We start from the raw sequence: 128,206 nt of genomic DNA on the forward strand, positions 1-128,206 counted from the left end.
ACAACCACCCTGAGCTGGCTCCTAGGGGTGTGGGCTCTGGTGGGCACAGCAGAGCAGGGCTAGGGGGACCCCTGCTGTGCCTAGAGTTAGCCCTTTTGTCCCCTCGTTCCTCAAGGGTCCCCAGGAGAGGCCAGAGCAGAGAAGCGGGGGAGAATTTCCACGTCCTACCAGCCTCTGAGCCTTCCTGGTCCAGATCGGAAGCCCTGCCCATGGGGTATGACTGTCCCCGTGTGACTGAAGGGGAAATGAGTTGCCGTCAACCAGCAGAGTTCACGGGGTGCCTGGTCCGTGAGGTTTAGCTCAAACACAAGAGGAACCTCATCGCTACCCACGGTCCCTCCAACTTTGCCCTAAAGCTTCATTCAAGTGGCGGCCCCAGCAGCTTAACCCCTGACCCCCATCTGTCATTCATGTTTTTAACATTGATTGGGGCCTATGATGTAAGAAAGGGGGGCAGGGACCTGGGGACCTGCCACAGTAATACAGACTCAAAAAGGATGTTTACTGTTTCAAAAAACTAAATGTAAATTATATGTTTTCTTCGGGATGGCATTTCAGAGGTTAACCCAAACATCACATTTCTCTGCTTCAGGCTGTAAAAAAAAGGTTTTTTTTTTATCCGCTCAGTGTGTTAACTGCTTGTCTCACCCTGATCAGAAGTCCTGAAGGGCAGTTAGGTGTATCTTTGATAAATAAAATACGGGCAAAGGAAGGAAATTTTCACTTATTGGGGTTGGTTTGCTCAGAAAACTCAAAGTGGGATCCACGGGGGACAAGGGTATCCGCCCCTCCCCCCACCATGTTCATGCATTTTGTTCAATATTCTGAGCAACTGTGGGTCTTCGTCTCTGCTGATAAGTCGTCAAGCTCGTTCCTGTCAGCAGAGAGTTCTAGAAAGGGGGGAACATCGTCACAGTGGGTGTTAAGCTAGGCCCTAGACCTTACCCACAGTTCTGAACTTCACATACCTCCAACCCAAACCCTAATCCTAACTCTTGGGAGAGATGGCCATCGCCGAAAAGGGGACACAGAGCTCAGTGCTCGACTGTCACAGCCGAGGAACACGCCTCTTGTCTGCTTGTCCGGTTTCCGAAACATCTGCATTTGTCCTGAGTCAGGGTGGCCGACCGTGTTTCAACCAATGGCGTCCACAGAAGTGATGCCATGTGACTTGCAAGGCGAGGTCATGAAAGAGCTGTGGCTTCTGCTCTAACGGGTGGAATATTCGCTCTTGAGCCTCCTGCGGGTCTAGAAGCTGATTGCCCCGAGGCTGCCACGCTGGGACGAAGCCCCTGCCAGCACCCGAGGAGGGAATGGGGCCCGGCCAGCCTGCAGCTGCTTTAACTGCCCTCCTGTCACAGCTCTAGCGACAGTCGCCCTGTGTCCACTTAGAGACCCAGAGCCAGAGCTGCCCAGCAGAGGTCTCCCCAAATTCTCGACTCACGGAAACCTTAAGAGATGATACGATGATTTTGTTGTTTTAAGCTGCTTGGTATTGAGGGGGTGGTGTTTGTTACACAGCAGTAGGTAACTACAACAGTCAGCAGCTCAGAACACCAGCACTCTGATTCTTCGGCAGACGGGACAATCTCAGACCACCTGCAACCAGTGGTAGGAAGTTTGGCTCAAGCCAGCGCGTGTACCACCCTGGTCTTGGTTTCTGGATATTATTCCCTTAAAAGGAGCCAGACTCCTTGGAAGAGTAACTGCTTCTGGGTTTGGGGCAGGGCAGGCACAAAGTAAGCCTGGGACATCTTTTGTGCCATAAAGGCAAGGAAGTGCTCAAAGGCTAGTGGGGTCATGTTAAAAGGACACAGGAGGCAGCTTGAGGGGCCGGCTCTGTGGCCTAGTTGGTAAGTTCAGCGTGCTCAGCTTCAGTGGCCCGGGTTCAGTTCCTGGGCACAGACCTATGCAACTTGTTGGTGGCCACGCTGTGGCAGTGACCCACATACAAAATAGAGGAAGATTGGCACAGATGTTAGCTCAGGGCCAATCTTCCTCAGCAAAAAAAAAAAAAAAAAAAAAAAAGACACAGGAGCCGGCTTGAAGGGGCTCTTACTGGCAAAATTTGGGACAGTTTGAGCATCAAAAGGAATGACTATAATGACAGTAACATGTTTCTGTGTCTGTGAAGCACATATACATATATGTACTCATGTTCGCCATCTGAACAAAGTGATGTAACTTAGAGTCATGAATCATGGGACTGCCTGACATACGTGTCTCCTGATGGAAGCAACAAGGAGAATGTGGCATTGTTTGTAAAGTTTTCTTGCCAAGAATGTTGAAATTGAGCCGGCCCGGTGGGGCAGCAGTTAAATGCGCATGTTCCACTTCAGCAGCCCAGGGTTAGCGGGGTCAGACCCCAGGTGTGGACATGGCACCACTTGGCACACCATGCTGTGGTAGGCGTCCCACGTATAAAGGCCAGTCTTCCCCAGCAAAAAGAGGAGGATTGGCAGCAGTTAGCTCAGGGCTAATCTTCCTGAAAAAAAAAAAAGAATATTGAAATTTATTCTAAGGAAGACTTGAGAACTCCCGGTTCCCAAACCATACACCGGGGCACCCTGGGGGAACCACAGCGAATTCACAGAGGGCCACATGGGGCTGTGCTGGTAAATGCTCAACACCCAGTTCTCTGGAAAAAAGTTGTCACTGAACACTGTGACATCAACGTTCAATTGAGAAGAGGTGCACAGTTCTTTCTCCTTCCTTTTTGAAAAGCTGGGACCAGCTCCAGCACACACCTGGTTACAGGATATACAGATATATATTTTGTGAGGAAGATTGGCCCTGAGCTAACATCCATGCCCATCCTCCTCTGTTTTGTATGTGGGACACTTTCCCTAAGGTTTCTAAGATCAAGTCCATATTCACAATTTCCCAGTTGCCCAGAGACTTTTAGGGCTTATAAAAATGTTTCATACTACGATCCAAGTAAATTTCATTCATTGCATTTAGTTGTTATATCTCTTGAATCTCTTCCCCGCCATTTTTTTTTTTTTTTTTTTTTTGGTGAGGAAGATTGACCCTAAGCTAACATCCATGCCAATCTTCCTCTATTTTGTATGTGGGACGCCTCCACAGCATGGCCTGATGATTGGTGCGTAAGTCCGCGCCCAGGATCTGATCTGGCGAACCCCAGGCCGCTGAAGCAGAGCACATGAACTTAACTGCTACGCCACCAGGTGGGCCCCCGGATATTTTAAATCTTCAAGTGAAATAGTGATATACTTCGTATCTGTTAGACATCATGAGACCTACTAGCTCTGAGGTCATTCACAGTTTCAACGTTAGCTTTGTGCTATATTTTTGGGGATGATCTATCTTTGTGGAGCTGGGTTTTTGGCATTTCTGTGACCAAAAGCAAGAGGTGCCTTGAAAATCTTTGTGGAACAAGAAATGAGGGTGTGGGCGTCCAATCCTATTCTGAAGGCTGAGAAGCTGTACAGGGCCCGACAGGGGCACGTGTCCCATCAGTAAGGAATTAGTGTCATTTGAGAATGAAATAAAATAATTTCTTTCAATTTATGTGCATTGCTTTTTCATCTGATGGTTAAGTTGTTGGGACTTAAATACTCATTAAGTTGTGTGGAACTAACTACTTAATAAATGGAACAGCCGGGTATTTCTTTTGGACCTAAGTACGTCATGAAAAAATTACTGACATGCTAAAGGCACTGGCAAGTGACATCATTTGGGAACCTCTGTTCCGGACCTAATTTCCATTTTACAGAAAATAGGATAGAGGAACAAGCTAAAAGACACCATGAAGAGACAATCAGAAAAATCCAGAATGTGGGGCCTTCTCTAAGAGGATCAGCCTGATCTCTTCAAAAAGCCAGTTATTATGAGGGAGAAAAAAAGGGTTGGAGCAGCTGCTCTAGATTCAAAGAGATTCAAGGGGCCGGCCCAGTGGTGTAGTGGTTAAGTGTGCACGTTCTGCTTTGGTGGCCCGGGGTTCACAGGTTCAGATCCTGGGTGTGGACATGGCACTGCTCATCAGACCATGCTGTGGAGGTGTCCCACATACAAAATAGAGCAAGATTGGCATGGATGTTAGCTTAGGGCCAATCTTCTTCAGCAAAAAAAAAAAAAAAAAAAAAGGCAGTGAGTAGAGAGAGAGATTCAAGAGCTATAACAACCAAATGCAATGAATGAAACTTGCTTGGATCCTGGTATGAAACATTTTTATAAGCCCTAAAAGTCTCTGGGCAATTGGGAAAATGTGAATATGGACTTGATCTTAGAAACCTTAGGGAATTCTCATTGATTTTCTTAGGTGTGATAATGAGATGATACGGTGATTATGTAGGAGAATGTTCTTGTTCTTAAGAGATTCACACTGAAGTATTTACGTCTGCAACTTACTTTCAAATAACTTGGCATTTGAAATGTTAGCAATTGTTGAATCTAAATGTTGGCTATGTGGATGCTCGTTGAATTTTTTTTTCAATTTTCTGTATATTCGACATTTTTCGTTAAAAATTTGGGGGTATTTGGCTGAGAGAAGGAACCTTTAGGGCAGGTTGTCGCTTGCAATCAACCCTCTCCTCCTCCTGCTTAACCGTTCCTCCCGCGCTGCATCACCACTTACTATCCGCCTGATATCACTCGTCTTTAAAATAATTGCACCCCAAATCCCCTCCTTTGACCCCACATCTCCGTGTAGTGCACACACCTGCGGCACCTCCGGATTTCCTTATCTCGGCAAATGGTACCACCCTCTTCTCAGTGGTCGAGGAAAGAAGGTAGAGATTGTTCTGGATGGTGCTCTTCTCCTCACCCCTACATCCAACCCATCACCCAGTCCTGCAGTTCTCCCTCTAAAATATATTGCACACAGTCCTTTCTGTCCGTCCCTTGTGCTGCACAGCATGGTCTGGGCCCTGCTACCCTTCCAACCTCGTTTCCTGCCTCTCTCTCCTTCACTCACTGCATTCCAGCTTCTTCCACAGCAGTGAGCTCGTTCCTACCTCAGGGCCTTTGCACGGGCTACTCTCTGCCTGGAACATTCTTACCCCGTATCTTCACATGGCTGGCTCCTTCTCGTTTTCATGTCTCAGTTCATTTGTCACCTCCTCCAAGACGCCTTCTTTGTCCAACCTTTTGGGAGGCCCCCTCCTACCCATTCCCGGCTACTCTCTACAACACTGATTTGTTCTACTTTCTTCGTAGCATTTATCCATAACTGAAAATTTCGTGTTTCACTGTCTTCGCTCGCTAGAAGGCAAACTCCTTGAGAACTGGTCTAGTCACAGTGATTACTACATTCCCAGTGTCTAGAAAGTGTCAGGAAAATTGCACATTTTCATTAAATTTGTTGAACACAGTACATAGTCCATCCCATCTTCTATGTACTTCAAAAGCTCTTCTAGAAACGAAATTACCTCTCAGTGTAACAAAATGTTAACTATTTTTCCTGAGTCTACTATGCATTAGGCGGGCACTCAAGTGGCCTCTAACCCCCTCAACAATCTCGCCAGGAAGGTGCTACTATTCTCCCCCGTTCACGGAGGAGAAGACTGAGTTCAAAGAGGCGAGTACTTAGCTAAGATGACCCGGCACCTACAGACTTGGATCCAGAATTGCTCTCCGGGGCTCCACAGCACCTGCTCTTTCTACTCTGCCACCCTGTTTGGGATGTAACTGAACCACAATTTCTTTCCATTACAAACCTAACACATCGGAACTCCTGCTTATGGCCGTGATGGAGTAACGGGTACCAGACGTGCCCTCCTGCGACAAAAAACTACAAAACTGGACAAAATACATGAGGCCACCGTTTTCAGGCATGGGACAAACAGGAAGAGGACTGTGATGCTACAATCTCTGCTACAACCCAGTAATTTCACTCTTAGTTCTGGACTCAAGAGAAATGAAAGCACGTGTCTACACGGTCCACACAAAGACTTGGGTAAGACTGTTTGGAGTATTTTATTAATAATGACACGAAACTGGAAACAACCCCAACTTTCGTCAACAGTGGAATAGATAAACCAGTTGTAGTGTATTCATAAAATGGAATACTATTTAGCAACAAAAAAGAATAAACTAGTGATACGTTCAACAATGTGGATGAATCTCATGGATATTATGTTGTGCAAGAGAAAAACAGGCCTCAAAGAGGACATCTTGTAAACTTCTACTTATGTGAAGTTTGAGATAAGGCAAAATTAATTTTTTTTTGAGGAAGATTAGCCCTGAGCTAACATCTGCCAATCCTCCTCTTTTTGCTGAGGAAGACTGGCCCTGAGCTAACATCTGCTGCCAATCCTCCTCTTTTTTTTTTGCTGAGGAAGACTGGCCCTGAGCTAACATCCATGCCCATCTTCCTCTACTTTATATGTGGGACACTTACCACAGCATGGCTTGATGAGCGGTGTCATGTCCACACCTGGGACCCGAACTGGCGAACCCTGGGCTGCCGAAGCGGAACATGCACACTTAAGCGCTGTGCCACCAGACTGGCCCCCTCTTTTTTTTTTTTTTTTTTTTTTTTGCAAAATTAATTTTTGCTAGTAGAAATCAGAATAGTGGTTGCCTAAGGGGGTGGGGATTAATTGGAAGGGGGCACAAGGGAACTTTCTGGGTTGATGGAAATGTCTTATCTTGAATGAGGTGTTGGTTACATCTGTGTATAGATTTGACAAAACTCACCGAATTGTAACTTTAATATCTGTGCACTTCATTGTATGTAAATTGTTCCTAAAAATAACTTATTGGCCTCTACCTCATACAATTTACAAAAATAAATTCTAGATGGGTTATGCATCTAAGTCTAAGAGATAAAACAACACAGCTTATAAAGGGGATCATTTCCACATATGTGGAGTAGGAAAGATTTCTTAAAACAAGACCAAAGTTAACCATAAAGAAAAAAATTAATAAATTAGACTTATTAAGCCTCTGCTCATCAAGGACAGTGTTAAGAAAGTGAAAAGGCAAACCCAGACGGAGTAGAGTCTTATCCACAACATGCAAAGGGTTCCTTCTAATTGTCAACTTAAAAAGCAAATTTGCCTGGTATTTTATCCTCAAAGTGAGTTTGTTTGGGAATAGCGGACACAATTGCAATTCAGGATGCGCATGCTGTGGCAAACCATAGGCAAATCCAGAGAACAAGGCAGGGGGGCTGTTTTTACAGAGAAAAACGTGGGGGGGGGGCTGTTCTAAAGGAAAGTCCATTGGGGGAAAGTAACAGTCTAGGGTGGCAACAGCTTCTCATTGGCTGGGCTGTGGGGTTTCTCATTGGCTGAGCTGTGGTGTTTCTCATTGGCTGAGCTGTGGGGTTTCTCATTGGCTGGGCTGCGGCATTTCTCATTGGCTGAGCTGTGGTGTTTCTCATTGGCTGGGCTGTGGTATTTCTCATTGGCTGGGCTGTGGCGTTTCTCATTGGCTGAGCTGTGGTGTTTCTCATTGGCTGGGCTGTGGGGTTTCTCATTGGCTGAGCTGCAGTGTTTCTCATTGGCTGGGCTGTGGGGTTTCTCATTGGCTGAGCTGCAGCGTTTCTCATTGGCTTGGCTGTGGTATTTCTCATTGGCTGGGCTGTGGCGTTTCTCATTGGCTGAGCTGTGGTGTTTCTCATTGGCTGGGCTGTGGGGTTTCTCATTGGCTGGGCTGCGGCATTTCTCATTGGCTGAGCTGTGGTGTTTCTCATTGGCTGAGCTGTGGTATTTCTCATTGGCTGGGCTGTGGCGTTTCTCATTGGCTGAGCTGTGGTGTTTCTCATTGGCTGGGCTGTGGGGTTTCTCATTGGCTGAGCTGTGGTGTTTCTCATTGGCTGAGCTGTGGGGTTTCTCATTGGCTGAGCTGCAGCGTTTCTCATTGGCTGGGCTGTGGGGTTTCTCATTGGCTGGGCTGTTGCCGGGTGGGAGAGAAATCTTCCTTCAGTAGTAGTTTTACTTCCTGCCAAAGATCCAAGAGTCAGTCTCTTCCGGTTTGGTGTAACTGATGATGTTTGCTAGGGCATGAGAGCTCCCCTGCAGGCCTTCTGATTCCGATTTAGTTGAGGTTTCTCCTATTTATTTCACACGCTCTATAAGGAAAGGTCAGACAAACCAACAGAAACCGGGCAAACTCTCTCACATGACTGGTGGAAGCACAGATTGGTAGAACCACGCTGGAAAACAGCTCGCATCCTCTAACGCTGAACATCTGCTCCCCTGTGACTCCTGGGTGTCTATCCGCCAGAAACGCATGCACGTGTTCACTCAAAGACTCGGACAAGGGCTTTCACGGGGAGCTGTTCCTAACAGCCGGAACCTGACACCATCCAAATGTGCGTCCACAATAGGATGGATGAGTAGATCGTGGCATAGTCACAAAACGGCATTCCCCAGAGCAACGAGAATGAGCGACCGATAATCACGTGCAGCAAAGCGGCTGGATCACACAAACGTTATGTTGAACGAAAAAAGGAGCCAATCGCAAAAGAGGCAGAAAGAATCTCTGGGGTTTGAGGGTGGGAGGGCGAGTACCCTCTGAGGGAAGGTGGTGCCTGGAAGGGAACATGCATAGGCTTCTGGGAGGCCAGGAATGTTCTCTTTCTTGATCTGGTTCCACCCACGTGCTCACTTTATAGAAATTTACTGAGCTGGACACTTATAATGTGTGTTTTTTCTCTGTATTTATTTTTTTTAAGCTTTACTTTTTAAAGGAAAGTAATTCATGATTGCATTAGTCTTCTCTTGCTGCTCTAACAAGTGACTACTAACTTTGTGGCTTAAAACAGCACAGATTTATTATCTTACAGTTCTGGAGCTCAGAAGTCCAAAATTAGTATCACGGAGCTAAAATCAAGGTGTGCTCCTCCTGGAGGCTCCAGGAGGAGAATCTGTTTCCCAGCCTTTTCCACCTTCTAGAGGCGGCCTGCATTCCTTGGCCCATGGCCTTGCATCACCTCTGCTTCCACTGGCATATTGTTATCATGACCCTGATCCTCCTGTCTCCCTCTTTTTCTTTTTCCTCTTGAGGGAGATTGTTGCTGAGCTAATATCTGTGCCAGTCTTCCTCTATTTTATGTGGGTTGCCACCACAGCATGGCTTGATGAGCAGTGATATGTCCGTGCCCGGGATCTGAACCTGCAAACCCCAGACCACCACAGTGGAGTGCACGAACTTAACTACTACACCACCGGGCCAGCCCCCCGTGTCCCTTTTATAAGGAGCCTTGTGGTTACATTGGGCCCACCTGGTTAATCCAGGATAACCTCCCCATTTCAAGATCCTTAACTTAGTCACATTGGCAAAGTCCCTTCTGCCATGTAAATCAACATATTCAGAGGTTCCAGGCATTAGAACGTGGGCATCTTTATTCTGTTGCCATCACGATCGTGAAACAACAGGTGGGAAACAGAGAAAAGCAGAAAAAAAATTTCCATACTCTCACTTCCCAAATACAACCGCTCTTTAACAGTTTGGTGCATTTCCACTCAGTCTTTAAAAGCATCGTTACATCCATACTTCGTATAAAATGTGTGCATTCTGCTTTTGCTCACCGAACGTTACCTTGCCAACATTTCCATGCTAACATATATTCTTCAAAATGTCATTTTCAATGGCTGTGTAATATTCTATTGTGTGGATGTGGCATAGTTAACTTAACCATTCCCTTCTAGTTGGATGCCCTGCTAATTTCATTAAAAAAAAAAAACTATTAGAAATAACATCATGATGAACCTCTTGGTGTCTAAGTCTCTGTTTGACGTGCAGGTGGATTCAAGGCTTTCAGAGTGTAACCATTTTTCCTGCGCCTGACGTCTACGGCCACGTCGCTTTCCAAAAGGGTGGTAGCAATTTACATTCTGACACCGCGTAGGGGCACGAACGTCTGCTTGCTGCGCTCTCCCTGGCATGCAGGCGAACCTGAAAACATTTGTCGCTCATTTGATGGGCAGAGAAAAGAGTCACTGTGCTATTTCATGCTACGCCCTTGGGCTTTATCGAAAGGAACAAAAGGAAACGGTTAATGTGGAAATCATTTTTGCTTTTGCTGCCAAATGTTGTTAATGACTCGGTAATTCAACTCCTAGGAATTCATATGAAAGAAATAATCAGAGATTATTATATAAATAATCCAGCTCCGAAGGACTAGTGGTTAAAGTTCGATGCACTCTGTGTTGGTGGCCCGGGTTCCGTTCCCGGGTGTGGGAACACAGCACTCATCTGTCAGTAGCCATGCTGTGGTGGTGGCTCGCATAGAGGAACTAGAAGGACTCACAACTAGGATATGCAGCCATGTACTGGGGCTTTGGGGAGAAAAAAAAAGAGGAAGATTGGCAACAGATGTTAGCTCAGGGCCAATCTTCCTCACCAAAAAGCATACTTAAAAAAAATTAAAAATAAAAAAATAGGGGATTCTAAATAGATACCATCTTTGCTCTTCCAAATCCAAATTCTAAGTCTCTAGTTAGTCTCCCTGTTTATTGTTCCCCTCATTAGACTGAAATTTCCTTGAGGGGGTGCAGTTGGGGTTCCGTCTTCTTTCTCCTCCTTCTGGCAGTGGTGCTATCATTTTCCTCTGGGAGCTCCCCCCGTCCTACTTTTGCTCCATGTCCTTTCAGCAGCTAACCCATCCCAGGCATTAGGAGAAGGGACGGGACCCAGGCCTGGCCTCTCCCAACCAACGAGAACTACTCTCAGGACCTTTTCTGGGGTTACTGGGGAAAAGGTGTCAGTTGGATCCTTGGGCTGGAAGAAAGGAAACCTGGAGCTGCCGGTGACCATCTTGCTACGCTGAGGGCTGCTGCCCACGTTTGGGCAATCTGCGCTCTGCACAAATTCAGCCTGTGCTCCTCTTGCCAAACCTTGTGTCCCAGATACAACACTGTGCCAGCCAGAAGGAAGAGACGCATGTTTGAAATGTATCCACCCAGAGTTAGTGGTGTTTTGTAATCTGTCCATCCCAGGGGCTTTTTTTTTTTTTTTTTTTTGCTGAGGAAGATCAGCCCTGAGCTAACATCTGTGCCAATCTTCCTCTATTTTGTACGTGGGACACTGCCACGGCATGGCTTGATGAGCGGTGCTAGGTCCACACCCAGGATGCGAACCTGCCAACCGCAGGCCACCAAAGTGGAGTGCAGAACATGCCTCTGCGCCAGCCCCAGGGGCCTCCTTTTCTAATTTGTTTTGTAATTTTCCCTGAAGGCACCTGGTGACCACGCCATATACAGGAGAGGCTGTCTGAGAATGAAGGCAACACTGGGGAAAGCAGAGGGGAGAAACGGAGAGACATGTTCCTGACAGCAATGCTTGGGTGCCTGATCCAGCCATTCCTGATGCCGACTCCCATCCTGAACTTCTCAGTTACATGAACCAAGAAATAAGCACTCTCTCCCCATTTTTTTTTTTTGCTTAAACCAGTTTTCACTGGGGTCCTGCTACTTGCAAGTGTAACAGAATTGACCGCCACCATGAGGGACCGCCCCCTGACTCCGCCTTCTCATTGAGCCCAGCACACCCTCTCATTTCCCCTCCGTGGGTTGTCAGTTTACTTTAAAATGAAGGGGCTGAATCCGCAGCGCATCCTATTTCAGTGCTGATTGTTTACATGAGATTTTAGAGGAATCTTGTTACGTGCAGTAGACAAGGCAGAGCTTATTGACCCTGTGCTGTGGCCAGGATCAGGGCAACTGGGAGCAATTAAGTGATTTGTTCAAAGTCACAGAAAACACGCACGGAGCTTCTGGGACTCGGACCTTGAGCTCTATGGCTCGAGTCCTGTGCTGCATTGACAGGCGGAGCAGCTGGGTTCTGCACGGAGGAAGCGCCTTTTAAATGACAGGGAACGGAGAGACGGGTCATGAGCGAAGGCGCCTCCAGTTTCCACCCGGCGCTTTCCCTCTGGTTGTGCTGCCTCTTGGCTGACAGCAGCCGTGAAAGCATTTTGGAAAAAAAAGTCAGCAGATATTTTCCGCAGAGGACGGGGAAGAACTGAGTTGACTGGTGCACTGAGGGTGGATGAGGACGTGGCTAGCAGGCCCTCGGTCCCCTGGCTCGTGGAAGCGGAAACTAGTGTGTGTCCACGGCGTGCACCCCCCTGTCATGCCTTTGTCATGTGTGCGGGGTACGTTCCTGCCCCTTAACTCTGTGCCGGGTCACATGACTTGGTTTGGCCCATGGCATGTGGGTGGAAGCAACAGGGTGTCATTCTGAGTCTAGGACTTAAGTGGCCCAGCGAGTTGTCATTAGCCCCCTGCATCTCTGCTCTGGCTGCGAGAAGCTTCCCGTGGTGGCCGACCTGCCCTTGGCCTGGGCCCCAGGATGAGACCCCCGGAGCAGCCTTGAACCAGCCAGACCTGCAGCCCGTGGCACGGCGGCCCCAGACGAGCCAGGCTAGATCAGCCGGCACAGAAGCAATGATGCATGATTATTGTTCGAAGTTGCTGCGTTTCTGGTATTTGTTACACAGCAGTCGTTGAAAATCACAGGAAACGTTTATTAAAATTAAAACGAATACACCCACATGACCTGAGGACTGCACCTCTCCTCAGTGACCCCAGGGAAACACACGTGTGCCTGAGGGGAACCTGTGCAAAGATGTTCACGGCAACGGCATTTGCAAGAGCAGAGAAGCCAGAGGCAGCCCTGTTGTCCAGCCCCAGGAGAATGAAGAAAGAAACAGGAGTTTCTGGAATGCGATCGCAGCTCTTCAAGAAATGGGACAGAGCTCTTTAAATAAATCTGGCTGGGTTGCCAAGACATACTGTTGAGTTAAAAAAGCAAGCGGCAGGACACTATGTACAGTCTGGTCCCATTTATGTTAAAACACGCTCACAACAATACTACTCATCTACTCGACAGTACTATGCGTACACTCTATTACTAGATATATGTGCACACTTTTCCAGAAAGATCTGGAAGGATCCACCGTGAACTGATAACATTGGTTACTTCCGGGGAAGAGACCCAGGTTGGAGGGAGCCGATCGAAGGGGACCGTAGCGTCATCTGAAACATTATTTTTAAAAAGCGAGGACGATCTCTCCATACGTTACTTGGACAATTGAAAAACGATTTTCTAAAAGGGAAGAAATAGGTGTGATTCTTATGCATGCAAACTGTGAATACACACCTAAGGTTCTCTTTTAAATGTCCTTTAGAGGCAGACGGGCCTGAATTCAAATCCTACCTCTGCCCCCAGCTCCCTGTGTGACACAAGTCACTCCATCACTCTGAGCTGCTGTTTTCTTCTTCTTCTTCTTCTTTTTTTTTTTTTGGCTGAGGAAGACTGGCCCTGAGCTAACATCTGTGCCCATCTTCCTCTCCTTTGTATGTGGGACGCCACCACAGCATGGTCTGCAGGTCCACGCCCGGGATCCGAACCCAAGAACCCTAGGCCGCCGAGGTGGAGAGCATGAACTTAACCACTACACCACCAGGCCAGCCGCTGAGCTTCTGTGTTCTCATATGTGAAACGGGATGCTCATCTGCCTTTAACAGGGTTGTCATAAAAAGTAAATAGATTGTAGGTGACGCTCCAAGCCTGGCGTCCGACAGGTGGTAAGTATTCAGTTAAACGTGAACCCCCTCCCCTCCATTTCCACACCCTCCTAACCCTGACCTTTGTCCTAACCCTGGGCTCAGACTGTGGTGACTGCCCTGTGGGGGCCCCTCAGCAGTTATCTCCGCTGCAGGAGGTGGAATGATGGCTCCCCAAAGATGCCCTAATTCCCAGGGCCCGTGAGCACGTCCGGATGGATGGAAAAGGGGAATAAGGCTGCTGATCAGTCGACTTGAAGACGAGGGAGCAGCCTGCGTCCCCCAGGGGGCCCCGAGAGGGCCACAAGCTCTCAGTCCACCCTCGGGGGGCGGGGGGCCCGGAGGAGGAGGAGGAGGCGGCCCATCAGGGGACGTCAGGGCTCAGAAAAGCCGAGAGGGACGGCACGTGAGCGCTGGACACGTCCTGGGAGTTTGGGGCCAGCCGCGCCTTCCCATTTATAGGAGGCAACAAATCCTCCCCCCCAGCTTTTTTTCCAGCCAGTTTGAATTGCAGTTTTGTCCTTTGCAAGTGGAATAATCCTTTGAGAATCGGATGAGCCGGGAACCGTCTCCCGAGAGAAGAACACGGCAGACAAACCTTCGTGGACAATTTCAGGGAAGCTTCTCAAGGCCTGGAGTCGGCCCCAGGTCGGGAGGTCCAGCTCTGCTCCCGACCCAGACGTCCAAGAGGAGGAGAGAAGAGGGCGTGTGCACGGGGTCCAGGGTCCCTCCGCCCTGCCCTGCAGGGAGCTTTGTTTGATTCAGGCCGGAGACAAATGACTGGAAGGAGGAATTAAGGCAGGAGGTCTCTGTGGAAGCTGCAAAATGCTCTTCGGGATCAAACCACTCTTAGCTCCTTTGAGGGAAATCTCTCGGCCCCCCTTTTGGGATCTACTGGAGGGAGGGTGTAAAATGGGGGAAAATTCAGTGTCTCCTGAATCTCCTTCCTGGGTTATTTCTCTCTCTCTTTCTCTCTTCCCACACACTTGGGACAACTAAAGATCAGAGGGGTCCAGGGAATTGCCCAAGATGCACAGCAAATGTCTGAAGAAGTGTTTGAATTTTGGCTTTGTTAGCTGTTTGTACAAATAAAGAGTCCTGCCATGGCTTCCCTTTCCTTTTAGAATAAAAAAGAAACATCTCGGGGCAGCCAGGTGGCGTAGTGGTTAAGTTTGCACGCTCCACTTTGGTAGCCCAGGGTTTGAAGGTTTGGATCTTGTGTGTGGACCTACACCCCACTTGTCAAGCCATGCTGTGGCAGCGTCCCACATAAAATAGAGGAGAATGGGCACAGATGTTATCTCAGGGCCAATCTTCCTCAGCAAAAAAAAAAAAAAAAAAAAGGAAAGAAAGAAAAGAAAGAAAAGAAACATCTCACTATGGCCACAAAGCCGTGTACAATTTGGCCTCTGCCTCTGTGCCCCTCTCCTTCTCATTCATTATGTTCCTTCCAGCTACTCTGGCTTTCTTTCTGTTCCTCAAACACCCCAAACACGCTCACCCCCTCACCTCCATGCCCTGCTCTTCTTTCTGCCCTGGAACCAATACTGGGTCACCCAGGAGGCAGACCAAGCACGTGTTCAAGAACCAGCAGAGTATGGGCTCTCCAAAATGGTTCTGGAAAAAATTTAATATTGCCAAGAAGCCATTATGGGGAAAACCAGAACACGGGTGCCCTTGCATTCATTTTACTATTTAGTATTTTTCCAATGAACATCGGCCTGTAATTTTCTTTTCTCATACTCCCCTTATCAGGTTTTCGTATCAAAGTGGCCTCATAAAATGAGCTGGACGGTGACCCCTCGTCTAGTCTCCGGCAGAGTTTGCACCATATTGGGATTACTTCTTCCTTAAATGTTTAGCAGAACTTGCCGGTGACGACGTCTAAACCCAGAATTTTCTTTGTGGTTAATTTTTTAAAAGTTGCTGATTCGATTTGTCTAAGTGGTTTTAGGACGACTTGAATGCTGTGTTTCTTCTTGAGCCATTTTCGGTGGGTTATAGTTTTCTGGGGATTTGTCCATTTCATCTATATTTTCAAATTTTTTAGCATCAAATGGTTCTTAATATCCAATTTTCACCTTGTTAACATCTGCAGCTCCTGTTCCCTTTTTAATTCCGGATGTTGGCTATTTGTACCTTTTCTCCTTTTCTCCTTGATCAGCATCACTGGAGGTTTGACAGTTTTCCTAGACTTTTCAAGGAACCAACTTTTGGTTCAGTTGGTCACGCCTATGGTATGTTCTCTTTCTATTTAATTCTTTTCCTCTTTATTGCAAGTTTTTCCTTTTGCTTTTTTAAGGTTTATTTTGTTATTCTTTTTCTAGCTCTTTGAGATGGATGCATGTAATGCTAAAAATTCCCTCTAAGGATGGCATCACACAAGTTTTAGTATACAGTATTTTTGTCATCATACAGATCAAAAGGTTTTCTAATTTCCATGACTTTTTTTTTTTTTTTTTTTTTGCTGAGGAAGACTGGCCCTGAGCTAACATCCGTGCCCATCTTCCTCTACTTTATATGTGGGACGCCTGATGCAGCATGGCTTGCCAAGCGGTGCCATGTCCGCACCCAGGATCCAAACTGGGAAACCCCGGGGCCACTGAAGGGGAATGAGTGCACTTAACCGCTGAGCCACCAGGCCGGCCCCTCCATGACTTCATCATCGACCAGGGGCTGTTTCAAAGAGCATTTCTTAATTTGTACATGAGGATTTTTAAAGTTATATTTTTGTTATCAATTTATAACAATTTTATTGTGGTAAAGAACATAGTCCGTTTGACTTCAAATATTTGAAATTTGCTGGTACTACTTTACGGCCCCAAATATGGCCAGTTTTTCTAAACGTGCTTGATCAGAAAGTGCGTTCTGAAGCTGGTGGTTACAGTTTTCCAGAAACGTCCATGAGGTCAAATTTTTGTTTTTCAAATATTCTGTATCCTCAATGATTTTTTTCCCTTGATGCTGTCATTTATTGAGAAGTGGGTTCAAATCTCCCACTATGATTGTTGATTTGTCTAGTTTTCTTCAAAGTTTTGTCAATTTTTACTTTATATATTTTGAGGCTATGTTGTTAGGTGCATACAAATTTAAAATTTTCAAAACTTTCTGGTGAGTTGAACCTTTTATCATTAAAATATCTCTTTAGGGGGCTGGCCCCGTGGCCGAGTGGTTAAGTTCGTGCGCTCTGCTGCAGGCGGCCCAGCGTTTCGTTGGTTCGAATCCTGGGCGCGGACATGGCACTGCTCATCAGACCACGCTGAGGCAGCATCCCACATGCCACAACTAGAAGGACCCACAATGAAGAATATACAACTATGTACCGGGGGGGCTTTGGGGAGAAAAAGGAAAAAAATAAAATCTTTAAAAAAAAAATCTCTTTATCTCTAGTAATTTTTTGCCTGAAATTACATTTCATCCAATACTTATAGCTACACCAGCTTTATCTTGATATTTATACAATATATCCATTTCCATTGTTTCCATTGTTTAACTTTCAGCTTTTCTAGATTTTATATCTTAAACGTATCTTGTAAATATCCACACTTGGATCTTAAAAAAAAATCCAGCCTGTCAGTCTTTTAACGGGAGTACTGAGTCCACATACATGTAATAAAATTATGGTTATATCTGAGTTGAACTTTACTGTCTTATCTTTTTGCTTTTTCTATTTATTCTACCTGCTCTATTTTTCTTTTTTTCTCACTTCTTTCCTTTCGAATGCCTTAACTTTTACCATTTCAGTTTCTAAATAATAAATTCTATTTCTTTTAGCGCTCATCCTAGAAACCAAAACTTGCAAACTAACTTAACTAAGCCTGGAATGAATTGACACCTTTGCTTATGTCTTAGACAATACAAGGACTTTAGAAAAGTTTAACACCACATGACCCCTCCTAACATACGTGTTTTATGTGTTTGCATTTTGTCTTTCTTTGATATACAGGATATCATTGTTACTGTTTCACACAGCCAGAATTTGCTTGGATTTATTCACAAAGTTATCATTTTCTTTGCTCTTAATTTCTCCTTGCAGCTCAGATATTCCAACTGGGGTCATTTTTTTCCCTGAATTATATCCTTTCGAATGTCCTTTACGAAGGATCTGCTGTTCCTGGTAAACTCTCCAGTTTTTAACCCAAAAATGTATTTTGATCTCATTCTTGAAATTTTATTTTTCACTGAGTATAAAATTGGCAGTCTCAGGGCTGGCCCGGTGGTGTAGTGGTTAAGTTCAGCAGCCTGGGGTTTGCGGGTTCAGATCCCGGGCACGGACTTGCATGCCACTCATCAAGTCTTGTTTGGCAGCATCCCACATACAAAATAGAGAAGATTGACACAGATGTCAGCACAGGGCCAATCTTCCTCACCAAAAAAAAAAAAAAAAAAAAAGTCAGTTATTTTCTATCAGCACATTGATCTTATCCTGGCTTCCACTGATATCTTTGGGAAGTCTGTTGTTAGCTAACTATTGGTCTTTTGGAAGACGCCTGTTTTCTCTAGCTGCTCTTGAGACCTCTTTGCCTTTGGTTTTCTTCAAATATAATGTTCCTGGGTGTGGGTTTCTTTATATTTATCCTGCTTGTGATTCATTGGGCTTCTTAAATCTTTGGGTTAGAGTTTCTCATCATATTTGGAAAACTTGAAAAATCCACCATTATTTCTTTAGATATTCCTTTGGCACATTCTCACTCCCTTCTCTCTTGGAGACTCAGAATAAACACAGATAAGACTCTCTCAGTCTGTTCTTCATGTCTCTCTCTCTCTTTTTTTTTTTTTTTGAGGAAGATTAGCTCTGAGCTAACTGCTGCCAATCCTCCTCTTTCTGCTGAGGAAGACTGGCCCTGAGCTAACATCCATGCCCATCTTCCTCTACTTTATATGTGGGACGCCTGCCACAGCATGGCTTGCCAAGCGGTGCCATGTCCACACCGGGGATAGGAACTGGTGAACTCCGGGCCGTCGAAGTGGAACATGTGCACTTAACCACTGCGCCACCGGGCCGGCCCCAGACCCTGAGCTTTTTCTATTCCCCTCATCTAAGAAGCCATCAAAGTGGAAGTTCCAACTTGTCAGGACCAAAAGATTCCCTCAGTCTGATGCCTTCTCTGGGTTCTTGGTTTCCCTCCAGTTACGGCCTGATAAACCTTGCAAGACCCTCAATGACTCAAAAAGAAAATTTTGTCCAGCATTTTCAGTTGTTTCAGGGGGAGGGTCGATCTGAATAACCTGGCCTGCTACTAACAACGTCCATCTCTCTGTCCTCTTAGCTTCGCTTAATTTTCTCCTTAGCACTCAACACTACGTGACGTTATATATTTATTTGTCCACCAGCTGCGTTGAAAGCCCCGTGGGGGCACGTCCTTTGTTTTGTCCACAGCTGCTTAACAGATGGGCAGAGAAGGGAACAAAGTCTCAGAGAGTAAAATGGACTCGCCAGCTCGTGCACAGCACCCGAGACCCACCCCCCAGCCTACGAGCTGATCCCGGGGAGCTGATCTCTCCACGACACTGTTCTCTGTGTCTCTATCACTGTCCTCGGGGTCTCTCTCCCTTCGTTCTTAGACCCCTGGGTCTCTGTCCAGGACCCCCGCCGTCTTCGTCTCAGTCCCCTCAGTCTCTGCTCACCTCCATCTCTCCCTCCATCTCCTCCGCAGCTTTCCCCTCGATCTGATTCACTGCCTTCTCTGTCTCTGCTACTTTCCCCTTTGCCTCCGACGATCCTCTTCGTCATGCTTGATTCCACCGCGGACACAGTCCCCTCGGTGGTCTTCTCTGCCGGCGTCCTCACTACCGTTGCCTGGGTCCCCTGTGACCACGGGCTCTTCTTCTGTCCCCTCCATCTCTATAACCACCCCCTCCATCCTTCCTGACTATGGTCGCTGTCTCTCATCTCTGGGCCCTTCCCCTCGCGCCTCTCGCCTCAGCCTTTTCCCGCCCTTTATTGCTACCTCGACCTAAAAAAAAGAAAGAAAAAAGAAATAAGAAATACGAGCGCATGCGCATCAACCGGCCGCACTAGAGAAAGCGCGCGCGACCCGCCTGCGGGCTCGCGGGAGCTCACGCGAACTCGCGCGCGAGCTCACGCGCTCCAGCGGACTGCCTGGCAACTGGTTACGTCACGACGCGTGGCGCCTTCTTATTGGCTGCCTGCAACCAGCGCACACGCCGGCCGGAGGAGGTGGCCAAGAGTTGCTAAGCGCCAGGTGGCGCTCGGCACCCGAGCCCAAGAAACCTGCCTCCCGGATGGAGACTCGTGTCGTCATGGCAACTCTGCCCCATCTAATTGGATGCCTGGGCTAGTTGGCTGGATCCGCTAATCTGATTGGATGCCTCTTGACTTAATGCCTGTCTCTGATTGGATGCCGGGGAATTTTGATCTTCCCTTTCTCTCGGCATTTCTGTCCCCTGGCCAAGTTTCTCCCGCAAGCGCTGACCATGTGGAGACGGAAAGTGACCTGAGTCGCCAGGGGGCGTGAGGGGTCTCGCACCGGACGCTGCAACCCTGCCTGAGTCAGCTGACCAGATCGGCGCGCTCTCAGATACAGCTCCCCCACGCGCCGCCAGAGGGCGCCACAGCGCTCTGGGCCCCGGGAGGCCTTGGCGACTGGTGACGTCACGGGCTGTCCACTCCTGATTGGCTACGTCTCTCTGCACCTGCAAAGTCATAAGGGAGGCCTGGAGAAGCGTGTCTTAGGAGGAAAGAGAAACCGTGTGCCCAGAAGCGGTGAATGACCTTGGTCTCAAATATTGAAATATGCAAAGGGCATTCACCTTTATTTTCTCTTCCCATCTCCATAGTCACCCCCAGACACGCAGATTACTCAAGTGGACACCACCTGCAGCTACGGACCTGTGTTATGGACACCTGTTGTTTTCGCCTACTGACATGGGTATCCACGATTTTAAAAAATTAATAAGGCTTTCTTTTTTTTTTTTAGCAGTTTTAGGTTTACAGAAAAAATCGAGGGAAAGGTACACAGAGTTCCCATATACCCTAATGGGCATATGGTATAATGGAACCCTATACTCTAATCCCCTACACCCCAATATGCCCACCCAATCCCCCTATTATTAGTAGCTTGCATTAGTGTGGTACATTTGTTATGAATGAAGGACAATAGTGTATAATTCTACTTATATGAGGTCCCTAGGATAGTCAGATTCATGGGGACAGTAAGTAGAATGATGGTGGCCAGGGGCTGGGAGGAGGGGGGAATGGGGAGCTGTTTAATGGGCATAAAGTTTCCATTTTGCAAGATGAAAAGAGCTCCGGAGATTGGTTGCACAACAGTGTGAATGTGTTTAACACCACCTGTATTTTACCACAATTAAAATAATTTTAAATGCACCAATTTCAAGCGTACTCTTCAATGAGTTTTGACAAGTGCGTACAGGGTGTGACCACCTCCACAATCAACCTATAGAACAGTTTCATGATCCCAAAGGGTTCCTTCGTGCCTGTGCACGATCAACCCGTCGTCGCCACTCCTCGGCCCCAGGCAACCCTGGTCTGTTTTCCACCCCTATAGATGAGTGCTCCCTTGTCTACAGTTTCACATAAATGGAGTCATACAATTTGTACTCTTTTGTGTCTGGCCTTGTTGCCAAGCAATGGGCTTGCTCTGCTTGCCGTGGTTTGAGCCAATTAATCACAACGAGTTAGGGACTGAGAAAGGAAGCTTTGATTCCATTAGCCAGCATAATTGGGAAGATGGCACACTAAGGTCTCAAAAAACCCATCTTCAAGGATTACAGAATCTTAAGGTAGTTATCTAGGGAAAATGGGCAGTCAGGAGGGGGTTTAGAAATGTCAGCCTTCAGGCATGACAGACTCCAGGGTCTTTCATCGTTCTTCTCTTCTGTCAGTGATGATGAATATCTTGTAGGTGTGTCTCCCACCTACGGTCAGTCCGTCCTGGAGAGAAACTCACAGAACAAAGTTTTAATTTATCAAGCTATAAGGGTGTATATATGTGAGTAGAGGCCATAAGTCAGGAGAGCATGTGAATTATTTTAGAGTATCTGCAGAGTAGCGAGGAGTCACACAGAGGAGGGGCTGGGGCCACTTAGTGCAACAAGACGGCCTCACTTATGTTCACTTACAGCTTCTTTCACAAGACACGCTGTTTTGAGAGTTATCCGTGGTGCCACACGTATCAGTAGGCCGTTCTTTTTATTGCTAAGTAGTATTCCATCCTGTGGACACACTGTGCTGTGTTTGTTCCAGTTGATGGACATTTCAGTTGTTTCCAGTATTCCGGGTTGGGGCTGTTATGAACAAGGTTGCTGTGACTCTTTGCATGGACATATGTTTTGTAGAAATTAATAAAAGAAACTTGGGAGTCAGGAAGGCCTGTAAGGGGAGCTCTCACACCCTATCACACATCAGCAATTACACCAAACACGAAGAGACAGAGCTGCATCTTCGACAGGAAGTAAAAACACTTTACTACTAAAAGAAGATTTCTCTCCCCACCCAGCAACAGCCCAGCCAATGAGAAACACTGCAGCCCAGCCAATGAGAAACACTGCAGCCCAGCCAATGAGAAACACTGCAGCTCAGCCAATGAGAAACGCCACAGCTCAGCCAATGAGAAATGCCACAGCTCAGCCAATGAGAAACGCTGCAGCTCAGCCAATGAGAAACGCTGCAGCTCAGCCAATGAGAAACACCACAGCTCAGCCAATGAGAAACACTGCAGCTCAGCCAATGAGAAACACCGCAGCTCAGCCAATGAGAAATGCCACAGCTCAGCCAATGAGAAGCTGTTGCCACCCTGGACTGTAACTTTCCCCCAATGGACTTCCCTTTAGAACAGCCCCTCCCCTCCCCCTTTTTCTCTATAAAAGCAGCTCCTCTCCTCGTTCTCTGGATTTGCCTGTGGTTTACCACAGCATGCGTGTCTTGAATTGCAGTTCTTTTGGCTATTCTTGAATAAACTCATTTTGAGGCTTTTCAAGTTCATGGTTTTCATTTCCCGTGGGTAAATGCTTAGGAGTGGTGTTGCTGAGTCACATGGTAAGTTTATCTTTAACTTTCTAAGAAACTGATGAACCTTTTTTCAAGGTGGCTACAGTGGGTTGAATGGTGGCCCCCAAAAGATATGTCCATGTCCTAACCCCACAGAACCTGTGAACGTGACCTTATTTGGAAAAAGAGTCTTTCCAGATGTAATCAAGTTAGGGATCTCCAGATCAGATCATCTTGGATTTAAAGTGGTCCCTAAGTCCAAGGACAGGTGTTCTTATATGAGAAAGGCAGAAAAAAAATAAGACACATAGAAATGATTGTAACTAACTTACGTCTTTTCAAAGCAAACTGCTGATAAATCATTGTCCTGCTTAAATTTCCCTGCTCTGAAAAATCGTGCTCCCTTCTGGAATAGCTGATACTTTTATATTATGTCAGTCAATATGAAAGTGATTATGAAGATTCCTAACGCCTAAATATATTCTAATATACGACAATTATTAACAATTATAATCATCATTGCTATCCACATCGATAGCTAACATTTGAGTCGTGTTACACTGTACCAAATGCTGCGCCAAGCCTCTCGTGCATTATTTCATCTAATCTGCACGACATTCTTAGGAGGGAAGCATTTTCCTTTCTCTATCTGAGTTACAGAAGTCGGGGCATAGAGAAATTGTAGACTTTGCCCGAAGCCTCAGAGCTAATACACAGGGAGGAGGAACTTGAATCTAGGCTGTCTGACTTCAAAGTTCACTTGTTTGACAGATAAACTCTCGCTGAAGCCGGTGGCATCCTCAGGGATTGCAAGGATTGCATAGAGTACGACGATAACTGAAAGGATAAGTTTCTCTGCCATGATGGACTATCTTCTTACGGGATTTCCAGGATATTTATTAGGTTAAAAGTAACCTGCGCTTCTGGTGGATGCTGTCAGGCTGCCCTGTTTACCTTTAAGCTGAACTTTACAAATGGTCTTGTACCTTTATAACCGTGATATTTATTAGCCGTTGAAAACTGCTGCTCGCTCTTTGAGAAACGAGAGATAAATGCACTCCTCGTTAGAGTGCAATTTAAAAAAAATCAGTGTCACGTGCACGTAAAGAGAGCAAAAGACAGAGGGAGATCTGAGACAGAGACGGGAGGGGTGCATCTACAAGCCAAGCAGCCAAGAGCGGAAGGTAGTGGACACCTACTGCTTTGACGGCCTGTCCCCTGCCCACTGCCACGTGACTCTGTTGGGGCTGTCAATCAAGGGACCCCTACGTTCTCTGCTAAAGAACGTTAGGACTTCAAGGGGATGAATTCACAGCTGGGCAAGAAGGGACGAGGTCCTGAGGACACGGGGCCAATCCTGCCCCAGATGAGCAGGGAGGAGGCGTCAGGGACGGCAGGGGGCGGGCACAAGAGCAAGCTTGCCAATTGGACTCAAGGATTGGCCTGAGGTGGTCATCCCAGGGCCCGAGCAGGACCAATCAGAATCCTTTTCCTGAATGTTATGGAGGAAGAGAGAGAGAGAGAGGGAGAGAGAATATCCCGATTTTCTTCCCTCTGAAATGATCGGCTCTCAGGGCGAGCACAACAGTTGCAACAGGTCCTGTTAATTTCTTGCAGTTGCAACAGGTCCTGTTAATTTCCTACCCATCAATCACTGTCCTCTCCGTGCTTTGTCACTAGCAAAACCCGCACCCCATGATGGGGACTCGAAACGACAGATGCTCAATTTCCCAGACTGCTTTGCAACTCGAGGTGGCCACAGAACCCAGTTCTGGCAAATAAGAAATACAGAGAACTTTTCTGGGGAGGAAAAAGACAAACACATAAACGGAAGCTCCTGTCCACATTTCTTGCTTTAGATGCCACCGTGTGAGAACGTGACATTGGTGCTGCTGCAGACATTCTGTACTTATGAGAGGAAGGAAAAACGAACCTCAGAGATGCCAGCCCAGTGCCTGACGAGCAGATGAACCAACCCCGAGACTGTGAGTCTTTGAAAGAATTGTTATATGGGCAAAAGAAACCTCTAAGATTTCACTTCTTTCTGTTGGGAATTCTGTTTTATGCAGCTGAAGGCATCATAATAGATGCAGCATTATAAACCTGGAGCTCCGAACGGCCATCTTATCACCATTGCCTGAGGATGAAACCAACAAAGAGCAAAGCAGAGTCACTTGAACACCTGGATCCAACCATGCCTGAAGTCCCTGTGTACTCTCAGACTCACCATGTACAGAGTCTTTCAATTCTGCTTCTGGCTTATGGTGGTTTGGGCTGCATTTTGTGTTCTATAATCACAATGGTCCTGGCCAATATAACACTTAGAAACTAAGGCTCAGAGAGACCAATTAAGCTGTCCAAGATCACTCAGCCTGTGAATGAAACATTTGTCTGAACGCAGAGTCAGTATGTCCCAACCCAGATTCCTGGTCCCAGGGAGGACAGGAGCCCCAGCTGGAGTGAGACCGATGGTGTGTGTTTATTCTGGTGTTGATAGCAGCAGCAGTGGGGGGATTGGCCAGACGCAGGGGGTGGCGAACACGAGTGGACACAGGTGTGTGTGTGTCTGGGGGAACACGGAGGATTGGCCCATTGACATTTGCTGTGAGAACAAGGGTCAGGACACCAAGTCTTGGACAAACAGCAAAGAGACAGACAGACAGATGGAGGGTTTGGGGGGCAGGGGTCCCCCAGACATGCATGGCCCCTTGCCTGGAAAGGGAGCCCCAGAGAAGGGAAGACAGACACAGTGGAGACTGAATGCCCCCCATCCTGAAACAGGGAGCTGGGCCCGCCTGCCACCCACCCTCACGCCGCCAGGGCGAGAAGGACAGGCAGGCCCAGTGCTGCCCCGCACCACGCAGCTCGGACGTTATGGCTTCGAGGAGATGAATTCACGGTCCGGGCAGGAAGGGATGGGGGCCGGAGGGGGCCGGGTCTGACCCGGGGCCTAGGCCAGACCTGCGGGGGGACAGGGCAGGGAGGAGATGTCAGCGATGGCCGAAGGCGGGCCCATGACTTGCTGTAGCTGCATCACCACCCAGGGACACAAGAATCATGGTCTCATGCCCCTCCTCCCTCAGACCCGGGAGTCCAGGCCCAGCCCCTCCTCCCTCAGACCCGGGAGTCCAGGCCCAGCCCCTCCTCCCTCAGACCCGGGAGTCCAGGCCCAGCCCCTCCTCCCTCAGACCCGGGAGTCCAGGCCCAGCCCCTCCTCCCTCAGACCCAGGAGTCCAGGCCCAGCCCCTCCTCCCTCAGACCCAGGAGTCCAGGCCCCCAGCCCCTCCTCCCTCAGACCCAGGAGTCCAGCCCCAGCCCCTCCTCCCTCAGACCCAGGAGTCCAGCCCCAGCCCCTCCTCCCTCAGACCCGGGGTCCAGCCCCAGCCCCTCCTCCCTCAGACCCGGGGTCCAGCCCCAGCCCCTCCTCCCTCAGACCCGGGGTCCAGCCCCAGCCCCTCCTCCCTCAGACCCGGGGTCCAGCCCCAGCCCCTCCTCCCTCAGACCCGGGGTCCAGCCCCAGCCCCTCCTCCCTCAGACCCGGGGTCCAGCCCCAGCCCCTCCTCCCTCAGACCCGGGGTCCAGCCCCAGCCCCTCCTCCCTCAGACCCGGGGTCCAGCCCCAGCCCCTCCTCCCTCAGACCCGGGGTCCAGCCCCAGCCCCTCCTCCCTCAGACCCGGGGTCCAGCCCCAGCCCCTCCTCCCTCAGACCCGGGGTCCAGCCCCAGCCCCTCCTCCCTCAGACCCGGGGTCCAGCCCCAGCCCCCCCTCCCTCAGACCCGGGGTCCAGCCCCTAGCCCCTCCTCCCTCAGACCCGGGGTCCAGCCCCAGCCCCCCCTCCCTCAGACCCGGGGTCCAGCCCCCAGCCCCCCCTCCCTGGCCTGGGCTCCTTACCCCTCACTCTGAGTTCTCTTTCTCCGACAATCCTTTGCTGCCTTTTGTGAAGCTGGTCAGAGTCTTTTCCTGAAGGGGGAAGTCCAGAAGGTTCAGGAGTGGGGGACAGGCAAAACAGTCACTACTAACCGACTCAACAAGACATCAATCCTGTTTTCAGCATTGACCTTGCTCTTTTCCACTCTGAAGTGATGGGGCCAGCGCTATGACAGTCCTATTCTACAGATGGGGAAACTGAGGCACAAAGAAGTCACTGGAAATGGGAGGAGAGATGAGGCCGCCGGGGTGAGCCGGGCAGACCCTGCAGGGCCTCAGAGGGGCTGAGACTCTGTCCTGGGGGCACTGGGGGGCCACAGAGGGGCTGCGAGCAGAGCAGGGGCAGGGGCGGCTCTGGGAGGAGAAAGACCCTCTGGGCCACATAGAACTAGTGGCTGAAAGTCAGGGTCAAGGCCAGGCTCAGCCAGGGTGCAGCCTCTCTCTGTGGCCGAGCATGGCCCGGCGTGAGCGTGGCACACGGGCACGTGCCCGCGGCGTTTGCAAAATGAATGGGTGAACGAATTAAGAGAAGAGTGGGCGATGGAAGGAGGGAGGCGCTGCCCTCTGCCCATCTCGGTAGAGTCAGAGTCTTCAAACTCACCTCTGAGCTCCGTGCTCAGCCAGTGAATTCCCTCCCCAGCCCCGGAAAAATGTCCCAAACCGGGCGGGACCAGAGGGAGGCGAGCGAGAAACGAACGCCGAGTGCAGAATTTAAGGTGCACCCTTGAGGAAGACAGGCACGGATGTTAGCTCAAGGCCAGTCTTCCTCAGCAAAAAGAGGAGGATTGGCAGCAGAGGTTAGCTCAGAGCCAATCTTCCTCAAAAAAAAAAGAAAAAGAAAAAGAAAAAGAAACAAGAAAAAGTTTAAGGTGCGCCCAAACTCAGCAGCCAAGATAAAGACGATCGTAATGCAATATTCTAAAAATTAAAATTAAGGCAAAAAAAATTCCATGATGAGCAAAACATAAATTTTTCACAAAGGCCAGTCCCGTGCCACATCGGAGCCCGACACAAAAGGAAAAATATGCATCCCGATTTTTATGTACTTTTTGTGGTTAATTTTTCTTCGGACACGTTAAGATAATTGAAAAAATATGGAAACCAATGATGAGGGAGAGTATTGAAATTCACATAATTGTAAGTTTAAATGTTCTATGTATACCCTAAACAGAATTTGGCATAATTTAACTGTTTTTGGCTTTAATGACAGCAAAGTTATCAATAACACTTTCAAAATCCACTCCTTTGCTTTTCTTGGTTTCAAATGAGAGAATGGCCACGTTTGGAAATTTCTCTTGACCACGTGATGATCCTAAATGAGTTTTAATGTGGAAAAATCGCCAAGCTGGTTCTCGCGTGACCCACAAGGCCTCACGTGATCTGCCCGCTTTCCTCTCCGCTCCAGCCTCACCCGCCTGCACCGGCCTCCGCAAGGTACGCGCAGTGCCCTCTCCTTGCAACCGTCTCCTTCCAACCTTCACCTAATCCCAGTCCTTCTCAACTTCTAGGCTGCTGCAGAAACGTCACCTCCTCCGAGACGCCCTCCTTGACCCCCTAAGCTAAAAAGCAACCCCACCCCCCATTCAGATTCCCTTTACTTCCCAGACTTACAAAGTTTTTGGACCACAAACCACAGGACAAAAACAAAAAGAAAAAAAAATGACGCTATGCTCTTTACAACGGGTGCTGCACTGTGAAATTTTCTGTTTTGACTTTATTTTCCTTTTCATTAAAAAAAAAAATAGTTGATCTGCATCCAGTGAACCACAATTCTCTAATTTCACAGCCTGCTTCTTAAAAAAATCTGCTCCATCTTATCATCCAGTTTTCTCCCCTTATTTGGGACTTGGCATCACGGAAAATAGTAACAGTAGCCACCATTTGCTGAGCCCTTAGAAGGAGGCAGACACTTCACCCTGCATTAACTCAACTGAATCCTCATATCTACCCAAGTGGTGGATGCTATTAATAGTCCCTTTTCCCAGTATACGAAATTGAGGCACAGAGAGGGTAAGTAACTTGGTTGGTGTCACACAGCTAAAGTTGGCAGAGCAGGGATTCGAGCCGAGGCCGTGTGACTCCCCAGCCCGTAAAGATGTGACGCTTTGCATGAATGAAGGGGCGAAGAGGTGAGCGTGTGAACGGCAGGCCAGGGGCCCTGGGGGTCCGCCCCACTCACCTCCACCAGCTGGTGCCAGTGCTCCACCGGCTTGCGGGGGTTGGCCAGCATCTCGGCCCAGTGCTCGCGGCCGTGGGGGTCGGCGGCGTCGGGGCCCACGCGGCACACGCCGATCACTTCGTTGTGTCCGATGCTGGGGGTGGGGGGGCGGTGAGCATGGGGGAGGGAGGGGGCACAGGCCCGGCCCGCCCCGCCCCCGGCCGCGCCCCCTCACCAGTCGTAGTCCACGACCGCGATGCTGAGCCCCACGTTCTCCACGCTCTCGGGGGCCACGTCGAACACGAGCGCCTCGTTGTACGTGGGGTTCAGCGTGTTCTTCTTGATGGAAGTTTTCCGCTTCTTCAGACGCCGCCCCTCGCTGATCAGAGAGGCCTTCACGTAGGGGTCTGGGGGGGGGAGTGGGGGGGCTCCCTGAGACCGAGTCCAGGCCCCAGCCCCTCCTCCCTCAGACCCGGGGGTCCAGCCCCAGCCCCTCCTCCCTCAGACCTGGGAGTCCTGCCCCAGCCCCTCCTCCCTCGGATCCCGGCGTCTCCCCAGCACCCACCCGAGAAGCCGGTGAGGTCCATGGCTTTGAGGTTGGAGGCCTTGATGATGGTGACGGTGAGGCGCCCGGCGGTGGGGAGGTAGCAGAGTGAGAAGTTGAGCTCCCCGAGATCTGCCTTCTCCTGCGGGTGGGGACAGGGGTCAGTGACAGCGGTCTCCGTCTCCCCGGCCTCTCCTGACTCTCCCTCCCGTCAGCCTCCAGCTCCGCTCCTGACACCCAGGGCTCAGGTTTCCCATCCACTTAACAACCTGACTCTGGGCCAAACCTGGTAACTCCCGGGCCCCAGCTGCCAGCCACTGTCAAAGCCTGTTTGTTCTGCAGGGAAGATCGGAAAAGGCACAAGTTGGGGGGGAGGGCGGGAGACGGACACAGTGAGAAATCGACTGAGACAGAGCCCCAAACACTGGAGACACAGTGAGACAGACAGAGTCACAGAGGTCTAAAGGCAGGACGACCCCGGGGGGGACAGAGAGACCCAGAGAGAGTGGCAGAGACCTGGGGGGAGGACAGAGACCCAGAGAGAGGACAGAGACCTGGGGGGGAGGACAGAGACCCAGAGGGAGGACGGAGACCCCGGAGGGGGCAGAGCCCTGTGAAGGAAGAGGACAGAGTCCCCAAGGAGCAGGACTAGAGATCCCGAGAGGGGGACAGAGACTTGGGGGGAGGGACAGAGACCCAGAGAGACTGACAGACCCAGGATGAGAGGGGTGGGGCGTAGACCCAGAGAGAGAGAGAAACAGAGATGGAGACCCACTCAGAGAGGGACAGAGACCGGGAAGAGATGCACAGAGAGGTCAGTCTTGGGCCGGGAGACACGCCAAGACCCAGAACAAGGCCCCAAGAGAGACAGGCCCTCCCCCGCCGACACACACAGACCTGCCTGCCCTCTGGGTCCTTCAGCCCCATCTCGGCCCCTTGCCGCCCAACCACGCTGACCGAGGCCCAGGTCCCTGGACTCCTCACCCACTCACCTCAGGGCCTTTGCCCAGGCTGTTCCCTCTGCTCAGAATGCCCTTCCTCCCGTCTCCTCCCAGTCATCAAGCCTCGGCTTAGCTGTCACCTCCTCCCACAAGCTCCCAGATGCCCCGCAGCCCTGAGCAGACAGCCCTCCTGCGTGTCCCCCGAACGCTGACCCCTGACAGCAAACTGTGTGGCAGCCACCCCGGGAGCTCCCGAGGACTGTCTGGGGTCCCCGGGGCCCGATCCTGAAAAGAAATCCCAGCTGTGGAAGGAAGGAGTGAATAAATAAATGAGGGCAGACCCTGAGTGATACGGAGGGGAGAGAAAATGGGAAGTGACAGACACAAGGAGACAAAGGTGGGTGCAGGGAGAGGACTGTCAGGGGGACTGCTGGGAGCAGGGGGTTGGTGGGACAGACGGGGGCCCTGGGGACGGGGACCCTGAAATGGGGCTCTCAGTTCTCAAAGGCTGGGCTTGGGGACTGAGTGGGCAGGCTGAGGAGCGCCCAGGGACGGGGCTGTAGGACGAGCCCGTGGTCCCCGGTTCAACTATGTCATATGGGGAAACTGAGGCTCAGAGAGGGGAGGACCTTGAGCGTGGCCATCAGGTGGGCAAAGCCAGCCCTCTCCTGATATGAGAACAGGGCTCAACCCCCCCCCCCCCACCGCCAGCTACCCCAGAATGCTGGGAAACCTACAGAGATGAACTGAGGGGGCAGATAAATCGGGGGTCTGAGGTTTGGGGCTGTAGAAGGAGTCAGGATACCCCCACAAGGACTCAGGAGCCGAGCTTGGGGATGGATTGGGTGCCCAGAAAAATGAGGTTCCAGGGGGGCTGTAAGAAATGAAGAAGTGGGCCAGTGGGGGTGCCCGGGGTTGAGGACCCCGGGATGCTGGGGGGATGGGGAGTGTCATGATATTGGGGATCCCAGAAGGTCTGAGGCCTGGGGGATCAGTCAATCAGGATTGACGCGGGGACCACGAAGAAATGGGATTAGCTTAAAGCAGGAAGTCTGGAAGTTACGGGGTTTGAAATGTTCAAATGTTCAGGGGTCAGATCGGTTGGGGACTCAGGAAGTCTGGGAAGGGCAAAGTCAGGAGGTTGGAGGGGCCAGGAAGTCGGAAAAACAAAAGCCAGGAAGTCTGGGGTCAGAAAGTCGGGAGGTCAGGAGTCTGGGGTCGGAGGACAGACGTCATGGGGTGACAGCTGGAAGGTTTGATAAAGCTGGCGGGTGGGCACGTGGGTGTCTATTAGTCTTCTCGATTATTACCACCAGAGGTCAAGGGGGGTCAGAAGCTGGGAAATCCGGGGCCCAGGTGCGGAGTTAATATTTGACAAAGTAGGGGGTCGTGGGGGTCCACTAGATCATTCTTGGCTCGTATGTTTGCAATATTTCCCAATAAAATGAATTTCCAAAGAAAAGTCAGGGTCGATATGTTGGGGGTTATGAGGTCAGAGGGCAAGGAGGCCATGCACGGAGGGGCAGGCGAAGAGGCTGCAGGGGCCACTCACCGAACTGCCCTCCACGATGTCCCTCCACAGCGGACGGTCCGGGGGCTGCTCGGCCAGCTCCAGGAGGTTGTCCAGCACCACCTGGCCGATGAGGTCGTGCCGCGAGAAGCGGTCGAAGTCATAGACGCTGAAGTGCAGTTTGCGCTGGGCCAGCTCGGCCAGGGGCACGGAGAACTGAAAGGTCTCATTGAACACGGGGTTCAGCGTCTTCCTGTGCACCTGCGGCGGGCAGGGGACAGACACCATGCCCACCAGCTCTCCTCCCTCAGCCCCGGGGGTCCAGCCCCCAGCCCTTCCTCCCTCAGACCCGGGGGTCCGGGCCCCCAGCCCCTCCTCCCTCAGACCCAGGGTTCCAGCCCCAGCCCCTCCTCCCTCAGACCCAGGGGTCCAGGCCCCCAGCCCCTCCTCCCTCAGACCCAGGGGTCCAGCCCCAGCCCCTCCTCCCTCAGACTCAGGAGTCTGGCCCCCAGCCCCTCATCCCTCAGACCCAGGAGTCCAGGCCCCCAGCCCCTCCTCCCTCAGACCCGGGGGGTCTGGGCTCCCAGCCCCTCTTCCCTCAGACCGGGGGGTCCAGGCCCCAGCCCCTCCTCCCTCAGACCCGGGGGGTCTGGGCTCCCAGCCCCTCCTCGGCCCCGGATGTCCACCCGCTGCTCGGGACCTTGGTCTGGAACTTTTTCTTGCGGTCGGGCAGCAGGTAGATCTTGACGTAGGGGTCCGAGAAGCCGTTGGAGTCCTTGGCCGGGAGGTCCAGGGCCTGCAGGATGCGCACCACCAGCTGGTCGGAGCCGTAGAGGTACCGCAGGGCGAAGCTGATGCGGCCGCACGGCGCCCCCGCGCCCGCCTCTCCGGAGCCCGGGCCCCCGCCGCCCCGCCGGCCGCCGGGCCCCGTCCCCTGGTACAGCTCCGGCTTGATCTGCCCGATGAGCTTGGCCTTCTCCTCGCCGCCCGGCAGGGGCAAGGGGAGGGTGGGCGGCCGCTCCTCACTGCCCGGGTCGGGCTGGGGGGTCAGGGTCTGCTGGGTGAGGGGCCGGGGCAGGGCCGGGTACCTGCAGGGGGTGGGGAAGACCAAGGTGGGGTCAGTGGCGCTGATCTTTGCATCTGAAGACCTGGAGCCTCCTTCTTGCCCTTTCCCCAAACTCCACAGCCAGGGGGCCCCAAATCCCCACCTATGCTCCCTGTGACCTTGAGCAAGGCACTTGCACTCTCTGAGCCTCAGTTTACCCATCTGAACTGGACAGGAGTGTTATCCCCTTCTCTAAGCTAGCTCCAATCCAGACCTGCATATGCACCTGTCTCCAGGCCTCCTGTTGGACCTCAAGCTGGTGACCCAGATAACTTCTCCGTGGACCTTTGGGGCCCCACACAGTCCAGACCCCCTGAATCTTTCTCTCATTTCCAGATCTCCCCGTCTTAGCCCCAGCCTCATCCTCTCCCACCTGACCATCGCCTCTCCTGGCCTGTCCTTTCTCTCTCAGCTTCCTTCTCTGGCTGTCTGTGTTCGTGGAACACTCTAGAAACCCAAAGCTCCATCCTCAACCACCTTTGCCATCTTCCCCCCTCTCGCTCACATGCTTTCCCTGGACAAGCTCCTCTGTGCCCCAGGTTCCCACGACCGTCAACAGCCTGGTGTCTGCTAAACCTGTGTCCCGAGCTCCAGCCTGGTTCAGCCCCCGCCTCAGCCGTCCACCAGACCCCGCACACCCCTCACGTTCCCCGCTGGGCTCAGCACTTTCTCCCTAACTCGCTTCTCGCCCCGCTTCCCCATGATCCGCCGAGATCTGCAGGTCAGACCCCCAGCCGTCCTCGCCTCCCCTCTCCCCTCAAATCCTTTCCCCACTGTCTCCTGAATTTCCCCATCCCTGTGGCCCCTGCTCCTCGGTCCTCTCCTGCATGGACCCTCCCACCCAGGGTGAAGTCCATGGGATGGGGCCCCTAGCGACGGGCAGTGCTCAGCAGCCAGCACTGGACAAGGCCGCCCCAGATGTGCTGAGAGGCGGGCCCGGGGCTGGGGGAGGTGGGAGGCACCGAGCCGTGGAAAGGGATGCAGGGGGCAGACTCCTTCAGCTGTGGGTCCGCTGGCCACTCCCTGCCCCCAGGGTGACTTTGAGCAGGTCGTTAACGCCCTCTGAGCCTCAGTCTCTTCATCTGTATAATGGGGGAGGAGGGAACTCAGACCTGTGTGCCCATCAGCCTCCGGAAGCCCTCCCCAGGGACCTCGAACTACATTTCCCATGAGCCCCTGGGCCCTGGCCAGCCCCCTGGCCCAGAACCACTTCTCCCATGAGCCCCTGGGCCCTGGCCAGCACCCTGGACCAGAACCACTTCTCCCATGAGCCTCTGGGCCCTGGCCAGCCCCCTGGATCAGAAGCACTTCTACCATGAGCCCTTGGGCCCTGGCCAGCCCCCCTGGACCAGAACCACTTCTCCCGTGAGCCCCTGGGCCCTGGCCAGCCCCCCAGGACCAGAACCACTTCTCCCGTGAGCCCCTGGGCCCTGGCCAGCCCCCCAGGACCAGAACCACTTCTCCCATGAGCCTCTGGGGCCCAAGACAATCCCTCTGGGGGGCGGTTTCCCCCTGGATGCCACCCCAGGCCCCTCACACTCAAAAGACTCAGATAAGCCCAGGGTCTCCCTCAAACCCCGTCCTCTTCCTAGATCCTCTGACAGCCCCACCGTGCACCCAGTCACCAGGCCAGAGCCCTGGGTGCTGTCCTTACCTCCTCCCACCCCTCCTGCCCCCTGACTCTCTCCACCTGTCTCCCCTCCCCCTCCCCATGACCCCAGCCCAGCCCTGTCCTCTCTTCCAGTCCGTCCTCCCGTCTGTCTGCTAGGTGGCCCCAGAGAAGTCTTTCTCCACCCAGAACTGGCCCTGCTCCTCCTCTGCTCACAGCCCTCTCTGGCTCCCCAGTGCCCCTCAGGCTGGCATTCAAGGCCCCGTGTGGTCTGGCCCCACGCATACCCGCAGCCACGTCTCCCAAGTTTGCTCCCTCACACTTTCTCTCCCGCCCTAGTGACCACAGGCGGTCCCCACAGGCACTGTGACCCCTCCTCTCTCCCCTCGGCACAGGCTGGTCCCTCCTCCCGGAATGCCCAGCTCACAGCCCTACCTCTTGGCCTGGCTCACTCTTCCTCACCCTGCAGGTCTCAGCCGAGACACCTGCACCTCCGGGAAGTCCCCAGCCTCCTCCTAGAGCCGGATCGGCGACTCCTCGGGACTCTCCCAGCCCTCCCATCCTTTCCTGAAGCACTGGCCTGTCCCTAGCCTCTTCCTTCCTGTGGATCCAGGAGTCCACTCCTCAAGCCCCTTCCTGCTCCAGGACTCAGGGCTCTGGATCTCCAGGCCCCTCCTCCCCTAGGACTCAGGAGAGTCATAGATGGGAAAGAGACACAGAGGAGGAGCAGAAGTTCAGAGTGGACCCCCAGCCCAGCAGCCTGTCTCACCTGGTGGTGGGCGCCAGGCTTGTGACCTGCTGATGCGACTGGGCGCTGGGCAAGCCCCCACCACTGGGGGGCAGCAGGAGCAGCCCAGAGCCTGCCCCGCTCTCTGAGGGCAGCTCAGGAGATGTCTGACTCGGTTTGACCCCAGCAGCTACGGCGGCGGCTGCAGCCTCTGGATACGAGTCCATGTCCAAGTAGGAGGGCTCAGGGGTGTCTGAGCCCCCTAGGCTGCCTGGCTCCAGCAGCTCAGCGAAGGGCGGATGGTGGGCGGTGTGGGCATGATGGTGTGGGCCCCCCAGCAGAGGATGGCCACCCAGGCCAGCCCCCAGGTGGTGCCCACCGCCGCCTACCAGGCCTGCCAGCCCGACCCCAGGGCCTAGGTCTTTGCGCAGGGGGCCACCGCCCACTGCCGAGCCACCCTTGTCTCGCCAGGGCACCCAGCACAACTTCCAGGACACGAAGAGGGAGACGCCCAGGAGGACAATGCCACAGAACGTCACGATGACCGACAGCAGGCTCACGGAGATGTCTGGAGAGAGCAAGGACAGAGGTCAGGGGTCAGGGTGGGGTCAGAGTTTACCCTCCCACTGCTGTCCCCAAAGAGCTAACCATCAGTATTTGTCATACATTGGCCTAAGCACTGTACATACATTACTTAGATCAAACTCTACGACACTCTAAGTTCAGTATTTCTGTAGAACCATTTTAAAGATGAGGAAACTGAGGCACAGAGAGGTTGAGTGACTTGTATAAGGTTGCACGGGTAGGAAATGACAGATCTGGGACTTGAACTGGCAGTCTGTCATCAGATTTTACTCCCTGAATCGCCAGCCCAACACTGCCTCTCTATAAGAGGACACCCCCTCTGCGGTAGGACCAAGGTCCCCTAAAATGCTCAGAGATGACCAAGGAGAAAGGAGACCACACTCCACAGTTAGGCAGCTCAGGGTTCCAATTCCAGCTTGCTGTGTGGCCTTGGGAAGATATCTTAACCACTCTGAGCCCTACATTCCCCCATTTACCAAATTTGAAAAACCAGTCCTGCCTCTTATAGCGGTTTAAAGGAAGGCAGGAGGTAGGTGGCATGCGTAGCTGCAGAATATAACGTTTATCGAGTGGTTACTATGTTACAGACACCTAAGGGCTTCATCCGCATTAGCTTACTCACACCTGACAGGCACCCTATGAGGTTGGCAATATTATTATGACTGTTTTCCACAAAAGGAAACTGAGGTCAGTAGACACAAAGTTGCCTGTGTGGAGTCCCACAGCCTGTAAGCAGTGGGGTCAGGGTTTGAGTCTGGGGTGCCTGGCTTCAGAGCCCACCATTATCACCATTATTCTACCTCATCTCATTATTTCCCAATAACTGATAGTTCAAACATGAATTTTCTTTTCTTTTGCTGAGGAAGATTGGCCCTGAGCTAACATCTATGCCAATCTTCCTCTATTTTGTATGTGGGACACCATCACAGCATGGCTTGATGAGTGGTGCTGGGTCAACGCCCGGGATCTGAACCTGCGAATCCTGGGCCATTGAAGTGGAGTGCCCAAACTTAACCACTATGCCACCTGGCCGGCCCCAAACATGAATTATTATTAGAATAATAAATCTTATTGCTGCCGCCTTGCATATCCAACACCACAGCTAACACATCATGAATGCCTCCCAGGTGTGGACGTGTCTTCCAGAGAAATGCAAGGACAGTCCAGTTCTGGGACCGAAGGTTTCTGGCTCATCCCATAATTGGTGCCAGGAGTGGGGTTTTTCAAGGAAATGGGAATTTGTTTGGGGACGGACTCCTGGGAACCTCTGAGCCCCTGGAACGTTCTGCCTGAAGACATTTGTATTTACTCGGGGCCCGGGCCACACGGGATCAGCCTGACCTCTGGAGGGGCTGGAGACTCATGTCAGCCACACGGGAGGTCAGCCATGTCTACACGACCGAGCTGCAATAAAAACCCTGGACACAGAGGCTCGGGTGAGCTTTGCTGGTGGACAGTACCCTGTATGAGTTGTCACACATTGTTGCTGGAAGAATTAAGCACTGTCTGTGTGACTCCATTAGGAGGGGACAACTGGAAGCGCACAGCCAGTCTCCCCTGGACCCCACCCTATGCATCTTTTCCCTTCACTGATTTTTAAATCTCCATCCTTTTGCTGTAAGAAAATGGACCCACGAGGATAACAGCGTTTCTGAGTTCTGTGAGTCCTTCTGGGAAATCACTGAGCCTGAGGGCGGTCTTGGGGTACCCCCGAATTGCAGTATGTTCTAGACTTCCCGGGGTCAACATTTGGCTCTTCTGCTCACAGGCTGTGAGACTGAGCAAGCTGATGCAGCCCTCTGGGCCTCATTCCTCATCCCTGTCCCCTGGACATCCTGCCCGTGAGATGCCGAGCCCGGCCCCAGCACTCAGCAATTGTGACCCACCCGCCACGTGCTTCCTCATTGGGTCAAGGGCACGCATCCTATTTCCCAGCTCTTCACACCCTGCTGGGTGACCTTGGGCCAGTCACTTCACCCCTCTGAGCTTCTCTCCCTTATTGAAAATGGGGATTATATGGCCACAAAGGGTGGTTGTTAGTAGTCGATGATATGCAAAGGACCTCACATCCTGCCTGGTACACAGTTGGTGCTCAATAAGTACATCCCAACATTTATGGAATGACCACTGTGTGCCCAACTTGTTCCAATCACTTCCCTTGTGTTGTATTCATTCGAGTCTTTCGGGAGTCCCATGAGATAGTCACTTTTTAGTATCCCCATTTTCCAGAGGAGGAAACTGAGGCACAGAAGAGTCACTCGCCTCAAGTCATCCAGTTAGGGAGCGGGGGTGGGGGGGTGGGATTTGGACCCAGACAAGCCAGACGGTCTGACTTGAGAACCTGAGCTTTTAAGCACTATGCAAGATGCACAAAGACATCTGTGGAGGAACTGTGGCAGCAGTGGTGGGCGGGGCCCACAGGGCCAAATCCAAAAGGTCAAGGGTCAAATGGACCACATAGCGCCTTCTCCTTAGATCAGAGATTTAGGGAGCCAGCAGCAGGCAGGATGGAGGCAAGACTCTAAGAGGGACCGGCCCCACAAGGAACGGAAAGCTGAGCGGGTCTGCCCTGAATCTCCGAAAATCCTGGCTGTGGTGGAGGCAGGGGGCTGGTCGACATGGCTGGGGGTGCTGACCTGCATCTGGGCCCCGGGGATAGCCTCGGATCCGCAGGTCGTTGAACTCCTGGCACCTGTCACTGGTGTCGGCATCTCGGACCCGCGCACAGAGGTCCGAGACCAGGATGAGCGCCCGCCGGCAGAGGTCATCCTCATAGTCTCCTGACATGGTGGCCGGCAGGTCCCGTGCTGTGGAGGGGCCGGGGGTGGGGAAGTGGATGGAGGAGAGGGATGTGGAGATAAGGGGTGGGAAGAGAAAGAGAGAAAAGGAAGGGTAAGCGAGGGAACCGAGATTGGGGGCAGATGGACACGGTCAAGGAGAGCAAGGAGGGATGGACAAGGAAGAAGAAATTAGGGGCCGAAGGACAAAGGACTGAGATTCAGGGTGGACAGGCAAGAGGAGGGTGACAGGGGTTGGACAACCAAAGGGACAGAGATTGGTGCGCATGGACAAGACAGAGAATTGGGACAAATGGACAAGGAGGACGAGATTGGGAAGGCCGGGCAAGGTAGAGATCAGGATGCACAGATAAAGGGATGGACAGACAAGGAGACAAAGATTGGGGGGGGGGGTGCACAGACGAAGGGACAAAATTCAAGGATGGACAGACAAGGGGACAGCCATTCATCATTCATGCATTCCACAAATATTTATTGAGCGCCAACTACACGCCAGGCACTATGCCAGCCGCTGCAGATTCAGCAGGGGACAAACCCTACGCGTTCCCCCACTTCCTGGTGTCACAATCCAACGAGAGGAGACCAAGAGTAAACAAGTCAACAAACACACACAAACAAGACGCTCTCAGCCTGTGAGAAGTGCTCTAAAAGAAATGGTTGGAGGATGTGCGCAAAAGGATGGGGAGGTGGGCAGTTGGGGGGGGCTCTCTGAGACCTGAAGGACCAGATGGAGACGGCCATGGGCAGCGGGCAGTGGGGCTGGAGCAGGGAAAAGCATTAAAAATAGCAGGAACAGCATGACCAGCAGCCCAGGCTGGGGAAGGGCTTGGTAGGTCCAAGAAACAGGAAGGAGGCCAGATGGGAGCAGACAGGGAGAGGACCAAGAGAGAGGGATGCATGGGGGAAGAGAGATAAGAGATGGTTACGTGTGGTGGCGGCTGGGGAGGGATGGAGATGCAGGATGCAGAGATAAGGACCAAGTTGAGGGAGGGAGAGATGCGGGGAGAGGAGACAGAGATAACGGAGGGAAAACTGGGGCCCAGGCGTGAGGAACAGATGAACAGACAGAGGAGAAGTCAAGGATGCAGACTTGGGATGAACAAGCCAGAAAGAACGGGCTGGTGTGCAATCCATGGGAGCGTGAGAGATGGGCGGACAGAGGGGCAGTGATCGGCGCCAGGCAAGAGTGTGCACAGAAATATCTTTGAGAGAGAAATAGCAGCCAGGAGAATGGATGGGGTGCAGAGATAAAGGACAGCGAGACAGGTAATGGCCAGAGTTCACAGAGGCACAAAAGGATACAGGGGAGGGCTGGGCAGACAGACATGGGTGCAGAAGGAAGGTTGGACGGGGGTGCATAAAAGCGAGGGGACCAGGAGAAAGAAGTGGATGTGAGGAGAAGGGGAATTAGCGACACATGGTTTGGAGCCTGACACAGAGACGGACTGGAAGGAGAGTGCGGGAAATTAGGGCTCGCGGATGGACAGGTGTCGTGGGGGCGCTGCAGAAGGCCGGGACTCCGAGACAGGCATGGTCAGACTCACCCGCGCTTATCCCTGCCGTGTCCTGGATGGCAGCCGAGGCGGCGGCTGGCGGCAGCCCATGGGGGTTGTAGGGCGGACAAGGGGCTGCGGACTGGTCCTCAGGCTCCAGGTGAGAAGGGGTGCTGGATCTGGGGGCCGTGGCCGAGAGAAAAAGCTCAGTCCGAGCCTCACATCTTGTCCTGCTCGGGCCAGCTGCTCGACCCCAGGCGACCCCCGGGAGGTCCAGCCACCCCCTCCCACCTCGGGGCCCCCAGCTCCGGTTGAGCTTAGAGACTACAATTCCCGGCAGGCCTTGCGCTCCCGGTGCTGCGGCTTCATAGACCCGGCGGTGCAAAGTCTGCTGGGAGTTGAAGTCCTTAATGCCTCTCCCCGCTGCAGAGAGGATGGGAATTTTTTGGAGGTTGGGGGGGTGATGAGATGCCGGGGTCCCAAGACGCTGCAGGGGACAGGAATGATGTCTGGGACCTCGAGAGGTAGCAGAGTCCTAAATCCTTAGGGGCCATGGAGTGGGTCAACGATCCCCACGCCCAGGGGATCTGCGGGCGAGGTTGGGGGACACCCAGGTGCTTCGGGACCCCCCTTCCAGGGCCAGGTGCCCCTCCCCAAGGGCAGCCAGCTAGAGCTGCAGACTCCCACTCCCGGCGCAGAGATCCGCATGCCTCTGCCCCTACCGCCGCCCCCACGCTCGGGGCCGCCCCCCAGGATGGGGCTGGGGCGGGGGCTGTGGCCGGGGGAGGGGAGGAGCGGACTCACCCGGAGCCGCCGCCGCCGCCGCCGCCGCCGCAGCCCCGCGCGCCCGCCGCGGTGCCCGCTCGGCTCCTCCCCCCGGCCCTGGCGCAGGTCCGCGGCTCCTCCCCCGGCGCCCCCGCCTCCTTCCCTCCGAACCTGCGGCTGGAAGGGCGAGATCGCGCGGCCGCAGCGACGAAGGAGGAAGGTTTCGCGGGACCGAGGCGTCAGAGACCCAGCACGCTTCCAGTGGAGGATCCGGATAGCCGGGGTCATGACCCTCTGCTCCCCCGGGATCCAGGGGTCCCGGCCCCCAGCCCCTCCTCTCTCAAACGGAGAAGTCCGGGACCCTAGTCACCTCTTTTCCCAGGACCCAGGCTACTGAGCTCCCACCCACCTCCATTCTCAGATCCAGGAATCTACCCCTCCCCGCCCCCTCCATCCTCGGTACCCAGGAATCCTGCCACCATCCCCCCACCCCACCCCCGGTCCCCTCCTCCGCGGGACCCGGGACTTCCCGTCCTTCCATCGGAGGAGACACGGGGGCTGGCGGTGCTAGGGGAGGCGGAGCCTCAGAGTTAGCGGTACCGAGATCTCAGCCCCGCGTGAGGTCTGCAGGGACCTGGGTCTGAATCCTGCCCGCCCGGCTCCTGCCTGGGTGACCTCACGCCCGGTGCTCTGAGCTCGAGCCTCCTCATCTACAAAACAGAGACAATAAACCTGTTTCCTAGAGGGATCCAGAGGTTAGAAAACCCAGTCAATAGAGAGAAAGCCTTGGCACCAAGTAGGTGCTTGATGAATATGTCTCAAAAGCAGCAAGTGACAGTTACCGGTGTATTAATAGAAGTCAATGATAATCGCCACCGACTGTGATCTGGGCACTAAATTCTTTGAAAGCGTTTTCCCATTTAATCTTCCCGCTGGCCCTGGGAGGTGGGTGCAATTATGTTACTCTCATTTTCACAGAGGAGACAACTGAGGCTCATGGAGGCCATCCCTTGGGGAAGGTCTGGCACTCCATAGCCACCGCGGCAGCCCGCAGGGGTGGCTTGATAGAAGCCCCCAGAAATACCTCCGGGGTTCCCCCTGAATCCTATCCTCCGTGCTTCCTGCATTCTCCCAGAGGGACCTCCTCTTGCACCCAGGGGAGCTTGTGGGGGCGGCACACCCACAGATGTTTGCACGCAGGTCCAGTCATCCCCAAACCCACCCTGGCAGCCAGAGCCTCACACCCGGCCCGGGGTGTGGGGGCTGCCCAGGGTCCACAGGCAGCCCCGTTCAGCAGGGAGAGACACCCAGAAGGAAGAAGGCAGCAAAGCACACACGCCGAGATGTGTACACAGATGGGCCTGCCAGATTCCCACGGCACGTTCCCACAGAGACGCTCAGCCACGGAGGAGCGGCTGTAGTGTTCCCGTCGGGCATGTGTGTATGTGTGACTTCGGGGGTGGAGTACCAGAGTTCACGTCCCAGCTCTGCTCTCTCGTTGCGTGTGACCTTGGCCGAATTACTTATATTCTCAATGCCTCAGTTTCCCCATCTGTAAAGGAGGATGATTTTTTAAAAACCCCAGATTCCACTTCATGTTATTTTGAGGATTCAATTCGTGCGAGGTGTTTAGAAAAAACGGTTTGTGTTTAGTGTCGTCACAGTTAGTAATTTCATGCATTTGCTTGTGTCCTCTTTGACTGTGTTTTATGAGTGAGGAAATTGAGGCTCAGAGAGGGGAAGCACCCTGCCTGAGGTCACACAGCTGGGAAGTGTCAGAGTTGAGATTCAAAGCCGTGCGGGTCTGAATCTAGACCCCTTGTGCTCAGCCATTACCTTGTTTGCAGCTGGGAAGTTTGAGGACCTTGGCTGTTGTCGCTGCTGGGAGTGTAGAAGAGTGTGGAGCACTGGACAAGGAACCAGGAGACAGAGAGTCCTCCACGTTCATTCAAGTCAGTCCATGCAGCCATTTGATAGACACTTACTGAGCATCTCCTGTCTGCCAGGCACTGTTCTCGGCACCAAGGGTTCAGTTGGGAACAAAGCTGACAAAATTCCCAGCCTTGGGACGGCTCAAGAGCTAGTGGAGGAGACAGATAGTCATCAAATAACCGCATACAAGGATCGGCGCTATGAAGGAAAGTCCAGGGTGCTGTGTGTTGGAGAAGGAGGTCACAGAAGGCTTCCCTGAGCAAGTGACATTTGAGCTGAGCTCAGAGGGGTGAGGAGGCATAAGCCAGGGGAAGGAACAGCCTGTGCAAGGCCTGGGGGCGGAGGCAGTTCTGCACATTGAGGAGGACTGCTGAGCACATAAGCTCCACGGGGGTAGAACTTAGTTTTGTTTACTGCTGGGTTCCTGCTGCCCAACATGGTGCCTAGGACACAGTAGGCATTCAATAAATAATGATTGGTTGAATGAATGAATAAACAAGTGGATGGACAAATAGAGGAATGGATGGATGGATGGGTGGATGGATGGACGGATGGATGGATGGATGGATGAGTGGATGGATGGGTGAGTGGATGGATGGATGGATAGGTGGGTGGATGGATGGATGAATGGATGGATGGATGGAAGAGAGGATGAATGGTTGGGTGGATGGAAGAGAGGATGAATGGTTGGGTGGATGGATGGATGGATGAATGGACGGATAGATGGAAGGGAGGATGAATGGTTGGGTGGATGGATGAATGAATTAGTGGATAGTTGGATGGATGGATGCATGATTGAATGGGTGAGTTTGCACAAATACCTACAGATTCACATTGCAAATGTGCCTGGAAATAAATGCAGACACACACCCAAAGACATGCACACGTGTGTGTAAACACAGATTCCCCTCTTCTCCTGATGCTCCCCCGAGAGAGAGCACACACTGAGAAGAGAGGTGGGCCAGGCTGGCCAGGACCTGTGTGGACGAGGAAGCAACCCTCCGACCAGGGCTACAGCCGGCCCCACCCCATTGCGGTGCTGGCGTAACTTCTGGAATAGGAAGAAATGCTGATTCAGGCATTTGCGCCCTAGGCTGCGTGCCAGGCCCCACAGTGGGACAGAGCTGGCTCGAGAGCGATGAAGTGAGTGGCAGAAGGAGGCAGGTGGGGCTAAGGGATAGACACAGAGACAGAGACAGAGAGATGGAGAAACAGAGAGATGGGGAAACACAGCAAAGGAGACACAGGAGACAGACAGACACACACAGAGAAAGAGAGAGAGACACAGAGACAGGCAGAAAAGTATAGAGACACAGAGAATGAGAGACAAAGAAAGTCAGAGACTCGTGACATAGAAATTCAAGTTCAGACACAGAGAGAGATGAGGCAGGGCTCCAGAGAGAGAGATGGATAGAGAGAGAGGAAGAGAAAGAAAGACACCGAGGAAAATGGAGACACAGAGAGGCGGGAACATAGAGACCAGACTCCAGGGGAAAGAAGAAAGAGGGACAGAGACAGAGACAGAGAGACAGACACAGAGACACAGAGATGCAGAGATACAGAGACACCCGAAGAGGGAAGGAAGAGAGAGCTCCAGCAGAGGCAGCCAAAGCCAGACAGAGACGGAGAAGTGGGAAGGGAATGGCTTTTAACAAGGGTCACCTCTCTGTGTCAGGTCCAGGGGCTTTGCTGCATCTTGCTTTATTTAAGCACCAAGAGCCCTTGAAGGCAATATTATTGGCAAGATATGAGGAAACCAAGGCTCAGAAAGGGGAAGACATTGGCCCAAGGTTGCACGGCCTGGACGTGGCATTCGTTGCTGGTCTGTTTGACCCCAGAGTCCACGTTTTCTTCTTCACTTCATGTTGCCTCATGAGGACCAAGAGGGACAGGGCAGACGGGGTTAGGGGACACTGAGTGTGGGTCACAGTGACAGAGGGAATTACAGACTCGGTTATTCACTCAACAGACACATTCTGTCTGTCCCTGAGCGGGGCGATGCTGGAAAGCCAGAGATGAGTCAGGAGCCGCTGGTCTGGCGGGGGAGGCAAACACAGACAGGCCCAGATTCCTGAGCAAGACAGATGGGATGGACAGTGTTCAGAGGTCTGGAAAAGGAGCAGATAAAGAATGTGTGGAGGAAGGCGACAGAACACACAACTGCAGCGAGGGGGCTCAGTGGGGGTCAGAGAAGACTTCCTGGAGGAGGGGGCATTGGGCTTTTTGTTAAAGGATAGGGGCATTTGGGGAAAAGAGGAGCCTGGAAGAGCATTCCAGGCAGAAGACACAGCATGTGGAGAGTGGAGACAGGGGTAGGGTGGGAAGGATTAATGAAATAAAATAAAAGGTGACTGGAGAATGTTCGAAGGGGTGAGCTGGGAGAGAAGGGTGGCCCAGAGTGTGCAGATCTCAAACGTCTGGCTGAGGGGCTGAACGTTGTCCGGGGAGCCATGGACCCCTGGCACTGGGGAGCCATGGGAGTGCTGTGAGCAGGGGCAGAGCAGGGTCAGCTCTAGGTGCAGAAGGACTCCTCTGGAACCCTGTGGGGAAGGGAATGAGGGGAAGAAAATGCAGGGTGGGAGGGCAAGAAGGAGGCTGGGGTGAGCGTCCAGGCAGGAGAGGACCTTGAAACTTGAGTGGGTGTCCGGGCTGTGGGAACAAAGAGGAGAGGAAGGGGCAGAGAGTCAGGAGGCAGAACGGATAGAGCTTGGAAACTGATGGGCTGTGGGGACCAGGTGTGCCTGAGCTCACGGGAATGAAAGACGTCCCCTGTCCCATAGGGATGGACTTGGCAACTGGAAATGGAGAAGGACAGCCTGATGGGGGAGAAAGAGACATGAGGATGATAAAACGGTGTCAGGGCCACAGAGGAACTGAGTCTGGAACTGAGCCTATTAAAGCCTGGACTGTTTTTAATTGCCAGTGACAGAAACTCAAATGACCTAAGCATAAGAGGGAATGAATTGGGCAGATGAGGGCTTCAGGCATGGCTGGATCCAGGAATCTGACTGCCTGCATCTTTGGTCTCTGCTTTCCTTGTGTTGTTTTTGCTCTCAGACAGGTTCTCTCCCCATATGGCGAGGTGATGGCCCCCAGCATCTCCAACCTAGGCTCCGACCAGCCTGACAACCTCAGCAAAAAAAGAAAGATCCCTTTTATAACAGGTCCAGCAAAAGTCCAAGGGTTGACTCTGTATCCTAGATTGATTTTTAAGCTTCCCTCTGAACAAATCACTCAGGAAATCAAGGGGCTGCTACCTAGAAAGCCGGGAACTGATTCTTGTCAAGCGGGAAAAATGGCCAGTCAAGGCAGAGACCATCTGGAAGTGGAGAGAAGAGGACTAAAGATACAGGTAAGAGAGACAGAGACGGGGAGGGCAGACAGAATAGCTGGGAAAGTCCAGCCTCCTCTCCCATGGTTCCTGCTGAGAGCTCTGCAGACACAAAGAAAGGGATGTCTGACGGGCACCTATGTGACTAGACCCCTTCGGTCCTGCGCTTGGGGTTCAGGAGCCCCCAGGCCCTCCTCCTTCAGACCCAGGAGTTGGAGCCCCCAGCCCCTCCCCCTTCCTCTGGAGGTGCCATGGCAACCAGCCCCGCCCCCCACCCCGTCCACCTTCCCCTCCCCCGTCTAGAATCCAGTTTCTGTTTGAATCTGGCCTGTGTCTAACCAGTTCCTGCATGACACAGGGATGAGCGGAGGGCAAGTGGGAACAGAAGCGGGATGACAGAGGGGAGGGGAGCCAAGGAGCTGGGCAGAGGCAGCTACGAGAGAAGAGAGATGGGGAGAGATGGGAAAAGGAGACTGGGGGGAGATGGCGAGAGAGGCAGGGAGACAGAGAGAGGGTGACAGGGCTGAGAGGGGCAGAAAACTATGAAGAGAGGGAGGGACCGGGGGCCGGGGAGAGGAAAGTGACAGAGAAGGATACCTGGGAGATGGAACAAGGGGCGGGGAGAGAAGAAGGGGGGAAGAGGGCAGAGAAATCAAGGGAAAGAGTGGAGGTGAGCTGGGGAGAGAGACGGAGAGAAATCAAGGGAAGGAGATGGGGAGAGAGGGAGGGAGGGAGCGGGGCAGAGAGATGGGGGGAGAATGAGGAAGAGAGACCGGGAGGGAGGGGTGAGGGAAGAGACCCCAGGATACAGGGACAGACAGAGGGGGAGACAGACGTGTGGGAAGGAAGATTTGGGGACATGCAGAGAGTCCCTGAGGTTAGGGGGACCCAGATCACTATGTGGCCTCCGCCTTCCGGTTCGTCCATAGTCTTTTCCCAGGGCTTCAAAGAGGAGGAGGAGGTGGTAGTGGGGAGAAGGAACTGGGGTGGGTGGCCCAGTCAGAGCTCTTCTCCCCACCCTCCTGAGACACCCCTCACCCGCCTTCCCAGGATGCAGCCAGAGGTGGAGCCCCCGCGCTCCTCCACCAAGGGCCACCCCAGCATGCACAGGGAGGCAGGTACTGAGCTGGCGTCTGTGTGTGTCTGTGTGTCTGTGTATCTGTGTGTCTATGGAGGGGGGAGATTTCCTTCACCCACGAATTGTGTGGGACCCCTGGCTTGCAGTTTGGCCCTAAGTCAGTCACTGGCCTTCCAAACAGAGGGCCACCCCAAACTTAGGTGGACCTGATTTCCCAGACCCTTTGGACCTCAAAACTACATTTCCCATGAGTCTCTGCAGTTCCCCAGCCAATGTTCTGGACACAGAACTACATTTCCCATAAACCTCCTGGGCCTCAACTACTCTTCTGAGGCCTTTATCTCCCTAGAACCCCACCCTCTGGTCCCTCACACTCTCCTTGTCACCTGCTCTGAGTTCAGCATCTTCCCCCAAAGCCATTCTCCCTCCCTGCTTCCCATCTTCAAATAAACCCAGTGCCAACCCGGTCTCTGGGCTGGACCTCAGGGGCTGTGTCCTCGTTCCCTCCCACAGCTGTAAGCCCCCAGTCCCATCTTCCTGCCCTCTGACTATCTCTGCCCGTCCCGACCTCTCCATCCCCACGGCCCTGGCTCCGGTCGTGTCCTCTTCCTCCACGTGGACCCTTTCTCCACCTGACTCCCGGTCCTCAGTTTCTCCCCTGCAGCCCGTCTCCCACGGAGCTCCAGAGGGGTTTGTCTGACACCAGCTGACAACTTCAGGCTCTTACTCCGGGGCTCCCTGCTTGCTCTCTGCTGTAGCACAGTTCGTTCATTCACCCATTCACTCATTCAACATTTACTGAGTGATAGCTTGGTGAGGCTGCATCTGGCCAGTAGGTAATAGAAAATGGGACTTTGTGTAAAGAATAGGAAAGTCATTATCTTACCCAAAAAAGAGGCCCAGAGGTGGGGTGGGGTTCGGGTTTGGTTGAGTCAGCTGCTCAAGGATATCACTGAGAACCTAGTTTCTATTTCCCTGCTTTTTGGTCCAGGATACATTCCCCCTTTGCACGCCAGCTTGCTTACCTCATGGTCACAAGATGGCTGCCATAGTTCCAGGCATCACTTCCAGAGGTCCTCATCTTAAGAACCCCCAAATGATCTCTCCTCTGATCTCACTGGCCAGCACTAGGTCACTCGCCCGCTCCCGTCTCAATCCCTGGCAACAGGAATGAGATTCTCGTGATGACTTTAGTGAGAGGTCCTCAATTCTGGCTACACATCAGGTGGGAGGATTTAAAAAAAAAACAGCACACCTATACCTAACCCCACCTCAGAGGCAATTTAAGCAGTATCTCTGGGATGGGGGCCCTAGCGTTTATAGTTTTTGAATCCTCCTGGGTGATTATGGTGCACGGTAAAGTTTGGGAGACATTGGTTTAAAGTGGATGGAATAACTTCAGAGAACTGGAGATGGGTGAGGCTCCCCTGAGTCGCACGGGGGAGGAACGGATCCTCCTCAAATAGGGGCAGAAGCATGGGAGTGGCTGAGGGGGTCTCCTTTCCCATGTCTGCTTTGAGGACCCCCTCTGAGCCGGATGCCATCCCAGGCACAGCAGACACCCTGAAGGCAAAACAGACACCATTTCTCTGTCCCAGGGTCTCTTTCAGTGTCTTTGAAGCCCTCCTTCTTTTGGAGACCCCACCCCAGCCCATCTCTGCCCTGGACTGAGGCGCCCCCCTGATAAATAGAATTTACGTTTCACTGCAGAAAAGTGGGAGTGGAATGGAGCTGACCTCTTGGCCGGTTTTGCAGACCAGCGCTGGTCCGTGTCCGGCTCGCTGTTTCCCTTGTGCTATTTTGGAACCGATAACATTTGTATCTTATCCACTGCAAACTGTGGCCGAGGCCATTAGAAAGCCCGTGGGTCCCCAGCATTTGGTCTTTTAGTGCCCTAATGAGTGATAGGACCCAGGCTGTTCTCACGCAGAAAGGGCGGCCATGAACCACGCTGCCTCGCAAATAATTAATAACCAACAATTGCCATAATCGCTCCGAAGTCTTGTGGCCGAAGAGAATTCTGGGAAGTTTCTGCGGATGACCATATTCTTTTTTTGCTTAAAACCTTAGCCCACGGCCGTCCCTCTGCAGGAAACGTCCTTTTCCCTGCCGCTTCTTTATTTGGCAAACTTCTCCTCATCCCTCAGGATTCACTGTGACACCACCTCCTCTGAGGAGCCTTCCCTGATTGCCCCCAGACTGGGCCTCACCTGCACCTGGTGACATCTGCATTGTAGCTCATATTGTCCTTTACAGCGACTGGCTCCTCCCCAGACTGGGAGATCCAGGAGGGCAGGGCCGGGTATCAGGCATCTCTCGGTCTCCAGCAGGTCACACGGGAGGCCCTGGAGATGCCTGTTTAAGCTTGAAATTGTTGCGTTTACTCAATTTATTCAATAAGTAGCTATTTTTTTAATCTTTTTTTTTTTTTTTTGAGGAAGATTAGCCCTGAGCTAACATCCGCCACCAATTCTCCTCTTTTTTGCTGAGGAAGACTGGCCCTGAGCTAACATCCGTGCCCATCTTCCTCTACTTTATATGTAGGATGCTGCCACAGCATGGCTTGATGAGCAGTGTGTAGGTCCACACCCAGGATCCGAACCCACAAACCCCAGGCCACCGAAGTGGAGCGTGTGAACTCAACCGCTGTGCCACCGGGCCAGACCCAATAAGTAGCCATTTTTTAACTTGTATTTTTATTAAGTTATACATATACATTGAAGCTCATATATTAAACTCACTGTTGTAATTTATAAATACTTATTTCTAAGGTCACAGTTCACAAGAAACCATTTTACTCACATTTTCTCACATGCATCTTTGATGTTGCTGGAGTCCCTTTCTGAGTCATTTAACACACTTTTTGAGAGGCATGTAATTTTATTCCCAAGTTATTTGTGATAGAAATTTAAAGGATTTTTTCTATGATGGAAAATTTCGAATACAAACAAAAATGGAGAGAATGGCATGATGAATCTCCATGTTCCAATACGTGACCTCAATAGCTATCAATGTTTTGCTAACCTTGTTTCATCTAGGTCCCCTCCCCTTCACATTTTTTGGGGGATATTCTATAGGGCAAATTTTTTTTAAAGAAAATCCCAGACATAATTCCTTTCCACCCCTCCGTACTTCAGCATGTGTCTCTAATTGCTAAGGATTTTTTAAAAGCTCACCTACCATGCCATAATTACACCTCACAAAGTTAGCAATTTTTCTGGAATATCATCTCATACCTAGTGCTTATTTAAATTTCCCTAATTATTTCAAAAATTGTTTTTTTACAGTTGATTTGTTTGAATTAGGATCCAAAGGCTACACAGTGCACTTGGTAATTACATCCTCTTTTTTTTTTTTTTTTTGGTGAGGAAGATTGGCCCTGAGCTAGCATCTGTTGCCAATCCTCCTCTTTTTGCTTGAGGAAGATTGTCACTGAGTTAACATTTGTGCCAATCTTCCCCTGTTTTGTATATGGGACGCCACCACAGCATGGCTTGATGAGGATGTGTAGGTCCGTGCCCAGGATCTGAACTTGCAAACCCCGGGCCGCCAAAGCAGAACATGCAAAATTAAGCACTGTGCCACCGGACGGCCCCCCTTTTAGTCTTTATTTTCAATAAATGCGGACGCAGGACGTGGGGGAGACGGACTGTAATTAGAGACTTAGGGAAATAGATGTAAAATTGCACCTGGGATGGGAGCGAAGGCGTAGCATCGTGAGTTCATGATAGGACCCTTCCCGGGACACTCTGGAGGCCTTGACTATCTACGTGGGGGGAAGAGGTTTCCAGCTGGAGCGCCAGCATGTGCTAAAGTCCTGCGGCAGGAGGCAGCATGAAGAGTTCAGGCCACAGAAGGGCCGCGTTTCTGGAAAGCGGCAAGTGAGGAAGAGGATGGTGTGTGACCGGCCTTAAGACATCAGCAGAGCCTGATGGGGGTAGTCTTGGGGGTCACAGGAGAACTTTGGACTTAATGTATCCTAAAGACAATGAGATGTCCTGGGAGGGTTTTGAGGGAGGGAGGGAGATATGACTCGATCTATGTTTCAAAATGCTCTTCTGTTTGGATGACTAGAGAGAGAGGAGTTAGGGGCTGTTGTCTAGATAAGAGTGGGGCGAGAGGCAGCCAACTGGGGAGACTGAGAATAGAGCCTGGATCCAGATGTCTAGATTTTTATCCTGAGTCTTTCATTTTGGGCTGTGTGACCTTGGCAAGTCCCTTAACCTCTCTGTGCTTCCGTTTCATCATTTGTTAAATTACGGAAGGTTGTCTTGAAGATGCAATGGAAAGTCCTTTAAAAAGTGCTTGGCGTCTTTAAAGGGACCGTAAACACTGTAGTTTCCTAGTTTGTTGACTATAGTTACCAGTTTTGCTAAATGGACTGATTTGAGAAGGGGATCACCGTGTGGGAGGGATGGAGGGGAGGCCAGGACGGCTGGAGACAAATGATCAGAGAGGTCAGTGGGGAGACCACATCAGGGCAGATGCTTCTCAGAGGGCATCTTGTTAAAATGCAGATTCTGGCCCAGTAGGTCTGGGGAGGGCCTTGAAATGCTGTGTTTCAAAGAAACTACTTCTCCCCAGATCACACGCTGGAGAGCGAGTCCCCACCACAGGGAGGACCTCATCCTGAAGGCCAGGGGAAGCCGCTGGCGGTTTGTAAACGTGGGGCACTAAGACGAGAAGGTCACCCCAGCTGCCCTGCGGAAACACCTGGGAGGTGGGAGGACGGGGACCCGAGGGACATCCTTACGATGGTACAAGCTAAGCTGTGTCGATGTCCCGAAGCCAAAGACAGCCAGGAGCACGGCTGTGACATAGCCGGGGGCTGCAGACAGCGCGTCCTGGCTCACCGGAGCCGACTGTGGAATTTTGCAAGCTGGTTGTTAAAATCGTGTGTAGCAAGAAATTGGCCACGGGGAGAGAAGTGACACCATAAAAACTGGCAAATGCTGCACATTGTGAGCGTGTGTGTGTGTGTGAAAGAGAGAGAGTTGCTAAACATTTGCCAGCACACCGCTGAGTTTATTGACTTGCGACGAGCGAGACCGTAACACCTGGAACGTCTGAGTGAGAGGGTGTCAGCCAGGGCGGATGGGAGCTGGGATGTGCTGGGATGACCTTGGGGACACTCAGGGAGGTGGGCTGTGCTCTGGACCAGATGCTGGCAGAAGCGGAGACAAGTCCACGAGCGGAACTAACGCCACATTTGAGAAGGAAGCAGCCTCGGCTCTCAGCCGAGAGGGGGATGGACGTTCGGTCCATCTTGTAGTTTGGGCGGAGTTCATGTTCTCTGGTGTCGAGACGCCACTCCGGAGTGGTCTTTTTTAAATCTCGGTCCATCAGGGTCACGGGGTGTGTGGCCTTGGCTGATGCTGGGGTTCTGTCAAGTTGTTCACGTCCTGGGAGTGTCAGGCCAGCTCCTGGCTGTCAGCCTTCTGCTGGCTCAGCTGCTGTAACAAAGAGACCCCCCAAACACCATGGCATGAAGAGGACAGTTTCTTCCTCTTTCGTGTGTAACCGAAGGCAGGAGGTCTGGCTCGGAGGGACCTCTCAGCCCCAGGAGATGATGTAGGGACCCAGCTGGGCACTCTCCATGTTTTTGCTCCACCATCCAGCAAGGGTGAAGCTGCCTTCTTGCTATACCTGCATTCCAGTCCAAGGGAAGGGGCAACGAGTCTAAGACAAGCCATCTTCTTCTAAGCAGATGACTGCAAAGTTGGCCCCTGCCTCCCACTAACACTGTCGGGAGAACTTGATCACGTGGCCGCACCTAGTTGCAAGGGAGGCTGGGAACTGTTCTCTCCAGATGGACGACCGTGTGCCCGGCAAAACTCTAGGACCAGGAGGTGCAGTGGTTAAGTTCACATGTTCCGCCTCTCTGCGGCCCGGGGTTCGCCAGTTCGGATCCCAGGTGCGGACATGGCACCGCTTGGCAAGCCACACTGTGGCAGGCATCCCACATATAAAGTAAAGGAAGATGGGCACGGATGTTAGCTCAGGGCCAGTCTTCCTCAGCAAAAAAGAGGAGGATTGGCAGCAGTTAGCTCAGGGCTGATCTTCCTCAAAAACAAACAAACAAATAAACGAAACTCTAGGACCAGAGAGGAAGGGGAAATGGATTATGTGGGACAACTAGGAGTTGGCTATAAGAGAGAGAGACCAGTTAGCTGAGGTTGGGGTTGTCTGGAAAGGCCCAGATGTGACAGCTGTTACCAGCCAAGTTCCAATCAGGAGGCTGGCTCTGAGTGTTGGAAAAACCCACAAACTGGCTTCAAACGCTGGAGCAAAGGGACACGATGCAGTGAAGAAGCAGCGAGGCTGGGGTGGCTGCAATCGCGAGCAAAAAGGGGCGTATCCCCACCCCTTCCTCCTGCCTTGCAGTCTCCCTCGAGCGCCCCCTTTAGGCAGAGCCTAATAGGAACCCAGCTGTCAACGCAGAAATGGGGTTGGTAGCTCCCCCATCCTGGTATCACGGAGCCGGTGTAATAGGGTGGAGTTGGGACCTCGAGAGACAACAACTTAATAACTGGCATAAGACCTATTCTGGGGTGGCATGGACAGCACTTGGTGAGGTCATTTAAGCCGAATAATGTCTGAGGAGTGCTCAGGGCAGCTGACACTGGGTTCTCCGTCCCCAGGAGCCCTCCTTGTGGACCTAGGGACCCCGGAGGAGCTACAGACTTGGAGCCTGGGCAGGCCGGGCAAATCCTCGTGAGTGGACCCTGGCCCCGTGACTTCTGACCTCAGCTCCCCCGAGGGCGATGGCAGCGATCCCTGACCTGGGAGGTCTCTGCCTGCTCGCTCTCTCGCCAGGAAGCAGTACCTGCGCCAGGTCATTGCAGAATACGAGGCGCTGGACCGAGAGCTGCCGTGCATCCGGAAGTTCCCCACGCCCCCCGCTGCCCAGCCCCTCTGCCTGTGCATGGAGACCTCTGTGAGTGGCCCCCTGCCCCTGTGGCTTTGGGCGGGATGGTGGAAAGGACACAGGCTCAGAATCGAGGTGGGCGGGGTTTGAATCCAGGCTCTGTGGCCAGGACAGGTTGCTGGAAACTCATTGCGAATTTCTCAAAGGGTCAATTGACAAATCTATCACTGGTGATCCCAGAGGGAAGACCAAGGGGCAGAGAGAGGGGGAGAGTGAAAGGCAGAGAGTGAGGAGACTGAGGACAAAGAGAGTCCTGCTAACTCACCTACTATGAAATTCTGTAACGTTTGCAAATACAGCAAAGACCCATAAGGCAAAGGCCAAGTTTTTGGCAGATTAGCGAACTGGTCATTCAGCGCATGAATCCTTTGGCAAGCCCTGCCCTCAGTCAGAGGCGGTGTCTGTTAGGGTCTCACTCACGTGAGAATTAAATGAGAGGAGCAGGCATTAATGTGGCGCTTACTGTGTGCCAGGCACAGGCTCAGTGGCGCCCCCTCAGCTGATCTGTGAATTTACCCCAAAACGGGGATTGCTGTCCTTGTTTTAGGAACCAATCCCCACCCCACTGCTCCTCTTCGTGGTTTTGAACGTGGGACCCCGTCGCCCCACACAGCCCCAAGGCTGGCCTTCCCAGAGGTGACCAAGTTCATGATTTCATTTTAGTCCCTCAGCAATTTCATACGCTATGATAAGTTTCTCTCACCTCCGACATGTCACCTCGTGCTGAAAATGCGGTTAGTGATCCACATATGTTTCCGAATGCTAAATAGATTGACAAGAAGTCAGAACCCCAATGATCCTGATTTTCTGACAACTGAACGTTCCTTAAAATGGTAATATGAATATCAAAGAAAAAATGTATGACTTAAATCCTTGCAGAAATCCTCAAGAGCTGCCAAAAGCTTGCCACCCAGAGCAGATTGCTAGGAAAGTTCTCAGTAGATTGGTAAAGTCGGCACATTGGTGAATCATTCGGCCAACTGTTCATTGACTTTTTGACAAATGGGCTTGGTGGAACTGATTTTTTGGAGAATGACCTCGAATGACAGTAGATGCTTTTCTGTCTGAGATGCCTGTCTTCCCCGCTCTGACAAGAGCGACAGGACCCTGGGATCAACTGTAATCCTTGCCCCTCAAATGCCCCCTGGGACTCTGGCAGGTTCTGCAGGTGCGGTCTAGGGCGGGACTGAAGCGGGGTGCTCGGGTCTGAGGCGCTCTCTCCGACTCCCCCAGCCCGAGGAGGACCTTACCCACCTGGAGGTGCTGGAGGCGCTGGAGGCCGAGTTACCCGGGGCCATGGAGAGCGGGCGCGTGAGCAGCATCCGCTTTGAGAACATGAACGTCATCTGTGGGACTGCGGGCCGGCGGGACAGGTGAGCCCGCGGCGGGGGCGGGGCCTGGACGGACGGGGGCGGGGCTTAGAGGGACAGACGAGTGGGCGGGGCCTGGGGACGGGGCCTGGAAGGACCGGGAGGGGCGGGGCGGCAGTGAGATGGGGCGGGGCTTAGAGGGACAGACGAGTGGGCGGGGACTGGGGACTGGGCCTGGAAGGACGGGGAGGGGCGGCGGCTGTGAGACGGGGCGGGACTTAGAGGGACAGGCAAGTGGGCGGGGCCTGGGGACTGGGCCTGGAAGGACCGGGAGGGGCGGGGCGGCTGTGAGCGCGATGAGGAGGCGGGGCCGGGAGTGAGGGCCGTGAGGGGTGGGGTCTAGTGAGCGCGGCGGGGAGGGGCCGGAGTCGGGGCAAAGGAGCTGAAAGAGCGGGAAAGAGAAATAAAGCCGGGGGGCGGGGACTGGGGAGCCCCGGGAAGTGTCTGATTGGTTTAAGGGCGGGGCGACGGGACTGAATGAGAACCAGGAAGGGGCGGAGCCGAGAATGAGCGCGCTGAGGGGCAGGGCCAGGTGAGATCAGAGAGGAGGAGGGACCTGGAGAGGTGCGGGGATGGGCAAGACCGAGGTGTGGGGGCGGAGCCCGGGAAGGAAGCTACGAAGGGGCGGAGCCTGGACTGAGCACATTGTAGGGGTGGGGCCAGGAGTGATCAGATGGGCAGGGGCCTGGAGCATCTAGTCGGGGGCGGGGCCTAGAGGCACTTAGATCAGGGGGTATGTCGGAGAACCACACTGAAGGGGCAGGGCTGGATAAGGAAGGGAGTGGGGCCGGGAGCTGCGGGGTGAGAGTCGAGCCCTGGAGCGGCAGTTTGAAAAGACGGAGCTTCGACTGACCTCCATCAGGGGATGGAACCAGGCCGAGAGAGAAGACCGGGCCTAGAATGACCCAGGTGAGGGTCAAAGTCAAGGTTGACCTCGGCGAGAGGGCAGGGCTGGAGAGTTTAGGAACGGAGTGACGGGTTGAAGGACTAGACAGGGACTCTGCCAATCCAAGGCGGGGCCGGGACCACGAGCGATTCCCTTTCCGTCTCGCCCCGCCCCTCTCCCTTGGCCCCTTCCCCTCGCAGGTGGCTCATCACGGTCACGGACTTCCAGACTCGCTCGCGCCTGCTGCGCTCGGGGCTCCGCCTCCGCGGGCTCGCGCACCCGCTCTTGCGCCACGACGAGCTGCTGCTGGGCGACTACCGCCTGCACCTGCGCCGCTCCATGGTCCGACGGCGCATGCTCGAGGCTCTGGGGGCGGAGCCGACCGAGGAAGATTGACGCGTGGGGCCGGGCCCCGGCTGCGCTTGCGCACCGTCCAGCGGGCTCCGGCTCCCCTCCCAGAAAACCCCGGAGGGAAGGGGGCGTTGCCTCCCCAGGAAGGAGGCGGGACCGGCTCGAGGGGGTGGATACTGTGAGTTTAATTATAAAGAATGACCTGGTACAAAAGCCATTTCTCTCTGCAAAATCTTGGTGGGGACTCAGGGGGAGGGAGGTGATGGGGGGTAGGGACGAACCCCCATAATATAATCCCGCCTCCCTAATTTTCCCCCAGTTCCTGCAAGTAGACGCCTGGGTCCCAATCCCTTGAGGGATGAACTAAGGCCCGCGAGAGGGAAGCCCCGGTCTCTGGGACTTTCAACGCGTGCCGATCCCGGTCTCAGCGAGAACCGCACGTCCTCCTCCGCCCCCCTCCTCTTCCTCCTCCCACCCCCCTTGGAAGACAATTCTCGGGCTTTTATTTCAGGTTTTTTTCTGGATTTTTTTTTGTGTGTGTTCTAGGGTTCTTTTTTTTTTGTATTTTTTTGTTATTGTTCCTCTTTTTGCTTTGTCTCTCCTCTCCGCCCCGCGCTGCCCCCCATCCAGTCCCTTCCCCCTCCCCACCCAACGGCTCCTCCCCCCTCCCCACCCCCTACACCCTCCCCAACCCCGCGGCACCCATCCAGAATGAACAAGCCCTTTATAGACAGGCGCCGCGCAGGCCCCCTGCGGACGGGGGGCATCCGACAAGGGGGAGGGGGCGGGTAGGGGCCCAGCTCGACCTCCGCCCCCCTCCTCGCCACCCCTCCCCCCTCCCACACCCTCCCACAAGGTTCCCCGCAGATCCCTGACGTGGTGAGGGGAGAGGGCTGCAAGCGCCCTCCCCCCATGGACGGAGCGCCCCCCCTCGAGGGTAGGGGGCAGCAGAGGGGGAATGGGCTTGGGGGAAGGAGGGGGAGCTCCCTTCTTTGGCAGCTGAACATGGGGGGGACCTGAGGGCGATGCCCTCCCCCCTTTACCCACAGTAGGGGAGGGGGCTCCGCAGGGGGAAGGGGTGGCTTAAAATTCCCAAGCCCCAGGAATAAAGGCGGGGTGGGGGGGGCGGGCGCGGTTGAGGGGGACGCGTGCGGGAAGGAACAGCCATGCTGGAGGGGGAAGGAGTTTCTTGGAGAGGCGGAAAGGTTAGGGGGACAAGGGGGATCTTCGTGCAAAATGGATGGACAGATGGCCCAGGAAGGACTGGGAGGAGTGAGAGGAGGGAGGTGGTGCAGAGGACAGAGACGGGAGCAGGGGGAGGAGAAAGTCTGGAGGGAAGAGGAGCAGGAACGAGGTGTGCATAGGGTCCTCTCTCACCAGAAAGAGACCCGAGTGTGAAGCGGAGAGAGAACAGGCGGAGTGGGAATGTCTGCAGGAGCTGTTCCTTCGCAGAGACAACAAATAAAGGAACCAGGACACACAGCCCAAGAGTGTGTGGAAGGAGACGAGTGGGCAAAAGGAAAGAGGTGGTAGGGTTCCCCGGAGGGAGAGGGAAGAAGTCACCCAGGAGCTGACAGAAACAAGTGGAAAGGCAAGGATGAGTGTGCAGCAAAGCCACGCTGTGCAAGGACGTTGTTAAGAGAAAGAAAATGGCCTCAAGAGAGCCGTGGAGGTGCTGGGGGGGATGAGTGTGCAACAGTGAGTGTGCAAGAAGGTTCACAAAAGAGTTAAGAATGGAGCTGCACAAAGATTTGGAAAAGAAGCGTGGAAGGAAGTGGGAGCTGGCGAAGAGGAGAGGAACCTGTATTTGAGAGAGAAACGGTTCCTGGGAGGCCCGGTGTGCAAGATGTGTGATAAGAAGGGACAGTGCGAGGGGGGCGGGGCAAGGAGGGGCGTGGGAGTGTCACTGAGAGGGAGACAGGGGTCAAGAACAAGGAAGGAAAGTGCTTCAAGGAAATGGAGGCAAGCGTGCAAGAGAGGGGCGCGGGACAGCAAGTGTGCAAGGGCTGGAGAAAGAGAAGCGCATTGCAGAGAATAAATCCATGTGCACAGAGTCCGTGAGTGGGTTGAGGGAAGGGGTGTCCCAAGTGTGTCTGCAGCAAGGGTCCAGAGATTTTCAGAAGGGAGGGTGCCAAGGCATGAGTGTGTGAGCGAGAAGCGGACAGAGCAGGAGCGTGGAGCGTGGGCAGAGAAATGTGATGTGCACGAGAGCAACGGCGTGTGTCCGAGAGCTGGAGGGCCTCGCGAGCTGGAAGCGAAGGCGGAGTGTGCAAGACAGCGAGAGGGCAAACTTGTGCAAAATCGTAGCCCAGGGAGGGGAGAGAGGCGAGCAGGCGTGCAAAGGAGCGTGCAAGAGGCTAGGGGCCTGCTGTGTGTGCTGGGGAGAGGGGAAGGCGGGGCGAGCCGAGGGGCCTGGCGGGGGGAGGGTGGTAGAGGGGCGGCAGGTGGTGGAATCTGAGGGCACCCCTTCCCTACGGCCTGGGGCACGACCCCCATCCATCAGGCTTAGGGCTCACCCTCTATGGCTCTGGCTGTCCCCCTCCCCCCCAGAATCGACCCTTCCCTCCTTCTCCATCCCCCTCTGTGATTTTTCCAGCCCCCCCTCCACTCCCCGCTTCACACACGCACACAATCTCTTGTCAGCTGCCCCCTCCTTCGAGGTGCAAATGTCTGGCCAGGATCAGGCCACCTGGTGACCTCCGGTGGCCTTGGGAGACGAGGGCAGGGCGCAGTTTTAGCAGAGTCCCTGGCCCAGGGGAAAGAGAAAGACGGTCAGGGGTCAGAGGTCAAGAGGCCAGCAGGCTCCAGGGTTCTTGGACGGGCTGGTCCGTCCAGGCCAGCCATCACCTCTCCAGGAAAAACTTGAGAGCCCGGTCGATGTTCATGCGGTGGCCCACCCTGGTCACCCCCAGATCAACGTAGTCCTCCTTGGTCAAGGCGGGCAGGTGGGAGCCGTCGATCTCGTGGTCCAGGAACCGGGCCCGGTGCTCGGCCAAGCCCAGCCACTCGAGCCAGTCAGCCACGTCGAACTTGGTCCAGAACCCCAGAGGTTTAGCGCCGAACGGCTTGTCCGGGGGCAGCGAAAGCAGGCGCGTCGGCGAGAGGGAGCGCGAGGCCCCTGACAGAGCTCCCCCGAGCCCCCCGGACATCCCGGGGTGCGGCGGCACAAAGACAGGGGCGAAGGGATCGGCCGAGCCTCCTGCCCCTCCGGTGGGGGAGCCGCGGATGTCAAAGAGACCCGGATAGAGGGGTCCGGAAGGCAGGATGGGCAGGGACGAGGGCCGGGGCGCAGGGCTGACCTTGTGCTCCGAGGCGGGCAGCAGCGAGGGGCTGGGCGCCCGGCGGAGCAGAGGGGGCCGCATCTCGAACTCCACGCCCTGGAGGTGGCGGGTGGACGTGGAGGAGGAGGCTGAGGGCGAGGTGGCCCCGGGAGCCGCAGCGGCGGAAGGGGAGACCCCACTTCCGGCGGGGAGTGGCGGCAAGGGTGGTTTGGGCCAGTTCTGAAACAGGCTGCTGACGGGTTTGGAGAGGAGCGAGGACTGGGAGTCTTCGGAGAGTCTGGAAGGTGACAAGGGGGCAGGAGGGAAGGAGGGGGTTGGGGGAGGGGCGAGGGCGGGATGAGAAGGAGGCAGAGGTCAAGATACAGGGAGAGAGGACGAGAGACAGGGGGCGGAGGTGGAGATGGAGGACAGCGATGGGAAGAGATGGAAGCAGGGAGGGGGCAAGACGGATGTCAGGACAGAAATGAAGGGAGAGAAAAATGAGAGGACAGGGAGAGGGTGACAGTCAAGAGAGGTGAAAGAAAAAGAGACATTAAGTGATAATAATATTAATCGCCACCACTTACTGATGCTCACGTGTGCCAGGCATTGTTCCAAGTGCTTTACATATCGCATCTCAATTTAATCCCCATGGCAGCCCTGATGCAGGTTACTATTATTATCATCATCATCAGCAGCACAGAGAGGTTAAATAACTTGCCTAAGGACACACAGCCAGGAAGTGGCAGAGCCCAGTTATATGGCACCAAAGTCTGAGCTCTTAACCACTACTCTATACTGCCTTTCGGGTTATGGCCAGTCACAGCAGAGTGGAAGACAGGGAGACGGTGAGAGAGGAACAAAAAGAGTGTGAGCATTCAGGGGAGAGAGATGGAAGGGGGCAGGGAACAGAGAGAGAGAGAGATGAGGAGAGGGAGATGAAAGAGAGAAGAAACAAGGGGAGAAAAATGTTCCCCTCATCCCTTTAGCTCTCTCCACAACAGCCCTGCCTCAGGGCCTTTGAACTGGCTGTTCCCTCTACCTAACTCACTCTTCAGCCACATACCCAGGTGATTTGCTCCCTTTGCTCCCTCCACTCCTCCCGTCTCTGCTCACCTTGCTGGTTATTTGAGAGACCTTCTCTGCCCATCCTATTATTGTGGGGTTTTTTTTCTTCCTAGGATGACTCCAATTATTTTCTTTCTTGTCTGGCCCCCACCCCAGCCTCATTAGACCATGAGGTCTCTGAGGGCAGCATTTTGCCTGCCTCGTCTACTGTGGGGTCCCTCTCACCCAGAAGGAGACCCAACACATAGTAGGTGATAAATTAATAAGTGGTGCGTCTGTCCACCCCATTAAGTCTCTTCTCCTCTCCCCAGAGTACTTTTAAGAATAATCAAGGAGTTGCCTTAAGATCTCAAAGGCCTGGGAAAACCACATTTGAAGATCAACCATAAGGCCCTCAGACCCTCAAACAGAATTTGAACTCTACAGATCGTCAAGGGGATGAAAAAAACCTCTCCCCACTCTCTCTGTGTCAGAATGGGGAAGGCGACTCCGCTTTCCCTAAGACTGAAAGGTCTCGAATGAGCTGGAACTTCGTGGCGATCCCAGCTGGCTAGTGGATTCCGGAAATGTCTGCATCTTCCCTCATTTCCCCATCTCTGCCCGCTGGGCGTTTCTAAGAGGCCCCTCCCTTCCTACATCTCATGTTACAACAATGGCCCACATTTAATCCTCTCTGAGACCCTTTTAGGAGGGTCCTATGCCGTCCCCCTTTCTACGGAGAGCCAGATTCCTTTGCCTCAGGTCACCCAGTTAGACAGTGCAGGGCTGGGAGCGGGACCCAAGAAGCCTGGCTACAGAAGCACACGCCTAACCGCTGTGCCCGAGAGCATCGTGTCCTGACCCACACTGGGTTCAAGGGACTTGTAGGTTCCAAGGACTGAACCCACCAAGAACCAGACACCAGCAAGTTGTGTGCTCTGGTCTCCTTTGTCAAGAATTCTTTTTCTTCCTCATGGGACGTGGGTTGTCATGGTGACAGGAGGACACCACCGAAGCTACTGAGATAAAGGGAAGTTTAAGGTGTCTGTGAAAGCATGTTTCTTGGAGGATGAACTTCCACAAGCCAGCCTGGGTTCTGTTTCCTTTCTGCCACCCAGGCCCCTAAAGGGACACAGCTATGGGGGAGGCGGATTCTGGTACCCACAGCATCGGCCCCTCTGGCCTCCGTTGCCAACCACCTGCCCCTGCTCACCTCTGCCGTTGCAGGGAAGAGGTCCTCTCTGGGATGTAGCTGGCTCCCCCGTGGTGGCTGTCCCCACTTCCCCCGCTGCCTCCCCGGGCCCAGGGCAGAGCGCCACCAGCCGCCGAGGAGCCTCCAAATTGCTGAAGCTTGGAGCTGAGTTCACTGATGATGCTGGCTTTGACTGTGGCCAAGGCTGAGGCCTGAGGCTGGGCCAGGGGCCCGGGCAGGGGTGGTGGCGGGGGGCCCGGGCCCTCCTCCCAGGGCAGCAGCTTCCGGGGCAGAGAGGAGGCCGACGGCAAGGGCACTGATGGGCCTTCTGGCTCCACAGCCACCGGACCCCCGGCCACGCCCACCGACGAGGGTCCCGGGCAACCACTCAGGGCCAGCAGCCCATCGGTTCCAGCCCCCGTCACCGAGACCGTGGGGCTGGTGGGAGTGACCGCGTCTCGGAGTCCCCCACTGGGGCTGGGCCGCAGGCCTCCACTGGCCCCCAGCGCCCGGCCCCGGAGCTTGGAGGGAGTCATGAGCTGCGGGGGGTACGGTGGGCCCGGAGTTCCGCTCCCTCCGAAGGCCTGGCCGTCCAGGTAGGCCACATACGTGTCCAGAAGCTCCGTCCCACTGGCCACCCCGGCCCCACCCCCAGCGCCACCCGCCCCTGCAGGGCCACCGCCTTCCGCCGACAGGCTGCTCAGCGTGGACGCACTGCTGATGGTCTCCAGAGGGTGGTCGCTACTGCTCCGACTGTCCACCTCCTCGATACCAGAGTCTGTGCCAGGCGGGGGGTCCGGGCCAGGCTGGGGGGCGGGGGGAGCCGGTGCGGCTGGGGCTGGTGGGCCTGGCGGAGGGGGGTCCCCGGCAGCGGCGGGGGCCCCCTGGGTTAGCGTGGCCACCTCACTGTCGTAGGAAGTCAGGCTGGATGCGGTGGAGTCCAGGGTGGGAGGGGCGGCGGCGACCGCAGGGGGCGGCACAGGGGGCAGCGGGGTGGTCGGGGTGGGTGGGTCCGGCAGCGGGTGGGGAGGCCCAGGCGTGAGGGGCGACTCGGGCTTCTCGAAGCTGTTGGAGAACTCGAGGGGCGGGGGCAGCGGTTCCACGAAGAGGAATTCGCCATCTTCCACATCCACCGAGGGCGCGGGGGGCGGCAGGACGAGCAGGGGAAGCCCGTTTTCTTCGCTGCCCCGCGGGGAGGTCGGCGAGGGGGGCACGGACCGGCGCGGGCTGGGCGGCGGGACCCCCGGCCCGTCCTCCGAGGGGGGTCCCCTTCCACCCGCCCCACTGGCCCGGGGCTGGCAGTTCTCGAGGAACCGCACGTGGAGGGGCAGCCGCTCGGGCTCCTCGGGGGCTCCGGCCCTCCAGGCCTTGCTCACCCCGGGGTGCGGGGCGGGGGGCTCCGGCCCCAGCTGCAGCAGGAGGGGCCCGACCCCAGGAGCCGTGGGGGGCAGGCGGTGCAGCAAGGAGCGCCGCGCGGCCGGTGGACTGGCCGGCAGGGACTTCTCCTGGCTGCCCAGCCCCGCCCGGTACCCCAGCTCCCGGCGGGCGGGGTCCGGCGGGGGAGCCCCCCAGAGACGCAGCACCGGCTCATGGTGGGCGTGGGGCGAGTGATGGTGAGGAGTGGGCGGCGGGGCCTCGTAGCGGGGCGACGGGGGCCTGGGAGGGGGCTGGGGGGGCCCCCCGCCCTCCGAGGACTCCTTCAGCGCCCGCTCTCGGGCAGCCAGGGCCAGCCCGAGCGGGGAGGCTGGGTCCAGGGCCTTGCCGGTCAGCGGGTGGACCAGGGGCCGGGGCGGCAGGAAGCTGGTGAAGGCGCTGCTGCCGCCGCTCGCCCCGTAGGCGCGGCCGCCGGCTCCGTAGCCCCCGTAGCCCCCGCCGCCGCCGGCGCTCGCAGCCTCCAGCCGGAGGTAGGGCTCGGCGGAAAACATGCCCTCGTCGATGGACTTGGAGTGGCGCAGCCGGGGACCCGGGGGCGCCCCTGCGCCCAGCGCGCCCTCGCCGCCCTCCTCGTCCCCCGCGTCGGTGGAGAGGAAGAGCGTGGAGCGCCGGCGGGCTTCGTTCTGCCAGCCACCCTCTCTCCGGGCCGCCCCCACCAGGGCCGCCCCGAACTGGCTGGTGAAGTCGAGGGTGGCCGGGCCGCTGGGCGACGCGGGGGTGGGCACGGGCGAGGGGGACGGCGGCACGGGGGACATGGCCGGGGCGGGGCTGGGCGCGGAGGAGGAGCCGCCGGCAGGCTCCGGCTGGCTGGGGGGCTCCGCCTCGGTGCTGCTGCCCTGGCTGCTGCGGCCGCTGCTACTGGTGGACGGAGCCTTGATGATAATGGTGGGGATGGGGATGGAGTTCTTCTCCGACGGGGCGGCCGCGGCCGGCGCTGGCGGCTGCGGGGACGCCGGGGAGGTGGGCGACGGGGCGGGCGGGAGGCCAGCGCCCTTTTGGGGTTCGCCCTCGACTTTGGTCTGCTTGACCAGCGGGCCTTTGCGCCCGCGGCCTGAGCGCGCGGGCACGTACATGGCCGCGCTGGCCGCCCGGGGAGGCAGCTGGAAGTAGCGCAGGGCCGGCGTCTGGGAGGGGCCGCCGCCCGCGCCCCCGCCGCCGTGGTGGGACGGCGACGGGGCCCCCGGGGTCGGGCTGGGCCCGCCGCCCCGCCAGCCGCGCAGGCTGGGCTGGGGCCCCAGCGCCAATCGCGGCGGGGGGTCGTCGGGGGAGCCACCCGTCTCCATCTCCGGGGGGTGAGGGGGGTGGGCGTGGTGGTGGTGAGGCTGCGGAGGCGGAGCGTGGTGGTGGTGATGGTGGGGCGGGTGGTGGTGGGCAGGGGGCAGGGGCCCGCTGTGGTACAGGCTCTTCTCTCGGCCCCCTAGGCGGGTGTCAGGAGGGGTGGGCCCATCAAAGGATGCAGGGGAAGAGGCGGGCAGGGGACCTCCCGAGCCGGGGTTGAAGGGCCCTACCCGGGGGGAGGGGGTGAGGCGGCCGGAGGAGGAGGGGGCCGGAGGTGTGCTGTAGGGGGGCTCCGGTGGGGACGTGGTGGGCGGCGGGGGGATGTCCTCCGAACCAGGCACAGAGAGGCTGCGGCTGAACTTCATGGCTGGGGGCGCTAGGTAGGGTCTATCATCTTCTGCAGCCCCTGGGGAGACACAGAGGATCCAGGAGCCCGGCCTGGGTTGGGAGGCCTTCCTTGCTCCACGATCCCATAGAACTCCAGTATCAATAAAATAATAATGATAATAATAGCAGCACCCAGTACATGTTAAGAAGAACTTCACACAGGTTAATCCAGAGCTTCCCCAGCTGTGAGAAATCCCAATCCTGCTTGATATCGTAATACAGGTTGTGCACTGCACAACAGCAAACAGCAGAGAGAGCAATGGGGTTGAGGGGGCGAAATTCAGCTGAACTTCCTCCCCAGGCCAGGAGGGGGCGCCTTGTTTCTAATTTGCACAAAGACACAGTCTATGCTGGAGGTGGCTCTGGATGAACCAAAGTGGCTGGAGCCGGGACGAGACACCGTGTCGATGTGCACGGGTCCAGATTTCTTTTCATGTTTATGCAGAAAAGAAATGTAATGAGCACATCCAACCTGTGATTTCACACACAGATGAGGCCTCTGTTTAAAAGAGGGAGGCGATTTATCGGCGAGCGATATTAGGTAAATGAAGAGAGATGGACAGACCTAGAGATGGCGGACACCGGGAGTGGGGGAAAGGCTGGAATCCAATCGGCAGAACAACTCAGAGAGGACCGGAGGAGTGAAGACTTGCCTGCTTGTCACCATCAGGCTCAGTCCTTGACCCTCCTTTCGCCTCTGACCGCTCTCTCCCTGGATGGTCTCAACCAGCCTCGTGGCTCCATCGCCAGCTCTCTGCTAAAACCTCCCACATCGGTCTGGGGCACAGTCCTCTCTCCTGAGCTCCAGGGGCCTCCATCCAAATGCCACATCCTCTTGGTCACCTCACTGGCATCTCACACTTGGCAGGCCCAAACTGACCTCTTTGTCTCCTCCCCAGCCCATGGTCTCCCGCATCTCAGAGGAGGGCAGCTCGGGCTTGCCTCAGGACCTTTGCACTGGCTGTCCCTGCTGCCTGGAAGGCCTTCCCTCCAGATACCCCCATGGCTCCGTGCTTCCTCTCCAAATTTTAGCTCAAGCCTGCCCCCCCACCATCCCTGATCCTTTTTTTTAACTCTACTGTTTTTTTCCCATAGCACTTTCCACTGCTAACATACTATATAATTTTCCTGTTTCTCCTTAGAATCCATGGTCTGTCTTCCCCTGCTGGGAGGTAAAGTCCATGAGGGCAGGACCTGTCAGTGTGTTTTGTTCACGGATGTATGCCCAGGAGTCTAGGACAATGTCTGGCTTATAGTGGGTGTTCAAAGAACTTTTATAGAATGAATGAATGAATGAATGAATGAATGAATGAATAGAATCAGGTATGAGAGAAGGGACTAGGGTCTGTGGCAGGGGCTTCAACTCACTGCATCCAGACATGCGCAATCATGTTCTCATTTTCTACATACAGAGCCCAGATGCAAGGCCCAGAGACATGAAGCCGCCTGCCCCAGGTCACACAGCTGGGACGACAAGAGCCAGGATTCAAACCCAGGTTGCCTAGCAACCAAGCCTGCGCTCTCTGCCCAATCTGATGGAACCGTGGTCACATAGGGAAGGAGAAGAGAACATTCCCAGCATCCCTTGTCTCCCCCATAACCACCACCATCCCAGCCTCCCCCTCCCCCACCAGCATCCCTCACACCCCTCCGGGTGACATACCGATAGATTTTTGCCGGAGCATAAGGCCAGGTCCTGGAGGCAGGTAAGAAGGACGTTCGTAACTTGGCTGGGAGCGGTGGTGGGGATCGAAGCTCGACTTTGGGGTGGGAGTCAGGGGCAGAGAGAGAAAAGATAGCAGAGACAGATCAGACAGGACCCCATCCTTCCCCAGGCCTCGGCAGGAAGGGAGAGGGGCGTGGAGGAGCTGGAAGGGAATTCTGGGGGAGGGAAAGGTCTCTGAGTCGGGTGGCGGGGAGAAAGAGAGGAAAAGAAAGCCACTCATCAGTGGACCCTGTTTGCTCTGCTTCACAGACCGATCACTTATCTGGGCCCTTTTCTCCATTCCTGCCGTCACTGCCCAGGTCCCAATCACCACTGTCAATGGCCTGGACAGCTGCAGTAGCCTCTCCTCTTGTCCCTCTGCTGCCCCCCCCCCCCCCCCCCCCGTCATTCCCTCACCTCTTTCTGGTCTGCTCTCCACACACAAGTCAGAGAGGTCTTTCAAAAAGAAATTCAGCTCATGCTCTTGCCCTGCCTGAAATCCTACATCAGTTAGGAGGGGATCCGAACGAAGTCTCAACTCCGTCTACAAGGCCCTCTGCAGTAGCCACTGCCGCTGCCTGCCCGGATGCCCTCGGCGGGATGCTACACCACCCCCAGCTGCTGTGGGCGTCACCTGCATGTGGCTCCTGGCTGCCCCTTGCTCTGAAGAATCACCCTCCCCCAAAGGGGCTGATGTACCCAGGCCGTTACGTGCCGCCCCTTCTGGGAGCAGCCCGAAGCCAGTGACTGACGGACACGGAGGTCCAAGGCAGGATCAACTCCATGGTGCAACTCACACTCCAGGGCACCCCGGGGGGATCAGGCTGCGGGCGGGTGGGCGGACTCCAGCGGGGACCAGGTCAGCTGACCTCCGCAGCCCATCCTGCCCCCCTCACTCCCTCACGGGTCCCCCCTTAGCGAACCGTTGGCACAAGAATCTCTACCTTGGGCTCCGATGGCAGGAAACCCAGGCTGAGACCCCCTGTGGGATGGAGGCTCGCCTGCGTCTCCTACTTGCTCGCACGGGTCCCACCACGTCCACCTTCCCCGGCTCCCCCCCAGGGGGCCCCCAAGGTCCGTCCCTGCTTTAGAGCACTTGCAAGTCCTGGTCTTCCCTCTGCAATGCTTTTCCTCCTGATTCTCACGGGTTCTTCCCATCTGTACATCTTCCAGCCAAACGTCCCTTCCCATCACTGTCTACTGTCTCCCTGTCCTGTTTTCTTCCTGGCCTTTCTCTGCATCCAAAATGCTCTGGTTCCCAAGCTCACTGTCTCCCTCCCCCCACGAGAATGGCAGCTCCCTGAACAGACCATATATTCCCGCATGCATGGTGGGTACAGTGTCTAGGGCCCACCAGACTATTAGGGGAAATGTTTTAATTGATTTTAAAATCCGAAGGAAAAGAAAACTATCATCCAACCTGGATAATATTCATCTTTGCAACCACACCGTCAGAACATACAGGTTCTTTAACTTCTGTTTTTAGGAGGGAGGGGGTCACAAAGGCAAAAAGGGTGGCGACGTTGTCAGTCTTGTTCACAGAGGGGTCCCCAGGCCCCAGAACCTAGCCTGACGTTCTACAAGCTCGAGTCAACGGAACGAGGAACTGAATAAGAACTCTCCTGCTTCCTCCAGGAGACCCCATACGTCTCCCTTCTCCATCTTTGAGACCAGAAATGCAGAGAAAGGAAACCCTCTCCCGGTGAAGTCCCCACCTTTCGGGTGTGGCCCTCAGGGCCCTCGCCTCCAGCCATGGCCCCTCCTACAGCCTTGCACTAACCACTCCCCACACTCTTAACTGCTTGTGCTGTTTCCCCCCCCCCGGAGCCTCAGCACATGCTGTTCCCTCTGCCTGGAACGTCCTTTCCTCGTGCTCTGCTTGAGAAAACTCCTGGTTATCCGAGCCCCCCAACCCCAGCCTGGCTGTCCCCCTTCCGCCTCGCCTGCACTGCTCAGTACAGTAACCCACCAGCCATTCAGATGTACATTCCAGTTACTTAAAATCAATTAAAATTAAAAATTGCGTTCCTCTGTCGCACCGGCCACATTTCAGATTTTCAGTCGTCACACGTGGCTGATGGCTTCCCGTGTTGGACAGCACCGATGGAGGACATTTCCATCATCTAGAAAGTTCTATCAGACAGAACTGCTCTAGATTTTCATAGGGTGCACCTGTGCCACCCCCTCACTGTACTCCCGTCCCCAGATTGAGACGGTCTATTTCTGGGTTTGTCTCGTTCATTCATTCATTCATTCATTCATTCTACAAATGTGTACGGAGCCCCTGATTCAGGCCAGGGACTGTTCGAGATGCTGCAGATGCAGCCAGAGACAGAACAGACAAAAGTCCCTGCCCACAGGAAGGACAGGCAGACCACAAACCAAATAAATTAGTAAAATACACTGTGGGGCAGATGGAGGTAAGGGATAATTAAAATAAGACAATCAAAGGAGGCCTCGCTGAGAAGCTATCATCTGAGCCAACTCTTGAAGGAGAGAGCCATGCATATGTCCAGGGGAAGAGCATGCCAGGCAGCGGGAACAACAAGTGCAAAGGTCCTGAGGTAGGGGTGAGCTTAGTGTGCACAAGGAAGTCAGGAGGCCAGAGTGTCTGGAGTGGGGGAGCCAGGGGCTGGGGGTGGGAGATGAGGTCAGACAGGTGGCAGAAGGGTGCTGTTGGACGGAATGTGATAGTTTCAAGATGTCTCCTTCCTAGAGAAGCTTCCTTCTGTTACTCTGCATCATAACCCCCTCCACTTATCCCAATTTAGAGTTTTCATAATCGTTTCCTTGCTTGTTTATTGTCTGTCTCCCTGGGCATGTAGCCTACCTAATACCCATTCTACTCTTCTTTCTTCACAAGAAAATCCCTATCTTATTTGGCACCTATCGAGAGACTGCATTTCCCAGCCTCCCTTGCAGCTCAGTATGGCCATGAGACAAAGGCCAGCCCAGATGCATAAGCAGAAGTGTTGTTTGTTACTTCTGAGATGCCTCATTAGTAACCCAAGCAGCAGCAATGCACCCTTTTGCCCTTCTGCCTTTCTACTCTTCTTTGTTCCTGCTACCTGGAATGCTGGTGCAATAGCCAGAGCTCCAGCAGCCGTACTGGACTATGAGGTGACTTCGTGGCTGGAAGCAAGTCCAGAACGGTGGGGCAGAAAGCGAGAAGGATCCTAGGTCTTCATGACCATGGAGGCTGCCACACCTGCCTGACACTCCCTACTTCAGATTTCTTTAATACGAAAGAGACAGACTTTATCTTGTTCAAGCCACCGTTATTTGGAGATTTCTCTTACATCCAGAAGCAGTCAATTCTGCAAACTCCTCTCCCTTTGGAATGTAAATTCTCTAAGGGAAGTGACTTAGTTTGACCAGTTCACTCCGACACCCCCGGGGCAGAGAAGCAGTCCAGCACAGAGTAGATGCTCAATAAATATAGGTGGGATGAAAGACTGTTGGAGGTGATACAAGACACTCTGACAAGAGGCGGGGAGCGCCCGGAAGGCAAGACCCGAGTCCTGTTCCTCTGAACATCCCTATGAACAGCAGCGGGTCACCCCGAGAAGGCGTCAAGTATGTCTTCTGAAAGCCCACCCATTTTGACAGCCTTCCCCTCCGGCCCTCCTCCGAGAGTGGTTCTCAGCCTGCTTGACTCCTTAGGACTTTGCTGAATGTTTTCTCCGACATTCTCCTTAAGCCCCTTCTCCCTAAGCCTCAAATACCCCACTTGACTTTCCGTCCTGTGCTGCAGCTGCTGATGATCTGGGTGGCATCAGGGAGCCGAACTCCTCCTACTACAGAGGGACTGTGTGGTGGAGCATAGAGAGGAGCGGACAGGGACGGCAGGCGTTTTTGTGCCAGCCACGTTGCGGGCTGCTTTACGTGGAAGACCTCACTGGTCCTCGAGCAAACTCGTGTGTGTGTGAGGGTTGGTGACACCCCTCTGATGACAGAGAAAGAGGCTGTGATCGGAGAAGGGTCATGTCTCAGGCCAGCCAGTGAGTAAGGAGGAGGTGACAGGGCCGTTGGAGGAGACAGATCGGAGTGGCTGGAAGATCCTCAGATCCAACAGGAGAGGAGAAGCAAGCGGGGTGAAGAGCGAAGAGGAGAGGTGTGAGCGGCCAGGAGGGATACAGGACAGGGGCAGAAGCAGGCTTGAGAGGACTGAGGACAGGGTCCAGGCTGGGGAGGGCGGGTGAGGGGGAAACTGGGAGGAAGGAAGGAAGGGGCCGGAGTATGTGCATGAGGCCTGGGGGTGGGAAGGCTGTGGTCAGAGGAACTGGGCATTGGGGGAGGGGGTCTGAGGGACGGGGGAGGGGTCATAGTGACAGAGGAAGGGTGTCCCTGACTGAACAGGGTGCCGAGTGAAGGGATGGCATCAGACTGGCACACTGACAGAAGACACTTCCAAGCGCTTCGAAGAGGAGGGATCAAATTACAGGTTAGGTTGACGTAAGTGGGGTCACGGCGGCAGAGGAGATATCAGGCTGACAGAGGAGCCATAATAGAGGCTGAGAGGGCGTCGGACTGGCTGCCCGAGGGCCGGACCGACTCACGGTGGGACAGGCTGAGCTCCATCTGCAAACGGGAGCATCCTCTCCCGCGCGCAGGGGGCAGCCAATCAGAGTGCGCCAGGTGCGCGTGACGTCACCGGCTGCCAGGCAGACTCCTCCCCAGCCAGCCGGCCAGAGGTCCAGCCTCCGGTGCCAGCTCTCGGGTCTGGCGCCTCAGTGCAGAGTGTGCAGCCCTGGGGCTGTGCACAAGCTGGAGGCTGACAACGGGCTGGGAAATTTGCGCCAGGGAGACAGCCCCAGGAAACGGGGGTGGGGAGAGCGGAGAGGGAGACATGGAGAGAGAGAAAGAGAGAGATGGGAAGACAGAGATGGAGGTCCAGAGCCGGGAGCAGGAGCGACAGGAGGCGAAACGAGATAACGATGAGGAGAAAGAGGGACCCAACGAGGCATGAGAGAAAGGCAGTCCTCCGAGGCTCTGAAAGCGGGGGGGGGGGGGGGGGGGGGCAGAGCTGCCCCAGGAAGGAGAGACAGAGGCAGAGAATGCGACCAAGAGGGTGTGGGACAAAGAATCAGAGAGAGAAACTGAGTCTAGAGAAAGGCAGAAACTGGTACTCATACAGAGATGGGGGGAGGGGAGATGGGACCCCTAGGTAGCAGAGACAGTAGCTACACAGAGGGGAGACAGGTGGCTGGATGGACAGCAGAGCCCAAGAGGCGCCATGACCTACAGCGGAGCTGCCTGGGGTCTGTGCCCCCACTGCTGGCATCAGCCGGTCTCCCTCCGTCCCTTAGGGTTTATGGAGGGGACAAGATCACACACCCAGAGGCCACGGAGACACAGAAACATCCAGAAGGGGCCTCTGCACTAACTCAGCATGAGAAACATCAGGATGGCTGGTGGGAAGGTGGGGGCAGAGAGTGCCCCCAACACGCGAGGGATGCCTCAAGGAAGACCCAGGGACAGAGCCCAGAAGGGAGAGAAAAAAAGAAAAGAGGAGGTCCAACAGGGAAAATTCCAGGACCCGGAGGGATGGGAGGCCCCGAGGAAGACCTCAGGCGAGTGCCTGTGAGTTTCATTTCTAGGAGGTGGGGGCAGGCGAGCAGCTGGTGTTATTATTGGCCCGTGAACGGGCCCATCTGGGGGTGTCTTGGGAGCTCAGATGGCAAGTTCTGTGAGGGCCAGGATCCTGTCTGTTCTGTGACCGTGGTTCACACGGGGAGGGGCTGGCACCCTGGCTGCCAGGCCCTTGGTGGCAGGTACTCCATGCATTTGTTGAATAAATGAATACAGGACGTGCCCTGATCTGTTATCGGAGACTCCGCCCTGAGCCTGAAAGACTGTGGTGGGGTCTCCGGGGCGCCTCCAGGCCTCACTGGTGAGTCACAGAGGGGTCTCCAGTTTGTTATTTTATGCCTAGGGGGTGCTCTCCATTTAGTGGGAGGCTGCTGTGCTGGGAGTTGATCTCGTTCAACCCTCGTAAGAACCAGCAAGATCGGCGTTAGCTCCACCGGACAGAGCGGGAAACTGAGACGCAGAGAAATTAACCAGCGTGGGCCAAGGGCCACAGTTAAGTCAGAGAAAGTCAGGATTTGACTGCGGCCCATGCACTTTGGGGAGGTGGGCACTGAAGAGGACCCTACAGCCCCAGGGACTTCACATTCCCTGAGAAACCAAGGACACGGGTGAAGTGAGAGGCGACGCATGCAGGGCCCTCCGCCCCTAACTCTGAAAGAAATTCTAGGAGCCCAGCTCCAAAACTCGCCACCTGCATTTGGTTCTCGTGAAAGTACCAGACCCTCTCGCGTGGCTGGTCTGACCCTTAGGGGGCTGTGGATAGACTTCAGGGGCCAGCACGCTTGGCTGGGGAGGGTGGCGGACATTACATCTCTATTTTCGTTATTTTTCAACCCAAATGCAACATCTCCCCAATGAAGGATGTAGGCAAAAAGCCATGCCGGTCTCAGCAAGACCTGTGACCATGGCCCCAACGGAAATCACAGACATTCCTACAGGCCATCACAGGGGTTGTAATTTCTCGAAAGAGTGCATGTGCTCCTGATGGCCTGGGAGCTGGAGTAGGGAAACCCGCCTGCACATCCTCCGGCTAAGGCATGGACCAAAAGGCCCCAGTGTGACCCCATCACAAATTTTGCTTTTCAAAAATATTTTGGTGACTGTATTTCAGTGTGACTGACTTCTTTTGTTATCCTACATATTTTATTTTATGCTTTGATAAGCATCATTCGGAGGACTATGCCAGCCTGTGAAAAGGGTCCATGGCCCCCCAAAAGCCAAAGAACTCAGTTTTTAGAGTAAATGGCTCCTTGGCCCCTGGGTGGTGGGTTTGACCTGTGAGAAGAGGGGTTTGGAGGGTGGCCAGAGGGCAGGGCCTGGGCAGAGAAGAGTGTGTGACCTCTGGAGGAGATGGCTGGAGGGTGGAGGGAGGGGAGAGGTGCTGGCAGGCCTCGAGGGGGATGCGTTCCCATGAAGGGGCACAGCCCAGTGAGGAGGACAGCCAGGGAGAGACCAGGAGACCCCCACTAGAAGAGCCAGGACCGGGGCTGGACCACAGATCCAGTCACCTGACTGCCTGGGTGGAAATCCTGACTTCCTTTCTGAGCCTCAGTTTCCCCTCTGTAAATGGGCTTAACCACCGTGCTCCCTCACAGGATGATCCTAAGGAAGGAGTGAGATAACCAACATCAAACTCAGTGTCTAAAGTATGACCAACCCCCACTCCAGGTTAACCTCCGCCGTAGGGAACAGCAGGCAGAGTGGAGACAGATAATAATTAATATTTCAACAGCTACCACTTGTTGAGGACCTGTTACTAGGCGCTGGGCCGGTGCCAGGGATCTCCATCCATGACAGTGTTTTACTTTCCCTGAGACCCTCGCGGTGGGCCAGAGATGGACAGAAAGAGGTGGAACAAGAGAGGAGGAAGCGTGAGGAGCAGGGATGGAGAGACAGTGGATTTGGGGGGAAGTGAGGAGGAAGAGGATGGGAAGAGAGGAAAGGAGGCCCCTAGAGTGGGGAGAAAGGAGTGGACCCCAAGAAGTGTGTTGCCTCTCCAGGACCGGCACTGAACACGGGGTGGGGCAGGAAAGGGGGGTGTCAGGAAGCGTTTGCAAGAAGAGCAATAGAGGTTCCAGGTCGGCACGTGCACCCCCAAGGTTCCCCTCCTCCCCCATGCAACGCCCCTATTCGCCAGACCAGGTCGCCTACCTCAGTGGCAAAGAAGCCTTTGGGCCGGTGTTTGCCCAGGGACGCGAGGCCACCAGGCCCAGGACTCTCGCTTGCACTGATGGTCTGCTGAGCTGCCGCCAAAATTTCATCCAGTTTGTCTAGGGGGAGGCGGAAGAGGGGTGGAGAGACAGCAAAAGCAAGTTTGCCTTGGCCTCGCACACAGACAGCGCTGCCCTGAGCCCTCACAGCGTCTTGCATGAACCAGAACAGGAGCCCCCTGCCTCCATCCCGGTGGACCACCGTCCTTGACGGAGACACCATCTCCATCCAGCCTAGCAGGCGGGACCCAGCGAAGGGAAGGGCCGAGGGCGGCGAACAGGACGGCCTTCACGGGATGGAGGGTGGAGGGGAGGCAGAGGGAGGGGAGAGAGGCTGAGGACAGATGTGGGAACTCAGATTTGATGGAGGGACCAAGGCTGGGGGATGAAGGTGGTTAGCACCTAGGTGGCCCAGACGCCCGTGCGGGAAGGGGGATGGTGGGGGTGTGGGATCGGGGTCCCTCCGCAGCCCGGGGAGCAGGGCTGGGCATCTTACTGAGAGCCATCTGATATACGGTCCGCTTTTTCTCCATGCTGGGCACCGGCGCCGGCTGCTGCTCGTACTCTGTGGGCAAAGGATGCGGATGAAGCCCAGGGGCGCCCGGGGGCGGGGCGGACCAGTGGGCGTGGCCAGCGGGCTGCGCAAGCGCGAGAGGGGCCGTGAGGGGCGGGGGCGGGGAAGGGCGAGTCCGCCGGCGGGGTCGGGACGGGGCCCTCCCGCCAGTCCTGTGCCCACTCACCACTCTTCTTCTTCCAGGGGGAGACTAGCCCGGGGGAGAGGCAGTAGAGGAGTCAAGAGTTAGGACTTTAGGGGGAGGCGAGGGGCCCCCTCTCTGGAACGCCCCCTCCCCCCGGGCCCCGGGGTAGGCGTGGCCAGCTGCCCGCCCCGCCCTCTGTCTGGGGAAACCGGACGCCCCAGGTCCACCGGGCCTGTCTGGAGGGAGGGGCTCGCCTTCCTTTCTGTTGGGGGGAGCGGTGCAAGGAGCTGGTGGAGGGAGAGATGGAGAATGGCAGTGGGCGTGAGGGGGGACAGATGGGGAGGGGCTAGAAAGTTAACGGGGACCCGCAGAGAGGGACGTACAGACGCGGAGAGAGACCCCCGCCCCCCCGACAGAGAAACAGATACAAGAAGACAGAGGAAAGTCGGACTCTCAGACGCCCCTTTCCAGCGACACACGCAGGCCACAGAGAGTCTGACCCATGGACTGGGGGACAGGAGGAGGACGAGGACCCCTGGTCACTAACAACACTAACGAACTCAAGGGATAGTCCAGCCCCCTCTGCCCCTCTCCCACCCCAGCAGCCCCAGAGGCTCACCCATCTCCTCCAGCTCTGAGGTCATAGACTTGGAACGCAGGGAGATGGTTGGGGGTGGGAGCCGCTTAGCTTGCTGGGGTGCTGAAAAGGGGACAGTAGGAGTCACCACGGGGAGAAGCCCCATGACACGCCCCCCCCCCCCACCACCATGCTCCCAGAGCTCAGAGAATGGCCATCACTCAGCATGCTGAGCCCACCCTGCCTCAGTGTCTCCCCAGAAGGGTCATGATCAAGCAGACTTGGGGAAGGGAAGGCTGGCGGTGGGGACCGGCCATCGGGGCTCCTGGAGGTCTTAGTCTGGTGGCAGTGGGGCGCCCGAGGCTGGCCACACAAGTGGAGGAGGCACACCTTTCTTATGGACAGCCTCATCCATGTCTGGGTGCCTGGTCACCATCACCACCTTGACCATCAGCGTGTTGCCCCCCTGGCGGATCATGTTCACCACCTGCCGGTGGCCGACCTTCACCACGTTCTGCCCGTTCACCTGCAGCACAGACACCCCCAAACCACACCGAGTAGGTACGGGAACGGGTGCTTCCAGCTTCGGAGTCCCCAGGGAAGTGGCCTCCTGCCTCACCCTGTCTGTGGCGCTGTTGTCCTCTTTTCTCTCCCTCTGACCCTCCTCACCATGCCCTCCCCTTGCAAAGATCTTTCCGTTTCTGTAACTCTCCTGGCCCCGGGGGTGGGGAAGGGGCTGGTGCCACCCTATTCACCCTTCTCCCCCTCCTTCTCCTCCAGCGTGGTGTGCGTGTGCGCGCGCGCGCATGCGTGCTGGGGACACACCTTTCTGAGATGCTCAGAAAGGCCTTCAGATGGAATCACTGAAGAAACCTGGCTGCGGGGTGGGGTGGGGGCTGGGAAGCCTGGTGCCCAAGGAGCATCTGGATTTGGGCAGCCAGATCCTGGTGTGGATCACGAGCGGCCTGGAGATTTGTCCGCAGGGTCCCAGGGGAGTCTGGGGAAGGTGAGCCCGAGGCTGGGGCTTGGCGAGGCCCCTGGGGCCTGGGGCCAGGACTCACCTCGATGAGGAAGTCGCCCATGCGCAGTCCGGCTCGCCATGCCACGCCACCCTCGTCCACCGACTCCAGATACTGCAGTGCCGGGAAGGCCGGGGTGGGGGTGAACTCCTCGATGGGGGTCTGCGCTGCAGATGGGGAGGAGCCGGCGGGGTCGGAGGGGAGGGGGTGGAGAGGCCGAGCAGGGGATGGGGCTCAGACCCAAGTCAGGAGGCCTCCCAGCTGCTGAGGGACCAGCACCCCGGGCTGGGGTGGTGGACGGGCTGGGGTCCCTTCCCCTGTGCATCCCCCTGGGTCACAGGGCCCTTCTTCCATCCCCTCCCCGGCCAGCACTCACCCTTGGCCCCCCGGAGCACGAACCCAAACCCCTCGCTGTCTTTCTTCTGCAGCAGGACTGTCTTCTCCTTAATGATGTAATCGCTGGCGGGGAGGGGCGGGGTGGACGGAGATGAGATCGTGAGACACGAAGCCCCGTGGAACCACCGGCACCCCAGTGACCCAGGCCCCTGCTCCAGAATCATTCATCCCGCCTCCTGGGATCTTCCTCACCCACTCGGCGTGTGTATGCTTGCGGCAGCCCTGGCAGCCTCCCCCTCAGAGCCCGGAGCGCTTGCTCTCCCACTCACTCTTTCCTCATTCATCCATCCATGCATCCATCCACCCATCCATTCAGCAAGCAGTTCCCAAGCCCACTGGGCGCCAGGCACAGTGTGAGGGATGGGAAGACGAGCCGCCAGATCCCCAGACAGCCTGGCTGGAGTCTCGGCTAGCCACTTCCTGTCTGTGACCTTGAGCTCACGACTTTAACCTTTAGGGCCTCAGTTTCCTCATCTCCGATGAGGGACAATAATAGGGACTTCTCCTGGGACGGACGGGGTCGCCCTGGGTGTCCAGAGTGTGTGCGAGTCAGCACAGTTCCAGGCACATAGTTTGTAACCAGAAGTTTCCAAGGGCTCTTTGGTCAAATTATTCAGTAGAGACCACCGGGGTGCTTCGATGATACCCCCCAGCTCCTTGACTATATATATCCTACAGTAACAGCTCCCCAGCTCCCCGAGCATATTGTAACACTGCTAACTCGGCACTGTCCAAAATAGTGGCCCCTAGCTGCCGGCGGCTATTTATATGCCAATTAATTAAAAATTAAATTGAAAAATTCAATTCCTCCATCCCACTAGCCACATTTCAAAGTGCCCGGGAGCCACAGGCAGCGGGCGGTGACCACGCCGGACGGCACGGATACAGAACACTTCCATGGCCGCAGAAAGTTCCAGTGGACAGCGCTGACTTACGTATTCCCTGGTATATCTCAAATGTGTTGTGCGGTCTGCGGATTCTAGTAAATGCAAGCTACCCGTGAATCTGTGGATGGCCCCCCGTAAGCCCGCCAGCACATTTAGGTAAGGCTCACATCCCCAGGAAAAAGTTCAGTTCAACTCAAACGCATTCTGGGTATCTCCACACAGCCCCAAGCCCTTGACGTCACCGCTGTGTCCCTCAGGCTCGCACATCCATTCCATTCCGGGAGACAATGGGAACACCCAACACTCTGGCTCCAGCCCCACTCCCCTCAGGATACCCAAGAAGAGCCCCCCCGGAGCCATGAGAATGCAAACCCTGCTACACCCCCAGCATCCTGCAGTCACGGCTGAAACCCATCCGGAGCACACACGGCCCCCCTCGGCATATCCCAATAATATCCGCCGGCCCTAACGCACTCCAATAATAGCTGAGGCTGCTCCCCTCCCCGCGCACTCCAATTACCTACCCCCACAGATTCGGCACAACAGCCCTCCACGAATACTCCAGTATATTTCAGTAACACCCCCCCACTTCCCAGTATGCTCCAATAATAACTCCTCCTCACTGTGATCCTGGTCTATTCCCATAACACGCCCCCTGAGCACATCCCAGCACACGCCAATAATACCTAATGTGCTCCTACGGGATTTTGGTACCACCCCCACCCCCAGACACCCCTGTATACTGCCATGACCCCCAGGACTGCCACTGTCAAATGCATACATTGGTACCACAGCGATGGTGTTCTGCGCATGCGCGCCAGCCCGGCCCCCACCCCGTTCCCTGGAACTTGGTGTGCTCCACAGCACGTGTGTCCACACCAGATACACTCCGGCAGCCGCCCCTGCTCAGAGTTCACCCCGGTCCGGTGAACACGCCACACCAGGCCCACCAGGTCCTCCTGATCTGACGTTCCACGCTGGGTTGGTGGGATGGCCACCTCTGTGGCTGGGCGGAGGGGGTGCAGGAGGAGGAGAGACAGGGTTGGAAGGGGGGAGGGAGGGAAGGGGAAGAAAGAGGGGAGGGGAGGGAAGGAAGGAGGTCAAGAGGCTCGAACAGCGGGTGGACAGGCCAACCGAAATGGGTTCAGAGGTCAGAGCTGCTCCTGACCGTGCTTTCTGTGACAACCCTGTCCTCCCACTTGGTCCCCGCCACATACCCTGACGCCCTCCTCCGGGCACCCCCATCTCCCTTCTAGATCTCTGGGGCCCCGGTGGCCAGCAGTGCCCTCCAACTCCCCTCTGTTCCTCCTCTGCAGCGCACCCCGTCCCTCCATTCATGCCACAAACCCCTACCTTTCCCACATCTTTCCCCTGCCCCTGGAACCCCTTTTACCCCACCTTATCCACACACTTCATACCTAAGTCTCCCCCAGATACCTGGTCCCCCAATATAATTCAGTTAAAGCTCCCGCATCCACGATACGCCAGGAAGCAGCACTTGTTCTGCGCGAGGCAGCGTTTGAAACCCTTCACAGGTAAATACCTCCACTGTCTCTCACAGCCAGCCTCTGAGGCAGGTGTGAGTACTGTTTCCACTTTACAGGTGAAGAAACAGGCACAGAAAGCTCAAGCAACTTGCCCAAGGTCACACAGTAATATTCTTCAACAATACCCAAGAAAAAACCTGGGTAACTGCCATGGTAACCCCCTGCACTCACTCCACAGCACCCAGACACCTCGGGCACATACACATCTGCCCCCAGTTCACCATGGGCACGCCCCTCCAGTGCCTGAAATTTATCCCAGGCAATGCCAATAGCATAACAACAGCGAGGAACATTTATCCAACCATTCCTGGATGCCAGATGCTGTTCCAAGCACTTGACGTTCATTTATTCATTCAGTCTTCACGACACCCCTGGGCGGGGCGGACAGTTCCCATTTTATAGATGAGGAAGCTGAGGCACAGAGAAATAACTTGCTCAAGATCACACCAGCTAGAAAAGTGCCTCAGCCAAGATTCGAATCCCCACAGGCAACCCCGACACCCCAATAATACGCAAACACCCCCAGGTCATCGCAGCACCCCATCAGTCCGTCCCTCTCCAGCATCCCCATCCTGGACATGCTCCTCTCTCTCCCCACTCCCGTGACTGTCTCACCCAACCCCGGGCTAGATGTGGGGTCTCCCTCATCCCACCACGTTCCCCGAGAACTTCTCCACTGTCCTCTTGCCCCCACAGCTTCTTGCAACTCTATACTCCCTCCCTCCCACCCCTGTGGATGCCCCTCCCCTCCCTGCTCATTTGAAAGCTCCACATCACCCTCACCCACCAGCATCAGCCCTCTGTCCCTCCGCACGTCCTCATCGTACCCCATGGGGCTGTCCCTCCCCCTACCCTTTGCCTGCACGCCCCTCATCCCTTTTCCCAAAGTGCCCTCATCCGAATTCTGTGACCTCAGACTTCTGTGACCTCTCCCCCCTCCCTTGGCCTCCATTCCTCCCACATCCTCTCGCACCTCTGTCCATAACTCCACGGCGTCCCCTACAGCACCCTAAGTTCCTTTCAGACTCCCCGGTCCCCTCCCTTCTCATCCGTGGAAGCTCTTCCTACTTTTGCATCCTCCACTCACTCCATCACACACCCTTCTGGCTCCTTTTGCTTGCAGCTGCATTTCATTTACATTCCCCGCATCCTCTCCTGCCCTCTCAGTACAGCCTGAATCCCCACCCCCAAATCCTCTCCACGTTTCCTGCATCCCCTCCTTACCCCATTGCTCCGCACATGCCACGCACCCTCTGTGCTCCGTTTCCCCCCACTTCAGCGTCTCCCACTCTCCCCTGTTCCATTCTCATCCAGCCACTCTCCTCCCCGACCCTCTAACCCCACCCCCTGCCCCGGTATTTGCTACCCACGCGGCACCCCATTCATGCTCTGTACTGCTGACTACCTGCCCTGCAGGGGCACACACAATGCTCTCCCCCAGGCCATCCCTCGGCGACCCTGAGCGGCCTCTGGAGCTCAGCAGCCAGCTCTTGTTCACCGGATCCCACACACAGAGACTGCAGTAAAGTCCACTCCCCCCCACCCCCACCCCGAAGGTCCCTCTCACACACCCAGGATCCCACAGCCCAGAGCCTGCTGCTGTACATGGCGCCCTCTCCGGTACTCAGCCCCTCCCCGTGTCCCCATCTCCATGGGCCTCTCCATGGCGTGCACAGAGGCCCCCACTCGGGGAAGCCGGCCCCCTCCCATGCTGAGAAGTGGCACACACAAGCAGACGCAGTTCCCCATGCAGAAGCTCAGCCGTAGCTCAGTCCACGTGCCCCACACAGGCACAGACCCCCCGGGGGCAGGGAGAGGGGCACATGGGGACAGAAACACACGGAAAGACTGGCCAAGGGGGGCCTGTGGGGGAGGGGACAGGTCTGGCATGGGAGGGTGGGTGTTGGGAAACACAGCCGCAGTCCCTGGGACAGACCCACTCCATCACACACACACACACACACAGTCCCCAGACAGCCTCTCTGTCGCTCCAAGTCACACACAGAGACAGACGCCGTCAAACAGGGACACACAGATGGACACAGCTGGGGGGTGGGCTGGGAGCCCACCATCTCTCTATTCTTCTTTCTATCTCTCACACATACGCGCACACACACGCAGACACACTCGGCTGCAGGCAGTCACACACACACGCACGCACATTGATATAGCCACACCGACACACGCACAGTCGCACAGTGACACGCAGCGGAAAAAGAGGAGGGGAGGGGAGGCCGGGGGCGGGATGCGTGTGTGATGGGGGGGAATGACTGTGAATGGGAGAGAGGGGTATGAATGGGGGGACTTGCTAACTCGTGAAGGGGTGTACGGAATCAGAGGAACAGGGGCCTGGGGTGTTGGCGCCGGAGGGGAAGCCACCGTGGTCCCCACGGGGAGGGCCCCACAGAGTGAGGGCACTAAGGGCGGCAGAAAGGGCGAGTGGGGTCTGTTTGCAGAGCCTGAGTGATGGGAAGGTCTTGGAGGAAGGGCCGAAGGGGGCCTGGAAGGGCCTGTGAGGGGGCTGAGGAGTGTGTGTGTGTTGGGGGGGCTCAGGGAAAGCGGCCCAGGGAGGAGGATGAGAGAAGGGTTGAGCAGAGGGGTCCAAAAGGATGTAGCGCAGAGAGAAGGTTGGGGGAGAGGGGCGGAGGGGGGAGGCTTGGGGGAGGGGGAGGGGGAGGAGTCGCAGGGGTGGGGGGTAGCGGCGGGGGGCAGGGTCGTCCCAGCGGGGCCGGGGCCTCCCGGCCGGGCCGCGGAAAAGAGGGGCGGCGCGCTCCGTTACCTGTAGATGTACCAGACGCTGCGCCGCCGGGGCCCCAGGGCCGGCCAGCTGGAGGAGAGCGCGGGGGGCGGCTGCGGCAGGGAGCCCCCGCCGGGGCCGGCCCCGAGACCCCCGCCGCCGCCGACCGCAGACAAAGCCATCGCCGCCGCGGCCCCGGCCCCGGCCCCGGTCCCGGTGCCGGCCGCCCCCGCCGCCGCCGCCGCCGCCGCGTCCCCGTCCCCGTCCCCGCTCGGCCGAACCCCCGTGTCCGGGCCCCCAGGCCCCGCCTCATGCTGACCCGCGCCGGGAGGGGGGAGGGGGAGGGGGCGCGCTCCCTCCCGCGGGAGGGAGGGCAGGGCCGGGGGCTCACATGCCGGGGGGCGCGGGGGCGCGGGGCGCGGGGTCGGGCCGCGGCGGGAGCGCGAGGACCGCGGACGGCGCCGGCTTCAGCACCGCGGACAGCTCCGGAGGCGGGCGGGCGGCGGGCGGGCGGCTTAACCCCTTGGCGTCCTGCGCCGGGCGGGGGGAGGGGGCCGGGAGGGGAACGCGGGGGCCCCCTTGGCGGGAGAAGGGGGAGGGGCGAGGCGGGGGGGGGAGGAGAAGGGGGAGGCACTTCCGGTCTGGGCCCCCCCTTAACCCCCCTCCCCCCTCCAGAGCCCTCCCGCGCAGGTGCAGAGCGATGGAGAGCGGGGAGAAGGACGCACAACATCACACAAGACGCCTCGCAACCGCGTGCAGGGACGCGCGCGGACCGACTGCGCCCCACTTCCTCGGGCAGGGACCCCTGCGGTGAGAGAGGCCCCAGGAGGGGACACGGAGCCCCCTCACGGCAAACCGACACACAGCGCACCCCAACACAGTCTGGAGGGGAAGGCCAGACGTTCAGACTGGGCCCCAGGGCACAGTGAGAGACACCCCTCCCCCCCAAAGAAGCCCAGGCAGAGGGACAGACACACGCCACAGCTCACACGAGAGCCACAGACCCCCGGGGAGAGGAGAGAGGGCAGCACAGGCTGGGAGGAGACCGCACAGCTCCAGTGGGATGCAGCCAGGCCACCGCAGACAGGGTCAGGGAGAGGAGGGGGGGAGGCAGGAGGGGGATAGGAGACACACCACTCACAGAGCGGCACATGGCAGCCGACACAAGGAGTGCAGGGGAAGGGGAGGAAATGCACCTGATAGGACAGACGGAGAAGGAAGAAACTGAGGGCCAAGAGGGACCACCCCCCAATCCAGCTGGTAGAGCAAGTGACACCCAGACCAAAGGCAAGGATAGACCCAGAGAGACAATGACAGAGACAAGAAGCAGAGGTTGACGGGGAGATTCGGGGTAGTCGGGGGGACCTTGATACTCACCCGGTGCCCAGAGCCGGAGACGTGCCAGGTGAACACGCACAGTGGTCAAGCGCCTCAGACACTCCGGGCGCAGGGTGGCACCCCAGTCCCACCCTCTGTCCCCATGTTGTCATTCCTCTTCTGCCTCCCCCCCCCCCACCCCCAGCCCATCCCCACTGGCCAGAACACAGACACATAGGTTTGGACACATTTAATGGAAGGATGCTACGAACAAGGAGACCCTTCCCTGGATGGGGGGAGCAGCGGGGGAGGGCGTCATCTTTCAGAAGCCAGGTTATGACCATCCCTCCCCCACAGCCTTGCCTTTCTGGAAGCCCAAGTCCTAGAGCCCTCCCCTCTTCTGCCCTCCCCTCTCCTGACACCCCCGGTCCTAAATTCCGGATCAACCCGGCGGAATGCAAATGCATGCACACAATTGTATGTGCTAATGGGCACGCACAGTGACATGCAGAGAGGGGGACAGGCGTGCGCAGAAACCCACCTGTCCCCACGTGGTGAGCGGACACACTGACATCTCTGCATCACTTGTCCTCATTCTCAAACACACAGATTCACGGAAACATAGATGTGCAGAGCCAGCCGCACGATCAGCCACAATCGTGCACCCATAAATGAGAGCCACAGATGCACCCATCTCTAGAGAGCGGGACAGACCCTCTTGCCGTCGCGGGCGTATGCACAGGGCTGTCCATCGAGGGGCCTCCAGCCACACATGCACACAGACCCGTGTCATGCACACCCACAGAGACACATGGGCAAGAGGGTAAGAGCACAGCGGGGGGATCTGTGCAAGCACGCTCGCCTCTGTAAGACGTCCACGTACGGGGAAACTTCAGCTCTGATCGTGCACACGCGCACATCCACACACCCCCAGGCACCCCTTCCTTCCCATTCCTGACCCGTCCCCTCCCTTCCCCTGCCCTCTCACCTCCCTGGGCCAATCCCATCCATCAAGCTTCTGAAGCAAGTCAGCCAATGGCCAGGGAGGGGAAAGGTGTCAGTGTGCCCCTCTCCCCGCCTCCACCCTGACTGGCCCGGCTCTGCCCGCCCCCCTCCCCACACCAAGGCATGGAATGCACACACTTCTGTTGCACACGACTGCACAGAGATGGGGCACAGAGACCAGCACCTCCAGCCAACCATATACACGGGCCCCCCAGGCACCCCCGCCCTGCCCCCATCCACCCTGTGGGTCTCACGCTGCCCCAAAGCCAGGCCATCTCAATGGCTCCCAAGGCTGGTTTGGGGTTGGGCTGTGTGGTTTGAAGCAGACTCTGCCTTCCCCCGCCCCTGCATCAAACTTTCGAGGGAGCAGACCAGAAAGGGGATGCAGAGATGGTGGAAATATTTAAAAGGTGGAACGTGAAGGGAGGTTGGGGTGGGGGCACCCGAGGGTGTAAGGACATTTACCTTGGGGTATCAAAGCTGTCGTAGGAACCCACAGTATAATGCCGGAAGAGTCTCTTTGCCTTGTCACTGCGGCTTTCTGCAGGGGGACAAGAGAACCTTGGACCGTGGTTCTGGAAACCGCGAGCCCACCCCCAGACCCCTAGCCCCAGCCTTCCCATCCGCCTCCCAGCACCCCTCCTGCCTCGAAAGCGGGAAAGGAAGGGACATGAGAACCCCAGGGTAGACTGGGGACCACTGGGGAGTTCTCATTACCTTGCTTTGCCTCCTGGGAGCGGTTTGCCACCTCTTCCAGGCAGTCAGAGGGGAACCAGCCGATGCGACCTTTGACCTGGCCTTCCCAGAAGCCTCCTTCCCCGATGCTAAGCACTGGGTGGGGAGCAGGGACACAGAACTTCAACGTTTCCATGCTGTGGCCCCTCTCCCTGCCCGCAACACAGTCCACGCACAGCCCTTCCACGATTCCCAGCACGGAGCACAGGGATGCCAAGAGCATCCTTAACAAACGTCCACGGAAGGGCTGAGGGGTCGGGGAGAAACAAATCATGTCACTCCTGCGTTCCAGCTTTCTGGATGCAATGGGGACATCAGGAGGCACTGGGGAAAAGGGCTGTGTCCCGTGACATGGTCTGCACAGGTTAGGGCCACGTCCCACAGCTGGCCCTCATCTCCCCCAGTAACGGGTCAGAGCTCAGTTGTTCTGTAATTGCCCTCGAACCAGTTCTACAGCCCCATCAGCACCCCTGCCACTTCCCGAAGTCTCCTTGCCCCTTAACCTTTTGTCATCTGCTCTCAGACCCCTCCCTCTGCCTCCCGTCGCTCCCCCAGCTCTAGAAGGGAGAAGAGATCAGAGTCACCTCCTCTGGTGTCCCTTTCCTGCCACCCTGACCCCTGAGCCATCCAGCACACGTTTACCGACTGCCTGCCACACGCCCTGTGCAGCTGCACCGGCTGCTGAGCTATGATGACGGATGGCAGGGCCAGCTGTTCGTCCACCTCCCACTCCGGACCGGAAGCCTTGGAGAGGGTGCTCTTATTGTCCCCATTTTACCGATGGGGAAACTGAGGCTCAGAGAGCCGAGCCCATTTGCTCCAAGGTTCTACGGCTTGGAGCCGACAGAGCCTGGATCTGAACACAGCTCCGTCCGTTTCCAGGACAGATGCTCTGAGTGACTCATGTCTTGCATCCTCTCTGTTCAAGCTCTTTGTGGCTGCTGTTTCTGAGGATGCTCGCCACAGACACACCGCCGGCCATCTCCGCAGCGCCTTCCACGGCTCTGTCCCCACTCGGCCCTGCCCATGCTTCCTTCGCTCCCTCCTCACACTGACCCCGAGAGGTAACAACCGTCTTCCCATTTGACAGGTGAAGAAGCTGAGGCTAAAGAAAGAAAAGTCTCTCGCTCTGAGATGGCTCAAGCCACACTAGGATGTGAGTCGGGGCCCTCTGATGCTTTACCCTACACAAACCGCCTGCCTGGAGAGGATCCGGGAAATGAAATTGAGGAGATGCCCAAGGTCATGGAAGAGCAGGACGCGGGGTGTCGGGGGTGTGGGCTCTGGGCTGGCTCTGCCGTGCCTGGCCGGGTGGTCTTGGAGTCAATCATTCATTCACTGAACAAATATTGATGTAGTGCCGGTCACGAGTTAGACATCAGGTGAGACACCGGGCAGAGCCGTCAGACAGAATAAATGCGGTTGCTGCCCTCACAGAGCTTCCACGCTGGTGGCCGTTAGAGGGGGAACTCTATAGGGGACCCCAGCATGGGAAACTGAGGCCAGCATGCAAGGGAAAAAGGACAGGGTGTTTGGAGAGAGGCCAGATGGGAGTAAATAAATTTGACGGCAAAGGGGAACCAGGAAAGCGTCCCAGAGGACGTGACACATAGGCTGAGACCTGAAGGATCCTAGGGGTTGAGGAGGCAAAGAGATGGAGGAAAGGTTTTCCAGGCAGAAGGGACAGCATGTGCAAAGAGCTTGGTGTGGAAAGGGGCTGGGGGCACGTGAGGAGTGGAGAGAAGGACGAGGTCCCTGGAACCTGGGGGTGAAGGAGATGGCAGGAGATGAGGTTTGGGGGTGCAGGCCCCTCGAAGGCGCTGGGCTTTGATGCTGAGGGCAGAGGGAACCTGCTACTTCCTCAGGCTGCAGCGGAGCTCAGGGACATGGCGAAGGTGGGCGTGCCTTGAGGCAATTAAGTGTCTTTTAACGAAAGGGAGGATGTGAAAAGAGGGCAGTGCACACAAGTGCTGGGCTGGAAGTTCAGAAAGACCCGTGGAAGATACTGCCCAGGGCCTTGTGCCTGCCCGGAAGCTCCCTCAGCCCTGGGCTCAGCTTCCTTTTCTTCTTTCTCATCCTCCAAAATACAGACCTACCCTCGCCCCCCATGCACACACATGCACTTATGCACGCATGCACACACACTCTTCTTCCAGGCATGCCACCCGCAGCCCCCACAGTTAGCTCCTGCATTTGCTCATTCATTCACTCATTCACTCAGCAGATGTGCACTGAGGCCTCTGGGGTGCTGGGTCATTAAACTGACCCGGGTGACCCAGACATCAATGTCATGTGACCTCGCCTTCAGGAACTCAGACTGTGGGGAGACTACAACACCGATGCAGTGACACAAGCTGCCCGATGTTCTGATCCCTACACATCCTTCAAGGCCCCTCTCACGCTCTGTCTCCTCTGGGAGGACCCGGGCAGCCGGGGTCTCTCTCTCCTCTACGTGCCCATCCCCATTGTGGGGGCCGCCCGCGATAATGATGGCCGGCGCTTATTCTGTGCGAAGCATTGTCTTAAGCGCTTCAGGTGAGCTGATTCTTTTCATCCTCACAAGGGTCCCATTTGACAGACAAGGAAACTGAGGCCCAGAGAAGTCACTGGCCTGAGGTCGCCCAGCTAGGAAGTGGTGGAGCTGGAATTTGAACCTGGCTCTCCATCTACACCACCCGGCTCCACCCCTGGGCTCCCCGGCAGCCTCAGCCTCGAGTAGGGCAGAGAATGGCTCCCCCACCTCGTACGAACTGCTGCGTTGGCAGCGGGCTTCCCGTCTCCAAAGTACCATTGTCTCCAAGAACACACGTCCAGCCCTGCGAAGTTGGAACCTGGGGGCCGCTGGCCCCATTTTCCAGAGGAAGATGGGAAAACCAAAGAGAGGCAAACCCCAGTAACAGCAGCTGCCGCTTAGGGAGCCCCCGGCTCTGGCCTTGCCCCGTGAAGTGGGCATCACCTCATTTCTCAGATGACAACACCGGGGAGAGGCGGGAGGGGACATCAAGGCCCCTGGCCTCACGCTCCACACAAGGTGACAGGAAAGACCGAGAGCTCGGACTGGGGACCTGGGGCATGGGGCTTCCCCTGTGTGAGGCTCTGCTCCTCCAACTGCGGGAGGGCTCATGACGGCCTCCTGCAAGGGCGGCCTGAGTGAGCTGAGACCACACGGGGGAGCGCTCGAGGGTGCCCAGCCTGGCGTCAGAGTCCCACCGATGCCCATTTCCCCTCCACCCCGCCTCCTGAGCATCCTCTGAGCTACACTTTATGCTGCTCGAAGGCAGAAGGGGCATCTCGGAGCTTCTGACGTCTGCACAGTGCACTGCGCATGCCAGGGGCTCGAGAACCATCTGTCACCGACGGTCCCCTCCCTGCGGGTTTAGCTCGCCTGCCCGACCCTCGCCCACAGCACCTCACCCCGGGCCCTGCCGTTACCTTTGATCTTTTCTCCCTTGCTCAGAGAGATTTCCCCCTCGGCTTGGGCCTGGTACGACTTCACGGCCATGAAGGAGCGTCCGGGGACCGCCGAGTACAGCTTCCGGCGCCTCCCTCGGCTGCCCAGGGAGCCCCCAGGGCCCCCCGCCGAGCCCCCGGTGCCCCCAGCCGGCCCTTCTCGGGGCGTCCCGCTGGAGCTGCATACACAGAGGGTGTGAGAGGCAGGGGAGAGCGGAGGGAGGGGGCACCTCTGGGAGAACAGGGGTCCTTGGGGGGGGAAGATGGAGCATTAGGGTGGGGGAGGGGAGTTGAGTAGGTTTCCCAGCTCTGATGTCCCGGGGTGGGGGGTGGGGGAAGAGGGCATCTGGGGGTCCCCTCTGCCTGCCCGCTGCTGCCCCCAGCCCCCTCCTCTGCCTCCTGGCTTCCAGCTCTGCCCCCTCCCACGGTCCTGCAAGCTCAGCCTGATTCAGCTTCCTGAAGCTGAGCTCTGACTGTGTCATGCCTCAGCTCGAGAGCCTTCGCGACTCCCAGCTTCCTCCTGGGTCGGGTCCAACTCCTCTGCCCGCCATTCCCAGCCCGCCACCATCGTCCTGAGGACACGCTGGCGGGCCACAGCGCCCCCTTCCCGCCCTCCTCTAGCCAGCCTGGCCTCTCTTCCCCAGCATGCCCCCTGCCTATCCTCCCCTCCTCTGGCCTCATCTCCAAGCTCAGACACTTCTCCCCAAGTCCCTCACCTGCCCCCGCCCCATTCAGCTTCCTTTCACCTCGCCCTGTCTGTCTGTCTGTCCTCAGGGGCTGGGACTGATGTTTTTGGGGGGCTAAACTTTGGGGCTCAGCTAACCTTTGGTGCATCTGGGGGTGGGTGCATGATGGTGGCTCATGATGACCTCCCTCTTCAAGGAGGGGAGATGTGGCGGCCCGGGGGTGGGACGATGGACGGATGGGGGCCCAGCCACACGTGGGACAGCTGGGCTGGCCTGGGGAGGGGTTGGGCTCTGAGGCGGGAATCTGGTTGGGTTGGGGTCTGCGGGACCAGGGCCGAGCCCTCCCCTACCTGGGCCGTCCACGGGGCTGCCTCTTGGCCTCCTCGGGGTGCCTCCCGCGGGATGGGGAGCGGGCCCGGGCACCCCGGGGGCTGCTGGCACTTCGGAGGGTCCCACTGCTGAGCTTGGTGGTGGGGGCCGAGGGCTGAGACTGGCCCTGGGGCCCTGAGGTAGGGCCGGGGGCCCCGGCGGACGAGGTCCCCGGGGCGGCGAACACCATCCAGTCGGGCAGGGCCATGCTGGTGTCACTGTTGGCCCGCAGCAGCGCGGGGGGCACCGTCAGCCCTGCGCCTGGGGGTCCCCGTCGCCGGGCCGCGTACTTAGGGGACTCCTGGAAGGGCACTGAGAGGACACAGTGGTGGGGGGGCAGATGGGGGGGAGACAGAGATGGGAGTGGGGGGAAGAGACAGTGGGGAAGAGGCATGAGGGGAAAAAGACAGAGATGAGAAAGAGTGGGGGTCCCAGAATCACGCCCTCTCCCACTCCTCAGACACTCACAGTCCTCTAGGGTGGGTTTTTGGTGGGTTTTTTTGGTGAGGAAGATTGGCCCTGAGCTAACATCTATGCCAATTTTCCTCTATTTTATGTGGGACGCTGCCACAGCAGGGCTTGATGAGCGGTGCTAGGTCTGTGCTGGGGATCCGAACCCGCAAACCCCAGGCTGCTGAAGCAGAGTGCATGAACCTAACTGCCTTGCCAGCGGGCTGGCCCCCTCCAGGGTTCTTTTGTTCCCATCTTGGCCCCCAGATCAGGTCTGCTGACACGCATCCCACCACCCACGTCAGACACCCCGGGTTCTCCCCTCGGCCCCAGCTCCCCCACCAGGCTCACCCACGTCCTGTTCTCGATGGTTTCGGATCAGCTCCCCCAGTTCAAAATTCCCAGCGATCACCGCCACCTGGAGCGAGGGGTCCAGGCCGGTGAGGTGGCCGCGGCAGCCGAGAGAGAAGGAGGCAGAAATACCGTGAGGTCCCGGCTGGCTGCTCCCTCCACCCCCGTCCACCCAAACCTTCACCCCAGCAGCCTTGCCCTCCCCCCTCTCGCAGACCACCGGCCTGTCCCCAGCACTCCTGGGGGGCCCGCTCCCTCATCCCCTCTGTGGTCTCCGTCCCCCCCTCCAGCCCCCGCGGCCCCAGACCTGGAAGGGCGTCTGTCCGTTGTTATTCTTCACATCCTTGTTGGCCCCTCGATAGAGGAGGATCCTGGCGCAGGTCTCCTGAGGGCGGCAGTGGGTGGCACAGAGTGAAAGGAAACACACAATCGAGGTGAGCACAACTGGACACGGGCACCGCGCTGAGGACTTCAGGAGCAACCTAACGCCAACCTGGACGGCAGCCCACGCGCCACGTGTGGCCTGTGAGCCCTTGAAACACGGCCGGTCCAACCTGAGAGCTGCTGTGTGCACAACACACACACCGGGTCTCACGGACTGAGCGGGGGAAAAAAATAATTTAAATCTCTTTCGTGGTTTTATATTGTTACGTGTTGAAATGATCACCTTTTGGGCTACAATGAGTTAAATAAAACATGCCACTAAATTAATGTCACCGGTTTCTCTCCTTTTTGTTTCATGCGGCTCCTGGGAGGTTTAAAATCACACACGTGACTCGTGTTATAGTCTATCGGATGGCGCTAACCGGAGCCCGGCTTTCTCTGCACTGCTGACATCTGGGGCCCGACGATGCTTTGTCGTGGGGGCCGCGCTGTGCATTGTGGGAGGTCGGGCAGCATCCCTGGGATCTACCACCAGATGCCAGTAGCAGCCCCCTCCCAAGTGGTAACAAACAATAATGTCTGCACACACTGCCAAATGTCCCCCGGGGGGCAGAGGTGTCCCGGTTGAGAGGCACCGATGCAAACCTCGTGGACGGATTACTATGTTGCACGCCGGCCCCTCAGAGGCGGATGCTCACTGAGTCGCTCAACAATTCCACCAGATGGAAATTACTGTCCCCATTTTACAGCCACACAAACTAAGGCTTCAAGGGGAGCTCGAGGTCACGTGGCTGGTGACTCTTGGCGCTACGATTCAAACCCAGGTCTGCCTGACCTCAGGGCCTTCGTTCTTCATCACACACTCTGCTAGACCCAGAAGGAAGGGGGCTGTGGGGGTAGAGACGTCATCCACAACCAGATCAATTCCTGACCAGTGTCCATCACAGCATGTCACTCTCTCTTACTTTTTGGATCAAACCCAATGTCCTTGTTATGGCCTAGGAGGGTCCCTGTGATCTGCCTGCCCTGCCAGCCTGGCCTCACCCACTTCATCTTCTACCACCGTCCCTCACTTTGCATACTCCAGCCAACCTGGCCTGCTCCTTCCTCTGACAGGCACGCTCCTGCCCCAGGGCCTTAGCACCTGCTGCTCCCTCTGTGTGGAAGCACTTTCCCACTTCATTCAGATTTTTGCTCAAATGCCACCTCTCCGAAGAGGGCTTCTCTGACCACCCTGTCGAAAATAACCCTCTGTTCCATTTCCTGCTTCATTTCGATTTGTTCATTTTTATTGATGTGACGCTCGCTATGTGCCAGGCCTTCTCTGAAGCCAGTGTTAGCTCATTTTCTTCATCACACTGTCTCCCTGAAATTGCATTTCTATTTTACTCGTCTCTTTTGCAGCTCTCCCCCCACCCTCCCGCCACATTGTCAGTTTCAAAGGGCCACAGCTTTGTCTGTGCCCCCGCCACCTGGAAGAGTGCCTAGCGCCATTCAGTAAACAGTTGCTGTCCGCCCCCTTTGTCTCCGCCTGGCCAAACCCAGCCCGGCCCCCAGCTCAACTCCACTCCAGCTCCCCCAGATGCTAATTTAAGCGGCCTTCACCAAGCACCTCCTTGGTCTCACCCTCTCCACATGACAAACCCACCCAGGATGCTTGTATGGGCCCATCCTGCAGGACAGGCTCAGAGAGGGCAAATCCGTGCCCAAGGTCACACAGTCAGGGAGTGGAGCGGCTAGGACTCAAACCCAGCCCTTCCACCCTAGTGTGGGATCTATCTTCTGTGAACGCACAGCTCTGATTGCCCGGGCCAGTCACTGGAATAGCAAAGTGAGCCCAGTTCATTTTCTGGGTGTGTTTTTGAGTGTGTGTGTGTGTGTGTGTGTGTGCATGCCATCTCCTCAACTAGACTGTTAACTTGCTGCGTGTTTTTGCGTATCTGCATGCCCCCGCCGCCTTGCCTGGCACAGAACCACAGCACCTCCACCAGCTCAACCAGCTCTTCTCTCAACTCCTCAAGAACCTCGTCTTGCCTGGCGTCTCAGCCTGACCTCACGGAACTGCAATTATTTGTTTCCACGTCCGCCCCTCCACCAGACTGCGAACTCCCCCCACCTTCCCGAGGGCAGGCGCCTGCCGTGCCGCATTCATCTCACATCCAGGCGCACAGTAGGTGCTCAAGAAATGTGCGAGAGAAGGATGAGGATGGAGGATGTGAATGGAGTCCTTCAAAATTCATGTGCCCAATTCATTCATTCATTCACTGAGTCATTCAGTCTGTCTGGAAGCAAAGACCTGTTGAACGTTCTGAGCTGGGCGCTGTGCGGGCTTGGGGGGAAACTCAAAGTGGCTAACACATGGTTCATTCACTCACTCGCTCATTCAACAAAGATGCGTGTAGGCCTACTAAGCGCTGGAACCTTGGGACAGAGCGATGGATCAGACTCAGCCAGCACCCTCGAGGAGCTCACAGCCTAGACGTGGACCTGACCTTTACCACCAGGGCCTGGACGGGCAGGCCAGGAGGCCAGGGGAGCAGAGATGGAGGAAATCCCTCAGACCCAGCTCTGGCCCTTGGGCAGCTTAAAGTCTGGGAGAAAGGACAAGGGGAGGGAAGTAGTATAAGAACACACATTTGTCAGGCATCTATTCATCAAGCACCGTGCCGAGAGGAAGCAAAAACATTCCCCCCCTCCATTCTTTGCACGGTGGTGTTATTGGCCCGTTTCACAGATGAGAAGGGCAAGCTCCAGGAGGAAAATGGCTCACCTAAGAGTAACTGCTCCCACTATGGAATTCTTGATACTGAATTTTCCCTGTTCCAATTAACGATACGGTTTCTGTCTCCTGACCGATAATAACGAGAATAATAATCATTATCATTACAGCTGCCTTCCAGATATGAGCACTAATACACACAATCTTTCGGCTCCTTCCATCAGCTGATGTCATTCTCATTTCAAGGGGAGGACAGAGCCTCAGAGAGGGGACGGGGCTTGTCTGGGGGGCCCCAGTCTGCCCACAGCCCGTGCACACAGGCCGCGGAGGCAGGGGATCCGGGCATGAGGCCCGTGTCAGGGAGGAGGCGAGACAGAGGCACCGGGGAGGGAAGTGACAGCGCCGTGTTGGTTGCGTCTGACAAACACTGAGTTCCCCCTCAGCAGAGCAGACCGCATGCTGCCACGAGGCGGCACGTGGCTACCTGCCACGTCCCCAGCACGGCAAGTTCCGATGAGGCAGAAGGGGCTGGGGCTGTCTTGGAAGCCTTCCTGGAGGAGGGGAGAAGGCGCTGTCGGATCAGCAGCAGCGTGCCAGGCCCTGTCCTCCTCAACCCCCGAGGCAGCCCTCCAAGGACAGGGAGCCTTGCGAAACATGAGGAAACGGAGGCTCAGAGGGGCTGACCTGTCCAGGATCGCCTGGTGTGTGGGTGACAAAGGGACTGGGGTCATCAGGCTGAAAGCCACAACCGGCCGCCACAGCGCAGCCGAGCAGGTCCCTGAGACCCCCTGCTAGCTTTTTACAGCTCAGCTCCACTCGGAACTCCCCAGGTGGGGACCATCACCCAGCCCTGAATTGCTAACCCTGGCAACACACTCTTGTCCCCTGGGGGGCTCTGGTTTGGCCTTCTCTCTGTACCCACGTGCCCCCATGCGCCCCAGCACACAGTAGGTGTTCCACAGCCTGCAAAATGGGACATAGGACCCACGGAGCCCCTGTCCCTTCCCGTAACAGACCTGACTGTCTCCCTCTGGTTTTTTCGCACAGGCTGTGCCCTCTGCCTGGAGCATCCATTCTCCCCTCTTCTACTTGGCTGACTCCTGCTCGTCTCCGCACAGGTGGCACGTCCTCCACCTGTGCCACCTCCACCCCAGCCCCAAGCCCAAGCCCAGATCTGCGCTCCCACAGGGGCCTAGATTCCCTGTGACTTCGCTCTGAACACTCTGGAGTCTAATGACAGGGACGTCTGTCCCCTGGCGGGAGGGGCTGTCCATCTCGCTCACTACTTGGTCCTCAGCAGCCAGCTCCGGGCCTGACCCAGGGAAGGTGCCCAGGAAATATCTGATGAATGAATGGATGGATGGATGGATGGATGGATGGATGGAACAGTGAAGGAGCAGAGGGCGCAGGCAGGCTGGGCGGGCCTGGGCGGGCGCTGTAGGGCAGACCTTATTGTAGAGGGCGCAGATGTGCAAGGCCGTGTTCCCTGAGGCGTTCTGGGCTCCGGGCTCAGCCCCGTAGAAGAGCAGGTGTTCCAGGTGTTGAGAGTGACCTCGCTGGCAGGCCTGGGGGGGGACAGGGAGCCGAGAGGCCGGATCAGACCCTCCCGGACACAGCATCTGTCGACATCCTTCACCTCGAGTCCAGGAAGCCAGCCCCACGCCCACCTCCTTCTTTCAGCCCCTGATCCTGCAGAGGGGCCCAGGGCATCAGCTTCGCAAGTCATTCCAAAGCCTGGGTGTCCGGCTGGGCCCCTCGAGAGGTCCAAGAGAGCATCCCCCTCCATGTCACGGATCAAGGTCTCTAATCTCCACACCAAGCCCCCTTAGGGTCCCAGCGTCCACACCCCCATCTTTTCCTCTTTGGGGACCATGCTACTACCACCCCCACCCTCTGTGTGGACTCCAGCGCCTGGATCCCCAGCCCCTCAGACCAGGGTCCCTGATCCCTGCCCCCCTCAGGGCCCAGGCACCCCCCTCTCTGCCCCAGCCCCTCCTGGCCGAGTCAGGAGCACCTGGTGGATTTCCTGCCAGCCGTTCTCATCGGCTATGCCCAGCTGGGCCCTGTTGTACAGGAGCAGCTCACAGCAGCGGGGGTCGCCCCCCACCATAGCCGTATGGAACAGAGGGGTCAGGCCCCGGCGATCCTTGTAGTTGGGGGAGCCCCCAAGATCAAGGAGTGCCTAAGGGAGAAAAGACAGATGACAGTCACACGCGTACTGGCTCATTCTGAAGACTCAGTGGGACAGGGAGTCCTGGGTGACCCACAGTGGCCAATGCCAGTCCCCCTTCTGCCATGACGCCCTTGTGCGACCTTGAGCCTGGCCCTTCCCCTCTCGGGGCCTCGCCCATCCCTGTGAACCATGAGGGGACTGGGAAGATGCCTCCAGAGGATGCTCCCACTCTGACATCCTGCCCACCCTTCTCCATGGCTGACTTGGGACAAGTCACTGATGGAGCTCAGCGTCTCAATGCCCCCCCTAACTCAGGAGGATGCTTGTGGGGCACAAATGGGACAATGGAGTCTGGATGCAGGAGGGCCCCTGGCTGAGTGGGAGGTGTTATTAGGACCAGGATCCCAAGGATGGGGCACAGAAGTTGGCCTGGGAGAGGGCAAGCTTGGGTGAAGGCAAGTAGGGCCAGCCTCACTGGGGCCAGAGGCCCAGTTGCAGAGAGTGGTCCCACTCAAGGGTCAGCTCTGGACACAGAAGGCTGGTGGCTTCGAGCATTATCAGGAGAGAGTGTTGGCAGCGGCCCCGTGTGAGGACAGCCTGCAGCAGCACTGTCGCACAGAACATGCGGAGATGGAGACGGTCTCCAACTGCGCCATTCAATATGGCAGCCACCTGTGGGCTACGGAGCACTGGAATGTGGCTAGGGAGCCTGAGGAACAGGAGTTTTCAATTTAGTTCGTTTGAATGAACTTAAACCTAAACAGCCCCATGTGGCTAGTGGCTATAGGACTAGACAGCCCAGGTCTAGAGGCTGGGGGCAGGGTGCGAGCAGGGCCCGGGTCTGAGGGAGGGGAGTGCACTGGGGGGACATAGAGTCTGCCCATTCCAGGGGCATACGGCAGATCTCCAGGGCTGGCGATGGACTGCATTTAGGGTTTTTCAAGAAAGAAATGGGAAGAGAAGGGAGGGTCTGTTATGCTGGAGCACCTGTGGGGTGGAGCGTTTACCAACAGCTATGCATCTTTGGGGACAGTCGATCCTGACTTGTGTGTGAAGAGGGGTCAAGGGGCCTTGGGCGGGGGGAGAGGAAGAATATTTTAAAATAAGACGGTGCGAGCTGACTCCGTGGATGTGTTTTGCGGGTATATGGGGTTTCTCTCTTTGGGAAAGCGCATTGCAGACACTGTCCAGGGGGAGGGGGTTGAAAGTGCATGTGAGGGAGCATCCTTGGGGTAGGGAACTGCTAGGTGAGGAGGCAGTGGCGGGGGGGGGGGTCTGTTTTCCCGGTGTGTATGGAAGAGGGTCTTTATCTGGGGGCACAGCAAGGAGCTCACTCTGTATTTTAAGGGACACCAAGAGGATCTAGACCTCAAGGAGACAGAGGGAGGGTTGGTGTTGACTGGGTGGGAGGCAACGGAGAAAGTCTGGGTGTTGGGAGAGTCATATGATGTACCTGGGCGTAGAGGAAGGGTCCGCGGGACCTCAGCTATAGCTGATGTGAGCCGGGGAGGGTGGGGGCACCTGGGGGTCTGAGGAGGATTCAATGGAAGGAGCGACAATGGAGGGGAGGAGCAGGGAGGGTCTGGGGCAATTCACCCAGTGCCGTCTGTATGGGAAACACAGCAATTTGGGGGTGTTTCTGAGCTCGTGTCTCTGGGAAAGGGTCCCGGGGGGAGTGTGGCCCCTCACCGTGAGAGCCAGGCAGTGACGGGCGCAGGCAGCCTTGTGCAGTGCCGTCATGCCATCCCGGGCCCGGAAGTCGATGTGGGCCCCACCCAGGCACAGGGTTCGAATCACCTCCACGGAGCCTTCCGTCTGGGCAGCCAGCGTCAGGGGGGTCTCTGAGGGGGCAGGAAAAGCCGGTCACAGGTAGCCCCCGTGCCCGAGGCTCCCCAGGGTTCCCAAAGCCCCCGGTCCCCTCTCTACCTCCTGAATCCGAGTCGTGATAATTGGGGTCCAGCCCCTTGTCCAGCAGCCGTGCCACCTTGTCGGACGTCCCGAGCTGCACGTATTCCAGAAACTTCTTCAACCCCGTCTGAGCCATGGACAAGAGAGAGAAGACAGGCCGGTCAGGGATCAAGGGAGAAAAGCCAGGATCCAAAGGAGCGCTGTCCACTGGCCACACACAGTGAGCCACACACGACATCAAAACGTCTCTAGTAGCCACCTTTAAATAAAAACGAAGGGGAAGTGTCAATTGCACTGAAATTTGTTCTAATGACGTGGCTTTTTAACCCAACACATCCACAATATTACCGTATCAACAGGTAATTCCCATGAAACATTAATAAGATATTTTACTTTTTTGGGGGGGGGTACCGAGTCTTCGCAATCCAGAGTCTGTTTGGCGCTCACAGCATGGCTCAGTTCGGACCTGCCACACTGCAAGGGCTCGGGGGACCGTGTGTGGCCGGTGGCTTCCGGGGTGGACAGCACAGTTCTGGAGGATGGAATATTTAGGGGAGGACAAAGACGAATGCACAGGGGGTCATGGAGGAGGAGGGACGAGGGGCTTTTGTTGCACGTGTCAAGGATCCTTCGCTTTACCTCTGACCAAAGCAGCCCCCTCAGCTTCCTTCCACCTCCCAGAGGAGACACAGGGGACATATGGTCCGAGGATGGGATGGCAAGGTACCAGGAGAAGAGATGTGGCTGGGGAGGGGAGCATCCTTGGATCTGGTGGCGATTCAGGCTATGGAACAAGGGGGACTGCGTGGTGCCTAGGAAATAGCCCCTGGGCAGAGGGACGTTGGATGTCAGAGTCCAGGCCAAGGGCGGGGAGAGGAAAGGAGCTTGAGTGGATATGGGGGACCCAGAAAATAAGATGGGAGAGTCCAAGCATGAGGAAAGTCGGGGCCAGGTGGAGTGGTGTGGGCCTGGGCAGAGCAACGAGGGGCAAAGAGGGAAGTTAAGAGCAGGTTATGATGGGGATAACGGGGGGCTTTTGTGGGAGACCCTGGAGGCGGAATAGAAGGGCTAGGGAGTGGCATGGAGGGCTGTAGGGAAGAGCTGGGGAGAGACAGTAGTTGGGCAGGGGGCTCCAGGTCTTAGGGTGCAGGGTGATCTAGGAAGTAACGGCCCCCAGACTGTCTCACCTTCGTGTGCAACTTGGCCAGCTGCTTCTCATCCAGGTTGGTCTGTTTGTAAACTCGGGTCTTGTATCGGAACTGAGGCCGGAGGCAAAGCGAGGGGAGAGACAGAGGCTCAGACTCAGGGGCTGCGCAGGAGGCCGGACCACCTTCTGAGCCGGGCGGAGGGGGTGGGGGGTGGTCAGCTCAGGCTCAGGGTGGGCACAGCCGTGGAGCCTGGGCTGGGTGGGCAGAGGGGGGCCGGGCCGCTGTGGGGCATGTGGACCGCAGTCCCTCACGTGAAGGAGTCGGAGTCTGGACCCCACAGAGAATGTTCTGGAACACCTACTGTAGTTGGGTATCCTTTCCCAATTTGATGGGCGAGAAGAAGATGGGAGCAGGGAAGTGACTTGCCCAAGGCCACTTCACTGGTCAGAGGCAGAACAGACCATAATTTCACCTCAGGCCTCTCTGACTCTTTCTGATTCTTAGATGCCCCGAAATCCAGAAGGGTCCCCAGGTTTTCCCTCCCTCAGGTCTTGGCCGGGAGAAAAACAGGGGGAGGGGGCAGACACGTGGCAGGCACGCCTTCTCTCCTCCATGACAGGGCTGGGAAGGCCGTGGGCCTCACCTCCAGGTAGGGCACCCCCTTCTCGAAGGACTGGGGGTACTCCCTCAGCAGCCGCTCCTCCTCCAGGAAGTTGGCGTCGCGACCCGAGGTGGCGGGCTGGAACAGCCCATAGTTGAGCACGTCCTGCAGGCTCTCGCTCAGGGCGCAGAGCACCTGCTGCTTGGCCGTCCAGATGGTGGCATCCGGGTTGAAGCGGAGGCATTTCTGGTGGGGGAGGCCACGAGGGAGGAGCCTCAGGTGGTTGGGGACTGAGTGGGGGTGATTCTGGGGACAGGAGGGGGACTTGGGGAAGCATGGGGGAGCCCGGAAATGGGGGCCGCTGGGGGGGGACACCCAGCATCAGAGGCCTCCTCGGGCCAGCCTGGGCCCCTGTCCCCCGCCGGCCCCCGGGTGGTCACTCACTGTCTGGTGCAAGTCCGGGATGCCAATCCGGAAGACCATCATGCTGAAGTGGGCGTCGTCCGGGACAGACATGGAGCGGCCCTGGAAGCCTCGAACCGAGGCCAGGCTACCAGGTGCCCCGCTGCCCCGGCCCCGGGTCCCCCGGGGGCCTCTCCCGGGCCCGTCTGGGGAGCTGTCGGACTCTGAGCCGCCCTCGGGACACTCGCTGGCACTGTGGCGTTCCTCGTCCTCGCTTGACGCGGGGCTGTGGGTCATCATGGGGCCACGGGGCGACGGGGGACGGCAGCATCACAGGCGGCTGCAGGGGGGCCGAGGGCGGCTGTCAGACTAGGAGCCCGGGACCCCTCGGAGGCCACAGGCACCCCTCAGCGGACAAGCGGTCAAGGGCAGCCGCCACACACAGCCGCCCGTGGCAGGCAGGAAAGAGGCTGGACACACCCCCAGACACTCCCGCCGCCTCTACACGCACGCACACACCCCCATCCCTGCCACGCTGCCAACACATGTCTCCTTGCTTGCCCTTGGCCCCGCTCGCAGCCCCCCACCCCTCCTGCGCCCCACTTTGCCGCTGACCCAGCGTGGCAGTGTCCCAGAAACCGCAGAATCACCGCGGGAGCTACTGGCCCACTTTGCCGGGCCACGGAAGATGCAGCTAAAATTAGCTGAGGACAGACAGGTGGACGACCCACCGGCACCCTGCCCTCCTGCCCCGGCCTGGCCCCTCACCCGAGGCCCTCCTGTTCTCTTCTTGGAGAGCTGGGGGTGGGAGGCTGCGATGTAGTAAGGGGGAGACCCAGGTGCCATGCGTGAGCCTGGGGCGACAGGAGCCAGAGGCCGCGTGGTGCCGGGGAGCGGGTGGAGCCGGTGACTTCACCAAAGTGTGGCTGACAACGTGTGCAGAGGGCTGCTGGGGAATCGGTGTCCCAGGGGCACTGAGATGGGGGTGTCATGGGGCAGAGCATCATGCACGGAGTGTCCCAAGAGATAGCCTATGCAGGTTGTTGGGGGCATCTTGAGAAGGTGTGTGGGTGGGTGGGGAGGCTGGCCTGGGAGGGCTGTCCGGTGGCCTGGGCTGGTGTGGGGTGGCTGCTGATGACCTGAGGGCACTGGGGTGGGTGGATCCCACTGCCTGGTACGGGTGGCTCCACTCTGAGGGAGACTGGGGGGCTGGGAGGGAGGCTAAGGAGTGGGGTGCGGGTCTGGAGGACTAGGGTGGGAGGTCACATCCAGACCCCCCCACTATTCTAACCCCTTCAAGTGGCCTTATAAGGGTGGGTACCGAATGGGGTCCGCCTCGCTCATCTTCTCCCCTACTCCCACCCCAGCACCGGAAACCAGAATGTCTGGTCTGGTCCCTCCCCCCCACACCAGGCCCGGCTCCTGCACCGTTGCCATGGAGATGGGAAGCAGTGGAGGGTACTGCTGACTTTGGGGGAGTGGGGATGGGCTGGGGGGTGGGGGGAGGGAAGACAAAATGTGTGTGTGGAGAGGAGAGTTCCAAGAGCTGTGGGCGAGCCGGCATCTAACCATGGGCCGGCCAGCCCCTCCCCCATAAGTGGCCGGGGCTTCGAAGCCCCCTCCCCCTCCAGGTACCGAGCAGCACTGCCCGACCTCGCCCTGGTGGAGACCCCGGGCCTCTCCCCGCGCGACTCCACATCCCACCTCCGGACCCAGGCCCGAAGTCACTCCCCCTCGGCTGACCCTGGCTGACCCCCCGGTCTCAACCAGGCACTAATGGGGTGGCCAGTGGGATGAAAGCAAAGCCTGCCCGGGTCCCCCGCGGCGCGTGCGGCTGCCCCCAACCCCCAGGACCGGCTCCGGCCCCTCCCCCTCCGGCCCCGAGGGAGGGAGCGGGCACACTCCGCCGGGGCGGCATGAATCAAACGCTCCACGGCTAAGAATAGCTGGCACGCAGCTGGTACCGAGACGGGCTGAGGAATCGGCGGGGGGGGGGGGGGGGGAGAAGGGGAGAGAGGGGGTGCCCTGGGAGGCAGCGGGGGGACGGGGGGCGGCTGGCGTGGCTGGGAGTGGGGCCCGGGAGAATGAATGGAGGCGGGGCGAGGCGGGGAGAGGGAGCCGAAGAACTGGTGGGGGAGAGCCCCGGGCCGGGGAGAGGGGGCGGGGGCACCCGGGAGCGGGACTCGGGGGCGGGAACCGAGGGGGCGCGCCGGCCGGCGGAGAAGGCAGAGCAGACCGGGTGGGGATGGGGGGAGCCCGTGAAGGGGGCGGGAAGGGATTGGAGGCGCCTGGAAGGAGAAGCAGGAGCTAGAGGGGGTCGAAGGGGGCGGAGGAGGCCAAAGCCCAGACCACCCCTGGAGGGGGGGTGGGCACCAGGGTGACCTGGGGGAGGGGCCTTGAGCGGTGGGGCCGCAGGAGGGGTCAAGGGGCCCAGGTGGGCCAGAGTGGGCGAGGTGGGGGAGTGGCCGGGCAGGGCCGGGAGGCGGGTACAGCGACCGAGCCCTTGGCTCAGGAGCGCGGGGAGGCGGGTTGGGGCTGGGGGCTCTACTGGCTGGGGGGATGGGGGGCGCATCCCCCATCAAGTCCGTGATCTGGGACGGGGCACCGGGGACCGGGGCGTAACCCAATTTGGCGTCGCCCGGGGCAACGCTCCCCTCCTCACCCCCACCCCCCACCGCACACCCGGCCCGGGAGCCCGGCGCGCGGCCAAGGACGTCCGGGGCACCCCCGTCCCCTCCCGCCGCCCCGGCCCCGCGACGCCCCCAAACCCCCGGGTTCTCGGCCCCCTTACCTGCCTGGCGGGGCTGCTGAGTCCCGGTCGGCGGCGCCCGCGGCCCCTCCCCCCTCCCCCCACCCCCCACCCCCCCGGAGACGGGGGACCCTCAGGCCATGCCCCACCGCCCCGGAGGGCGAGCGGGCCCGGGGAGGGGGCGGGCGGGGGCCGGGGGGGAGGGCGGGGGGGCCGAGGACCTCACCCCCCCCGCGGGCCGGGCCTGGCCATCCGCAGAGCGCCCCCCCTGCCGCCGCGGCCGCCGCGCCCCTCCTGGCTCGCCCGCCCCCGGCTCGGTCGGCCGGCTCCGGGTGCCGCGTCTCCGCCTGCTCTTCCTCCTCTTCTTCCTCAGGCCGCGGCCGCCGCCCGCTCCGCGCCTCCTCTGCCTCCCTTCTCGCTCTCTCGCTCTCGCCGTCTCTCCCTCACCCTGTCTCTCTCTCTCTCCCTCCCTCTCTCCCTCCCTCCCCTCCCTCCGCCCTCTCCCCTCCCTCCGGGAGCCGGCGGAGGAGACAGAGCCCCTCCCCGCGCCCCCAAACCTCGCCCATCCCCCCCCACCGCCGGCTCCGCCCCCTCCCCCTGCCCTCCCCCCCCCCCACTCCTCTCCGCCACCGGATCGCCCAACCCTGACTCCACCCCTGCTGGCCCCCAAACCCCGACGATGCGGCCCCGCCCCCCTGGGGGTACCCCTCCATATGCACACCCCAGGACCACCCCTTCCCAGAGGGCTGCCCAGCCCCTCTACACACAGTAGGGTGCAATGAATCCTGGTCGCGAGACTCCACACCCCCTAATCGGATTGGGAGAGCTGTAGATTCCCGTCCTGTCCCCCCAGACACACACATACCTCCTCCCCCCAGGCACAGGTGCACAGTCTAGCTGGCCCTGCACGTGCAGACACCCCTGCACAGACTTACTGTTCAGGGCGTGCACAGACCCAACCTGCCTGAGTGTACATTGCCACAAGCACACTCCGCTTCAACATGTATATATCACACGCGCGTGCTGGGGCGTCCATGCAGCACGGCACACGAATTCACCCACCACACACGCGGGCACGAACCAGAGTGTGCACGCTCAGATCTCCAGCTCACACGCAACCCTGAAACAGAGACATGCAATTCTGGGGAGACAGATGCACGGGTCCCCCCTCACACTCACCCACCGCACCATCCATCACACAGGTGTGCACACGCCTATTTGGATGCATGACACGGCGCCATAGCTCCCCTCCGTGATAATTACTGCTGACATGTCTTGAGCACTTCCTGTATGCCAGGCTCTGTTCTGGAATAACTCACCCACTTTTCACACCAACCCTACCGGCCAGGGACTTGCACCATTCCCATTTTCCAGAGGGGAAAACCAAAGCACAGAGAGGCTAAGTCACTCGCCCAAGGTCACTCAGCTCTAAGAGGTGGTGCCAAGGATCAGGGACAGTCGGATGGTTCAATGTCTTCACACCACTCTTGTTCACTCCTGGGCACACCGTAGTTGCGTATTCTCATTCATCATGCACAGACATGCCCAACTTTCTCCCCACAGCTCAGCTCACTGGTGCCTGGGACATACACACAGAGAGAGGGCAGATCCCATAGGCCAGGCTCCTACCCTCTTCCAGCTCCAACAGTGTCCATGGGGCGGCCAGCCGGAGCACAGGCACCTGCAGAGGTCGGTGCCAGGCAGCTTCTGGGTGGACCTCCAGCTGCAGGCTCTCCCGGGTACCACAGTATGGGCTGGAGCAGGTGCCGGCCCAGCCCAGGGAGGCCCCCCTCTGGATGCCCACCCACCAGCCCAGGTGATGCGCAGCTGGGCCCAGGGAGAGCACAGCTGCCCGAGTTGGTGCCAGCAGTGAGAGAGGCTGTGCATCCGCTTTACGGTTTACAAGGCCTTCCCTGGCCTGTGCATTCTCTCTCGAGGCCTCTTGCCACTGGAGAGGGGTCCCCGGCCCCTCATGGACACCTGAGGGGCCCGGGCTCTGAGATGCTGAGCAGCCCGCTCAAGGTCACACTGCCCTCTGCTTTCTTGGAAAACAGAAGGCTGGATGCGTTGATTTCCAAGGCCCCTCAGGGGGCTCCCAGCGGCTGAGGGCAGATGCTCGGCTTCTGCTCAGAGCCAGAAGCTGCCGCCACGCTGGCCACCTCCGGCAGGCTACGCTGGCCACCTCCGGCAGGCTGCGCTGTCTGCTGTCTGAGCCTCGGTTGCCTCCTTTGAAGAGTGGGCCCTGCCGTCGCTGCCTGGTGAGCTCCATCCTTGCTGGCACAACCAGCCCGGCCGAGGCCGGGAAAGCCCTGCATGACTCACGGGGCTGGCATAGAGTGGGCCTGGCCTGGCCTGCTGCTTCTTTGCCTCTGCAGCCTCTCTCCCACTGCCCTCACCACCTCCACCCTGCCTGCCCCCCTCCCCCCACTTGCCCCTGCACCTCTGCCTCAGGGAACTCGGGGTGCCACCAAATACAACCGTCAAGAGTTCAGTCTTGGGGCCGGCCCAGTGGCATAATGGTTAAGTTTGCATGCTCTGCTTTGGGGGCCTGGGGTTCACAGGTTCGGATCCCGGGCATAGACCTATACACCACTCATCAAGCCATGCTGTGGTGTGGCATCCCACGTACAAAATAGAAGAAGATGGGCACCGATGTCAGCTCCAGGCCAATCTTCCTCACCAAAAAAAAAAAAAAAAAGGACTTCAGTCTTTTGGTGAAGTTGTTACCCAGCCAGGAATGCCTGCTGTCTCCCTCGCACAACAGATTGATGGAGCACCTACTGTGTGCTGGGTCGACCTGTTCTAGCTCTGGGGATACAGCCATGAACAAGAATCCCCGCCTTCCTTGGCAGGAGGCAGACAACAAACAAGTATAGAAATGAACAAGACAATGCCAGTCTTGATTACACCAAAAAGATACAATGCAGTGTTTTAATAAAGGAACTTGGAAGGGCACCTTCTTTAGATGACACCGTCAGGGAAGGTCTCTCTGAGCTGAGACCTCAGTGATGGAAGCTGCTGGGGGAAGAGCCTTCTAGAAGGAGGAAAAGGCTAGCGCCAAATGAGGTGGGAAGGAGCTTAGCATCCGGGAAGGAGCAAAGAGGCCAGTGTGGCTGGAACCTGGGTGGCAAGGGGATGGGGCGAGGAGCTTGCAGAGGTGCGGCGGGCACCCCCCCACCCCGCCCTCCCCTCTGTCACCCCCCACCCCCCGCTGGCAGGCTAGGCCCGGCTGAGGACAGAGCTTGGCTTTCCTCCTGCATCTGGTGGGAAGGAGGGGAGTGGGAGTGACGTGATCTGATTTACGGTTTGGAAGCGTAGCTCTGGCTGCGGCAAGCACGGGATTGGAGGGGCTGGAGAGGAAGGAGGGGGAGAGCCAGGAGGAGGTGACTGCAGGGGGCCGGGCGGGAGACAGGCACCTCGATGGAGGCTCAGAGCTCTGTAAGCACCCAGCCCGGTGTCTGCCTCCTCCTCCTTCTGGAGAAAGCTTCCCCACCCAGCCTTGCCCCCTCCGTTCTGTCCCAGCCCCTCACCCTGTGAGATTGCTGGTCTGTGAGCAACTGGAGTCCTCAGCATGGCCCCACCCAGAGCCTGGCCTGCAGGGGGCTTCCAGGAAAGCAGGCGAATGAACCCCGGAGCCCGACCTCCCAGGGCTGCACACACAGCCACACACATGCTCTTCACATGTGTCCCCAGAGACAGACACGCACACTCACTGACACCTCGGGGCAAGGCCTTGGAGGACGGGATCTGACATGTGGGGGCAGGAGGCCCCCCCACAGCCTGAGAATGGGGAGCAGGACTCCTCCAGCAGGGTGTGTGGGCGACAGTGGCCACAGGGTAATAACAATCTGAGCGAGACCCTGCGGTCTCCACCCTCCTGGGGAGTGGCCAGGGGGACTCAAGGGGAGCAGGGCCAAGCCCCAACAACCTCCTGAGGGAGTTCCCAGGCAGAGGTTGTGTCCCCAGGACCCCTTGGAGAGCCAGCCGGCTCCACCCTCTTCCTGACCCTTGGAGCTTTTGGCCACCACGGCAGGAGGAAAGAGGAGGGCGGAAGTGAGTTCTGCAAAGTGGGAAGAGGGGGGTGTGTGGGGACACCCAAGGCGGGATCCAGGCTTCGGAACGTTGGAGGTTTCCGGCCACAAAGGCAGGGCCTCGGGGGAGCCAAGAGAGGCGGAGAGAGACACACAGAGGAGTAGAGACCAACAGACAGAGACAGGAGTTGGGAGAGACTAGAAAGAAGCTGGGGGAGGCAGCACCAGGGGGCTGGTGATCTGCACACAGGGTTGGGGGGCACACGCCAGTCCCCAGAGACACCTCCCTCCCCAGAGACAGCCTGTCTGCCCCCTCGGGTGCTGGGAGCCCAGCTTGATGCAAGCAGCTTGGCTCCTAGGGGCCCTGGTGGTCCCCCAGCTCCTGGGCTGCAGCCATGGCGCTCAGGAAGCCGACAGGGAGTGGGAGGGGGGCTGGGGAGGCGCCCAGGAGGAGGAGCGGGAGAGGGAGGCCCTGATGCTGAAGGTGAGTTGGGGCGTGCTGGGGCCCTGTGGAGGAAGCGTGGGCTTGGGAGGGGGTATTCCTGGGTGGGGAAGGTGGGCGAGGGGGAGGATGGGAGAGGCTCAGAGGATGTGGCCCATGGGTTCAGAGAAGTGATTCAGGGGCAGAGAGCCAGCTTACAGCTGCAGAGGGGGTGGCCGAGCGTCTGGGGAGTCAGCATGGGGCTGACAGGCTGGCTCTGACCATCCGGCCCCTGTCTCAGCATTTACAGGAGGCCCTGGGGCTGCCGGCTGGGGGGGGGGACGAAAATCCTGAGGGAACCTCTGAAGGCAAAGGGGCCTTGGGGGCCGAGGAAGATGGTCTGGAGGAGGCAGAGGAGGAGGAAGCAACGCCAACCCTCTCCTCCAGTCCCAGCCCCTCTCCCACCCCTGAGGACACCGTCACTTACATCCGTGAGTAACCATTAGCTCCGCCCTGCCCCCAGGCCTCCGCGGTCATTTGCACAATTGCCCACCGCCCAGCCCTGAGCCCCTACACCCGCAAGAGCCCGGAATCCCGGCCTTGCCTCCTAAGAGCCCGGGGCCACCGGCTCCTGCCTTCCACGAGTCCCGAGTTCCCCCTACCCCAACTCTGCCCCCAGGAGCCCTAGGGCCCCGTCACCCCCCAGGTCCTCGGGGCTCCCGGCTCCGCCCCCAGGGTCCCCGTCCAACGTGCGCCCTGTCGGTCCGCAGTGGGCCGCCTGGCCGGCCTGGACGCGGGCCTGCACCAGCTGCACGTCCGTCTGCACGCGCTGGACACCCGCGTGGTCGAGCTGACCCGGGGGCTGCGGCAGCTGCGGGAGGCGGCGGGCGACACCCGCGACGCGGTGCAAGCCCTGCAGGAGGCGCAGAGCCGCACTGAGCGCGAGCACGGCCGCTTGGAGGGTGAGTCCGCACCGCGCCGGGCGGGCTGGGAGAGCGGGTCGACCCGGCTGGGGTGGGGGTACGGCGGGAGGAGGGGCCCGGAGAGGTGGGGAGTCCCGGTGTCACGGGGAGGGGGTTCCTGGAGATGTGGGGAGTGTCGACGGACGGGGAGGGTCGATGCAGGGTGCCTGCGGGCGGTGAGGGAGACGCGCTGGGCTCCCCGAGGTCGAGCAGACCCCACTCCGGCCGCGCCACGCCCCCTCCAGTCCCATCCCGACGGTCTGGCCCCGCCCCGGGCGGCCCTGTAGCTCCGCCTCCCCGCGGTTCCGACCACGCCCCGAGGCTCTGACCCCGCCTCCACCCCGCCCACAGGCTGCCTGAAGGGCGTGCGCCTGGGCCACAAGTGCTTCCTGCTCTCGCGCGACTTCGAGGCGCAGGCGGCGGCGCAGGCGCGCTGCGCGTCGCGGGGCGGGAGCCTGGCGCAGCCGGCGGACCGGCCGCAGATGGAGGCGCTGAGCCGGTACCTGCGCGGCGCGCTCGCGCCCTACAACTGGCCCGTGTGGCTGGGCGTGCACGACCGGCGCGCCGAGGGCCTCTACCTCTTCGAGAACGGCCAGCGCGTGTCCTTCTTCGCCTGGCACCGCGCGCCCCGCCCCGAGCCCGGCGCCGCGCCGCATCCGCTCAGCCCCAACCAGCCGAACGGCGGCGCGCTCGAGAACTGCGTGGCGCAGGCCTCGGACGACGGCTCCTGGTGGGACCACGACTGCGAGCGGCGCCTCTACTACGTCTGCGAGTTCCCCTTCTAGCGGGGCCGGTCCCCGCCTCTCCTCGCCGTCCCGCCCCCTGCCCTCCGCGCGGGCCGTGCGCCCTGCCAGGACGCCCCTCCCTCCCTGCCCGTGGATGGAAGGGAGGCCCCCCTGGCTGGGCGATCCCAGGGGTGGGGGGCCTCCTGCGGGCCCGGGACCCCTTCCTTGCCTGTGTCTTTTCTAGAAGCGGCGGGCACCAGGCTAGATCCGCTGCCAATAAAGCCTTGTGGAATCTGACTTGAGCAGGCAATGAGGGGGAAGAGGGAGAGGAGGGCACTTCGGGCCTTTTTTTCTCCGCGGGGCAAGCGAGAAGGGCAGCCCCTGGCCTTCGGATGCCTGTCCTGTCCCGCTTTTACAGATACAATTTGAGCCCCAGAATCGAGAGTGGTGGAGAACGCATGTGCCTGTGTACGCACGGTTTTCCGCTTCTGCGCACAGATGCCCGGAGTACGCGCGTGCACACGCTGCGGACGCCTCCCCGCCCCCCCCCCCATCCTGTCCCACTCACGGCCTTTGGGACCCAGGACCTGTCAATCATTGTCCCAGGCCATGGTCCTGGTCAGAGAGATTTTGGGGAAAGACAGGAGCTACAGGCCCTGACAAGTCCTGCGGGAAAGACCCCGTTTAATTTTGTTTAGTGTGTTTCAAACTTGTTTCACAAGATGGTACATAACATCAGGCCCTGTGCTGCTTCTCCCACCCCAGGGGCATGTGTGGAGACACCAACGTTTTTTTGAGGGGCGGGAAAGATTAGCCCTGGGCTGACATCTAGGGCCAAGGTTCCTCTTTTTGCTGAGGAAGACTGGCCCTGAGCTAACAGCCGTGCCCATCTTCCTCTACTTTATATGTGGGACGCCTGCCACAGCATGGCTTGCCAAGCGGTGTGTAGGTCCGTGCCCAGAATCCGAACCAGCAAACCGTGGGTGGCTGAAGTGGAGTGTGTGAACTTAACTGCTAAGCCACGGGGCTGGCCCAAGAGACACAAACGGCCTACCCAGCCTGGGAGAACAGGCTCCCTCCCAATGCCTCTGCTGCCTGCCTGCCTGTGAGGCCGTGAGACAGGCCCCTGCTCCCTCTGAGCCTCAGTTTCCTCATCTGAGCATGAGCACAGTCACCCCTACCTTGTATGGCTCTTGCTGAGCCCAGAAAAGTGAGCATTTGGGAACTGGTGGGACATGAGCCACACAAGACCTTTCCTTCCCCACCATTGTTCATGCCCTGATTCCCTGGGGCAGCGAGGACACTCAGCGGATGGCCAGCCTGGGCCTCAGCGTGGTGGACAACTCTGGGCGAGGTCCTCTAATTTGGGGGTCACCCCAGTGTCCCCCACTACTGGGATCATGGTCCTGACCCTGACATCATCATGGAGCCCAGGAACCCAAGTGTGACCCCATCTATCCTTACATCTCTGCCCCTGCCCCTCCCTCGGCCATGGCAGCACCCTGTGCAAAGTGTCACCGTTGGATCCGCCCTTGGGAAGAAGGAGCCACACCGTCATCTCCAGAAGGGGAGAGCGCGATGCGCCCCCCCCCCCCTTCAGGACTCATTTCTCAGCCCCATAGCCTCCCTCTGAGGTACAGAGTGGGCGGCTAGGGGGTGAGGGAGTGGCCTCAAAGAGGGGAAGACCTTAAAATTCTGACCCCTCCGACCTTGTTCCCAGGGTGGGGGTGGGGCAGCAGGCTGTCAGAGGGAAGACATGGATGGGTATCAGCTAACGCCAGGAGGGGTCCACCCTCCCAGACCTCACCTTCTGGAAAGTAAGGGGATGGGGCGGTTGGATGGTTATACCCACCTGGATTCTGGAGCCAGATGGCCAGAGTTCTAATCCTACCTCAGCCACTTACCTACCCGGCAAACTTGAGCCAGACTTCTCTCCTGACCCGGCCCTGGTCAGCCAGACTGGGGGACCCTCGCGGGGCAGGGCCGGGGATGGCCAGCTCCGTGTCCCCAGCAGCCCCTGGCACATGGGAGCTCTTTGAATGAATGAGGATGCTTGTGTGGGGCCGTGTTGGGGACCCTGAAATGCGTCGGATCTCTTCCTCCCTGGCCTCCGCCAGGCCAAGGTCAGTTCCCTCCCCTGGGCTCCCACAGGGCCGGGGGCTCTCCTCTTCACACCTCCCGTCACTTTCCGTGCTACTCTGTGGTCAATATCTGTCTACAGGGCCTGGGGCTGCCATAACAGCCCTGGGACAGAGCTGTGGGTGCACAGAGAGGTCGCGGTGGGGAGTGGAGGACATTTGCAAGGACTGTTGATGCATCATATCAGTGAGCCTGTGCATTGCATTTGGGGCTGATTCGTGACTCAGTTCCGTCTATGGGAACCCTGCCACCTCCTCCAAGAAGCCCTCCAGGACCTCCCAAGGGTAGGTGTTTGCCAACGCCTCCCCTCCCTGGCTCTCTGCGGAGCACCTGCGGTTTGACAGCGCGGAGCCGCGGACCGAAGAAGGCCTGAGTAGCTGATTGGGATCGATGCGTTAAGGGATCCCAGGGAAGTAGTGCAAGAAGGGCGCGAGGCCCGGGATCACCCAGCGGGAAGAAGAGAGACCAGAGGCCGCCCGCGTTTGCCAGGACTACAAATCCCAGGAGGCCAAGCGGCAGGCCCACTAAGCCCTCCCCAGAACCACGTTTCCCAGCGGCCGTCACGCAGGTCCCCTCGCAAGCCCAGCCCCCTCCTTCCACGTGGGGCTCGCCTACATTTCCCAGCAAGCCTGAGGACCACGCCCTTTGGAATAAGCAGAGCTCGGCAGTGTCCAATCAGAGCTCACACCCTTCCTCCCCACCCACCGAGTCTCGCCCCGAGGCACTTTGGGAAATGTAGTCTGGTCGTGCGTCTACGGGTAGGAAAACCAGAAGCCACAGCCTAAAGTTCGCTTAGGTTGTAACCGGTGCTCGGGTCTTCCCGATTTTTAAAAACCTTTCACCCAGATTTATCTATTGCTAACAGTTTGCCCCACGGCTTTACCTTTATCGTAATCTATCTATCCATCCATTCATCGCCCGCCTGTCCGTCCTAACCCAATCACCAGGGACAAACCAAAGTCGGGTTTACTGACCCATCGCGATGAAGGAGACCACATAGGAGGAGCTGTGAGTAAGTTATCAGATTTGGGGGAGGAGGGGAATTTGGGTGAAATTTAAGTGAAACTGTTTTGATGGCTTCAGAGCAAAGCAAGGATGTGTATAAATGAGTCAACATCAGGTCTGGACTGCGAAGTGGACTCAGGGTCCCGTTTCCTTGGAAACTACAAAGTTAAGAGAAGTGTGGCATGTTGTGCCCAGAAACTCTATTGAAAGCTCGGCATCAGGGCTGGAAATCGAGGCTACTTTGTGTCAAAGTGACTTCGATCTTCCGGGCAAGAGTAGGATGCTTCGTTTTTATGGATGTACTTTCAAACAGCAAAGTTTCCAGAAGCGTATGATTTGAGAGAACAGTTTCTCAGGGAGATAGCAACAGTCGCTCACAAAGCGGGGCTGTTAGAACACTTGACAGCTGCAGCGTGTCCCTGGGAGAAATGTTTCTGTTAACTTTGCAGCTGGCTTTATCTGTGTCCATAGATAGACGCGAGGCAGATTTTTATAGTCCTAGCTAGTTTTCGCTTCTCAATATATCCATATATTTTCTGAAACATTTAAGGCCCAGTTACACACATTTACCCCTAAATGCTTCAGTGTGTATTTCCTAAGAATAGAGATACTTTCTTATGTAACCACAGTAATCAGCCTCCGTAAACGTAACATTTACATAATACTTTTATCTAATCTATTGGTGGAATTCCAGTTTTGTCGGTTGACCTAAATGATGTCCTTTATAGCACTTTCCCCTGCAGTTCGGGATCCAGTCTGGGGCCAGATATTGGTTGCATTTAGATGTCATGCCTCCTTAAATCTGGAACATTTCCATATTTATAATGTTGACATTTTGTAAGAACAGCCCCCACTCCTTTATTAGAATAGAAGTTCCTCACTTGGGTTTGCCTGATGTCCTCCCATGCTGTTCCATGCCTTGCCCCTAGTTTTGGTGGTTTGCTGGCAGTCTTTAGCATTCCTTGGTTTGTAGACGCATCACCCCGTCTCTGCCTTCATGAGTATCTGAGGTGAAGTGTGTCCTTCCTCTTTAGGGTCAGTTGGGAGCAGTGGGCAAGGCATGGAATGGCTTGTTTTGTTTTCTTCTTTTCTGTTGTCAGTGGTGCACCTTGAACCTGGCTTCTGCAGGGTTTTCCCGTACCGGCCCCACGTTCTTCATTTGTTCTTTGGAACAACTTGTCCTCTGCTCCAGCCCTAAGCCCCCACCTCCTCTAAAATACCAGCCTCCTCATTTCCAGCTGCAAGTTGCTTCTTTTCAAAGCACCGGTGGTTTTCTCGAGCCAGACCAGATGGCAGTGTGACCACAGGTTCTGGAAATTCCTGCGGGGAGGCGATTCCCCTCTCAATCTCTCTTTTCCACCGACTGCAAACACAACTGGACTTCTGGTTCTGACCCTGAGCAGTGACAGCTCCTGGGAAACTTTTGGGCAGGAAGCCACAGCTGGGGTGGAGTTGGGTGACAGAGGTGGCTGGAGGTGGAAGAGCAGCTGTGCCTTAAAAACAATCATTTTGGAAATTTTGTAATATCTGATACGTGTAAAATAATTTATGTGTAAATATTGGGGCATAAAAGACCCTCATTAAGCCCCCGCTCTGTTTAAGAATAGGGCATTATTGTTAACTGACTCTTTCTTTATCCCATCGCTCATCCCTCCACCTGTAACCACTCTCCTGAATTGTGTTTACCCTTCCCTTGATTTCCATTATTACTTTGGCACATGTGTGTGTCCCTTAACAGCATATTATTTAGTTGTGCTTGTTTTTGAGCTTTAAAGCAATGATATCTGTATTATTTGCTGGGGCTGCCATAACAAAATACCACAGGCTGGGGTGCAGAAACAACGGAAATTTATTTCTCACGGTTCTGGAGGTTGGAAGTCCGAGATGAAGGTCTCAGCAGGATCGGTTCCTTCTGAGGCCTCTGTCCTTGTCTTGCAGACGGCTGCCTTCTCTTTATGTCCTCGCACGGTCTTTCCTTTGTGCTTGGGCATTCCTGGTGTCTGTGTGTGTGTCCGAAAGTCTCCTTCTTATAAGGACACCAGTCAGCTTGGATCAGGGCCTCATTTTAACTTAATTCATTTCTTTAAAGCCCTGTTTCCAAACATGGTCACATTCTAAGGTACTGGGGAGTTAGGGCTTCAAGATATGAATTTGGGGGGGGATGCACAATTCAGTCCATAAGCATATCTTACGTATGTATCTGCAGCTAGCATTTTGTTATTATTATTATTAAAGTCTTTATCTATTTATTTACTTATCATTGTGAGAAAGGTTGTTGCTGAGCTAACATCCATTGCCAATCTTCCTCTATTTTCTTATGTGGGATGCCATCACAGCATGGCTTGACCGGTGATGCTGGGCCCACACCTGGGATCCAAACCTGCGAATCCCAGGCTGCAGAAGCAGAGCGTGAGAACTTAACCACTACACCACTGGGCCAGCCCCTAAAGTCTTTGTCTTTTTAGAGTAGTTTTTAGGTTCACTACAAAGTTAAGAGGAAGGTCCAGCGATTTCCCCTATAGCCCCTACCCCCACACATGCGCAGTCTCCCCTCTTATCAACATCCCCACCAGAGAGGGACATTTGCCACAGGTGATGAACCTACACTGACACATCTTTATCACCTGAGGTTTACATTCAGATTCACCCTTGGTGTTGTGAAAATTAATAAAAGAAGTTGGAGCTGGGAAAGCCTGTAGGGGGAGCTCTCAGGCCCTATCACACATGGTCAGTTACACCAAACAGGAAGAGACAGAAGCTGCATCTTGGACTGGAAGTAAAACTACTTTACTACTGAAGGAAGATTTCCCTCCCCACCCCGCAACAGCTCAGCCAATGAGAAACACTGCAGCTCAGCCAATGAGAAATGCTGCAGCTCAGCCAATGAGAAATGCTGCAGCTCAGCCAATGAGAAACGCCACAGCTCAGCCAATGAGAAACACTGCAGCTCAGCCAATGAGAAACGCCACAGCTCAGCCAATGAGAAACACTGCAGCTCAGCCAATGAGAAACACTGCAGCTCAGCCAATGAGAAACACTACAACTCAGCCAATGAGAAACACCACAGCCCAGCCAATGAGAAACACCACAGCTCAGCCAATGAGAAACGCCACAGCTCAGCCAATGAGAAACACTGCAGCTCAGCCAATGAGAAACACTGCAGCTCAGCCAATGAGAAACACTACAACTCATCCAATGAGAAACACCACAGCTCAGCCAATGAGAAACGCCACAGTTCAGCCAATGAGAAACGCCACAGCTCAGCCAATGAGAAGCACTGCAGCTCAGCCAATGAGAAACGCCACAGTTCAGCCAATGAGAAACACTGCAGCTCAGCCAATGAGAAATGCTGCAGCTCAGCCAATGAGAAACACTGCAGCTCAGCCAATGAGAAATGCCACAGCTCAGCCAATGAGAAACGCTGCAGCTCAGCCAATGAGAAACCCCATGGCTCAGCCAATGAGAAATGCTGCAGCTCGGCCAATGAGAAGCTGTTGCCACCCTGAACTGTTATTTTCCCCCAATGGACTTTGTTTAGAATAGCCCCTCCCTCTCCCCCTTTTCCTCTATAAAAGCAGCTCCTCTCCTTTGTTCTCTGGATTTGCCTGTGGTGAACTGTAGCATACACATCCCAAATTACAATTATTTTGGCTATTTCCCAATAAACTCATTTTGAAGGTAAAATAACCAGCAAATTTGCTTTTTAAGTTGACAGTGTTGTACCTTCTATGGATTTGGACAAATGTATAATGACGTGTATCCATAATTATACTATCATACAGAGTATTTTCACTGCCCTAAAAATCCTCTGTGCTCCACTTATTAATTCCTCCCTCCCCCAAGGCAACCACTGATCTCTTTACTGTCTCCATAGGTTTGCCTTTTCCAGTGTCATATAGTTGGAATCATACAACAGGTGGCCTTTTCAGATTGGCTGCTTTCACTTAGTAATATACATTTAAAGTTCCTCCATGTCTTTTCATGGCTCGATAGACTATTTCTTTTTAACACTGAATAATATTCCACTGTCTGGATGTATCACAGTTTATCCATCCACCTGCTGAAGGACTTCTTGATTGCTTCCAAGTCTTGGCAATTATGAATAAAGCTGTTATAAACATCCAGGTTGCAACATGCTTTTTAAAGGCAAACGTATATTACAAAGATTAGTTCATGTTGGTGCCCATAGCTGGAGTTCGGGCATTTTCACCGTGGTATGTTATTCTCTGGGAGAGATGCCACAATGCATTTGCTCTGTTCTGGCTGACATTTGTGCATTTTACAAATGGGCATTTGTGTTCCATTTTCTGCCATTGTGAACAATGCTACCATGAAGATGTTTGTACTCTCCCTGTTGCTACACACGTGCAAAAGTTTCTCTAGGATCTATACCCAGGTGTTCAACTGCATAGCCAGAGAGAATGGGAGAAAATGTTTCCCAACGTGGTTCTACCCATTACAGGGCCACTAGTGTGTTCTCATCCTCCCAATTCTCTACATCCTCATCAACACTCAGTACCATCAGGTGTAAAATTTTTGCCAGTCTGGTAGGTGGAACATGTTATCTGACCGTGGTCTTAATTTGCATTTCCCCCATTACTAGTGAGACTGGGCATCTTTTGATGAGCTTATTTGCTATCTCACACCCCTCTCTGTAAAATACCCATTGTAGGCTTTTACATATATCTTATGTATAAAATTTTGAATATATTAAAAAAAATTTTACTGAGTGTCTCCTACTTACTAATTGACAGTCTTTATATATTCTGCATATGAATCCTTTGTCTGCAAATCTGTGACTTATTCTTTTATTTTCTCGATATTGTGTATTGATCGGAAGTTCTTAACTTTATTCATTTATTTATTTATTTTGAGGAGGATTAGCCCTGACCTAACATCCACCGCCAATCCTCCTCTTTTTGCTGAGGAAGACTGGCCCTGAGCTAACATCTGTGCCCATCCTCCTCTATTTTATGTGGGATGGCTGCCACAGCATGGCTTGCCAAGTGATGCGTACGTCTGCACCCGAGATCTGAACTGGCAAACCCCGGACCACCGAAGTGGAATGTGCAAACTTAACTGCTGCGCCATGGGGCCAACCTAGAGGTTCTTAACTTTAATGTAGTCAAATTTCCGAGTGCTTATGCTAGGTACTTTGGAGGACTCATTTAAGAAATTCTTCCCTCCCTGAGGGGGATAACGACATTCTCCTTCATTATCTTCTAAAAGCTTTGCATTCCACATTTAAGTCTTTAATCCATCTGAAGTTGATTTTTGTGAGGTGTAATGTAAAATTTTAATTTCATTTTTCCCTATGAGGATGATTAATTATTTCAACAGCATTTGTTGAATACTTATTCTTTTCCAAGTTCTCTGTGGTCCCTGTTCTGTCATATTTTAGAATTTGTGGGTCTTTGTCAGAGCTCTCTATTCTGCACATTGGTTAATTTGTCTAAGCCTGCAGCAAGACCATGCCATCTCAATAATCATTGCTTTATACAAATTTTCAAAAACATCTATAGTTTGTATAAACTCTCCCAGAGATCATAAAAAGAAGTAACACTCCCTAACTAATTTTATGAGGTTACTACAATGTTAATACAAAAATTAGTCAAGAACAGAATAAGCAGGGCAAATCACAGTCTATTTCTCTCATGGATCAAAAAATCCTAAACAAAATGTTACCATCTGGTTTCATCAATATGTGAAAATATAATGCCTGATGAGGTTATAGCAGATATGCAAGGTTGTTTAGCATTAGAAGAATCTGTTAATTAATTCAGCACATTATCAGATCAATTGAGGAAAACCAGATGACAATCTTCAGAGATGGAGAAAACGCATTTGATAAAAACTTTATCCAAAAAATTGTTATTTCTAGAATGAGCTAAGCGTCTAACTCAAATGGTTTGAAAATACCAATAAAGCAAATCCACAGAAGCAAGAGCAAAATAAATGATTAAGAATATGGGCAGAAATCAAAGAAATGAACTAGGGGAAAAAAGAAGATTAATAAAACCGAAAGGTATTTTGATTTTTTTTTAAAGATTTTATTTTTTTCTCCCCAAAGCCCCCCCGGTACGTAGTTGTATATTCTTCGTTGTGGGTCCTTCTAGTTGTGGCATGTGGGACGCTGCCTCAGGGTGGTTTGATGAGCAGTGCCATGTCAGCGCCCAGGATCTGAACGAACGAAACACTGGGCCGCCTGCAGCAGAGCATGCGAACTTAACACTCAGCCACGGGGCCAGCCCCAGGTATTTTGATTTTTGAAAAACTTCCTAAGATAGGTGACTTTTGACAAAACTGAATGAGAAAAAAGTGATAGACTGCAAAGAAAATACAAGCTGTAAATGTAAATAATTATAGCCAGGGCAGAGATACAAGGAGTAATGAAATAATACTATGACTAACTATGGGCTAACATTTAAAAACATAGATGAAATGATTAAATTACTAGAAAAACAGAAAGTGCTAAAAATTATACAAAAATAGAGAACTTGAATAAATCAGTAAGTACTAAAGTATTTGGGGTTATAGTTAAAGATCTCCCCTGTCTCTCTCTCAAAAGAAAAAAAACAACAACAACAATACACACAGAGATGTTATTTTAGGCAAGTGATATCGAACATTCAGGAATACTTAGTTTTTATCTTATATACATTATTCTAGAAAACAGAAACCAGGTAAAATCTATCTAGTTTACTTTTGGAAGCTAATGCAACGTTGATTCCAAAACCAGATAAGGAACATATACAAGAAAAGAAAATTTTAGATCCATTTCCCTTGTGAATGTGGGTATAAAAATCATAACTCAAATAATAGCCCATGAAATCCAACATTGTATCATAATTCATCACGATCCAGTAGGATTTATCCCACTAATGCAAGGATGGTTCAAAATTTTAAAAAAGAATCTTTCAATATAATACACCATATTAATAGACCAAGGAAGAAAGTGTAATAATTTCAATCAATGTGGAAAAATAATTTGATAAGGCTTTATATTTATTTGTGACCAAAAATTAAAACTAAGGAAAAAAGTAAAGGAAATTTACACTTAGTAAACTAGGGGAAAAAAAGGAATGTTCTTAATTTCTTAACCTTTCCAGCATATGCCATAGAAATTTTGGATGCTTTCCTTTTAAGATCAAGAACAATGTTAGGATATCCTCATTATGGCTGTTGCTTAACATAGACTGCACATAAGTCCTAATGCTGTATGAAAAAAAGAAAAAGAGAGAAGAAGTGTAAAGACTGGAAGGGAATAGAGAAAGCTGTCATTATTTGAACGTGATATAATTATATACCCAGTAAAACCAATAGAATGAACAAGTTCTGAGAACAAATAATAAAAGACATCAGCAAGGTCCCCAGGTACAAGATTAACCTACAAAAATCAATTGCATTTCTCTACACCAACAATAAACAAACATAAAATGTAATTATGCTGGTGCAGTGGCATATAGGTTAAGTTCACACACTCCACTTCGCTGGCCTAGAGTTTGCCAGTTTGGATCCAGGCCACGGACCTATGCACCGTTCATCAAGCCATGCTGTGGCCGCAACCCACATATAAAATAGAGGAAGATGGAGTCATCGCAATCCCTGACTTCAAAACGTACTACAAAGCCACAGTAATCAAAACAGCATGGTACTAGTACAAAAACAGGCACACAGATCAAGGGAACAGAACTGCAAGCCCAGAAATAAAACTGTACATCTGCAGACAGCTAATCTTCGACAAAGGGGCCAAGAACCTATAATGGAGAAAGAAAAGTCTCTTCAATAAGTGGTGCTGGGAAAACTGGACAGCCACGTGGGAAATAATGAGGGTAGACCACTATCTCACTCCATACACAAAAATAAACTCAGAAGGGATCAAAGATTTGAAGATGAGTACTGAAACCATAAAACTCCTGGAAGACAACATAGGTAGTACACTCTTTGACATCAAACTAAAAAGGATCTTTTTGAATGCCATGTCTTCTCAGACAAGGGAAGCAAAAGAAAAAATAAACAAGTGGGAATTCATCAGACTAAAGAGCTTCTGGAAGGCAAAAGAAACTAGGATCAAAACAAAAAGACAATGCACCAATTGGGAGAAAATATTTGCAAATCACATATCCAACAAGGGGTTAATCTCCGTAATATATAAGGAACTCACACAACTGAGCAACAACAAAACAGATAGCCTGATCAAAAAATGGGCAGAGGAGATGAAGAGACATCTTTCCAAAGAAGATATACAGATGGCCAATAAACACATGAAAAGATGTTCAACGTCACTAATCATCAGGGAAATGCAAATCAAAACTACACTAAGATACCACCTCATGCCTGTTAAAATGGCTATAGTCACAATAGCCCAGACATGGAAGCAACCCAAGTGCCCACCGAACGATGATTGGATAAAGAAGATGTGGTTTATATATACAATGGAATACTACTCAGCCAGAAAAAAAGACAACTTCATCCCATTTGCAATAACATGGAAGGACCTGGAGGGAATTATGGTAAGCGAAATAAGCCAGTCTGAGAAAGACAAACACCGCATGATTCCACTCATATGTGGAATATAAGCAAACACACGGACAAAGGAAACAGCTCAGTGGTTACCAGGGGAAGAGGGGCAGGGGGTGGGCACAGGGGGTGAAGAGGGGCACCTATGTGGTGACAGTCAAGAAAAAACGTACAACTGAAATTTCACAATGATGTAAACTATTATGAACTCAACTTAAAAAAAGACTAAAGGGGCTGGCCCCGTGGCCGAGTGGTTAAGTTTGCGCGCTCTGCTCCGGCAACCCGGGGTTTCGCCGGTTCAGATCCTGGGTGCGGACATGGCACCGCTCATCAGGCCACGCTGAGACGGCATCCCACATGCCACAACTAGAAGGACCCACAACTAAAAATACACAACTATGTACCAGGGGGCTTTGGGAGAAAAAGGAAAAATACAATCTTCTAAAAAATATCAATTGTTTTAAAAAAATAGAGGAAGATGGGCACAGATGTTAGCACAGGGCCAATCTTCCTAAAAAAAAAAAGTAATTAAAAATGCCACTCACAAATCCCAACAAAAATCTAGCAATTATCTAGGAACTAGCAAATAAGAAAATGTAAGATTCTGTGGAGAAAACTTAAAGGCTAATAAAGACCCAGTAGAGGTTCTGAATCAAAGCAAAGACACTATGCTCTTGGTTGGGGGTGATTAAATATCATACCGATGTCAATACCTCACAAATAATTCATAGATTGAATACAATTTCAGGCAAATTTCTGCTTGGGTTACTTTTAACAGCTTTCTTCAGATTCTTATACCATACAGTTCACACAAAATGTACAATTCAGTGGTTCTCAGTATATTTAGATACGTGCAGCCACCACCACAGTCAATTTTAGAACATTTTCACCATCTCAAAAAGAAACCCTGTGCATTTTAGCTGTCACCTCCCTATCTCTCCATCTGCTCCCAGCCCTAAAAAACCACTCATCTATTTTACGTCTGTATAGATTTGCCTATTATGGGCGCTTCATATGAATGGAATCACATAAACATGTGGTCTTTCGTGACTGACTTCTTTCACACAGCGCAACGTTGTCAACATCCATCCAAGTTGTGGCGTGTGTTAGTCCTCATTCCTTTTCATGGATGGATATCATCGCGCTGTATGGATATACCACATTTTGTTTGTCATCCGCCAGTGGATGGACTGACGTCCGTTGATGCTTCCACCTTTTGGCTATTACGAACAACGCTGCTGTGAACAAGTCTACAAACTTCATCGTGGACGTTGGCATTCGTGTCTCTTGGATATCTACCTGGGAGTGTAATTGCTGCATCACACGGTGACTCTGTGCTTAACAGTCTGAGGATCTGCCAGACTGTTTCCCAAAGTGGCCGCACCATTTTACATTCCCACCAGCAGGGTATGAGGGTTCCGATTTGTCCACATCCTCGCCAACACTTGTGACTATCTGACTTCTTCATTCTAGCCATCCTAGTGGATGTGAAGTGGTGTTTCCATTGTGGTTTCGAATTGCATGTCTCTGATGACTAATGGTGTTAATATTTTCATGTGCTTTTTGGCCTTTTGTGTATCTTCTTTGGGAAATGTCTATCCAGATCCTTTGCCCATTTAAAAATTGAGTCGTCTTTTTATTATTGAGTTGTGTTCTCTACATATTCTGTTTTTTTTTTTTTTAGTTGCTACTTTGGGGCTTGTCATACACATTTCAATGGATCAGAATCAGCTTCAGATTTATATTAGCTTTAATTCCAGTGAGATACAGAATGGTTATTCCTATATAGCTCTCTTCTCCTTTTTCTCTTTTTGTAGTATTATTGTTATAGATATTAACGTTACAGCCCAACAATACGTTGTTATCATTGACACTTCACCATCTGTAGTCATTTCCTCAGCTCAGTGTAGCTTTCCTCCCACCCACCTCCTTTGTGTTGTTATGGGCAACTATATTACAAATATTACATTTTTATCTTTCCTTTGTCTTGTAAAGAGATAACTCACATACCTAGGCCATAAATTTAGCCCTGCCCTCAACCCATGTTTGCAGCTCTGCCCTGCCCATGGGTCCTGTCCCCCTGCTATTCTCTGAATAAAGGAGCACTATTACCAGAAAAAAAAAATTGCATTTTTATATGTCATAGGCCCAACAATACATTATATACATATTATTTTATAGGGTTGCTTTTAAAATCGATTAAGAGAAAACAGGGGAAAAACTATGCATTTATACTTTTTTTTCTAATTACATAATTGCCTTTACTAGTTTTTTCCTGTAGATTTGCATTACCATCTGGAAACACTTTCCTTTCAGCCTAAAGACCTTCTTTTAGTATTTCTTTTTTTTTAAAGATTTTATTTATTTATTTATTCCCTTCTGCCCAAAGCCCCCCAGTATATAGTTGAATATTCTAGTTGCGAGTCCTTCTGGTTGTGGCATGTGGGACGCTACCTCAGCGTGGCCTGATGAGCGGTGCCATGTCCACGCTCAGGATCCCAGCCGGCGAAACCCTGGGCCGCCAAAGCAGAGCACATGAACTTAACCACTCGGCAACGGGGCCGGCCCCCTTTAGTATTTCTTTAAGGCAGGTCTGCTAGCAAAAAATTCTCTCAGTTTTCGTTTGTCTGGGAATGTCTTTATTTAGCCTTCACTTTCAAAAAATAGCTTTGCTGTGTGTAGGATTTTTGGTTGACAATTTTATTCTTTGAATACATTCTTTGAATATGTTATCCCACCGCCTTCTGGCCTCCATCATTTCTGCTGAGAAGTCAGTTATTAATCTTATTGGAGTTTCTTTGGACAGGAAAAGTCATTTTTCTCTTCCTGCTCTCAAGATTTTCTCCTTGCCTTTGACTGTCAACATTTTTACCAGGCTGTATCTGGTTGTGGGTCTCTTTACATTTATCCTACTTGAGTTTATTGAGCTTCCTAGATGTGTAGGTTAGTGTAATAAATTTGAGAAGTTTTCGGCCACTATTTATTCAATTTTTTCCTGTTTCTTTCTTTCTCTCCTCTCCTTCTGGTACTCCCATTACGCATATGTTGGTCGGCTGAAAGGTGTCCGTAACAGCAGTAGTTGTTACTGCATCTGCTACAGACCTTCTATATTTGGGTTTAATACTTTAAAATATGGAAATTCATGAAAGAAACCTCAACTAGATTGGAGTTGAGTGGGCCTGAATGGGGAGCTCTCACACCCTATTGCACATCGTCAATTACACCAAACAGGAAGCGAGGGACCCTTGCATCTTGGACAGAAAGTAAAACTACTTTGCTACTGAAGGAAGATTTCTTTCCCCACCTGGCAGCAGCCCAGCCAATGAGAAACACTGCAGATCAGCCAATGAGAAATGCCACAGCTCAGCCAATGAGAAACGCCACAGCTCAGCCAATGAGAAACACCACAGCTCAGCCAATAAGAAATACCACAGCTCAGCCAATGAGAAACATCACAGCTCAGCCAATGAGAAACACCACAGCTCAGCCAATGAGAAATGCCGCAGTTCAGCCAATGAGAAATGCCACAGCTCAGCCAATGAGAAACACCACAGCTCAGCCAATGAGAAATGCCGCAGCTCAGCCAATGAGAAACACCACAGCTCAGCCAATGAGAAACCCCACAGCTCAGCCAATGAGATGCTGTTGCCTCCCTGAACTGTTACTCTCCCCCAATGGACTTTCCTTTAGAGCAGCCCCTCCCCCTCCCTCTCCCCCTTTTTCTCTATAAAGGCAGCTCCCCTCCTTTGTTCTCTGGATTTGAACTATGGTTCGTCACAGCACGGACATCCTGAATTGCAATTCTTTTGGCTGTTCCCAAATAACTTTGTTCTGAGGCTTTTCAAGTCGACAAGAACACAGAATGTCTAGGAGAAAAGAATTTCCTGTTTGTCATTTCAATTCTTTTAGCTCCCCTTGTTTTAAAATACTTAAAATCTAAAGGGGTGCAAGGGCACTTTGGGGTGCTGGAACCGTGCTGTGTCTGGGTTGGGGTGGTGGTCACACAATGTATGCACTTGTCAAAACCCTAAAACTGCCCCTGCAAGCGTGAATAGCACTGTATGCAAATAATGCCTTAATTTAAAAAATACTTAGAGTCAATTTTTTTCCTTTTTTCTCATATTAAGGATACAGATTTGACAACCTTAAATTTAAGAGCTCTGTGTATAAAAAACAACTCACACTAAAATTAAAGGTGAAGAAATAGACTTGAAAAAAACTGTACCTCATGTGACAGAAATAGCGTTAATAATCTTATCATGTAGAGTGACAGGAAGGGGAAGAAAACGGTTGGATTCCAGGAGGCAAGTGGGCAAAGAACACGAAGAGAGAGATCACAAAAGAGGGACTACAGTGAATCACCAACCATTCCAGGAGGATGTTCCCTCACACAGGAAATCAAAATCACTCCAGTCACTCAATAACCAGGGGGGAAATTTAACGAGAAGACCCAGAGCTGGTGGGGGAGGCTGGGGCAGACTCTCTCCTCCCCCGTTTTCTGTCCTCACCTCCTTCTGGGTAACAAAGTCAAGATCTTTTCTTCTTTGGGGGCCATTTCTGAGAATCCAAAGAAATAATCCTAAACATGGGGAAAAAAAGCTTTATCCCCAAAGATGTTATTTGCAGCACTATTTATAACAGCAAAACACGTGCTGGGGGGAAATCAACTTAAATTGGTTCAAGAAAGAATTGTGTAAAACCGTCACAGTCACGGCATGAGTACTATGATTTTTAGAAGGTTGAAGAATGTCTACCAGCAGGGGAAATGACTTCCTTCTCAAAACCGATTGTACAAAACAAGGCTACCCACTTGAACATAGTATTTAGGATTTCACCATTGCAGGAAGTAATCCCCAATATGCAGGCAGAGCACAGCCCGGTGAGAACAATTATCATCTTACCAGCTGCCCCCAGAGTCCCCCTTAGAAAAAGGACTGGCTGTGATAAAGGAGGACATCAAAAAGGTAACGTATTTGATCAATTCTTAGAAGCACATTTCCCCACATCTTGACCTCTCTGAAACCGGGAGGCATCGTCCAGAGGCTGGCACCCTACAGTTGCTGCTGGCGAGGCCCGAAGCCCTGCTGGAGGGATGTCCACAGCCTGGAAGAAAACCCTGCAGACAGAATGAGGCACGCTGAGCCCCTGAGAACCAACTGGATGTGCCTGGGGGGTGGGGGTGGGGGGGCTTGGTGGTGAACAAGCTGTGTTTGGAAATGCTCTGGAATCAGAAATCAATGACAGGCTAGTGCACGTAATTGCAAAGCTGGCTCAAGAGCCTGGTGGCAATGATTTTTTAGCTCTCGCATGTCGTCATTAAACAAAGACTGCCTCACCAAAGCCAGCCCAGGGTCTAGTTTGAGGGTTGGAAAATCGCGGCCCACTGCCTGTAATTTGTACAGCCTGTGCGTCAAGAATGGTTTTTACGTTTTCAAATGATTGAAAAACAGATCGAAAGAGTAATGTTCATGACGCATGAAAATTACATGAAATTCAAAATTCAGTGTCTATAAATAAAGTTTTATTGGCACACGGCCCCGCGCCATCAGTCACCGTTGTCTATGGAGCTGCTTTCCACAGCGCAGGATTGCACACTTGCCACATCATTCGAGTGGCCTGCAACGCCGGAAATGTTTGCTCTCTGGCACTTTACCGAAAAAGTTTGCCCACCCCCGATCTAGATGGCCCCGGGGATGGTACTGTACAGAAAAACATGGACATGAACGATTCTGAGTCAAAAAGTGACCCAGAACAGTTGAGTCTCCCCCCAAAACGCTGTAATATTTATAAGACAATTGGAAATGTAAGCACTGACAGAATTTATTTTGTATGTGTTGAGGAATTGTTATTTTCGAGGCATGATAGTGCTGTTATAAATTTTTAAAGGAGTTCTTTCTTTTGGAGATAGAAGTTGAAATCTTTGCAATAAAATGATATGTCTGCAATTTGCTTCCAAATAATCTGGTTGGGGGAGAATGGATGGGAATACAAACGAAGCCAGATCATGGAAGTGGAGGGACGTGTCCAGGAGAGGGTCACATACTATTTTGACTGCTTTTCTATGTGTTTGAAATCTTTTGTAATAAAAGTTTTTCAACAACAAGAAGGCACTCAAGCATGAAGAAATTTTACAAACACTTTCATCTATTTCACTTTCATTTTCCTTCTTGGCCGTGCACAAAATTCATCTATAGGGGATCTTTCAATAAATATAAAGGAAAATACAGAGTTGTAAGAAGCATTGTGCTGTATTTTTACAGGTTTTCTTTTTTTTTTTTTTTCTTGAGCAAGATTAGCCATGAGCTAACATCTGCCGGCAATCTTCCTCCTTTTGTTGAGGAAGACTGGCCCTGACCTAACATCCGTGCCCATCTTCCTCTACTTTATATGTGGGATGCCTGCCACAGCGTGGCTTGCCAAGCGGTGCCATGTCCACACCCGGGATCCAAACCAGCGAACCCTGGGCCACCGAAGCAGAACGTGCACACTTAACCGCTGCGCCACTGGGCCGGCCCCTGGGCTGTGTCTTTTCTTTCCTAGTGGTACCTATAAAAATGGCATGTCTTAGAGTCTGTGAAAGGCAGCAGCTAAAACGTTCTGCAGAAGAAATAGTCGCATGAATCAGGAGAGCTGACAGTTTTTGAGCACCTGCTGTGTGCCAGGCACTGTTCTAGCGCTTTGCATGTATTAACTAATGTCGTTGTCCTGACAGTCCCTGCGGCATAGAGAGAGGAGAGAGGGCTGTGGGCAGATGGAGTATTGAGGGCCCTGCGTGCCAGAGACCAGCATGGGGCTTGCTAGGAGCAGTCGCGTGTCCCGACTCCCATGTCTTGGCAGTTTCCCAGGCCCCGGTGACATGAATCCTCAGGACCACGAGTTCAAGGGCACCCACTGTCTGCAGGGAAAGGAAGATGTTAAACCTTGAACATGGATGCTCAGAGCTTAATTCATTCCTCCTGTGTCTTAGCCCCTTTGGGTTGCCACCACAGAATACCACAGACTGGGGGCTTACAAACAATAGAAAGTTATTTCTCACAGTGCTGGAGACTGGAAGTCTAGGACCACGGTGCTGGCAGATTAGGTGCCTAGTGAGGACCCACTTCCCTGGTGAGGGAACTTTGGGGGATAAAGATGTTCGTATCTTGATCACAGTGCTGTTGATATGGGCGTATACCTTTCAAAGAAACTAAATGAGTATACACTAAATTGGAAAATTTTCATTATACGCAACTTATATCTTAATGAAATTGATTTTTTAAAATATTGGACCTTGTCAAAGCTGGTTTCCTGGCTTTCTTCCGTGGAGATAAAAACATTTCACGCTCCATATTTTATTTGCGAATAATCCCTGGCTAAAAACTTGCTTCCCATATTCAGGATTCAAGTGTTACAGGCCTGCTGTTTTCTCTTAGCTGCAACCAAGACAGTTCTGGTGCTTGGTTTGGGAAATTCCAGCCATGCCAAACGGCCAGTAAAAGAAATCTTAGCACGATAAGAA

General features: G+C 55.1%; 4 protein-coding genes across 10 annotated transcripts; 2 read left to right on the forward strand and 2 right to left on the reverse strand.

Annotated features, from left to right (window-relative positions):
• Nucleotides 1-21,427: 21,427 nt before the first annotated feature.
• SYT3 (synaptotagmin 3) lies at nucleotides 21,428-41,009 on the reverse strand. 3 transcript variants are annotated; one of them, XM_070498612.1, is made up of 12 exons: nucleotides 40,656-40,718; nucleotides 40,143-40,274; nucleotides 39,903-40,030; nucleotides 38,197-38,367; nucleotides 35,018-35,543; nucleotides 32,235-32,622; nucleotides 31,577-31,795; nucleotides 29,105-29,225; nucleotides 28,775-28,946; nucleotides 28,561-28,693; nucleotides 26,346-26,414; nucleotides 21,428-25,416 (listed from the first exon to the last, which is right to left on the reverse strand). In XM_070498612.1, the coding sequence occupies exons 4-11, from the start codon at nucleotides 38,345-38,347 to the stop codon at nucleotides 26,349-26,351; spliced, it is 1,776 nt and encodes a 591-aa protein (XP_070354713.1). In that variant the 5' UTR covers nucleotides 38,348-38,367; nucleotides 39,903-40,030; nucleotides 40,143-40,274; nucleotides 40,656-40,718; the 3' UTR covers nucleotides 21,428-25,416; nucleotides 26,346-26,348. The 3 variants fall into 3 exon arrangements, with proteins under 3 accessions (XP_070354713.1, XP_044614757.1, XP_044614756.1); XM_044758822.2 differs by lacking the exons at nucleotides 40,143-40,274; nucleotides 40,656-40,718 and adding an exon at nucleotides 40,788-41,009; XM_044758821.2 differs by lacking the exon at nucleotides 40,143-40,274 and having other exon boundaries at nucleotides 40,656-40,775.
• A 5,765-nt stretch (nucleotides 41,010-46,774) lies between these two features.
• Nucleotides 46,775-56,554, forward strand: C26H19orf81 (chromosome 26 C19orf81 homolog). 2 transcript variants are annotated; one of them, XM_044758873.2, is made up of 5 exons: nucleotides 46,775-46,997; nucleotides 53,599-53,671; nucleotides 53,774-53,894; nucleotides 55,119-55,258; nucleotides 56,342-56,554. In XM_044758873.2, exons 1-5 carry the CDS (start codon nucleotides 46,778-46,780, stop codon nucleotides 56,535-56,537), a joined length of 750 nt encoding a protein of 249 aa, XP_044614808.2. In that variant the 5' UTR covers nucleotides 46,775-46,777; the 3' UTR covers nucleotides 56,538-56,554. The 2 variants fall into 2 exon arrangements, 1 of the variants encoding a protein (XP_044614808.2); XR_011498423.1 differs by lacking the exons at nucleotides 46,775-46,997; nucleotides 53,599-53,671; nucleotides 53,774-53,894; nucleotides 55,119-55,258 and adding an exon at nucleotides 55,771-56,164 and having other exon boundaries at nucleotides 56,342-56,480.
• Nucleotides 56,555-56,655: 101 nt separating this feature from the next.
• On the reverse strand, nucleotides 56,656-103,363 carry SHANK1 (SH3 and multiple ankyrin repeat domains 1). Of its 4 annotated transcripts, XR_011498422.1 has the most exons (26): nucleotides 102,948-103,363; nucleotides 100,199-100,496; nucleotides 99,797-100,000; nucleotides 99,193-99,264; nucleotides 98,024-98,132; nucleotides 97,787-97,938; nucleotides 95,939-96,106; nucleotides 95,373-95,489; nucleotides 91,129-91,206; nucleotides 90,822-90,888; nucleotides 90,002-90,332; nucleotides 88,948-89,144; nucleotides 85,498-85,611; nucleotides 85,246-85,321; nucleotides 84,764-84,793; nucleotides 77,268-77,350; nucleotides 76,934-77,058; nucleotides 76,263-76,398; nucleotides 75,915-75,995; nucleotides 75,338-75,361; nucleotides 75,094-75,162; nucleotides 74,539-74,657; nucleotides 66,754-66,850; nucleotides 62,013-65,109; nucleotides 60,340-60,554; nucleotides 56,656-60,050 (listed from the first exon to the last, which is right to left on the reverse strand). XR_011498422.1 is itself a non-coding variant. In XM_070498613.1 (25 exons), exons 2-25 carry the CDS (start codon nucleotides 100,454-100,456, stop codon nucleotides 59,336-59,338), a joined length of 6,519 nt encoding a protein of 2,172 aa, XP_070354714.1. In that variant the 5' UTR covers nucleotides 100,457-100,496; nucleotides 102,948-103,361; the 3' UTR covers nucleotides 56,656-59,335. The 4 variants fall into 4 exon arrangements, 3 of the variants coding, with proteins under 3 accessions (XP_070354714.1, XP_070354715.1, XP_044614745.2); XM_070498613.1 differs by lacking the exon at nucleotides 60,340-60,554 and having other exon boundaries at nucleotides 102,948-103,361; XM_070498614.1 differs by lacking the exons at nucleotides 60,340-60,554; nucleotides 84,764-84,793 and having other exon boundaries at nucleotides 102,948-103,361.
• Nucleotides 103,364-107,056: 3,693 nt separating this feature from the next.
• CLEC11A (C-type lectin domain containing 11A) lies at nucleotides 107,057-109,341 on the forward strand. The gene is made up of 4 exons (XM_014863712.3): nucleotides 107,057-107,420; nucleotides 107,659-107,848; nucleotides 108,128-108,319; nucleotides 108,671-109,341. The coding sequence occupies exons 1-4, from the start codon at nucleotides 107,274-107,276 to the stop codon at nucleotides 109,102-109,104; spliced, it is 963 nt and encodes a 320-aa protein (XP_014719198.3). The 5' UTR covers nucleotides 107,057-107,273; the 3' UTR covers nucleotides 109,105-109,341.
• Nucleotides 109,342-128,206: the final 18,865 nt, after the last annotated feature.

Source organism: Equus asinus, chromosome 26 (genome assembly GCF_041296235.1).
Source record: "Equus asinus isolate D_3611 breed Donkey chromosome 26, EquAss-T2T_v2, whole genome shotgun sequence".
NCBI lineage: Eukaryota > Metazoa > Chordata > Mammalia > Perissodactyla > Equidae > Equus > Equus asinus.

Coding starts and splice junctions, on each gene's coding strand:
- C26H19orf81 (XM_044758873.2), top strand. CDS start 46,778: ATGTGGCCTCCGCCTTCCGGTTCGTCCATAGTCTTTTCCCAGGGCTTC. Junction 46,998..53,598: donor CAGCATGCACAGGGAGGCAG/GTACTGAGCTGG, acceptor CTCCGTCCCCAG/GAGCCCTCCTTGTGGACCTA. Junction 53,672..53,773: donor GGCAGGCCGGGCAAATCCTC/GTGAGTGGACCC, acceptor CTCTCTCGCCAG/GAAGCAGTACCTGCGCCAGG.
- SHANK1 (XM_070498613.1), bottom strand. CDS start 100,456: ATGATGACCCACAGCCCCGCGTCAAGCGAGGACGAGGAACGCCACAGT. Junction 85,322..85,497: donor CTCCCAGGAGGCAAAGCAAG/GTAATGAGAACT, acceptor GTCCCCCTGCAG/AAAGCCGCAGTGACAAGGCA. Junction 60,051..62,012: donor TCTTCCCTGCAACGGCAGAG/GTGAGCAGGGGC, acceptor GTCACCTTCCAG/ACTCTCCGAAGACTCCCAGT.
- CLEC11A (XM_014863712.3), top strand. CDS start 107,274: ATGCAAGCAGCTTGGCTCCTAGGGGCCCTGGTGGTCCCCCAGCTCCTG. Junction 107,849..108,127: donor GGACACCGTCACTTACATCC/GTGAGTAACCAT, acceptor GTCGGTCCGCAG/TGGGCCGCCTGGCCGGCCTG. Junction 108,320..108,670: donor CGAGCACGGCCGCTTGGAGG/GTGAGTCCGCAC, acceptor CCCCGCCCACAG/GCTGCCTGAAGGGCGTGCGC.
- SYT3 (XM_044758822.2), bottom strand. CDS start 38,347: ATGTCAGGAGACTATGAGGATGACCTCTGCCGGCGGGCGCTCATCCTG. Junction 35,544..38,196: donor TCCCCGGGGCCCAGATGCAG/GTCAGCACCCCC, acceptor TGCTCTCTCCAG/ACATCTCCGTGAGCCTGCTG. Junction 32,623..35,017: donor AGCCTGGCGCCCACCACCAG/GTGAGACAGGCT, acceptor CACCCCCTGCAG/GTACCCGGCCCTGCCCCGGC.